This window comes from Eleutherodactylus coqui, chromosome 1 (assembly GCF_035609145.1).
Source record: "Eleutherodactylus coqui strain aEleCoq1 chromosome 1, aEleCoq1.hap1, whole genome shotgun sequence".
Taxonomy (NCBI): domain Eukaryota; kingdom Metazoa; phylum Chordata; class Amphibia; order Anura; family Eleutherodactylidae; genus Eleutherodactylus; species Eleutherodactylus coqui.
Window position 1 is genome coordinate 355147239 of NC_089837.1, and position 144179 is coordinate 355291417.

The 144179-nt window shown below is 42.2% G+C and overlaps 1 protein-coding gene across 1 annotated transcript; it reads right to left on the reverse strand.

Annotated features, from left to right (window-relative positions):
• Positions 1–38811: 38811 nt before the first annotated feature.
• On the reverse strand, positions 38812–107050 carry LONRF2 (LON peptidase N-terminal domain and ring finger 2). The gene is made up of 12 exons (XM_066577171.1): positions 105894–107050; positions 78903–79021; positions 77443–77565; positions 68397–68552; positions 67821–68046; positions 67169–67271; positions 60669–60783; positions 58613–58734; positions 55957–56115; positions 54406–54568; positions 51321–51470; positions 38812–49216 (listed from the first exon to the last, which is right to left on the reverse strand). Exons 1-12 carry the CDS (start codon positions 106642–106644, stop codon positions 49058–49060), a joined length of 2346 nt encoding a protein of 781 aa, XP_066433268.1. The 5' UTR covers positions 106645–107050; the 3' UTR covers positions 38812–49057.
• Positions 107051–144179: the final 37129 nt, after the last annotated feature.

Here is a 144179-nt window from a genome sequence, read left to right on the forward strand (position 1 = left end):
GGCATTTTCGCACTCTTTTCTCACTCTTGGAATTGATGGATGATATGCTTGGAAGAAGACCAAAATACCTTTGGATGGTGAGTATGTTTCAACGTACCACATTCTGTCACATTTCAAATGCTTGAAACATAGACTATATGCAATCATCATGTGTCAGAATGCTTAAAAGGCTTGATACTGAGATTGCATTTAATACTACTAACTTATACAAAGTTGCTTTCTAGCTAGTGTAAGGAAAAGGTCAGCAGATAAAGTCGAACTCTCTGCTTGAAACTTGCATGACCCGGGCATCTTTTCACCTGCAGACTGAAACTATTGTCCATTCCAGGCCTGTACGTCTGCATTGAGACTAAGGTAAGAAGGACATTTGTAACTTCTGAGTTTTCTTGTGCAATGTTCACACATTTTGCAATGTTATATGCAGTAAAAAGCACTTGCCAAAGAAGTGCTCTTACTGCAATGCTGTGACATGTTGTGCATGCACAAAGCTATGGGCCTTTGTTATTGCATATTGCATGAGCCATGACACGGTTGATGCACTTTTGTGGAACCATGGAATGGCTCTGCAGTATCTTTCGAAGGAACGTTTTCAACTTTTGGATACTAGAAGACATTTTGGACCTTCTATCAAGCTAGAATTCAAAAGCAAGCTATGTGAAGAACATTTGAGGCCTACATTCATCATTTGTTAACACCAAGTCAAAGTAAGTACACAATGTATCCTTCTTTAATGCTTTGCTTCTAATACATTTCTATAATGCCCTTATCTTCCAATGTATTCAATGACATGATTTTATGTTTTTGTCTTGTAGGCCCGAAAATTCGGCATTTTCACTCTCTTTTCTAACTCTTGGAACTGATGGACGATACGCTTGGAAGAAGACCAAAATACCTTTGGATGGTGAGTATGTTTCAACGTACCACATTCTGTCACATTTCAAATGCTTGAATCATAGACTATATGCAATCATCATGTGTCAGAATGCTTAAAAGGCTTGATACTGAGATTGCATTTAATACTACTAACTTATACAAAGTTGCTTTCTAGCTAGTGTAAAGAAAAGGTCAGTGGATAAAGTCGAAATCTCTGCTTGAAACTTGCATGACGCGGGCATCTTTTCACCTGCAGCCTGAAACTATTGCCCATTCCAGGCCTGTATGTCTGCATTGAGACTAAGGTAAGAAGGACATTTTTAACTTCTGGGTTTTCTTGTGCAATGTTCACACATTTTGCAATATTATATGCAGTAAAAAGCACTTGCCAAAGAAGTGCTCTTACTGCAATGTTGTGAAATGTTGTGCATGCACAAATCTATGGGCCTTTGTTATTGCATATTGCATGAGCCATGACACGGTTGATGCACTTTTGTGGAACCATGGAATGGCTCTGCAGTATCTTTCGAAGGAACCTTTTCAACTTCTGGATACTGGAAGACATTTTGGACCTTCTATCAAGCTAGAATTCAAAAGCAAGCGATGTGAAGAACATTTGAGGCTTACATTCATCATATGTGAACACCAAGTCAAAGTAAGTACACAATGTATCCTTCTTTAATGCTTTGCTTTTAATACATTTCTATAATGCCCTTATCTCCCAATGTATTCAATGACATGAGATTTTATGTTTTTGTCTTGTAGGCCCGAAAATTCTGCATTTTCACGCTCTTTTCTAACTCTTGGAATGGATGGACGATACGCTTGGAAGAAGACCAAAATACCTTTGGATGGTGAGTATGTTTCAATGTCCCACATTCTGTCACATTTCAAATGCTTGAAACATAGACTATATGCAATCATCATGTGTCAGAATGCTTAAAAGCCTTGATACTGAGATTGCATTTAATACTACTAACTTATACAAAGTTGCTTTCTAGCTAGTGTAAGGAAAAGGTCAGCAGATAAAGTCGAACTCTCTGCTTGAAACTTGCATGACGCGGGCATCTTTTCACCTGCAGACTGAAACTATTGTCCATTCCAGGCCTGTACGTCTGCATTGAGACTAAGGTAAGAAGGACATTTGTAACTTCTGGGTTTTCTTGTGCAATGTTCACACATTTTGCAATATTATATGCAGTAAAAAGCACTTGCCAAAGAAGTGCTCTTACTGCAATGTTGTGAAATGTTGTGCATGCACAAAGCTATGGGCCTTTGTTATTGCATATTGCATGAGCCATAATATGGTTGAAGCACTTTTGTGGAACCATGGAATGGCTCTGCAGTATCTTTCGAAGGAACGTTTTCAACCTTTGGATACTAGAAGACATTTTGGACCTTCTATCAAGCTAGAATTCAAAAGCAAGCGATGTGAAGAACATTTGAGGCCTACATTCATCATTTGTGAACACCAAGTCAAAGTAAGTACACAATGTATCCTTCTTTAATGCTTTGCTTTTAATACATTTCTATAATGCCCTTATCTTCCAATGTATTCAATGACATGATTTTATGTTTTTGTCTTGTAGGCCCGAAAATTCGGCATTTTCACGCTCTTTTCTAACTCTTGGAACTGATGGACGATACGCTTGGAAGAAGACCAAAATACCTTAGGATGGTGAGTATGTTTCAACGTCCCACATTCTGTCACATTTCAAATGCTTGAAACATAGACTATATGCAATCATCATGTGTCAGAATGCTTAAAAGGCTTGATACTGAGATTGCATTTAATACTACTAACTTATACAAAGTTGCTTTCTAGCTAGTGTAAAGAAAAGGTCAGCGGATAAAGTCGAAATCACTGCTTGAAACTTGCATGACCCAGGCATCTTTTCACCTGCAGCCTGAAACTATTGTCCATTCCAGTCCTGTATGTCTGCATTGAGACTAAGGTAAGAAGGACATTTGTAACTTCTGGGTTTTCTTGTGCAATGTTCACACATTTTGCAATGTTATATGCAATAAAAAGTACTTGCCAAAGAAGTGCTTTTACTGCAATGTTGTGAAGTGTTGTGCATGCACAAAGCTATGGGCCTTTGTTATTGCATATTGCATGAGCCATGACATGGTTGATGCACTTTTATGGAACCATGGAATGGTTCTGCAGTATCTTTCGAAGGAACGTTTTCAACTTTTGGATACTAGAAGACATTTTGGACCTTCTATCAAGGTAGAATTCTAAAGCAAGCTATGTGAAGAACATTTGAGGCCTACATTCATCATTTGTGAACACCAAGTCAAAGTAAGTACACAATGTATCCTTCTTTAATGCTTTGCTTTTAATACATTTCTATAATGCCCTTATCTCCCAATGTATTCAATGACATGATTTTATGTTTTTGTCTTGTAGGCCCGAAATTCGGCATTTTCGCACTCTTTTCTGACTCTTGGAATTGATGGACGATATGCTTGGAAGAAGACCAAAATACCTTTGGATGGTGAGTATGTTTCAACGTACCACATTCTGTCACATTTCAAATGCTTGAATCATAGACTATATGCAATCATCATGTGTCAGAATGCTTAAAAGGCTTGATACTGAGATTGCATTTAATACTACTAACTTATACAAAGTTGCTTTCTAGCTAGTGTAAGGAAAAGGTCAGCGGATAAAGTCGAACTCTCTGCTTGAAACTTCCATGACCTGGGCATCTTTTCACCTGCAGCCTGAAACTATTGTCCATTCCAGGCCCGTACGTCTGCATTGAGACTAAGGTAAGAAGGACTTTTGTAACTTCTGGGTTTTCTTGTGCAATGTTCACACATTTTGCAATGTTATATGCAGTAAAAAGCACTTGACAAAGAAGTGCTCTTACTGCAATGTTGTGACATGTTGTGCATGCAGAAAGCTATGGGCCTTTGTTATTGCATATTGCATGAGCCATGACACGGTTGATGCACTTTTGTGGAACCATGGAATGGCTCTGCAGTATCTTTCGAAGGAACGTTTTAAACGTTTTGATAGTAGAAGATATTTTGGACCTTCTATCAAGCTAGAATTCTAAAGCAAGCTATGTGAAGAACATTTGAGGCCTACATTTATCATTTGTGAACACCAAGTCAAAGTAAGTACACAATGTATCCTTCTTTAATTCTTTGCTTTTAATACATTTCTATAATGCCCTTATCTTCCAATGTATTCAATGACATGATTTTATGCTTTTGTCTTGTAGGCCCGAAAAGTCGGCATTTTCACGCTCTTTTCTGACTCTTTGAATTGATGGAGGATTAGCTTGGAAGAAGACCAAAATACCTTTGGATGGTGAGTATGTTTCAACATCCCACATTCTGTCACATTTCAAATGCTTGAAACATAGACTACATGCAATCATCATGTGTCAGAATCCTTAAAAGGCTTGATACTGAGATTCCATTTAATACTACTAACTTATACAAAGTTCCTTTCTAGCTAGTGTAAGGAAAAGGTCAGCGGATAAAGTCGAACTCTCTGCTTGAAACTTCCATGACCCGGGCATCTTTTCACCTGCAGCCTGAAACTATTGTCCATTCCAGGCCTATACGTCTGCATTGAGACTAAGGTAAGAAGGACATTTTTAACTTCTGGGTTTTCTTGTGCAATGTTCACACATTTTGCAATGTTATATGCAGTAATAAGCACTTGCCAAAGAAGGGCTCTTACTGCAATGTTGTGAAATGTTGTGCATGCACAAAGCTAGGGGCCTTTGTTATTGCATATTGCATGAGCCATGACACGGTTGATGCACTTTTGTGGAACCATGGAATGGCTCTGCAGTATCTTTCGAAGGAACCTTTTCAACTTTTGGATACTAGAAGACATTTTGGACCTTCTATCAAGCTAGAATTCAAAAGCAAGCGATGTGAAGAACATTTGAGGCCTACATTCATCATTTGTGAACACCAAGTCAAAGTAAGTACACAATGTATCCTTCTTTAATGCTTTGCTTTTAATACATTTCTATAATGCCCTTATCTCCCAATGTATTCAATGACATGATTTTATGTTTTTGTCTTGTAGGCCCGAAAATTCGGCATTTTCGCACTCTTTTCTCACTCTTGGAATTGATGGATGATATGCTTGGAAGAAGACCAAAATACCTTTGGATGGTGAGTATGTTTCAACGTCCCACATTCTGTCACATTTCAAATGCTTGAAACATAGACTATATGCAATCATCATGTGTCAGAATGCTTAAAAGGCTTGATACTGAGATTGCATTTAATACTACTAACTTATACAAAGTTGCTTTCTAGCTAGTGAAAGGAAAAGGTCAGCAGATAAAGTCGAACTCTCTGCTTGAAACTTGCATGACGCGGGCATCTTTTCACCTGCAGACTGAAACTATTGTCCATTCCAGGCCTGTACGTCTGCATTGAGACTAAGGTAAGAAGGACATTTGTAACTTCTGGGTTTTCTTGTGCAATGTTCACAATGTTATATGCAGTAGAAAGCACTTGCCAAAGAAGTGCTCTTACTGCAATGTTGTGAAATGTTGTCCATGCACAAAGCTATGGGCCTTTGTTATTGCATATTGCATGAGCCATAATATGGTTGATGCACTTTTGTGGAACCATGGAATGGCTCTGCAGTATCTTTCGAAGGAACGTTTTGAACTTTTGGATACTAGAAGATATTTTGGACCTTCTATCAAGCTAGAATTCAAAAGCAAGCTATGTGAAGAACATTTGAGGCCTACATTCATCATTTGTGAACACCAAGTCAAAGTAAGTACACAATGTATCCTTCTTTAATGCTTTGCTTTTAATACATTTCTATAATGCCCTTATCTTCCAATGTATTCAATGTTATGATTTTATGTTTTTGTCTTGTAGGCCCGAAATTTGGCATTTTCACGCTCTTTTCTTACTCTTGGAACTGATGGACGATACGCTTGGAAGAAGACCAAAATACCTTTGGATGGTGAGTATGTTTCAACGTCCCACATTCTGTCACATTTCAAATGCTTGAAACATAGACTATATGCAATCATCATGTGTCAGAATGCTTAAAAGGCTTGATACTGAGATTGCATTTAATACTACTAACTTATACAAAGTTCCTTTCTAGCTAGTGTAAGGAAAAGGTCAGCGGATAAAGTCGAACTCTCTGCTTGAAACTTCCATGACCCGGGCATCTTTTCACCTGCAGCCTGAAACTATTGTCCATTCCAGGCCTGTACGTCTGCATTGAGACTAAGGTAAGAAGGACATTTGTAACTTCTGGGTTTTCTTGTGCAATGTTCACACATTTTGCAATATTATATGCAGTAAAAAGCACTAGCCAAAGAAGGGCTCTTACTGCAATGTTGTGAAATGTTGTGCATGCACAAAGCTATGCGCCTTTGTTATTGCATATTGCATGAGCCATGAGACGGTTGATGCACTTTTGTGGAACCATGGAATGGCTCTGCAGTATCTTTCGAAGGAACGTTTTCAACTTTGGGATACTAGAAGACATTTTGGACCTTCTATCAAGCTAGAATTCAAAAGCAAGCGATGTGAAGAACATTTGAGGCCTACATTCATCATTTGTGAACACCAAGTCAAAGTAAGTACACAATGTATCCTTCTTTAATGCTTTGCTTTTAATACATTTCTATAATGCCCTTATCTTCCAATGTATTCAATGTCATGATTTTATGTTTTTGTCTTGTAGGCCCGAAATTCGGCATTTTCACGCTCTTTTCTAACTCTTGGAACTGATGGACGATACGCTTGGAAGAAGACCAAAATACCTTTGGATGGTGAGTATGTTTCAACGTCCCACATTCTGTCACATTTCAAATGCTTGAAACATAGACTATATGCAATCATCATGTGTCAGAATGCTTAAAAGGCTTGATACTGAGATTGCATTTAATACTACTAACTTATACAAAGTTCCTTTCTAGCTAGTGTAAGGAAAACGTCAGCGGATAAAGTCGAACTCTCTGCTTGAAACTTCCATGACCTTGGGCATCTCTTTACCTGCAGCATGAAACTGTTGTCCATTCCAGGCCTGTACGTCTGCATTGAGACTAAGGTAAGAAGGACTTTTGTAACTTCTGGGTTTTCTTTTGCATTGTTCACACATTTTGCAACGTTATATGCAGTAATAAGCACTTGCCAAAGAAGTGCTCTTACTGCAATGTTGTGAAATGTTGTGCATGCACAAAGCTATGGTCGTTTGTTATTGCATATTGCATGAGCCATAATATGGTTGAAGCACTTTTGTGGAACCATGGAATGGCTCTGCAGTATCTTTCGAAGGAACGTTTTCAACTTTTGGATACTTGAAGACATTTTGGACCTTCTATCAAGCTAGAATTCAAAAGCAAGCTATGTGAAGAACATTTGAGGCCTACATTCATCATTTGTGAACACCAAGTCAAAGTAAGTACACAATGTATCCTTCTTTAATGCTTTGCTTTTAATACATTTCTATAATGCCCTTATCTCCCAATGTATTCAATGACATGATTTTATGTTTTTGTCTTGTAGGCCCGATAAGTCGGCATTTTCACGCTCTTTTCTGACTCTTTGAATTGATGGAGGATTCGCTTGGAAGAAGACCAAAATACCTTTGGATGGTGAGTATGTTTCAACATCCCACATTCTGTCACATTTCAAATGCTTGAAACATAGACTATATGCAATCATCATGTGTCAGAATGCTTAAAAGGCTTGATACTGAGATTGCATTTAATACTACTAACTTATACAAAGTTGTTTTCTAGCTAGTGTAAGGAAAAGGTCAGCAGATAAAGTCGAACTCTCTGCTTGAAACTTGCATGACGCGGGCATCTTTTCACCTGCAGACTGAAACTATTGTCCATTCCAGGCCTGTACGTCTGCATTGAGACTAAGGTAAGAAGGACATTTGTAACTTCTGGGTTTTCTTGTGCAATGTTCACACATTTTGCAACGTTATATGCAGTAAAAAGCACTTGCCAAAGATGTGCTCTTACTGCAATGTTGTGAAATGTTGTGCATGCACAAAGCTATGGTCGTTTGTTATTGCATATTGCATGAGCCATAATATGGTTGAAGCACTTTTGTGGAACCATGGAATGGCTCTGCAGTATCTTTCGAAGGAACGTTTTCAACTTTTGGATACTAGAAGACATTTTGGACCTTCTATCAAGCTAGAATTAAAAAGCAAGTTATGTGAAGAACATTTGAGGCCTACATTCATCATTTGTGAACACCAAGTCAAAGTAAGTACACAATGTATCCTTCTTTAATGCTTTGCTTTTAATACATTTCTATAATGCCCTTATCTCCCAATGTATTCAATGACATGATTTTATGTTTTTGTCTTGTAGGCCCGAAAATTCGGCATTTTCACGCTCTTTTCTGACTCTTTGAATTGATGGAGGATTCGCTTGGAAGAAGACCAAAATACCTTTGGATGGTGAGTATGTTTCAACATCCCACATTCTGTCACATTTCAAATGCTTGAAACATAGACTATATGCAATCATCATGTGTCAGAATCCTTAAAAGCCTTGATAATGAGATTGCATTTAATACTACTAACTTATACAAAGTTGCTTTCTAGCTAGTGTAAAGAAAAGGTCAGCGGATAAAATCGAACTCTCTGCTTGAAACTTGCATGACCCGGGCATCTCTTTACCTGCAGCCTGAAACTATTGTCCATTCCAGGCCTATACGTCTGCATTGAGACTAAGGTAAGAAGGACTTTTGTAACTTCTGGGTTTTCTTGTGCAATGTTCACACATTTTGCAACGTTATATGCAGTAAAAAGCACTTGCCAAAGAAGTGCTCTTACTGCAATGTTGTGAAATGTTGTGCATGCACAAAGCTATGGGCGTTTGTTATTGCATATTGCATGAGCCATGACACGGTTGATGCACTTTTGTGGAACCATGGAATGGCTCTGCAGTATCTTTTGAAGGAACAATTTCAACTTTTGGATACTAGAAGACATTTTGGACCTTCTATCAAGCTAGAATTCAAAAGCAAGCTATGTGAAGAACATTTGAGGCCTACATTCATCATTTGTGAACACCAAGTCAAAGTAAGTACACAATGTATCCTTCTTTAATGCTTTGCTTTTTATACATTTCTATAATACCCTTATCTCCCAATGTATTCAATGACATGATTTTATGTTTTTGTTTTGTAGGCACGAAATTCGGCAGTTTCACGCTCTTTTCTGACTCTTGGAATTGATGGACAATACGCTTGGAAGAAGACCAAAATACCTTTGGATGGTGAGTATGTTTCAATGTCCCACATTCTGTCACATTTCAAATGCTTGAAACATAGACTATATGCAATCATCATGTGTCAGAGTGCTTAAAAGGCTTGATACTGAGATTGCATTTCATACTACTAACTTATACAAAGTTGCTTTCTAGCTAGTGTAAAGAAAAGGTCAGTGGATAAAGTCGAACTCCCTGCTTGAAACTTGCATGACCCTGGCATCTTTTCACCTGCAGCCTGAAACTATTGTCCATTCCAGGCCCGTACGTCTGCATTGAGACTAAGGTAAGAAGGACTTTTGTAACTTCTGGGTTTTCTTGTGCAATGTTCACACATTTTGCAATGTTATATGCAGTAAAAAGCACTTGCCAAAGAAGTGCTCTTACTGCTGCTGCGGCAAAAATATATGGCCGTCTAGGGAAAGCGGAGTGCACCTTGTGAATGACGTCATATGACCCATGCTGCGGCGATAGCCTGATGAGGGACAGCAGAGTGTACCCTGTGACTGAAGTCTAGGTGACCCGTGCAGTAGGGCTGCCACACCTAGAGTTCAGTACGTCATATGACGGAGGAATTAAATGACAGAGCCCACACAGTTATGGATTCATCAAAGTAATTCCCAACAAATTGATGTCGGGCATCTTTATTTATAGTCCCCTTACATTGGGGTGTCGCAACATCATTGGACAATTAACTATGCAGTTTATTGGTTAGTTTCCAATCCAACATTTGTCATAGGTCAACTTAACCCTTCATTTGCATACCTTCCAGAATCTTCCAAGTCAGCAGTGAATAACCTCTTGATGGAGTGCTGAGGGGCCCAAGTAGCTTGAAGTTCTTATCTTATCAACACACATGTATTCCCTGTACTTTAGCAAAGCATGTGGTCGGCCATTTTGTGTAGTCCTTTTCATGACTCTGTGGCGTAATATTAAATATTACTTATATACCCACATTTACATACATATAGGCACACATACATACATGTGCACCTTCATATATACATACACATATATATATATATATACATATATATATATATATATACACACATACATGTATATCCATATATATATACACATCCACATATTTCTAGTTTATGAACATTATTCTCTAGTCTTAGTGTGAGGCGTCAACCCCTCCCTTAGTATCTTGTTATTCCTAGGGCCCCTTCAGCTAACATGTGGAAGCTTCTTGATATTCTTATCTCATCTAGACATATGTCCCTAGTTTGTGAAGTAACTTCTCCTGGTATATTTCAATGGTGTCTCTCATTGCGCATTTTAAATTCATATAACAATTATAATACCTTACAATCAAATAATTTCCATTACACTGCAATGTTGTGAAATGTTGTCCATGCACAAAGCTATGGGCCTTTGTTATTGCGTATTGCATGAGCCATGACACGGTTGATGCACTTTTGTGGAACCATGGAATGGCTCTGCAGTATCTTTCGAAGGAACGTTTTCAACTTTTGGATACTAGAAGACATTTTGGACCTTCTATCAAGCTAGAATTCAAAAGCAAGCTATGTGAAGAAGATTTGAGGCCTACATTCATCATTTGTGAACACCAAGTCAAAGTAAGTACACAATGTATCCTTCTTTAATGCTTTGCTTTTAATACATTTCTATAATGCCCTTATCTCCCAATGTATTCAATGACATGATTTTATGTTTTTGTCTTGTGGGCCCGAAAAGTCGGCATTTTCACGCTCTTTTCTGACTCTTTGAATTGATGGAGGATTCGCTTGGAAGAAGACCAAAATACCTTTGGATGGTGAGTATGTTCCAACATCCCACATTCTGTCACATTTCAAATGCTTGAAACATAGACTATATGCAATCATCATGTGTCAGAATGCTTAAAAGCCTTGATAATGAGATTGCATTTAATACTACTAACTTATACAAAGTTGCTTTCTAGCTAGTGTAAAGAAAAGGTCAGCGGATAAAATCGAACTCTCTGCTTGAAACTTGCATGACCCGGGCATCTCTTTACCTGCAGCCTGAAACTATTGCCCATTCCAGGCCTGTATGTCTGCATTGAGACTAAGGTAAGAAGGACTTTTGTAACTTCTGGGTTTTCTTGTGCAATGTTCACACATTTTGCAATGTTATATGCAGTAAAAAGCACTTGCCAAAGAAGTGCTCTTACTGCAATGTTGTGACATGTTGTGCATGCACAAAGCTATGGGCCTTTGTTATTGCGTATTGCATGAGCCATGACATGGTTGATGCACTTTTGTGGAACCATGGAATGGCTCTGCAGTATCTTTTCAAGGAACAATTTCAACTTTTGGATACTAGAAGACATTTTGGACCTTCTATCAAGCTAGAATTCAAAAGCAAGCTATGTGAAGAACATTTGAGGCCTACATTCATCATTTGTGAACACCAAGTCAAAGTAAGTACACAATGTATCCTTCTTTAATGCTTTGCTTTTTATACATTTCTATAATACCCTTATCTCCCAATGTATTCAATGACATGATTTTATGTTTTTGTTTTGTAGGCACGAAATTCGGCATTTTCACGCTCTTTTCTGACTCTTGGAATTGATGGACGATACGCTTGGAAGAAGACCAAATACCTTTGGATGGTGAGTATGTTTCAACGTCCCACATTCTGTCACATTTCTAATACATTAAACATAGACTATATACAATCATCATGTGTCAGAATGCTTAAAAGGCTTGATACTGAGATTGCATTTAATACTACTAACTTATACAAAGTTGCTTTCTAGCTAGTGTAAGGAAAAGGTCAGCGGATAAAGTCAAACTCCCTGCTTGAAACTTGCATGACCCGGGCATCTCTTTACCTGCAGCCTGAAACTATTGTCCATTCCAGGCCTGTACGTCTGCATTGAGACTAAGGTAAGAAGGACATTTTTAACTTCTGGGTTTTCTTGTGCAATGTTCACACATTTTGCAATGTTATATGCAGTAAAAAGCACTTGCCAAAGAAGTGCTCTTACTGCAATGTTGTGACATGTTGTGCATGCACAAAGCTATGTGCCTTTGTTATTGCGTATTGCATGAGCCATGACACGGTTGATGCACTTTTGTGGAACCATGGAATGGCTCTGCAATATCTTTCGAAGGAACGTTTTCAACTTTTGGATACTAGAAGACATTTTGGACCTTCTATCAAGCTAGAATTCAAAAGCAAGCTATGTGAAGAACATTTGAGGCCTACATTCATCATTTGTGAACACCAAGTCAAAGTAAGTACACAATGTATCCTTCTTTAATGCTTTGCTTTTAATACATTTCTATAATGCCCTCATCTCCCAATGTATTCAATGACATGATTTTATGTTTTTGTCTTGTAGGCCCGAAATTCGGCATTTTCGCACTCTTTTCTGACTCTTGGAATTGATGGACGATACGCTTGGAAGAAGACCAAAATACCTTTGGATGGTGAGTATGTTTCAACGTCCCACATTCTGTCACATTTCAAATACATTAAACATAGACTATATGCAATCATCATGTGTCAGAATGCTTAAAAGGCTCGATACTGAGATTGCATTTAATACTACTAACTTATACAAAGTTGCTTTCTAGCTAGTGTAAAGAAAAGGTCAGCGGATAAAGTCGAACTCTCTGCTTGAAACTTGCATGACCTGGGCATCTCTTTACCTGCAGCCTGAAACTATTGCCCATTCCAGGCCTGTATGTCTGCATTGAGACTAAGGTAAGAAGGACTTTTGTAACTTCTGGGTTTTCTTGTGCAATGTTCACACATTTTGCAATGTTATATGCAGTAAAAAGCACTTGCCAAAGAAGTGCTCTTACTGCAATGTTGTGACATGTTGTGCATGCACAAAGCTATGGGCCTTTGTTATTGCGTATTGCATGAGCCATGACATGGTTGATGCACTTTTGTGGAACCATGGAATGGCTCTGCAGTATCTTTTCAAGGAACAATTTCAACTTTTGGATACTAGAAGACATTTTGGACCTTCTATCAAGCTAGAATTCAAAAGCAAGCTATGTGAAGAACATTTGAGGCCTACATTCATCATTTGTGAACACCAAGTCAAAGTAAGTACACAATGTATCCTTCTTTAATGCTTTGCTTTTTATACATTTCTATAATACCCTTATCTCCCAATGTATTCAATGACATGATTTTATGTTTTTGTTTTGTAGGCACGAAATTCGGCATTTTCACGCTCTTTTCTGACTCTTGGAATTGATGGACGATACGCTTGGAAGAAGACCAAATACCTTTGGATGGTGAGTATGTTTCAACGTCCCACATTCTGTCACATTTCTAATACATTAAACATAGACTATATACAATCATCATGTGTCAGAATGCTTAAAAGGCTTGATACTGAGATTGCATTTAATACTACTAACTTATACAAAGTTGCTTTCTAGCTAGTGTAAGGAAAAGGTCAGCGGATAAAGTCAAACTCCCTGCTTGAAACTTGCATGACCCGGGCATCTCTTTACCTGCAGCCTGAAACTATTGTCCATTCCAGGCCTGTACGTCTGCATTGAGACTAAGGTAAGAAGGACATTTTTAACTTCTGGGTTTTCTTGTGCAATGTTCACACATTTTGCAATGTTATATGCAGTAAAAAGCACTTGCCAAAGAAGTGCTCTTACTGCAATGTTGTGACATGTTGTGCATGCACAAAGCTATGTGCCTTTGTTATTGCGTATTGCATGAGCCATGACACGGTTGATGCACTTTTGTGGAACCATGGAATGGCTCTGCAATATCTTTCGAAGGAACGTTTTCAACTTTTGGATACTAGAAGACATTTTGGACCTTCTATCAAGCTAGAATTCAAAAGCAAGCTATGTGAAGAACATTTGAGGCCTACATTCATCATTTGTGAACACCAAGTCAAAGTAAGTACACAATGTATCCTTCTTTAATGCTTTGCTTTTAATACATTTCTATAATGCCCTCATCTCCCAATGTATTCAATGACATGATTTTATGTTTTTGTCTTGTAGGCCCGAAATTCGGCATTTTCGCACTCTTTTCTGACTCTTGGAATTGATGGACGATACGCTTGGAAGAAGACCAAAATACCTTTGGATGGTGAGTATGTTTCAACGTCCCACATTCTGTCACATTTCAAATACATTAAACATAGACTATATGCAATCATCATGTGTCAGAATGCTTAAAAGGCTCGATACTGAGATTGCATTTAATACTACTAACTTATACAAAGTTGCTTTCTAGCTAGTGTAAAGAAAAGGTCAGCGGATAAAGTCGAACTCTCTGCTTGAAACTTGCATGACCTGGGCATCTCTTTACCTGCAGCCTGAAACTATTGCCCATTCCAGGCCTGTATGTCTGCATTGAGACTAAGGTAAGAAGGACTTTTGTAACTTCTGGGTTTTCTTGTGCAATGTTCACACATTTTGCAATGTTATATGCAGTAAAAAGCACTTGCCAAAGAAGTGCTCTTACTGCAATGTTGTGAAATGTTGTGCATGCACAAAGCTATGGTCGTTTGTTATTGCTTATCGCATGAGCCATGACACGGTTGATGCACTTTTGTGGAACCATGGAATGGCTCTGCAGTATCTTTTCAAGGAACGTTTTCAACTTTTGGATACTAGAAGACATTTTGGACCTTCTATCAAGCTAGAATTCAAAAGCAAGCTATGTGAAGAACATTTGAGGCCTACATTCATCATTTGTGAACACCAAGTCAAAGTAAGTACACAATGTATCCTTCTTTAATGCTTTGCTTTTAATACATTTCGATAATGCCCGTATTTCCCAATGTATTCAATGACATGATTTTATGTTTTTATCTTGTAGGCCCGAAATTCGGCATTTTCGCACTCTTTTCCGACTCTTGGAATTGATGGACGATACGCTTGGAAGAAGACCAAAATACCTTTGGATGGTGAGTATGTTTCAACGTCCCACATTCTGTCATATTTCAAATGCTTTAAATATAGATTATTATATTTCTTATATTGGGTTGTACCACTGGATTGTGTTTTGCCAATGTGGTTCCAATATACAAAAAGGGGTCAAGAAGAGAGCCTGGTAACTACAGGCCGGTAAGTAATATTTGGAAAAATATTCGAGGGGTAAAAGCAAAACAAAATATAAAATTAGACAGCTTGGTCTAGGCAAAAACATGTGTAGCTGAGTAAAGAACTGGCTCAGAGATGAAAAGCAGAAGGTGATAATAAATAGTTTGTACTCTGAGTAGGCCAGTATTGCTAGTGGGGTGCCACAGGGTTTAGTATTAGCCCCTATTCTGTTCAATATATTTATAGCTGACCAGATAGAGGGACTTTAGATGATACAAAATGATACAAGATAATTAATATAATGAAGGACAATGTACGGCTACAAACAGACCTGGATAAGCTAGGGGCTTGGGTAGAAAAATGGCAAATGAAGTTCAATATTGATAAATGTAAGGTTATGCACATGGGCAGGAGAAACGGATGTCACCAATATACACTAAATGGGGTAGAGCTAGCGAAAAGTGATATGAAAAAAGACCTGGGGGGGTACTAGTTGACTGTAGACTTAAGGCCAATGTCCACGGGTGGACTTGATTTGTGGAATCTGCGCAGGTTACCGCATGGAAGGTTTGCAATTCAAGCCACTCATAGGGAAGAACGGGCGTCCGCAGCTAAAACAAAAGCATACGGATTTGTTTTGCGGATCTTTTTGTGCGGAAAACAAATCGCAACATGCTCCATTTTGCTGCAGCTCCCACACTAATGGCTTCCATGGAAAAACCTCTACTGTGCATGTACGCTGGCCGGCTCTCTTGCACACGTCCACAGTACAGAAAAAAGAAGACCCGCACAGGTAACCAGGGTTGCCGGCCGTGGGCGGGGTTGGATTCTGCTGCGGGCTCCCGCATGCGGAATCCAACCCAACCTTGGACATACATGAATCCTAACTGGAGCAATCAATACCAGTCAGCTGCTGCAAAAGCAAATAAAGCCTTGGGGTGCATTAAAAAATATAGGGGCAAGGGACGAGAACATTATTCTCCCGCTATATAAGACACTTGTTAGGTCCTACATGGAATACTGTGTACAGTTTTGCAGTACTTGGGGGGGGGGGGGGGGGGGTTCAAAGAAAGAGCAACTAAATTAATAAATGGAATGAGGGGACTGGAATACCCAGAGAGGATTATTCACCCTGGGAAAAAGATGGTTAGGGGCAAACAAATAACTATGTATAAACACATGAGAGGACAATACAAGGATCTCTCTGATCTGTTTATACCAGGACAGCGACCGTAATGAGAGGGCATCCTCTATGTCTAGAGGAAAGAAAGTTTCATCACCAACACAGAAGGGGGTTCTGAACTGTAAGAGCAGCGAGACTGCAAAACTCTCTGCCTGGGAATGTGGTGATGGCAAAATCAATAGAGGAGTTTAAGAGGGGACTAGATGTCTTTTTAGAGTGCTGTGATATTACAGGATATAGACATTAAATACCAGCAGGGTTGTTGATCCGGGTCTTGGAGTCAGGTAGAAACTTTCAAACATTGATCCAGCGATTATTCTGACTGCCATTATGGAGTCGGAAAGGAATTTTTCCCCCAAATGGGCTAATTGGCTTCTGCCTCATTGGGGATTTTTTTGCCTTCTTCTGGATCAACAAGAGGGGGGAAACAGGCTGAACTAGATTGACATTGTCTTCTTTAAGTTTAACATGCTATGTTACTAAAGGGTACTTTTTTCACATGTTGAGACTGTACTCTGATCCTTTTTGGCTTCTTACTAAATTTGTTCACTATAAAAAATCCAGAAAGATATTGCCAGACTCCTCATGCATATTTTAACGGCAACATGCTGTCTGAATGCTTGCCAGTGGAAATGGTCCTCTGCACCTACTATAATGGATTTGTATATTATCATTAAAGGTATGAGATAATTAGAATATTTTACCATTTTAAATCTGGTTACAGTTGCTCACCTCTGTATTATTTAGAGACTATGGAAGTCTTTCTGGATCGCATACCAATTATAAGCCTGTGTATTCTTTCCCTCCTGTGTCTTGTCTTTCCTCATCTTTCATATATGTTATTATGTTCTTCACACAAAATCTTAATATTGCATAACTGGTGAAGCATCATTGCAATTTGGGCATTTGTTCCACATTTATAGCCTTAATGCAACATTTTATCTGAATCTGTTCTGTTTGTATGATGTTGTATTACACTGTATTGCATTATAACAAAGCCTTAATAAAAATAGTTAAATAAAAAGAACATAGAATAGATAGATGAAAATATCATAAAGAAGCAATTTTCCTGTTTAGCCTGCTGCTGAAGTTAAATAAATGCTATAGCAAAAATGTAAAAAAAAAGAACTAGTTCCTATACTAACGATATCTTTTTTAAACCTTCTAGTATTAGTCCCGATAAAGCATATGGAACATTAATACAAAATAGAAAATTGACTGCCAAGTGGTAGTCGGGAACGCTATTAAAAATGTTTCTCAGTTCCAATGAACACGGTATACATCTTCAGATTTATGTTCGAACTATCCTTTCAGTTTCTTCTAATATTATACCATCAACACAAAAAACTTCTAGTCATTCTAGTTCTAATAAGTGGTTTATGCTTGACTACTTGGTTGTACCATAATTGGCCTACAGAGAATGCCTAGGCTGTAAGAGATTTAATCTCTAGGGTTTAAATTCATTGCCCATTTCTTATCTCTAAATTGAGAATCAATTTTACTACATATTCTTCAATATTTTAATAGTCCTCTTTTTGATATTTATATCGCAGCCCTTTTGTCATCCTTTCTCCATTCTATCTATAGAAGATGGCAAAGGTAGTATATTCGCACAAAGCATCTGTTCTCAAGAGAACTCATTAGTGTCCACGGCTGAAGCGAGGGCCGCATATATCAGAATCTGATTACCATTTATATCTGCACTGTACAACAAACCCTGCAGTCATCCCCTTTACTAATTTAATCAAAGTATCTTCAACTCCCTCGGCAGACTGTGACCTTTCAGTCCTATACACTAGGCTATAACTCGAAACCAGTCTAAAACATTTGCCTCAATACTATTTATCATATTAAGCACTGTGTATTAGGCCTCTTTCAAACGGCGATGCAAAATCGCCACAAGCAAATCGCAGCAATATTGCATCACTGGTCTGTGCAATAACATTGCGTTTTCTAGCAGAGATACCACAATTTTGTGGTGCTACAAAGTCGCACGTGGTGCTACAAACTCGCTCAAATTTATAGCATGCAGGCCCAAGTACAATAAAACCAATGTGGTAGGAGTGCATAAGGCTGCTTTCACACGGGCAACAAAATCGCACGATTTTCTCGTGATACGACAATGCTACATATTGCATGTATGTGAAGCCATGCTTTTGAATGGGTTCCTTCACATTAGTGATGTTTTGTAGCATGCAACATTGTAAGAATACAAAATTGCGGCATGCTCTATACAGCCACGATTTGCAAGGTTTTGTAGCCCATGTTTTCCTATGGACCCTTCCTACGGTTTTCATACTGTGCGATGCAACTTTTACAGTGAGAAGTCCTACTGTAAAAGCCCTAAAATAAGGCCTATCTGCAGTAAATAAATAAATAAAAAATACATTACCTAACACCCGCTGTCAGGTCCGCCAACCCCCCCCCCCCCCCCCCCCCCCCGCCCCCCTTCAGCTCTGACAGACTTGCTTGTAGTTTTCCTGGCTTGGAGGTTCAAAATCCTCACTTTCAGGAAGCGCTGGGTGTGATTGCTTCTTGAGCGCCCCAGCTCAGCCAATCAGAGCCAGCACCCAATATCGCTGTCGCCAATGTGAAAGAGGCCTAACAGCTTTGCATATCAGCATGGGTACCCCGTTTTGATTTTTTTTTTTACTATGAGGCTCCTTCTCCTTATTGTACAGTACACTAGTTTTGTAAAACATTTGTAAACAGTACATTGTTCAAACACAAAATTCATGAAAGAAATGCAATTAAACCCAACTTTCCTACAACTAAATTCCATGTTACAAAGGTATATTATGTGACCAAAACTTTGCCACTAAATTGCCATCCTTTCTTGAACAAACTTGCATTCAGCGTTACAAAATGGTATTATGTGTAAAAAATTGCATGTTGTGTCATAAATGACATAATGCTATTAAACTGAATCCTTTGTCTTTTTCTCCCACAGATTGCAAGTTGTTACTCATAGGAAACAGTCACACGAGAATTTTTTTTTGCACGCAAAAAAACATACTGTAGAAAATGCATGAATGGGCAAATTTCATATGCGTAGCCCATTCACTGGAGCAACTGTGTTAAGAGAAGAGAGAGAAGAAGCCCTTCAGGGCTTCGAGATTGCCCCAGAGCAGGGAGAGATGGAGCGGGGCTACGGTGAAACCCCCCATAGCTCCGCTTACTGTCCCTGCTCTGGAGAAATCCCCCATAGCAGGGCTGTGTCTCTCTGCTATGGGAAAATCTCAAGGAATTTCTCCATAGCACAGAGAGAGGGGGCAGGGCTAGCGGGACCTGCCCCCTTAGCCACACCCCTGCATGGTTTACTATGGGCTTGTGGAGGGGCGTGGCTATGAGTGTGGCTGTCGGTAGGTCTGCTAGCCCCGCCCCCTCCTCCCATGCCCCCCTCTTTCCCCATTGTAGAGAATTCCCTTAGGGAGAGAGGTGGGGGGGGGGGCGGGGGGGAGTCCCCTACTGTCCCCGTCTGCTGGGGAATTGCCCAGCAGGGGGGCAGTAGGAATACCCCACTGCTTGCAGCAAGAAATTTAAAAGGTGCTGCCCAGGAGCACCTTTTAAATGTCCCATTGTAAAGTCCTGTCAGTACCCGTGGGGATTAACGGAACCCTCGGGGAGTCCCCTCATCCCCACGGGGACTGACAAAAGTTAGTAGCGGGCTGTTTAAAGTGTGTTTCTGGCCAGCACCTTTTAAATGCCCTGCTGTAAGCAGCAGGGAATCTATTGCCAGCATAGAAGTTTCCATTAACTCCTGCTCCCATTGGAGTCAATTGAAACTCCTGCCGGCGCGCACCACAGGTAGTATATGTTCTATCTTTTTTACGTGCGTGCCGTTTTGCACAGCTGATTCCTCGCATATGAATGCTTCTATGAGAACCCATTCTTTTAGAAGCGTTCATTTACCACAAACCTAAAACATGCTTGTCCTTAAGTCTTTAATCAGAATTAAGGCTCAGTCAGGCAAGCATTTTTTTTCAAGAATGTTAGGTGCATTTGCGATTTGCATCTATTAGAACCAATGCTTTTCAATGAAAGCAGTTACATGTCCATTTTCTACATGCGAAAAAATTTTGCATCTGCAAAAAATAGGACAGCGATTTGCAAACGCACTTAAAATTTGCACATACAGTGCGGCCTCATATAGTGCTGAGTGTTCAGTGATGAGGGGACTCCCCGTGGAGATGAAAAAATCATCTGCCACAGCTGTCACAGCTGTGGCAGAGGATTGGGATCATCTCTATATGTTTTCAATGACCACAAGGTGAAACCCATGGATTTGACAGCATCCAGGGGTTTCACATCCAAGAAATCACCTGCTGCGGCAGTTTTACGTGTGAATTTTGCCATTGTGTGACCGCACAACAAGTGCAAATTTAAAAACGTATCTGTAGCTTCGGTCACACTAATTTTTTTTACATGCGTTTTGCGTTTCTTTTCATGCACCTAAATGTGTGAAAAAAACGCTTGTCTGACTGAGCACTTAAGGGATAGTTAGTTTAAGGCTGCCTGTCCATGGGCGAGGTGGAATATTGATAGCGATATTCCGCCGCGGAGGATCAGGAGAGAGAAATGACAGGTCTCCACGGTGAGCCTATCTGATAAAACACAGGATGCCGCAATTTGAATCCCGCAAGCAGAGAATTGCTATGATTCAACGCTCGTGGACATCGGGCTGTGCTTTCTATAGTTAAGTCTATGCAAAGCGTTCACTGCCTTACCTGCGGCCGGATTATCGCCACGGATAACGCAGTGACATATCGCCAGTGGACAGGAGGCCTAAATCTGACCTTATTAGTGTATTTAGAGTTTCCAACATTTTTTTTATTACAAGAATGTATTGTTTTCCAAATTGTGACCAATAAACTGGTTCCTTCCACATACTATTTTCTCACTCAACACAACTTCCATTCTGTCTGTCCATCCTTTATGCAGAAAACTGCATAGGGAAGGAAACAAGGATGGAACCAAGATGGCACCATAGTAGAGAATAAGCAAGAGTGACTTCTCTTTGGTCTCTCTCTGTCTCAAATTGTTTCCATCCCTGTCAGGTTTTTAAATTGCAAAGAAAAGCATCTCACATATTCTCCCCTATGGTGCCATCCAGGTTTAGTCCTGGTTTCCATCATAAAGCATTTTTCTGCATAGAGAACAAATAGCCAGGACAGAAATGGTGCTGGACAAGAACACCGTACGTGAATAAAAAAACATGCAAATGCCTATTTTTAAAGAAAAGGTCTGTAAGTTTATTAATAATAACAAAGCACTTGCAAAATTAAAAGTAACATAGTGAAGAAACCAACCCGCTGGCTTATAGTAGAAGAAGAACAGAAGAATAAGGGATACAGCAACAAATATTACAAGCAAAATCTAACACAAACAAAAATGAAAAAGTCGACTCAAGTTGAAAATAAAAAACTTGTGATTAAAGGGGTTGTCCCGCGAAACAAAGTGGGGGTATACACTTCTGTATGGCCATATTAATGCACTTTGTAATGTACATTGTGCATTAATTATGAGCCATACAGAAGTTATTCACTTACCTGTTCCGTTGCTAGCGTCCTCGTCTCCATGGTGCCGTCTAATTTTCAGCGTCTAATCGCCCGATTAGACGCGCTTGCGCAGTCCGGTCTTCTCCCTTCTGAATGGGGCCGCTCGTGCCAGAGAGCTGCTCCTCGTAGCTCCGCCCCGTCACGTGTGCCGATTCCAGCCAATCAGGAGGCTGGAATCGGCAATGGACCGCACAGAAGACCTGCGGTCCACCGAGGGTGAAGATCCCGGCGGCCATCTTCGCAAGGTAAGTAAGAAGTCACCGGAGCGCGGGGATTCGGGTAAGTACTATCCGTTTTTTGTTTTTTTTAAACCCCTGCATCGGGTTTGTCTCGCGCCGAACGGGGGGGGCTATTGAAAAAAAAAAAACCCCGTTTCGGCGCGGGACAACCCCTTTAAATGTAAACAACTTGAAAAATGTTCACTGTAAAGATCCTTTTTCCGTCTATTAAAAATTAACCTTTATTATTCCTATATCTAAAATCATTGACCATACATTAGACAAACAAACATAAATCTATAACACGTGACACCTAAGTGTCAGCGATAGGTCATAGGTTAGGGAAGGATAGCCTCCAAACCCCCAGAACAACTACTAACTTGGTGTGTCTGGTGTGGTAAGGAATGACAGCGAACCTCTAGATAGGCCGTGTCTGGTATACTAAAAAATGGCATCCAGCCATATAGGATGAGTCCTGTATACCAAAAAATGACACCAGGCATAGTGAGGACTAGACACAGAAAAAGCTGACCAGTACACACACTGAGTCAGTCAAAGTGGCCTGAGGAACCAGAAATGATGCGTATGATATAGCAACACAAAAATGTCCCCCGAGCTAGCAAATATCTCCTTCCTTAGTCCCTACAATTGTGCTAATTCTACACTAATGCTGTACTTAATGCGGTAGTTATTAACTTGTTCTGATAGTTATTAATTGGTTCGACGCGTTTCTACTGCCAATAGGACAGTTTCTTCGGGATAATGTTGTATGGATCCTGGAATGGCAGGAACCCCTTTTCCTTTTGAGCTGATTTGGTGGTGAGGTTTGGTTAAGAGGCCAGAATTCAATGAACAATCCTATCTTGTCCCTACCTATCTCACAACCCCTCCTGCACCAGAAATAAAAATAAAAAATTCTGCAGCGTCCCCAGCCTTGAAGATTTTTTAATAGACGGAAAAAGCATCTTTACAGTGAAAGGTCTGAGTTAATTCTTGATCCTTCTGCTACAGTGAATAAACAACTTGAAGAATATGAAAGTGCAAAAGTTAGAGAATATTAAGATCAAGCGAAAATGGATTACAACAAATCACAGCTACAGCCAAAATCTTGATAATCCTACATATTTTACTTATCAGTGTCTCTAACTTGTCATCAGTACTAGTTATTTCATTGTTTAAATGGAACCTGTCATCAGTTTTTACTAACAAAAACCAAGTACAGTAATGATGGTACTATCTTTCCCAGTTATTTTGCAATGATTGTTGATAAAACCATACCCTAGGAATCAATGTTTAAAACTTTTCTGCGCCGCATGTGAATGAGGCAGAGTGGTCTGGTGGGCGGGCCGGGCCGGACTAGCTGCTCATTTTGCCAAAACGTTTGCTCTCTTGTTGACGCATATAATTTGTCCCTTTTATGGACAGAATCACAGTTCTTATCTCTCATGCCCTGGTTGACGACCTCATGGCACATGGTCAAGACTTTACAGTGCTGTGTGGGTGACGCTTAGTATGTCATCCACCTCAGAGGATATGAGAGGGGCGGACCTTTGGGCAAAACGAGCAGTTAGCACAGAAGGAACAGCCCACTGTTATGCTCTGCCTCATTTACATGCGACATGGGAATGTTTTAAACATTGATTTCTAAGGTATACTTTTGCCAACATTCATTAAAAATAATTGTGGTAAACAGGACCATTACAATTGTAGCGCTGCTATTGGTTTACATTAGAAAAAGCTGATGGTAGGTTCCCTTTAATGTATGAGGCTTGACCCATCATCTAGTCTAGTATAACTATATCTGGACAGAATTAAAGATCTCTGATTATGCTGAAAAGGTTCATTAATACCATAGCTCCACCTAATGTATATTGCATATTGTTATTATCTTGTTTGTGATGATTTTATATATCCTAATTTTGTTATACTATAATCTATATGATCTTTTCTCCGTCTTAGGCCGGACTCACATGAATATGCTGTACCAATCTCCCATAGGCAGCCATGTTACCGCTCACATGAATTGAAAAAAAACATGCGCAACAAAAATCTTAGTATGTTTTATCTTGACACATATTATGCGCACATACTTGCCAAGGTAGTACATGGTGGTGGGCGGCCCACAGCCCATATGCAATGTCATTGCCTACTAGCTGCGTGCCACGTGCCTTTATCTTGCAGCCCGCCTGTATACGAACAGATTTACATTGCAGAATCCGCAGTCGGCGTGTGCGCCACAGATCTGCAGAAAATACTATGAAAAGACGCTTCTCACACTCGTGTAAAGGAATTGCGGTTTCCGCGAGTGGAAGAAAAATCGTAGCATGCTCTATTTTTGTGCAACGTTCGCACAGACAGGTTCCATTGAAGTCAATCAAAGCCATCTGATCCATGGCCCGTCCACAATTGACATTGCAGATAGGTTGCAGCTATCTGCCTCATTGCCTAGCGACGGCGCGTGAAAAATAAACTTTTTTTTTTTAAATGCAGCTATCCGCAATACGGAACAGAAGGGAAAAGACTGGCATGCGCGGATGCTGGTCAGGCACAGGGTCAGATTTCCCTGCCAGCTCCTGCATGTGGAATCCGACCCGTTCGTGTGCAGCCGGCCTTACAGTAATATAAGATTATCAATGCTTTGTTACTTTTTTTGTCATAATCTGTTTTCAATCAATAAATAATTAAGAAACTAGAATAAATATTGATAAAATACTTTAATGTTTATGTGCTGTGTTTAACCTGATAAACTGTAGTCAAAATAATACAAAGTAGTATAAATCTGGTTATGTGTTGTGTATGTAATTCATTTAATAAGAATGAAAACCTGGTATATAAGTGCCCTCTCATGGTCATGCTGTTAACTGCAGATCAAAATCACCTGATAAACTACACAAAACGTTTGGGTCCAAAACATAATATTTGAAAGACAAAAATACACAAAAACAATCATACTTTAAAGGTACATTTTTTTATCACAACGAATCAAACCATAAAAAATAGACTGAGAGATGCCCAGTTAGACATATAACAGGTAACAGGTATAGGTTACCACATCAAAGTGATTCTGGGGCATTTTGAAAAAAAAAAAAAAACAGAATAGCTTTTTAGAAGCAAATGGCACCCTCTCTACACATTTCAGAAAATCATAAATTGTGTATGAAGGTGCAGATTGACATTAATATTAAAGGGGTTGTCCCGCGCCGAAGCGGGTTTTGTTTTTTTTTCAAACCCCCCCCCCCCCGTTCAGTGCGAGACAACCCCGATGCAGGGGTTAAAAAAGAACACCGGACAGCGCTTACCTGAATCCCCGCGCTCCGGTGACTTCTTACTTACCGGTTGAAGATGGCCGCCGGGATGTTCTTCCTCGGTGGACCGCAGGGCTTCTGTGCGGTCCATTGCCGATTCCAGCCTCCTGATTGGCTGGAATCGGCACGTGACGGGGCGGAGCTACACGGAGCCCCATTGAGAAAAGAAGAAGACCCGGACTGCGCAAGCGCGTCTAATTTGGCCATTAGACGCCGAAAATTAGACGGCCTCCATGGAAACGAGGACGCTAGCAACGGAGCAGGTAAGTGAAAAACTTCTTATAACTTCTGTATGGCTCATAATTAATGCACAATGTACATTACAAAGTGCATTAATATGGCCATACAGAAGTGTATAGACCCACTTGCTGCCGCGGGACAACCCCTTTAAGGCAAAATTCACAATACCAAGTCTCCCCAAATGATTCTCTTGTCCGCTGTGATTTTTTGGGGGGGATACTCCTGTCCTAGAGTTGGTGGAATATTCCCAGTATAGTAGCCTCCGAAGTCTGGCTAAATTGTCATCCTTCACTGCTAAATACACATTGCTGATGAAACTAAGCAGCAAAGTTATCTGTCTTGGCATTTTTTAAGAATCTGTCTAGTTTACACAACCACTATCCATATTTCCTATTATAAAGCATATAGATGTAATAAAGGCAATCCCTCCGCTCAGAACTCTCCTCACTTAATCAAAGTGGAGAGCAGTCTCAAAGGGTGCTTTAATATGTGACACAATATTCTGCAACTGTGAAATTCTGCACCAAAATTCGCACAACTTACTGCAGATTTTGATGTGGAATTGCGCAAAGAATTCTGCCATTTTTACTTTTGCATCAAAATCTGTAGGAGGGCATATTTCATAATGTGGTGGTCCCTTGTGAAAGGCCCCAAAAAGTGTTTCCCACTTTGCATTGTAGTGAATTTATTTATTTATTTATTTTTTAACGAAAATGTCATTATTTGAAATGGGCAACATCAGGATTCATTGGTGACTTCAAGAGATGAGCGAGCATACTCGCTAAGGGCAATTACTCGAGCGAGCATTGTCCTTAGCGAGTACCTGCCCGCTCGAAAGAAAAGATTCAGGTGCCGGTGGGGGGCGGGGAGCGGTGGGGGAGCGCGGGGGGGGGGGGGGACGGAGGGGAGATCTCTCTCTCTCCCCCCCCCCTTCCTCCAGCTCACTCCCGCAACTCACCGCTTTCCCGCGCCGGCAGCCAAATCTTTTCTTCTGAGCAGGCAGGTACTCGCTAAGGGCAATGCTCGCTCGAGTAATTGCCCTTAGCGAGTATGCTCGCTCATCTCTAGTGACTTCCCCTGGCAATAACACCTGTTTGTCTGGACCCATGAAATCAGCTCATTTACTCCTGTTATTAAGTGAAATCCAGGGGTCGCACTAGTATAAGAATAGTATGTATGTTTATTTCACTTATTTATATAGCATATGCAGCACATATCTGCAGCACTATACAGAGGTTGACATTACTTACATAGGTCCCTATCCCAATTGGGGCTCACCATGTAGTTCCTAAATTAACCCATGGGGCCACTATTTGAAATGAAGACATATTAGAAAAGTGTATGGCTCCCTTCTTTAATAAATTCATAAATAGAATAAAAATGGGATATCATTTTATACAATGCAAAATGTACACATAAGTTACACAGGGGACAACAACTTGCAATGCTTTGATCGATCCTGCAGTATTATGTAATGCCAAAGCATTACATCATACTGCTAACGGGCAGGCATTCTATCAAGCCACCCCACATGGATGTGCAGCGTCTGAGGGGTGGGCCCACAGCCGAGGAGATAGCAGGGTACATTAAGACCTTGTCACAGGGCTCTACCATCTGCTCCCCTGGGGGTAGCTCGGGACCCAACCAAGTTACTGCTGAGGGAAGTCACAGGGCAAAGTAACCAAGGATTACCAGAAATCCAAATGTCACATGTGACGCCACCATTCTGTCCCCTGCAGTGAATCTTGACGATAGAATAAAGTACATGGTCACATGACACACAAAGTGATACATTTTCCAGACATAACTCAGACATTGAGCATTCAATCCTGCAGAGGTGCAATACACATAATCCAAATGCATACTACACATGAGACATTGACACAAGACACACATATAACATTATGGAGGGGCCCCACTAACTCTGGGCCACTACAGTTGGATTGATAACCATTCTGCCATGACGGCCTTGGGGCCTTTCAGAAGGCCCCCAGCTGCGACGAGACCCACACATCTCCGTACGATTTCATCATGGGGGGGGGGGGGGGGGGCATACAGGAACCCCAAACACAATTCGGAGAATTTAAATGCCACGCAGCTCATCGCAGCTGTTCCTGCCGGGTGTTGGCTGTAAAACACAGCCGGCACCCGGGATGTATGAAGGGAGGTCACCCCACAATCTCCTTTCCTACACATCCTGCATCTGCAGGACGCAAAAACATGATAGGCTGGTCACTAAGGGATTAATACACTCGCTAGGATACAGAGGGGGAATATATATTGCGCCTAAAAATATTTCCTTAACGCAATAATACAAGCGAATCTTTCCATAGAATCTATTAAAGATGATTCACACTTAAAATAGATATTTTATAGAGATGAGCGAACGTACTCGTCCGAGCTTGATACTCGTTCGAGTATTAGCGTGTTCGAGATGCTCGTTACTCGAGACGAGTACCACGCGATGTTCGAGTTACTTTCACTTTCATCTCTGAGACGTTAGCGTGCTTTTCTGGCCAATAGAAAGACAGGGAAGGCATTACAACTTCCCCCTGCGACGTTCAAGCCCTATACCACCCCCCTGCAGTGAGTGGCTGGCGAGATCAGGTGTCACCCGAGTATCGCCACAGATGCATTCTGACAGAGATCAGGGACAGTGCTGCTGGTGCCGGAGCTGCTATAGGGAGAGCGTTAGGAGTTATTTTAGGCTTCAAGAACCCCAACGGTCCTTCTTAGGGCCACATCTAACCGTGTGCAGTAGTGTGGAAGCTGCTTTTTGCATTGTTGCACTTTTTTTTTTTTTGTATATCGGCCGTGCAGAGCATTGCGTCCTGCAGTAATTTTACATTGTCCAGGGCCAGTAGTGGTGAGGCAGGGACAGAAGACATATTTAGTGTATATGGGCAGTGGGCCTTTCCAAAAACATTTGGGAAAAAAAATCTATTTGGGCTGCCTGTGACCGTCCTCAGTGTACTGGGTCTCTGCTGGGGGTAGTTGTCCTAATTCATACGCAGCCAGCTAAGTGTTACAGCAGGCTTGCGCAAAATTCTTTCCTGCCTCTGTGTTGCCTCTTACATCACTGCTGTATTCCTGTCCACAAGTGTACTGGGTCTCTGCTGGGGGTAGTTGTCCTAATTCATACGCAGCCAGCTAAGTGTTACAGCAGGCTTGCGCAAAATTCTTTCCTGCCTCTGTGTTGCCTCTTACATCACCGCTGTATTCCGGTCCACAAGTGTACTGGGTCTCTGCTGGGGGTAGTTGTCCTAATTCATACGCAGCCAGCTAAGTGTTACAGCAGGCTTGCGCAAAATTCTTTCCTGCCTCTGTGTTGCCACTTACATCACCGCTGTATTCCTGTCCACAAGTGTACTGGGTCTCTGCTGGGGGTAGTTGTCCTAATTCATACGCAGCCAGCTAAGTGTTACAGCAGGCTTGTGCAAAATTCTTTCCTGCCTCTGTGTTGCCTCTTACATCACCGCTGTATTCCTGTCCACAAGTGTACTGGGTCTCTGCTGGGGGTAGTTGTCCTAATTCATACGCAGCCAGCTAAGTGTTACAGCAGGCTTGCGCAAAATTCTTTCCTGCCTCTGCTGTGCGTTCCATAAGCGAAGTCAGCCTCCAACCACAGGCCAATAAGCGGCACATTTAATTACAGCGTTCTGTTTCTGCACTACTGGTAATATACCATGCTGAGGGGTAGGGGTAGGCCTAGAGGACGTGGACGCGGCCGTGGACGCGGAGGCCCAAGTCAGGGTGTGGGCACAGGCCGAGCTCCTGATCCAGGTGTATCGCAGCCGACTGCTGCGGGATTAGGAGAGAGGCACGTTTCTGGCGTCCCCACATTCATCTCACAATTAATGGGTCCACGCGGTAGAGCTTTATTAGAAAATGAGCAGTGTGAGCAGGTCCTGTCATGGATGGCAGAAAGTGCTTCCAGCAATCTATCGACCACCCAGAGTTCTGCGCCGTCCACTGCTGCAACTCAGAATCCTCTGGCTGCTGCTCCTCCTTCCTCCCAGCCTCCTCACTCCATTACAATGACACATTCTGAGGAGCAGGCAGACTCCCAGGAACTGTTCCCGGGCCCCTGCCCAGAATGGCCAGCAATGGTTCCTCTCCCACCAGAGGAGTTTGTCGTGACCGATGCCCAACCTTTGGAAAGTTCCCGGGGTCCGGGGGATGAGGCTAGGGACTTCCGGCAACTGTCTCAAGAGCTTTCAGTGGGTGAGGAGGACGATGACGATGAGACACAGTTGTCTATCAATCAGGTAGTAGTAATTGGAGTAAGTCCGAGAGAGGAGCGCACAGAGGATTCGGAGGAAGAGCAGCAGGACGATGAGGTGACTGACCCCACCTGGTTTGCTACGCCTACTGAGGACAGGTCTTCAGAGGGGGAGGCAAGTGCAGCAGCAGGGCAGGTTGGAAGAGGCAGTGCGGTGGCCAGGGGTAGAGGCAGGGCCAGACCGAATAATCCACCAACTGTTTCCCAAAGCGCCCCCTCGCGCCATGCCACCCTGCAGAGGCCGAGGTGCTCAAAGGTCTGGCAGTTTTTCACTGAGAGTGCAGACGACCGACGAACAGTGGTGTGCAACCTTTGTCGTGCCAAGATCAGCCAGGGAGCCACCACCACCAGCCTCACCACAACCAGCATGTGCAGACATATGATGGCCAAGCACCCCACAAGGTGGGACGAAGGCCGTTCACCGCCTCCGGTTTGCACCGCTGCCTCTCCCCCTGTGCCCCAACCTGCCACTGAGATCCAACCCCCCTCTCAGGACACAGGCACTACCGTCTCCTGGCCTGCACCCACACCCTCACCTCCGCTGTGCTCGGCCCCATCCACCAATGTCTCTCAGCGCACCGTCCGGCCGTCGCTAGCGCAAGTGTTGGAGCGCAAGCGCAAGTACGCCGCTACGCACCTGCACGCTCAAGCGTTAAACGTGCACATAGCCAAATTTATCAGCCTGGAGATGCTGCCGTATAGGGCTTTCAAAGGTATGATGGCGGCCCCGTGCTACTCAGTTCCCAGTCGCCACTACTTTTCCCGATGTGCCGTCCCAGCCCTGCACGACCATGTCTCCCGCAACATTGTACGCGTCCTCACCAACGCGGTTACTGCCAAGGTCCACTTAACAATGGACACGTGGACAAGCACAGGCGGGCCGGGCCACTATATCTCCCTGACGGCACATTGGGTGAATTTAGTGGAGGCTGGGACAGTCAGAGCCTGGGACCGCTCACGTCCTACCCACCCCCAGAATTGCGGGCCCCAGCTCGGTGGTGGTATCTGCGGCAGTGTATGCTTCCTCCACTAAACCACCCTCCTCCTTCTACGCAACCTCTGTCTCGCAATCAAGATGTGTCAGCAGCAGCACGTCGCCAGCAGTCGGTGTCGCGCGGCGTGGCAGCACAGCGGTGGGCAAGCGTCAGCAGGCCGTGCTGAAACTACTCAGCTTAGGAGAGAAGAGGCACACGGCCTACGAACTGCTGCAGGGTCTGACAGAGCAGGCCGACCGCTGGCTTGCGCCGCTGAGCCTCCAACCGGGCATGGTCGTGTGTGACAACGGCCGTAACCTGGTGGCGGCTCTGCAGCTCGGCAGCCTCACGCACATGCCATGCCTGGCCCACGTCTTTAATTTGGTGGTTCAGCGCTTTCTGAAAAGCTACCCACGCTTGTCAGACCTGCTCGGAAAGGTGCGCCGGCTCTGCGCACATTTCCACAAGTCCCACACAGACGCTGCCACCCTGCGCACCCTGCAACATCGGTTTCATCTGCCAGTGCACCAACTGCTGTGCGACGTGCCCACACGGTGGAACTCTACGCTCCACATGTTGGCCAGGCTCTATGAGCAGTGTAGAGCTGTAGTGGAATACCAACTCCAACATGGGCGGCGCAGTGGGAGTCAGCCTCCTCAATTCTTTACAGAAGAGTGGGCCTGGTTGGCAGACATCTGCCAGGTCCTTGGAAACTTTGAGGAGTCTACCCAGATGGTGAGCGGCGATGCTGCAATCATTAGCGTCACCATTCCTCTGCTATGCCTCTTGAGAAGTTCCCTGCAAAGCATAAAGGCAGACGCTTTGCGCTCGGAAACAGAGGCGGGGGAAGACAGTATGTCGCTGGATAGTCAGAGCACCCTCCTGTCTATATCTCAGCGCGTTGAGGAGGTGGAGGAGGAGCATGAGGAGGATGAGGAGGAGGGGGAAGAGACTGCTTGGCCCACTGCTGAGGGTACCCATGCTGCTTGCTTGTCATCCTTTCAGCGTGTATGGCCTGAGGAGGAGGAGGAGGAGGAGGATCCTGAAAGTGATCTTCCTAGTGAGGACAGCCATGTGTTGCATACAGTTACCCTGGCACACATGGCTGACTTCATGTTAGGATGCCTTTCTCGTGACCCTCGCGTTACACGCATTCTGGCCACTACGGATTACTGGGTGTACACACTGCTCGACCCACGGTATAAGGAGAACCTTTCCACTCTCATACCCGAAGAGGAAAGGGGTTCGAGAGTGATGCTATACCACAGGACCCTGGCGGACAAACTGATGGTAAAATTCCCATCCGACAGCGCTAGTGGCCGAAGGCACAGTTCCGAGGGCCAGGTAGCAGGGGAGGCGCAGAGATCAGGCAGCATGTACAGCACAGGCAGGGGAACACTCCCTAAGGCCTTTGACAGCTTTCTGGCTCCCCAGCAAGACTGCGTCACCACTCCCCAGTCAAGGCTGAGTCGGCGGGAGCACTGTAAAAGGATGGTGAGGAAGTACGTAGCCGATCGCACGACCGTCCTCCGTGACGCCTCTGCCCCCTACAACTACTGGGTGTGGAAGCTGGACACGTGGCCTGAACTCGCGCTGTATGCCCTGGAGGTGCTTGCTTGTCCTGCGGCTAGCGTCTTGTCAGAGAGGGTGTTTAGTGCGGCTGGGGGAATCATCACGGATAAGCATACCCGCCTGTCAACCGACAGTGCCGACAGGCTTACACTCATCAAGATGAACAAAGCCTGGATTTCCCCAGACTTCTCTTCTCCACCAGCGGACAGCAGCGATACCTTAACAATACATAGGCTGCACCCGCGGATGGAAGCATTGTTCTCTATCACCTTCAAAAACGTGGACCTTTTAGCTTCATCAATCTGTGTATAATATTCCTCCTCCTGCTCCTCCTCCTGAAACCTCACGTAATCACGCCGAACGGGCAATTTTTCTTAGGCCCACAAGGCTCAGTCATATAATTTTTCTAAACAATTTTTATACGTTTCAATGCTCATTAAAGCGTTGAAGCTTGCACATGAACCAATTTTTATTTTAACTGGGCTGCCTCCAGGCCTAGTTACCAATTAAGCCACATTAACCAAAGCGATTAATGGGTTTCACCTGCCCTCTTGGTTGGGCATGGGCAATTTTTCTGACGTACATTAGTACTGTTGGTACACCAATTTTTTGGGGCCCTCGCCTACAGTGTAATCCAATTAATTTTTTGCCCACCTGCATTAAAGCTGACGTTACATCAGCTGTGTTGGGCATTGCAATGGGATATATTTATGTACCGCCGGTGGGTTCCAGGGAGCCACCCATGCTGTGGGTCCACAGGGAGTTGTAACTGCATGTGTCTACTGCTAAAGAACCCCAGTCTGACTGGGGCATGCAGTGTGGGCCGAAGCCCACCTGCATTAAACATGACATTACCTCAGCTGTGCTGGGCAATGCAATGGGATAAATTTATGTACCGCCGGTGGCTTCCTGGCACCCACCCATGCTGTTGGTCCACACGGAGTTGTAACTGCATGTGTCTACTTCTAAAGAACCCCAGTCTGACTGGGGCATGCAGTGTGGGCCGAAGCCCACCTGCATTTAATCGGACGTTACCTCAGCTGTGATGGGCACTGCAATGGGATACATTTATGTACAGCCGGTGGGTTCCAGGGAGCCACCCATGCTGTGGGTGCACACGGAATTCCCATTGCGGAGTTGTACCTGCCTGTAACTATTTTTTAAAAAACGCGGTCTGACTGGGGCATGCAGACACCTTGACAGAATGAATAGTGTGTGGCCCATAGGTTCCCCATTGCTATGCCCACGTGTGCAGCTCCTGATGGAGGTGGCACAGGATTGGATTTCTCATTGCTTCTGTACAGCATTGTGGGCTATCGCCCCGCCCCTTTTAATAAGGGTCGCTGCCTAGCCGTGCCAACCCTCTGCAGTGTGTGCCTGCGGTTCCTCCTCATGGCAGACACACTTATAAATAGACATGAGCGTGGTGTGGCATGAGTGCAGCTGAAGGCTGCGCAGGGACACTTTGGTGTGCGCTGTGGACACTGCGTCGTGCGGGGGGGGGGGGGGGGTTGGGCAGCATGTAACTCAGGAGAAGTGGCAGCGGAGTGTCATGCAGGCAGTGATTGTGCTTTGTTGGAGCTAGTGTGGTGCTTAGCTAAGGTATGCATTGCTAATGAGGGCTTTTCAGAAGTAAAAGTTGTTGGGAGGGGGGGGGCACTCTTGCCGCTATTGTGGCTTAATAGTGGGACCTGGGAACTTGAGATGCAGCCCAACATGTAGCCCCTCGCCTGCCCTATCCATTGCTGTGTCGTTCCCATCACTTTCTTGAATTGCCCAGATTTTCACAAATGAAAACCTTAGCGAGCATCGGCGATATACAAAAATGCTCGGGTCGCCCATTGACTTCAATGGGGTTCGTTACTCGAAACGAACCCTCGAGCATCGCGATAATTTCGTCCCGAGTAACGAGCACCCGAGCATTTTGGTGCTCGCTCATCTCTAATATTTTACTTTGTGCAAATACACAGAATGAAAATAATGTGTACAATATCTCCTGTTAACCCTTTGCAATCCAATTTTGGATTCAGGGTTTCCTAGGGGGCTTTCTCTTTCTGCCATTACACAATGGCGCCATCTGCTGGCTAGAGCCAGTACTGCAGTATGTGACATACTGGAGAGGCCCTCAACAACAGAGCAGCCAGTAACATACAGTGAGAATACCCTGCCGGACGTCTTCCAACATTGGAAGCTGTACAGCCTTCAATCAGAATGTCTTTAGATGTCAGACAGTGGATTGGAAAGGGTTAAGGGCTTTCTGCGCAAGTACACTTGCCGCGACGGAGTACATTTGCACATGAACAAGGTTTTGAAAGGCTAATAATCAGGCTGATACGCAAGTGCCAGCACGTAGTAATGTAATTTTTGCGCTCAAAATGCCAGTTCACACACGCGTTACCTCCTTTCCGTGGAATAGAATAACAATTTAAAGTCAAAAAAGGGCCATCTGTTTTCTTTTCCCTGCATTTTACGCAGGGTCACACGCTTTTCCATGATTTTTTTAACCTGCCGTAGAGTTCTATGGCAGCTTTCTATGTAGCACACAGAAAGATTGGGCAGAACCTATCTTTTTTTTGCATAGGATATGCATTTGAGAAAGAACCCATTGAAATCAATGTCTTTGATTTTCGCGTTATTCGGGCGTGATTGTAATGTGCAAAAACATGTTTGCCTGTTTAAGCCCCAAGTGGGTTTCTAATAGACAAGGCATAGCCAGTTGGAATTGTTGAATAGATGAAAAATCAGCATATGTTTTAGTTTTGTCCCCCATACTCATAATTATATGACCCTCTTGAACCATGGTAAATGATATTCAGTATTTATGTTGTACACATATAATTTAAACACCAGTTCAATTGCATGGTAGTGGGAACAAAAAGAGAAAGAAGGAGAGAAAAAGAAAAAATAAAATACTCTGCCACCCCCTTGGGTCTAATCACTTAGTTGTAGTCATAATGGTCAAAAAAATCCCAATCCCAGTAGGATCATTGCTACTAAACAGCAGTTCCCAGGAACCTCCCACGTATCTAACAAATGATTTAATTTCAGGCGGTCAAATACTCCATCAATAATCCACTACTTATTACTGTAATACAAATATTGTTCCTATTTATCAATCCAGGAGGAGCATCCCTAGAATTATCAAAGAAAAAAGTCTTCCCCCACATCACAACTCTCAGAATTGCTTCTCTTAACAACTTGAAACTTCATCCAATTTTTTTTATACGTCCACTGAAAAATCTGGAAAAACTTTAGACGATGACTGTACATAGTTAACTCTTCATTTATCTTCCTTTTTTAAAAATAATGTCCTGATCTTTACTAGGGCTCCTACCCACTTGCATTTTTTTAATGCTGCGATATCGCTGCGTTTTTTTTAACACAATTGTCAATGGGATTTTCTAATGTTAAAACTAATCGCAAGTTTGTGCTTTGCGATTTTTGTGTGATGCGTTTTTAACATTAGAAACTCACATTGACATTTGCGTAAAAAAAAACCCCCACCAATATTGCAGTGTTAACAAAATCCAAGTTGGGTAAGAGCCCTAATGCAGGAGTTTTATCAAAACAATTCTTGACCTGGCACTGCCTGGAGGTGGTTTAACAAGAACTCTATGAGCCCTTTTCACAGCAAAGAAAGCTGACAAAGCATTTTCCCCAATAGTTGATTTCAGCCATCTGGTTTTATAAACTTCTTAAGCTTGTTTCACACGGACGAGAATCTTGCGCAAGTGTTGCAACATGCACAAAACATGCGCAAATATGAACTTCATTCTTTTGAATGGAATCATACACGAGTGATGTTTTCCCTCACAGCGATGCAGCGAGAAAAAGAATTGTGGTATGTTCTATTTTTTCAGATTCCTCGGAAAGCATAGGCTATTGATTTCAATGGGATCTTAAATACATTGCACGGCTCTCACATGCTGTGCGATGTCCATATGAATGCAATGCGAGGTTTTCCATTGAAATAAATGAGAAATACTTTTAATCCTCAGAATCAGGATTTCACAGAAGCGATGTGAGGCGTTTTTGCCTGATAATCACCACACATCCACGTGTAAAACGCACGTTGCCGAGCCCTATATCACGCTCACCCATGTGAAGTTAGTCTTAGACAGACCAATCAATTCAACTGTCTGTTTCAATTAAGATCAAATGTTCGGTCATTTTATGCACCATTCTCCCCTATACAGATCTACTAATTACTGCTTCCTTGTGTTCTCTCATGTTGGTGCCAGATTTGACGGTATCAAGTCAATGAATCCTTGGGCAGCCTTTCCTCTGACTTAGGCCTAATGTCCACGGAGAAATTCATGCCCGCGCGGATTCTCCATGCAGAATCCTGCAGCGGGTCCCTCCTTTCCTGCAGACATGAGGCCAGAAAATCCGTAATACTCACTTGTCCAGACACTGCCGGATCTTCTTTCTTCAGCCCGGTGGATGTGTTGGTTCCGCGTCAGAGCAGAAATTCAGCCATGGGTGTGCCGCGGATACGGACGGCTTCCATAGGCATTAATGGAAGCCGCGGGAGCCGTGCGTACGGGAGACCCGCAGCAAAAATGAAACATGCTGCGATTTCTACCTGTGCATGCGACCCTCACACCGGGAAAGAATTCCATCTGCATGCTTTTCGCTGCCCTACGGATGCTAATGCATTCCTATGGGCAGCAAGACGCACGAATCTCCCATGCGGGCGCCACGCGCGGATTTTATAAATAAAATCCACCTGTGGACATTGGGCCTTACACTCAGCATTTCCAGCATGAGTGTCTTCTCAAGTGAACTGGTGTGCCTGACATGGCCAAAGAAAGATCATTTGTGCTTGGTAAGCTTGGCTTCTAGCAAGGTCTTTGTCTTGGTGCAAACAAACCCTTCCCATTTAGCCTCTAACTATACAATGCCCTTTCTAGTAGGCCTAGTGCTTTAAAACATTACACAAATAGCATATATAATATCAGTCCTTTACCAGCACCGGGTGCATCTCATACACTTTTGTGCCTCGCCTCACACAGGATTTCCACATAATCTCTACAGACAGAGTGGAACCAAGATCCCAGGAACTCAGGAGCTATTCCTGAAAGGCACAACTTACCTTTAATTGAGCCCTCTCAGGTGTCTCATAATTAGGCTCATTATATAGCCCAACCCATTGCAGAATTCTGTAATTTTAATAATTGCACTAATACAATGGAAATGTGGAGTGGTACACTTGAATGTTTTTTTTTACTCAAAGGCTTAACTGTGAAGGCTTGATGGATATCTAGAATGTTATGTGAACAGCCCCTAACTCAAAAATTGAGGTGGATAATTACAGCAACAGCAAGCTACACTTTGTTACACTTAGCTACTCAGAAGACGGTGATTCTCTTTCTAAAGATTTGGCTGATAGGAGTTTCAAGAGAAAATATTCCTGCTGATGTCACAGAAACCAAGGCTAGATTGAACATAGACTGACTGAACCTGCAGTAGAACAATACATGGTCTACTGAATTGCAATTTCTGATGTGTCCTGCACATGAAAGGGTCAGAGTTTGACACAGAACTCTTCAATTTATAGATCCATCCTGCCTTGAGTTAACAGTTGAGACTAGTAGTAGTGTGATGTAGGAAATATTTTCTTGGATTTCACACTAATTGCGTTTTGGTACAAACTGTGAATCAGGAGATCAAAGGGGATTTGCAGTCTGAATGTGCAGGCAGCAAGTTTGAAGCAACTGCATGATACTATATTGTCAACAAGAACCCAGTCTCTAAGGAATATTTTTAACACATTGATGAAACCATGCCATGGAATTGGACTGTTCTAAGGGAACATAATGTATAGTCTTATGCTATATTAGACAGCTTTACCTGATAAAGGGCTCTGAATGTTCATGTTTACGATTCTACAAATTTGTTTTTATATTTTCGTTACAAAGAGAAGTCGTTAGTGGGACCAAAAAAATCTATGGCATGAATAATATTTGCAACTAAATAACCACATGAACTATGTATGTATAAACAAGCAACAAATGAGCCCAAAACACTGAAAGGTCAATTGTCTGAAATAGGGAGCTTAAATTGTAAGAAAGAGTTATTAATTTGCAATACGATGTAATATGTAAGTAATATATAAGCAACAGGACATAACAGGGTTTCTTATATTGAATATTGTCCAGGAAATCACCCTCTAACAAGGTTAAACATAGGACATTACATATAAGTAGCATTTATATATTTTTCCAGTTGCAAGTCCATATCCTGCTTTGCAATTAGCAGTGATCTGCATGTCGTTACAGCATGTACCCGAACCCTTAATAAAAACCAAGTTAAGAAAAACACGTTTTTCTATTTGGAACAAGATTTAATTTAATGATTTATAATCATAACCAGTTGTAACATTTAATTGACCACATACATTATTTTAAACAGACATACCAGATAAGACCATTACAAGAAACATAATGAATGCATTTACTTATTACATTTTTTGCTGGGAAAGGGAATCAAAATCCAGTAATAAAGAGTCCAGATGACCGTGTCTGAATGACAGTACCACCTTATAAGACTACACAGCAGACTTTGGTGAGCCATCTGACCCATAACTCAAACTCTTAGACGAAGGGTCGCTTGCTGCTTCTTAAAGGTGTTGTCCAACTCTTAATTATTGATGACCTATAGTTCACGATAGGTCATCAATAGTTAATCAACGGGATTTGGCTGCTTGTGATCTCCACCGGTCAGCTATTCTTCAGGAGGCGTTCAGTGTGTAAGGAGCAGGAAGCAGAAAGCTTTGCACACATTATGTCAGAATTACCAACCAAAACCATTGCAGTGTCTATGAAGTTGTCTGCTTCCTGCTCCATACACACCGACAGCCGCCTGGAGAACAGCTGACTGGTGGGGGTCTAAAGCAGCAGACTTCCTCCGTTCGCCTACTGATGACCTATCCTGATTCATCAATAGTTAAAAGGTGGACAACTCCTTTAACTGTTGTATTTTGGTGGATTCTCCTAATACTCTAGCAACATTGCAGTGTAGAGCTACATTTGCTGGGGCTATATCTGACAAAGTCTGCAGTGTAACTTAAGCTTAGGAAACAACATTGCAGTTCCAGATCATGTTGAGATCAGTGGTATAATTTCTCATTGTACCTCCATAATGTAGCTACAACTCCACCTAGTTGCAGTAAACTTGTACTACAACTTTAATACACTGTCAAAAAACAGCAAGCACCTATAAGGAATTGTTGTTTGGCTGCAAAACTTGGCATGCAGTTACATCTCATGCAGAGATGCAAATGATTAGCGTTGTGGGGTGATTAGATGAACGGCCTTGTCACCTGAGGCCCTAAAAGTGGTTCCAACCTTAGCCTATAAAAAGGCTCTCAAAGGCAGCTTGTGTGTTGTGACCTCTTTTTCCACTTGTATAGAGCTTGTTGATGACTACATAAGCCTTTATGATGCAGAATGTGAGAAGCTGGATAGTCATATTGACGAATTGCCCTCCACCTGGGCTGTTCTGACCAGACTGTTAGGAGATGTTAGGACCAGTGGATGCGTGAGGGCACGCACAAGGTAACCGGATTCGGGACGTCCTTGACAGACGACCGTAGAGGGGATTGTCTAATAGTCTGACAAGCACGAGTAGCTCCAAACTGTTTAATTGTCCGCCATCAAGAAACAGGTGGCACCATCATTACAAGCCCCTGTGTCTGTCAGAACTATTTCCAGACGCTTGGCCTAAGGACATTTGGTGGACTATCTTTAACACCCACCCAATTTCACCTCCTTTTGCAGTGGTGATGGGAACGACGAAACTGGACTGCTACGTAGTGGAAACGGGTTGTCTTTAGCGATTAATCTAGGTTCAGTTTGGGCACTATTAGTTTCTGGAGACCTAAGGGTGAGCGCCTTAATCCTGCCTTTGCTGTGGAGCGACACACTACCCCACTGCTGGTGTGGTAGTCTTGGGGGCCATCACATACAACAGACGGCCTTTAGTAGTAGTACCTAGGAAAGTGACCTCTCAGTGATATGTTCAGGACATCCTGCAGCCACGTGTGCTACATCTCATGGCGGCTTCCAAGAGGCATTGTTCAGCCACACACAGCAAGGATGTCACAGGAATGCCTCCAGCACATTGCCCCACTTCTGTGGTCTGTCAGTTCACCAGATTTATCACCAATAGAACATGTATGGGACCATCTGGGACACCAACTTCGACAGCCTATGAGTTTGCACAATCTACAGGCTCAGTTACAGTGAATGAGGAGCGATATGCTGCAGGATACCATACAGAAACTGTATGCCTCCATGCCCACCTATATCACATCTTGTATCCAAGCTAGAGGCAGCACAACAGGGTACTAGAGCCTCCATGTCCGCCTAGATCACATTTTGTATCCAAGCTAGAGGCGGCCCAACAGGGTATTAGAGCCTCTCTCCAAGTGTTCAGTTTTTTGCAATAGATTATGGTTTTGCTCTGATATTGTGATTACTAACTTAAATCAACATTACAATAACGCATATAAAGTTTCATTTGGTTCCGACAACGTCTTCTAGGTGCTTGATTTTTTTTGTACAATGAGTGTATTTTCTTTACTTAGGGAAACATAGAAGCTTGTTGATGCCGTAACTTTACTGTAATTCATAGGGTATAAGAAGTACCAGATTGCTGTGGAGCCATACCTTAAAAATTAGACATTTGCAAAAGGCCTCACCAGCAAATACAATAACTATATTTTTGACATTTCATAGAAAAATCATATTGCATAAAGAGGTTGTAACCCTGAAACCCCTCAAAGACTAAATGATCTAGAAGCAGGATCCAACATGTGGAGTGCTGGAAATCAAAACCACTGTTGTAAGGAGTCAAAGAAAAATGACTCAACTTAATATTGCGAAGCAAATTAGCACATTCATTATTATAGTTTCAACATTTTAATGGAGTTTGCATAAATTGACATTTTTTTCAAGACATTATCCCCTACAAGACATGTTGAGGTTATTGAAATTTTATCACTGAGAAAAATAAATGCAGCCCTGAAAATTAACATCATTTCTGCTAACACAGACACACACTAACTAAACATTATGCCGTCCAACACTGTGAGGTCTGGCTTGGTCATTTTATAATCACTGTTATAAGCATTTAAAAGAAAATCAAGTAGCAGCACCAAAAACTGAAAGAGGTCATCAGTAACATGGGTTTTCTCCAATACCTAATTCGACTCAACTTTATTTCCTCCATATATCCCAGTCAAGTTGGAGGACACATGCATACCAGTCATGGTCAGTTTAAAGGTCAATTAATTGAAGAACACGACTGCTTTCTCCCATAAACAGCAAACAGTAGTGCCCCTTTTTTGGAAGAAAACAGCCATTTTGCTAATCTTATGCAACCCTTTTTATCAGCATGATTTCAATTGAAGCTTCAGTTCTGACTACCTTATCACAAAGCCACTGTGCTTATGCCCCTTTTACTCGGGACAGCAGTTAGCGGTGACGTCAGTGCCCCAGCAGTTGTTTAGCCAAGCTCATTAGCGCTCGTGCAGAGTGTTTAGACAGACACACTTTGATGCTGGATCGCTGGGTTCTCGCTCTGTACTTTATCTTCGAGTATTTACATGGAACGAGGTGCCAGTGATCCAGTGAGTTTTTTATGTTGACTGAAAGTCAGCGATAACGACTTATGAACAAATAGTGAGCAATTTTCTTGCATTTACACTGCATGAATATCACTCAAATTCTTTGTTTGAACAAAGAGTGATAATCGTTACGTATAAATGGGCCATAAGTTACCTGCCTCAACACAGACAATGCCTTTCATATTGAAGCTGCTGGGTTGATCACCTAATTGCTGCTAAGCCAGCTCCTGACACCCTCAGCAAACAGGGAAAATGTAATATTGCATGGTGGCCAATCCTATAAATGCAGATCAAGTTCGGTATGGTAGAACCAGCACTCCATGATGTCCATAGACATGGACAGACGTTGTCTTTAGGTGAAGCCCTTTAAATAACAGGGTCTTCCTAGATCTTACAACAGGCAGTTGATCTGTGTTGAAAAGATGATTAAAGGCCCTTTTACACGCAACAATTATCAAAATTTGTTCAAACGTCTAAAAATGAGTGATAATCCTTGCATGTAAAGCAGGCGTCATGCACTTTTTGTTTGTGAGATGATTTTAAGGTTAAGTTAAAATCCGTCGTTCAGCCACTGAGAAATAAAGCAAACACATTTATCTCTCAATAGACCGCATGCTGTTTTACCTACGGTATGTTTACACTAGTCGGGAGAGAATGATGTAATCTGCCGGCAGCCATGAGCAGAACAATGCAACTGTTTGCACAGCTGGGCGTGTGTTAAAATACTGGATGGGCTCTGCAAACAGCTCCTGGAGGCTCTTTTACATGCAAATGAGGATGATAACGTTTTAATGGCCATTAACACTTTATGCAAATAGATCGCTAAATCTTTCAATCTTTTAGTCATTTGAAATATTATCTTTGTTCCCAGTTTTAAGGGCCTTTTACACGCAAAGGAACAAGGTTGTAGGACAGGTTCTTTTTACTACCAGAGCAGTGGTGCTCATTTGCAATATGGTGATCATTGTTTCTTTGGGTTAGTTTTCATAATGAGCTTTACAATGATAACCTCAGAACTGTTAAGTATGCCTTGTGTATAATTACACTTTAGTAACACTTATTGTTTTACAGTGTGTTTTTAGTTTTCGTATACCGGTACAGACTACATAGAAGTTCCAATGACAACTAATCTACAACAAGTGGATCAAGGCTTGTTTATGTAAAATGTTCTTGTAGTCTTATGGGGTGTAAATCCATGATGCATTTAAACATAAAATGTCTCATCCCAAGCCAGAGCAGGACAGATAAGTACATAAGGTTTGAGTACCGCACCAGAGACATTGCTATGGTAAACCGCCACTAGATGTGGATTTCCTTGTCAGTAACTTGCAGCAGGAGTAACAATTCTTTAACATTGATAGAAGCAAAACTAATGACAAGGTATACAGTCCTGGATGTTGTCCTTGCTCTTCTCTCTGAATGCATGGCTTGCTACAAAACACAGGTGAATGTATATTTCTACAGTATAGACATGGACGGAGGCTCGATCAGTTTCAGTGCAGGCACAGAGTGTGGTAAAATGCTGGTGTTCAGAAAGTACTTGAAGATTCCTTAGTCCTATAACACACCGTCATCTTCAATGAAAAAGTTATACAAACTAGAAAAAGAACAAGTGGAAATGGACTTTACATCTTAAATTATAACATTAATTAAGACACAAATTTGTTGTAAACTGGAGCAGTCAGTAGGTCCAATCATCCATGTGTCATGTCCGATTCTTTGTTGTGGATTACAGTAGTGATTCTTGACCCAGAGTGTCAGTTTGCCATTGTACTGATACCTCAAAATAGGCAATCTGAAAGGGTACGTGCAGGTATATGGAATGTCCATCCTTGAAGAAAATTTGCAGTGGTGGTTGCGCACCAGTTTTTAAAATCATTCGCAATATTGTCAGGTCTCCATGTTCTCTTAATTCTGGTTGGGAAGCTGTTTTCCTGTTGTTCAGGCACACCGATTTCATTTCCAATGGTGATGTTGATCATTGGGCTACTTTAAATGGTGTATAACAACAGGGAAGATTTCTAGTGGTCCGGTGACAAGGATAGGCCTGGTGGGGAGAGCGGGGACTGAATGTGGACAGTTGATTGCTGTAGGTTTTAAAATAGGAGAATGTACCAAGATCTTGATCAGATCTTCATCACATTCCCAGAAGATTACTGCATTTTCCCATCCAACATCCCATTTAGGTTAAGTTATACAATTTTAACATTATCTGTATGTATTTTAATGGTTAATGCATTATTATGTAGATGTTGTTACAGCCTTTTTGATAGAAGAGCATAAGTTGCTGAGCGGTTGAGAGAACAGATTGGTTTATGCAAGTTCAAGTAAATGGCTAAGTCCATACATTATCTGATGCTTTATATAAAAGGTTTTTAAATATATTTTAAAATTAAACAGTTTGAGATTTTAAACCTTTAAGAAAGTTGTGGCCAACTTGTGTCTGTTTTTCAGTCTACGTTTACTTAAATGTTATTATTTGTAATCCCATAGGTGCAATGCAATTATAGTAATGTTGCTGCTATCATATACAACCCCTGACAAAAGTTATGGAATCACCACACTAAGGGCGCCTTTAGATGACCGTATATCGGCTGGGTGCCGATATGCAGCGTCCCTCTCTGCAGGGGGGAGGAGGCTGGAAGAGCCCGGAGCCCCTCACCACTATTTGCAATGGGAGTGGGCGGGACATGGGCAGAGCTAGGTAACGAAACTTAGCTCCACCCTGATCTTGCCCCCTCCCATTGCAAATAGTGGGCGAGCGGCGGAGAGGGGGAGGGAGCTCAGAGCACTGCTCCCGGCTCTTCCAGCCTCCTCCCCCTGAAGAGAGAGACGCCGTATATCAGCACCCGACCGATATACGGTCGTCTGAAGGTGCCCTAAGACTGCTTTCCTAACAGCCGTTCTTTATAATGATTAGCGTGGCACCCTGATTGCCACGCTTATCATGGTACAATGCTCCCATTGATTTCAATGTGGCCCGCAGACCTGACGTTGTGATTTTTGAGCACTGTCTGTTCTATTTTTGCGTGCTTTAGCACTTTTTAAAGGCACCTCCTCACCCATTACAATGATAGGGTGCATTAAAAGGCGCTGTCAAACGTTGTGACATGCTTTAAAAAAACACGGTAAAAACGCCATGATTTTTTGCGTCATTTTCTGAACGCATGTGTGAGAGTGGCAGTAGAGGATATTCATTCAGTTTTTTTTACTTTGTATTACAATACACAAAGCAAAGATATGACACAAAAATAATGTGAAGTATATCTCAAATGAAAGTAATTCATTTTAATGTTATTTGCTTTTAAAGACCAAGTAGTAAAAATAAATTATAGAATCATCTTTAATTTGCATTTCTAAAAGAAACAGACACAAGTCTAAAAATGATAATTAGTCTGCAGATAGAATGGAGTTCTTAGATTACATGGTCTGTCTGGCCCACCAGTGGCTGCACAAAGTACCAGCAAAATCATGGGGTCATTGGCCGTCATGGGTGGAGGCATGGTCTGCCTGTATGCAGTCAGCTGGAGCATGTATTTTCAGCATGTATTTCTAAACCTTAATGAGCTGTTGGACTCAGCGAATTGAAAGAAAACTTGGCCCCAACAAAACAATGGAAACGATTATAAAACTCTTCCAAGATAGAAATCCAAGAAAGAGTGTGTCATAAAATATTGGTTGTTGTGCACCCTAAGCAAATTGGAAATTTATAAAAGTAACAGTTGAAGGTTTCAGAATTATTTTTCCTCTTCTTTAAACTGGAAAAATCTATGCTATTGAAATAGCTTTCTTTATTTGTTTGGGATATCTTTCACAAAACACGGTTAGCTACTTTGTTTTGTGTTATATCTGTGATTTGTGTATTTGCTATAGAATAAAAAAGCTGGGTGAATATCCTTGAAGTTTTGTGGTTACATCATTTTGGTTGGAACACTGTAAACATCCTTCTAACGTAAGAGGAGAGACCACACACATAACAAAAATAGTACCTAGTTGTCATATGTGGAATCTAGAGGTGTTTCTAGCTGATAAGGTAACCTGGTAGTTTAAAATGAAGCAGGCCTGACTGCAGTATGCCAGCTAAATATACTAAAAAATCAGCAGTCTGTGAAATTAAATGGAAACCCATAACAGCCACATATAATCAGTGTAACAGATCTCAACACATGAGGACAGTGGTCAAGCCAGAGTCAGCGTGGTCTGTAGCCACTTTTCAAAGACCAATATTGACAGATATTATTAACCAATGAACCAAATTTCATTAGAGGGGTTGTGTCACCACGAAAAAAAAATGGCTAGGCATGGGATAAAACAAACAAAAAAATAGCATACTCATCTGTCTTCAGCTCCCCGAAACACATTAAGCGGCTCCCACAGCCCTGGCTCCAGCTCCCAGACTGGATGTCTGCGGAAGTCAGGTGAGGCTGCAGCATCACCGTCTGAACTACTGGCATCAGCGCTCACATCCTGGTTCATCTTGATGACAGGAGTTCCGGAGAGTGATGCCGCCACCTCTGATTGCCCGCAATAGACACCTGACTTATGATGGATGTCCACAATGGAAGGCTGGGCCACAGGAATAACTCAGCTGTTTCCCGTAGGGCTGAGGACAGGTAAGTATGCTGTCTTCTGTTTCATAACAGGCCTGTGGTTAGAATTTTTTTTGTAGTAACACAACCTATGAGCAACTTATGAGCAAGTTATGGTGTTCATAGGGCATGTTCCCAGGAAGGTATTCTTTATACTTACCTGCCTCCTGGTGCCCGTGCTGTCACCCCCAAAATTTAAGGCATATACCGAACTCAAAGCTCCAGGCTGTGTGCACACACTCTCATTGATCTCTATGAGACTGTGCTTATAGTCTGCAGCTTTGAGTCTGCTGCACGTTCTGCGCACCAACTTTCAGGGCTGACAGCGCAGGCACCAGGGGGCGGGTAAGTATAAAAGATACCTCCCTGAGTTCCTGGGAACCTGCCCTATAAGCAACATAACTTACATTATGGTCTTCGTAGCTGGTGACTGGTTCCCTTTAATATCATTAGGATATACAATAATGGAGTCTTATTGGTTGCGGACTACAAATAAACCTTTTAAGCAGTTTGATCCTTCAGTAATGTGTTTATTCCACTTTCTCTGTCCCATGCTGCTGTTTGCATGTTGGCAAAAAGAAGATGCAGATGGAGGTGAACACATGACTGCAGGATCTGACTACAAACTTTACTTCTAGGCTGTAACTAAGATGACATAGGTCTGCATTGGAACTGCACAGATGTATGAAACTTTACAGAGTACCTGCACTTTGACTTCGGAGCGCTCCTGCTGAAGTGAAAGTGCAGGTACTCTTTAACTGTACATTTTCAATGGCAGATAATACAGTATGTTAAATATCAATTTAAAGTTTGCTGTATAATGGTATGTAACATGTTAAAGGGCCACTCGAGCGAAAACACATTTTTTCATTCCTGTTACCTTCACCTGATTGCCTGTAACACTCTGGAGGTCTTCTCTGTATATTGCAGTCACTTCCATGCAGTGCTGCCCCCTGTCGGATGATTATCAGGCACCATCTTGATGCTGCTTTCAAATCCATTCTGTGATGCATCAGCACATTATTACATGATCAGCTACAGCTTGCACCATATCTGCAAAACTACCATTACCTTCTGAATTCTATATTCACCTGAATAAGTTGCAGACCATAAGTATACAGTCAGGAAGATCAGCTGTGATCTCCTATACTATAACTGTGTGGCAGGAAGTGTGTGATCATCATCAGTAACTGTGATAGGAGTATCTGTGCGCCATTCTAACGTGTGTGGTACACTCCATGTAATCTCATCACTTAGGAGTTATGCTGCCTGGGAAACTGACTAGAACGCATAAACTCAAATAAAATTGATCAGGTCAGAATTGAGATCACTTGATCACCTAAGGAGAAAGAGTTGAGGAATTTCAGATAGAAAGGAATAACCAATCAAGGTAACCCTATCTCATTTATAAATTCTTGGGAGATACCTACATAATGAATGAAAAGAAAATCACTGGAGTGGTCCTTTAAATGTTAAATTGAGGTTTGCAACATTTGTATACACCAAACACTAGGCTATTTCTTTTAATTGAGACAATTTGCAAGGCTTCATTATTCATTTTAAAGCTGTTTCAAAGAGAACCCTAAAACATGCTATTCCCAACTCAGACATTGATGGTATATCCACAGGATATTCCACAAATGTGCGCTAAACTAGGTCTTACCCCAGGGACCTGCACCTATATTGAGAAAGGTGTTCCTGCAACCATGTACCACTTGGCAAGCTGGCAATTGACCTTCATATCCAGAAAGAGAATGAATGGTGACAGGGGCAGGGGACTGCCATTCTGAACATAGTTGTTGGTAACAAAGGTGAGACTCGCATCTATCACACATCTATCGAAAATCCTGCGGAGTTAGAATAGTTAATGGGATATTCCTATTACAGATTTTGCTCATTTAAGTTGGATAAAATCTGCTTGTGGTTTGCCTTAGTTAAGTGCTTGGTTGTCACCGAGCTGCATGATGTTCAAAGTTTGATCTCCCACCTTTAGTTTATGTAGATACCTACTGTGTATTTAACATCACATTTGAAAATGCAGCAGAATGTGAAAATACATAGACAACATATTGCAGGATTTCATTTGTGTCTATACAAAGGCACTCCAGGTGATTGGTAGCCATCAAATCATCATTTGACGATAATCAAACACCAGCAGAGTGCATGGAGGCAAGATAAACCAGGTAGCAAAGTTGTTCATTCACTGCATGGTATTTTCACAGAAGGAGTTCAGATAAGTTCCAAAACAAAGAATATCAAAAAAGTGTCCCTCAGTGCAGAGAAAAAAAAAGGTTTTCTAAAAATAAAAAATAATATTATAATGAAGTCTCAAGATCAGACAAAAACCTCTGTCATCTGGGTCTTTTACGGGTAACAAATAATAAGACCCGTCTGAGGGCCTGAAGGCGATCTTTCAAAGATGTCATGGCCAGGATTGTAAGCTGAGCCTTGTTTTCTAGGGGCAGCACTGCTAGCATCCACCAACACCAGGCTGGACCACTTGAGTTAGACTGAAAAAAAGAGGTCAATATTAAAATAAAGCCCTGCCAAAGTCAAAATCTGTGAACATATAAAATAGTCACATAACATGTTACTAATTAAAAGGAGTTTACTTTTAACAACCCCTATTCAGTGGTTGCTTTCCCTGGTCAACTTTTCCTGATGGTCCTCACTGTCGGCAAAGCAAACTCTTACTATTCAGTCAATGGGGCATGGCTCCTGTGGAACTTGATGGCTGCACATATAACACATGGACATGCTGAATCTACTAGATCAGATCTTTATGGTGTAATTCAGCTCTGGCTAACAGAGAGATGACCTAAACAAGACTGGTATTGGTGTTAGGGAATTTATGTCTATTCTACCTGAGCTAATACTGAACATTTTGTTGCTATTTTATCTGTCTTGTAAAGATGACTGTTTTAAATATATAGTCTTGTGACTATAAAATCTTGGGACTAGCAAATAGGGCAGGTAGTTTGATAATGGATAGCTGATGAAAAAAGGCCAAGGCTCCATAGCAACTAGAGATGAGCGAACACGTTCGGCCCCGCCCCTTTTTCGCCCGAACACCGAACTTTGCGAACACCTCGGTGTTCGGGCGAAAAAGTTCGGGGGCCGCCGTGGCAGCGCGGGGGGGTGCGGCGGGGAGCGGGGGGGAGAGGGAGAGAGAGAGGGCTCCCCCCTGTTCCCCGCTACTGCCGCCCGCGCCGCCGCGCATCTCCCCGCCCCCCGGCGGCACCCGGACACTTACGCGCGAACACTCCAGTGTTCGCTAAAGCCGGTGTCCGGGTGCGGATGTGTCCGTTACGGACACGTTCGCTCATCTCTAATAGCAACCCTTACACATTGTAATAAATGTTTGCTGCACCTATTATAGTTCCCTATGTGAAAATATTTTTTTTTTAAAACCAACAGTGCTTCTGCCACGTCTCACAACTGATCTTTGGTTCCTTTATTGGTAGTCTAGACAACTGAAGAGGCACAACACAGGCATTTGGAGGACACAAGTGAAGATGTTAAGAAATGATGTGGCATGTGACAAAAGTGACAAAGATGATCGATTGAGGATTGAGTCATTATTAATATAAACATGTCATTTACAGACCCTTATACATTTGAAAAAAACATATTTCTTGTACCTATTCATGTCCCCCCAAAATGCAGTTCTTTAAGGGGTTGTCCAGTTATAAACTATTGATGGTCTATCTACAGGATAGGTCATCAAAAGTAAATTAAGTGTGTATTTGCTACCTGTGACCCCCGCTGATTAGCTGTTCCCCAGGCTGGGGTGCTTGAAAACTGAGCTGATTTTCACTGCAGTGGCCAGGCTTGGTATTACAGGCATTAGTGTGAATGAGAGCTGTGCCTGTAATACTAAGCAGGGCCACTGTAGTAATCATGGCACTGTCTACTTCCTGCAGAAATTATCTGGGTTCACAAGTGCAAACGCCCGGTGAACAGCCAATATGCTGGATTCGAGGGCAGCAGATCTCTGAAATCTACAATTAATGGTCTATTCTATGAATAGATCATCAATAGATTACAACTAGACAGCCCCTTTCAAATCAACATTAAGTGTTGGAATTGAGCAGGTGTGTACATTTTATTTTAGAAAGGTTGTGCTATAGGATTGTTAAAGTTCATGTGCCTTTAGACTCCTTTTAGTCATACTTACACCTAACCCTGCCTGTGACAGTATCCACATGCTCTACATCATACAGCAATGGTTCTATATCTTACACTAAGGAAGATTAAGGAGCTCAAAAGAAATTTAAAAAAACAGAAGAACCATCACTAGAATGTATTGACTAAGGTTCTGTTCTGATCTGTATTGAATTCTTCATTTGGTGCAGGTCAACCACAAAATCCCAAATGAAACGAGGCAGTATGCTGTGCAAAATAATGGCAGCCCAATGTACCCAATTTAGTTAATGAGGTCCAACATGCACTGTCTGTGCCAGTTAAGGGCTTAGTCCGACACTTCTGTAATTTTCATTGCTCAGCTCCTGTAAAGGAGTCGAACAAGAGAAATAAATAATGCTAGTGTGAACCTAGCCTTACTGGTTTTCTTTCCACTAGTGTTCATAAACATGTGAGTAATTATGTACTGACCTGTGGGTCTGAATCTTTGCTTGGCATCGACCCAAAATGGTTGAGAATTTGTGCCCTCAGATTGTCCTTAAGAGAGGAAAACCAGGCCAAGGCTTGATCATATACAGAATTGTGTAAATGGAGAAGCTCTTCATATTCTTGTCCTTCAACCTGAAGGGAAAATCATGGAGAATACTTGCTAATGTTATACTGATTATACCAAAGAAGTACAGTGCATAAAATAGAGCGATTCATATTAATGACTTTGTTTTTATTAACACTAACCCATTAGTGACTGCTAATACAGCTTTTTAAGGTGGTCACTAATGGGCTTTCTTCTGATGCATATGTCTCTTTATGTTGTTGCATTGAAAGACTGGCATGGCTATCCCATGCTGGGTGAAGCAGAAGATCAGCTGTTGATGGTTACCTCTGATCCCAGTCATTTAACCCCTTAGATGGGACCCCAGGGGCGAATCAAAGAGGCTGACAGAAAGAGGGGGCTTCCTTTTTCACCCATCTCCCTCCAGGACAAGATCGCTAAGTGCTAATGTGTTGCTATAGTCAGCCATTTACGGTAGCCTATTAGCCTATTAACCTCTTAAAGCACAATTGTTAACAATCCCTAAAAGAAGGAAGAATGGGAAGCATTTAAGGAGACCTGGACGGATAAACACAGAACTTGCACACATGTTAAAAATTAAGAAAAATATGTTTATTAAATGGAAAGAGGGGGGGAATATCTAAAAGAAGAATATAATGCGGTCTGCAGAAACCGTAGGGCAAGTGTCAGAAAAGCTATAGCTAATAATGAATTGAGGCTTGCAATAGAGGCCAAAAAGCAATAAAAATGGATTCTGAGGATATGTCAAAAGTAAAAGAAAAGTCAAAGATGCTATTGGATGCTTACAGGATGAAAATGGTGAATTGGTTAAGAATGATGTTGAGAAGGCCGAACTTTTAAATTCCTATTTTGTATCTGTTTTCTCTCAGAAAGTAGATGGAACATCAACTGATCTTCCCTGTGCTATTAGGGGAATAAAAGAATGCAAGCTATCTATTAGCAGAGAGATGGTGAGGGAACACTTAGCTAACTTAAATGTATTCAAGTCTCAAGGTCCAGATGAATTACATCCTAGGATACTAAAGGAAGAAGCAGAGGTAATTGCTGAACCACTCGCTATAATATTTGAAAATTCCTGGAGAACAGGAGAAGTCCCAAAAGATTGGAAAAGGGCAAATGTCCCTATCTTCAAAAAAGGGAAGAAGGTGGTTCCAGGAAACTACAGGCCTGTGAGCCTGACTTCTATACTAGGAAAGGTCTTTGAACAAATTATTAAACAGCATGTATGCAAGTACTTGGATGAGAATGGAGTAATTAACCAGAGCCAGCACTGCTTTGTAACCATGGGTTTGTAACAAACAAGTCATGCCAGATGAATCTAATTTCCTTCTATGACAGAATCACCGACTGGGTTGATCAGGGAAATGCAGTGGATATAGCATATCTAACATTTACTTATTGAAAGAATGACCAAATATGATTTGGGATTGCTAAAGCAACTGTTAGTTGGATTCACAACTGGCTGAGTGATCATACTCAAAGAGTGGTCATAAATGGCTGTACATCCAAGTGGAAGAATGTATCAAGAGGGGTACTACAAGGCTCTGTCCTAGGCCCAGTGTTGTTAAAAATTTTATAAATGATCTGGAGGAGGGAATTGATGGGAAACTGATCAATTTTTGCAGACAACACAAAGCTTGGAGGGATACCTAACACTAGGGAAGAGAGAGAGAGAGTATTCAAAAAGATCTAGAAAAGCTTGAGCAGTGGGTGGCGACTAACAGAATGGTATTTAACAAGGAGAAAGCAAAGTCCAACATCTGGGCAAGAAAAAAGCACATACAGAATGGGAGGAATTGGGCTAAGCAGCAGCACATGTAAAAAAGACTTGGGTATACTAATAGATCATAGACTGAACATGAGTCAACAATGTTATGCAGCAGCCAAAAAGGCAAACACATTTCTGAGATGTATTAAGAGAAGCATAGAGTCTAGATCACGTGAGGTCATTATCCCCCTCTACTCTTCCTTAGTTAGACCTTATCTGGAATACTGTGTCCAGTTCTGGGCACCCCACTTTAGAAAAGACATAGACAAACTGGAGCAAGTTCAGAGAAGAGGTACCAAGATGGTGAGCGGTCTGCAAATCTTGTCCTAAGAGGAACGGTTAAAGGATCTGAGAATGTTTAGTTTGCAAAAAAGAAGGCTGAGAGGAGCCTTAACAGCTGACTACAAATATCTGAAGGGGGCTGTCTCATTTGCACAAGGAAAGGCTAGGAGCAATGGGATGAAACTGAAAGGGATGAGATACAAATTAGATATTAGAAAAAACTTTCTGACAAAAGTTTTTTAAAATATTTTTTTTACACTTTTAGGTGTCTGTAGGGGCTTCCAAGCTGTAAAAACTCTAATCGCTATGATAATGCTATGCAGTACTTCTGTCAACCCTTTACATGCCGCGATGTACATTGATTGTCCTATTGCGTAAATTACCACCCTGGCAGGACGTAAATGTATGTCCTGTGGTGTTAAGCAGTTGAACTGCACTGTGAACATGATGAAAAATATATTAAAAACATGGTCAAAATGGCTAATTTTGTGTATCCCGCTTCCAAACAAAACCCATCAAAAAGTTGTATAAACCACAACATGGTACCATTAAAAATTACAGCTCATCCAACAAAACCCCACTCATTGCTCCATTGAGGGAAGAATAAAATTGTTATGGATCTTTGAATGCAGTGATTTTAAGGTGTTTTTAATGTGCAAAGGTAGTTAAAAAAAAAGGTGAACATTTGGTATCAGACTAATTGTATAGACCCAAGGACTTTGGGGTTATCCAAGGTCAGAAGAACATAGCTGCTCTCTTACAAACATAGCTCCACGCTTGTCCATAGGGTTGTGTGTGGTGTTGCAGCTCAGCTCCATTGAAGTAAATGGCAGCTGAGCTACAACACCAGACACAACTCAAGGACAAGAGTGGCGCTGTTTATACAATCTTTGTGAAATATTGCCTTTGTATTCGAATTTTATTTATATTACCTTTTTATCTTCAAGATATTCAATATTTGCAGTGTTGTACCCATCTCTTTGTCCATGGCTCAAGACCTTGAACCTGCTCATGCCTATTGTATCCACTACTGAACGGCCATCTGGGAAAAACTTGACATCTCTCACTTGTAACATACAACCATAGTCTGCAAATCTGAAATAACAAAAATATTACATTTCTGTAATTACTTTTACTTAGTGCTTACTGTTAATGTTTTCCCCAATCCAAAAGTGTTAAAACCACAATACGTATATAATAGGAAATAGAATAAATCTAACAGTAATCCCAAACCTAATACAATCATGGTATGTCTGTTAACTACATACAACTGACTAGTTTATCCATGAATACACAATTGGTAACCCTAAATACTCCTGTGCCTGAAGGGTTTTATAGCTTTATTTTGCGGAGGCAGAAATAGGTCTGGCAGGTTACATTTATGGCACCCTAAAAGTTTTAATTCCATTTTAAAAGATTCACAGTAGATACTTTTTAGGCCTCATTCAGACGAGCGTGGTTTACACGCTGCTACAGCAGTGTGTAAACCACTCTTCTATAGCAACCGATAGTTTGCTATGGAAGCGCTCACATGGAGCTTTTTTAACAGCGCAGAATCTGTTGGCTCCGTGCTGCTGCTCTGTCCATAGTGCTGACCACAGTATCCTATGGGAGCCGCGGCTGCACTCTGCTCACAGCACGGACTTGTGAGCGGGCTGCTCCATGGAGCAGCTCATTCACCACAGAATTCCTGCATGTCAGCAGCATGGTTTACACGATGCTGTAGCAGCGTGTAAACCACTCTCGTCTGAGTGAGGCCTAAAAAGTATCTACTGTGAATCTTTTAAAATGGAATTAAAACTTTTAGGGTGCCATAAATGTAACCTGCCAGACCTAGTTTAGGGTGCTCTCACGTGCTACGGAATATGCCACATTAGAATTCCATACCAAAATCCACACAACTAACTGCAGACTTTGATGCGGAATTGCCGTCAGAATTCTACTATTTTCATTTCCGCATCAAGATTCGCACGTTAACAATGGGAATTTTGGTGCTGAATATTCTGCCTCGTGTGAAAGCACCAGAGTAGGATTTTGTGGGACACAGTCTCATACTTCCAATATAGAGCAATGAAAATGACTGCAAATAATAAGAATACTGTCATGCAATCTCAGGAGTAGTTTTGGCTGCATTATTTATTTTTCTACACTATAAGAAGTTTAATATTGGGATCCACTGTCCATTTGACTAGCCAAGAGAACTCATCAACTATGCAACAGTTTACAATTTGTGTAAAATTCCAGTAACTGCTGGAATATTTCTCCTCTGTAAATGCATTTAAGTTGTCTCCCATAAAAGTGGTGACAGTCAATAACTATAACCACTACTTTCCATTACATTATATTCACAGCTGTATGAAAACATTGGTTAATAAATTAATATTTTTATGTATGTGTGTACATATCTACAGTATACACACGATTCGGTGATCTATTCCCATAAGACCTTACAGAAGTAATCTTTCCAAATACTGCATACGCACCCTTTTAGTTCATCAGCTATGCACATGCCAAACTGCTTTGTTCCAGTCTCCATGCTTCTTCTGATCATTAAGCGATACCGAGGCTCAAACACATGCAGTGGGCAGGGAATTGTTGGGAAAGCCATAGTGCACACGAATATTGGAACATCTTTATTCAAGCTGTTTTGAGATTTAAAAAAACACACGTCAATGTTATGGCTTCATGTTAGCTTTATTATTGGCATAATCCATGTGTATTCCTATCAAGCAGTACTGTACCCCCAGTCATACTAAGGCCTCTTTCACATGTGCGACATTTTGACATTTTCAGTAGGTGCGTCAAAAAAAAAAAAAAGTGCATATAAAAAGAACCTGTGGTTTCCTATAAGCTCTGTCAGACAAACGATTTTAAAAGATTTATAGCAGATTTTTTGACACCGAAAATTCTTGGCGTCAAAAGATGGGACTTGTCCTATCTTTTTGATGGCACAACGGCAGCAGCTCAATAGACTCCTATGGGAGACTATAGGAATCGGCTGGAAAAGGGAGGGGGAGGGAGTTTAACACTGCAGGGATGAAGGGAATCTTCATTGTTCTGGCGGACGTGGGATTTCGGGGCTGCGGCATCAATGCACTGCAAGACGCTGCAGCCAGCCAGGTAATATTGTGGAAAATTACGCGCTATGGAAAGCGCAGCCCCCCTGTCCACGAGAGGAGAATCATAGCGATGTCAGATAGGCCCAGTGCGGAGAACTGTCAGCTGGCTCCTGCCTTACTCCTTAACTTCTATGCTGATGTTGCTTAGGATGCTTCACACGGCGCTAATTTTCTGGAGATTTTGTGGCAGATTTTGGTTGAAGATCTGCAGCAGACTTCACCCCTTCAACTTGAATTCAATTGAAAGGATAAACCTGCTGTAGTTCTACAACAAAATCTGCAGCAAATCAGCGTCATGTGACCGCACCCATAACCCCTTAAGGACACGGCCTATTTTGGTGATAAAGACGCAACAATTTGTGAGGGATTTTCATCTCCACTTTTCAAAAGCCATAAATGTTTTATTTATTTTTTTACATGGCCATATGAGGGCTTGTTTCTTGCGTGCTGAACTGTAGTTTTTATTGGTACTATTTTATGGGTACATATAATGTACTGTAAAACTTTTATACACTTTTTCTGGAGGGAAGAGAGAAAGAACACATCAATTCTGCCATTATTTTTTTTTCTACAATGTTAATCATACACAGGACATGATATTTTTTTTCTGCGGGTTGGTACAATTAGGACGATACCAAAATTATATATTTTTGTTTTCACTTTTGCACAATAAACCCCTTTTTTAAAATATATACATATTTTTTTTTGCATGATTGCATTCAAAGTCCTATAGCTTAATTTTTCTACAGACAGCTCTGTGAAGGCCTGCTTTTTGCATGGCAGGCTGTAGCTCTTATTTGTAACATTTATGGGTACCTATAGCATTTTGATCACTTTTATTGCATTTTTTTGAGAGGCGAAATCAACAAATTATATTATATGATTATATTATATGATATGATACTAAATATGTGTTTTTTTAATACAAAAGAGGAAAGTGTGCAACAAAGGGTTTTTTGTTATTATTTTCTAACGTTTTTTTGCTATTTTTATTTTATTATTTAAAATTTGTTAAGCCCCTGTGGGGGACTTGAACCACAAAAGCTATTATAGCTATAATAATGCATTTTAGTACTTCTGTACCGCAATACATTACCACTTACAATAACAAACACAGGCCATAGCAGGCCCAGATGCCATTATTGCCATGGCTACCCATTGGCTTAGATTGTAACCTCCTGTGAGAAGAGGAAAAGGGAGAGAGATAGAAAGAAAGAAAATGCAGTAGAGCAAGAGTAAAAACACAGCAAGAGAGCACAAAAGGGAACAAAGTAAACACAGCAATATCCCTTGGTCTAAAGAGAATCTTTCATTCAAACTGACTGCATATAATCTTGAAGTCTGCCAGATTGTGACACGGGTAGAGTATCAGTGGAATTCAATATCACATGACTTTTGCCCAATGGACTTTGAAATGTACAGATTTTTTAGCTGTACGTATATAAAAAGTTGAGTAACTTTGTAAATATAGTGCTCTATCAGTAACAATTCTGTTGGTTGATTGTGAAAATGTTAACAGATATTGTATAGACACACTTATAGAATTGTGAATGCAGCTGTGGAGAACAATGACCTAGGAGACAGATTGTAACTCAGGCACAGGATACATTTGGTTTAGAGAATATACCTAGATAGACTAGGGGATCTTTTCCATGTTCATCTCCTACTGACTTCAATAACAGCTGCATAAAAGACACCCACTGACCTCTTAGATAAAAAGACTGGAATTCTCACAGAAGAGAAGTATGATAATCAAAGTTTGGGCACATTACTAAAGGAAATTCATTTCCCAAATCTGAAACAGTTTCCTTTTCCACACTACTAATAGGCAGATATCTAGAGAAAAATTCGCCATGACCACAGTCACATACTACAAAAATATAACAATGGCCTTGTCAGCACCTAAATCATAATCCCAACAGTAGTCACATGACTTATCAAAATATGATAAAAGTGTTGAATAGAAGCTATTCAACAGTGTCACAGAAAGCCTTTGTTCAACCACAATATAACAACTTACTTTGATAACTCCTTTATCTCCTCATCGTACAATTTCTTTCGTTCACTGAGCTCCTCTGGTAGGTAACGTATAATTAGCTCTTCTGTTAGAAATGTCTTCTTATAAGCTCTACTTGCGAGGTACTAGAATAAAATATGCAAAAATATACCATTAGCTATAATGTCCATGCAGGCAGACTGTGGGACAGCAGCTACACAACCCATTCAGAACCATACATTTCCCAGATGTGATCAATATTCCACTGACACTGATGCCAGACTAAACATGGACAACCAAATCTCTGTATACAGTAGCTCATTCAGTATGCACATTATGCGCTTCCAGCAGTTCTTCACTTTACCTAGTTACTTTCAAACATGAATATAATTCAATTCTTGTGCTCCAGTCTCAGATTGCAGCTGCAGTGGAGGTGAGTTAATGTTTGCCAACAGTTGTTCTTAAAGTGAACCTGTCACCATTAAGATCCATAATCTACATTATGGGGTTCAAAAGTAGGGAAACGTGGAGTCTGAGGAGCTGCGTTTCATACTCATGTAGTTGGAGTATGACTCTTTTCAGACAGCTTTGTGCGCGTGCTCTGCCATAGAGCGGTCTGAAAAGAGTCACTCTGTGTGCATGAGCCAACATAATGGGGACACAATGCAGGAACAAGGCACCCAGTGAATATGAAACAGCTCCTCGGTACTGCTCGTTCCTTCACCTTTGAACCTCATAATGTAGTTTATGGAGCTCAAAGGTGATGACAGGTTAACTTTAAGGTGGCCATACAGATTAGAGAGAAGATGGTTGAACAACTGGTGAGCAATCATATCACAGACGCAGCCATACACATTTTAATCCAAGAAAGATCATTCATCTGGCACCCAGTGACATTGAAACTGGCCAGACACGTTCAAAGTCACTGGGTGACAGATGAATGATCTGTCTTAGAACATTCTTTAAGAGAAAGGTCTTTCTAAACACACTCTTTTAACGACCAATGTTTTGTCTATCGAATGAAAATGTCAAATGAGGCCACCTTCTTTCAGTCTGTCATCGATCAGCTAAAATGATCATTCATTGTTAAATTACACCCGACAAATGATCATTTTGGTTGAAATCGTTCATTTTCATCAACTTTAGTCTATGTGTATGGACACCTTTAGATGTATAGAAGTAATTTATATAAAGGCAAACGCTATTCCTTCAGACTCCCTTAAAAAGAATTCCCCTCTTCTATTTTGTAAGCATCAGCCAAATATATTTGGGTCACTGGTTAGAAATGTTGAGTGCCAGATTTCAACATGCAGATATGGATTTGTCACCCACATTCAGATTAAGGATTGGTTGGGCCCACTCTTAGTAGTCGCCATATCTCGAAAATGAAGTTATTCGGGCGAGCATATGTTTTTTAATCTCATTTCAATATCCACTTGTTGACTTGACTCCCTGTCACCAGTTCATCATATATGTTCCACAGTATAGCCATTACAGACACAGTTTGCTAATCCTGCAAATGCTATTAAGCAGTTTTAAGTGCTCTAGATACTGCTAAAGACCCATTTACCAAACGAGCGGTGGTTTGAACAATCATTACGTGTATCTGATGGACATTACCCTCAGTACAATCACTGATCATATACCATTATTTCTTAGCACAACACATGTATTGTAAATTTGTTGCACTGTTTCACCAACTCTGGTATAGCTAGTGATGATTTTTATGTATGTACATTCAATTGTGAGTTTTATAATCATCATTATTCTTTTTGTACATTTACACTAGCAAAAGTAGGGGTTAGGATGATCGTAAACATAGATCAAAAACCTAATTACTTAAAACATCCAATTAAAATGCATTCAGTTATGCATTACAGGATTATCCCTTCTTTAACTCTTGTTTGAGAACACACCTGTTACTTCAAGGTAGTAATTTACTTAGGCTTGAAGATCCTCCTGCATTGGCATGCTTCACGGTTTCTTTATAGAAAGCTATGAACCAACACCAATAGGTGCTTGTAAAAAATAAAAAAGGGCTATTGTTACATTCCCCTGGTTACACAATACCTGTACTCACCTGTGACAAGTTTTCCTTACAGAGAGGACAGTGAGGGTTGTGGTCCAGGCAGCGCTCAAGGCATTTCAGGCAGAATGTGTGCCCACATGGGGTGGCTACAGGCTCATAAAATAACCTGAACAAATAAAACAATGTATTAAAAAATGTAAATATGATACATTTACAAATGTGCTAGCCTGGCTCATTGTAGCAGTACATAATGAAAAACAAGAGTAAAGAATCACTTTAAGAAATCTCAATGAATTTACTTTTGCACCAGTAAACCGTATATCAATGTTACATCTTCAGTGCCATGGAAAAGGATTGGCCTACTTTACACTAAACTTTTTCTATTCCCTTTCTCCTATATTTTTCCCAGTTTCAACATGACAGAAAAGTCTGCTTTGTCACTTACTGTTGATATTCATATCTATATATATAAAGACGAAAGCCCTCACTGACTGACTCGCCACTAATTCTCCAACTTCCCGATGTCGTAGAAACATGTATTTTGGTACAAGCATAGATTATGTCTAAAATAGGAAAAGTAAATGGGTCACAACTCGATTATTCAATTCTAAGTGCAAAAGAATTAGTGTCCAAATTTTACGTACGTAATCTAATTCTCTCACTTCCCGATGTCATAGAAACTTGAAATTTGGCACGAGCATTGATTATGTCATAAATGGGAAAAGCTAATGGGTCCCAACTCGAGTATTCAATTCTAAGCGCAAAAGAATTAGCGTCCAAATGTCTCCAAATGCCTTTGAAATTTGCCATGACCATTCTTTGTGTACTAAATATTGGAAATTTAAAGGGTTGCAACTTGATTATTCAATCCTATGCATAAAAGTAAGTGGCCCCCTATGTAATGTAACTAATAACACACACCTGTACTGCAGAAACTTAAAATTTGAATAAAAAGGGGCGTTACCTTTCAGGGTAAAAATGAGGAGAGTGTGTGAGGTGGCACATTCTGTGGGGTGACATTTTCACATACAGTCTGAGATAAATCTCTCTCCTATCTGCCTATATACACTGAGAGGAATCTATCTGATCTGTGTGTTATGAGCAGCGCGTGTGAGGTGGACATTCTGTGTAGTGGCATTTTCACATACAGTCTGAGGAAAATCTCTCTCCTATCTGCCTATACACTGAGAGGAATCTATCTGATCTGTGTGTTATGAGCAGCATGTGTGAGGTGGCACATTCTGTGAGGTGACATTGTCACATACAGTCTGAGAAAATCTCTCTCCTATCTGCCTACACACTGAGAGGAATCTATCTGATCTGTGTGTTATGAGCAGCGTGTGAGAGGTGGACATTCTGTGTAGTGGCATTTTCACATACAGTCTGAGGAAAATCTCTCTTTTTTATGCCTATACACTGAGAAGAATCTGATATGTGTGTTATGAGCAGCATGTGAGAGGATGACATTTTGTGGAGGGAAATTTTTACATACAGTCTAAACAAAATCTCTCTTCTATCTTCCTATACGCTGAGAAAAATCTAACTTACCTGTGTGTAATAAACAGCGTGTGAGGGGTGGACATTTTTACATACAGTCTGACAAAAATCTATCCTCTATGTGCTTATATACTGATAAAAATCTAACTGACCTGTGTGTAATGAGCAGCGTGCAGTTTGAAAAAAACCTCTCTTCTATCTGCCTATACACTGAAAGAATCTAACTAGACTGTATGTAATGAAAAAATCTCTCTTCTATCTGCCAATGCACTGTAATCTATTTCCTGTCAGATGGTGGTGCTGTTGCTTCAGAAACAATGGAAAATTCTAAACCATGGGATTTACCTTGCAAAATTTGACCAAATAACAGTGTTTTCATGTTTTGTGATATCCACATTAGATTGCAGCCAGAGTCCAATTGGACTTGTGGTCCAAGTGACCTTGACATTGTATTTCCTATACATTATCCAATGTTCATTGTGGGAATATGAATTCCCTAGCTGCTTTTAATTAGCATTCTAATTAGTGTTACAGCTTTCTCATAATAAAGGGGTTCTTCCAGTTTTGCTCTATTAGAAAAAAAAATCTAAAAACCTATAGAAAAGTTTAAAAGAAAAACGGTTTTAATATACTTAAGGGCTGTTTCACATGGGTGTTGTGATTTTCGGCCACCCACATGGTGTCTGAAAATCACATTAATGAGAGTCAGCCGCGATTCAGTCTCGGCTACATCTCCGTTTTTACGCCCATTTTGACGGCTGGGTGTGGCATATATATGCCGCAGCCTGGAATACCATTGGCCAGTGGGAGAGAGTTTAGCTCTGCTAAACTCTTTCCCCTTTCCTCCCCCTCTCTACCCTTTGCTGTCTGGTGGCAAGCGGAGGGGTTGAACGGGTCAGGAGCTTAGCAGAGCTAGTACTGCTAAACACCCTCCCCCTCCATCCCCAGCCTATGTGAACTATCGGTAAGGGGAGGGGGGGAGACTTTAGCAATGTGAGCCACTGCTAAACTCTCTCCCCTTCCCTTTCCTGGTGGCTCTCATAGGCTCCCATAGGAGTTTATGGGAATGGTCAGTGTATTCTAGCAAAAGATAGGACAAGCTTTTACTCCGGCCAGAATGCACACCGTATGCGCTATCTTTGCTGGCCAGCCAATTTTATGCACTGGAGAAATGCCCATCTGAACAAATACATTGCAATCCAATGCTTCAGATGGTCGCAATTCTCAGCCACCGTTTTATCAGGGCAAGATCGCTGCGATAAAACGCTTGTGTGAAACTAGCCTCATTCTCAGTCCCCTGAACCAGTGTTATGACCAAACAGCAGTGACGATGTTTCTTTGTTCGTGAAATATCATGTGATTATGCCATTTAAATGCTATATTAGAAATTTTTGTTCCTGTTTTGCTGTTCCCTACAGGTTCACAACTCTATTTATTTGCTGATGATGACAACAACGACTAACCATTTCTGTGCTTTCATCACACAAGGAACACAAAGTGCAGCTGTCAAACTATGCACTCATCTCCCAACGCCAACTAGAGTTAATTTCATAGGAAGTCAAATACCCTCTCAGTCCATTTATGGAGTGCGAGAGGAAATCGAAGTACCTGGAAGAAACCCACGCAAACCTAGGATTATATATAAACTCCATGCAGATGTAGACCTTGGTGAGATTTAAAACCAAGACCACAGCACTGCAGGGCAACAAATGAGTCACCGTACTGCTGAAAAAAAACATTTCTTATTCCAGTGACCAAAGCAGCTAAGAAATCTAGAATAATGCAATTACTTACCATTCAAGTATGCCTACATTTAACAATAAAAACTATTTCTCCAAGCCTAAACCTTTATGCACAGTTCAACCATTTGATCTCTAGATCTTTTCACCTGCATTATGTTTCTGGTAGAGGAAGTGTCAGTCTAACAACTAACACGGTCACCGATTATAGTTCTTGTAGGTCTACTCTTTCTGTTTACCAATCAACCCTTTCTTATCTCAGTTCCCATGACAGGCAATGACAGAGGGAACCCTCCTCCTTTTATTCTCTCACTATATGAATATGCTTGATAGAAATTTACAGTATTGTGCAAAAATGCTAGGCGGGTGTGGAATAAATGCTGCAAAGTAAGAACTCTTCCAAAAATAAACTAATAACACTTCTATTTTTTTCAATGAACAAAACTAAATCGAATCAATATTTGGTGTAATCACCCTTTGCTTTAAAACAGCATAAATTCTTCTGGGTACATTTGCACACAGTTTTTGAAGGAATTTAAACATCTTGGAGAACAAACCACAGATCGTCTGTGGATGTAGGTGTGCTCAAATCTTTCTGTATCTTCATGTAATCCAGGGCAGACTCAATGATGTTGCAATCAGGGCTTTGTGGGGGCAACATCATCACTTCTAGGGCTACTTGTTCTGCTTCACGCTGAGGATAGTTCTTGAAGGGAACCGGTCACATTCCTACACAAAGTTATGGTGCTGTTAGGGGAGATGAGAGGGAGTCGGGTGAGGTATTTTTTCATACTAACCCACTACTCACCGTTCCGTTCTGAAGTCCACACGCCACACAGAACATCCAACTCTTTTCACAGTGCACTATGAAAAGAGTTGGGTGTTCAGTGCAGCGTGTGGATTTCAGTTACAGGTGTTGTAGGAATCAGGGAGCAGTTGGGTATAAAAATATCTCACGTGGCTCCTTGTCTCCTCCACTAACAGTACTCTAACTTAGTTAATGGTGCTGTAAGGAGGCAACAGGTTCAAATTAATGAAGTTGGTTGTATGTTTGGGGTCATTGACCTTCTGCAGAATAAATTTGGAGCCAATCAAATGGCTTCCTGATGGTATTGCATGATGGAAAAGTATCTGCCTACTTTTCTCAGCATTAAGAGCACCATTAATCCTGACCACATCCCCAACTCCATTTGGAGAAATGCAGTGCCAAACTTGCAAGGAACTTCCACCATGCTTCACTGTTACCTGCAGACACTCATTATTGTACTACTCTCCAGTCTTTCTGCAAACAAACTACCTTCTGTTACAGCCAAATATTTCAAATCTTGTCTTCTCAGTCCAGAGCACCTGCTGTCATTTTTCTGAACTCCAGTGTTTATGTTTTCGTACATAGTTGAGTCACTTGGGTTTGTTTCTATGTCAAAGGTATGGCTTTTTGCTTGCAATTCTTCCATGAAGACCACTTATAGCCAGACTTTTCCGAACAGTAAATGGGTGTACCTGGATCCACTGGTTTCTGCTAGTTCTGAGCTGCGGCACTGCTAGACATCTTTCGATTTCAAAGCGAAGTATGATGTGTCTTTCATCTCCTGCACTGTTTCCTTGGCCAACTACTGTGTCTACAGTCCTCAACTTTCCCGTTTCTTTATGTTTCTTCAAAAGAACTTGAACAGCATATATTGAGCCCAGTCTGCTTTGAAATCTTTGCCTAGGGGACACATTGCTGATGCAGTATAAATAACCATCTTGTGTCTTGTTACGGAGCTTAATCTTGCCACAGTGTGTGACCTGTGATATGAAAGGGTCTTATACAATCTCACCTTCACAGCAGAGTTTGGCTGTTCCTCACCAGTTTTAAGCCTCCAACAAAGCTGTTTCTGTTTCAGTTAATGACTGTGCTTCAACTTACATATGAAGATGATGATCATTATCACCTGTTTGGTATAATTGCTTAATCATACACCTGACTATAATCCTACTAAGTGCACCTAGTAGAACTAAGGCGGTTTGTAGGCAAAGGGTGATCATACTAGACATTGATTCGATTTAGATTTTTCTTTTGTTCCTTCACTTTGCATTTTGTTAATTGAAATAAACTATAACACTTCTAATTTTTGAAAGTATTATTATGCAGCATTTTTTCCATATCTGCCTAAAACTCTTGGACAGTACTGTATGTCTGGCTATACAAATTAAGCATATACGAAAAGGATCACTGCATCACAGGAGAGGTCCAAAGGATTCAAATAATCCCAGATACATAAAGTGCCAGTAAAATGAGACGTTTTGGGAAAACTGCCTTTATAAAGTGCTTAGACATATGTAGCCCTCCCCCTATCTTTATTGCTTGCACAAGAGTTGTACATCATTAACAATCATGTATCATGGTAACCTGGTATAAACAATGGTACAAGCAATGGTACACATCTATCCAGCCAATGGATAGAGCAGCAATAATCCTATGGACCTCTCCTGTGATCCTTTTTGAATATGTTTGAAGTTTGGGATTTGGTGTCCTATGAACACACATACGGTATCGTCATACATACATATATGCCAGATCAGGTCATCATTTTTAATATTTCAAAGTAAAATGGATTTTGTCATTTGCAGCGCTAGTAACCCAGTGAAAACAAGTAATTTATCAACACATTCATAATATATACTTTAATGCCTGTCTTGCATGGATATCTGTATTAAAGAGTACCAGCACTTTCAGAAAACTTTTGACATGTCACAGAGACGTGTCCAAAGTACTGATCAGTGGAGGTCCCACTGTTCGCTAGAATGAAGGTGCTGCAGCACTCACCTGCATGCTGTGCCCCCTTGGCTATGTTCACTCGTTTTTGTCTGTCACCGGCAGCTGAAGACGGCTTCATAGGGACCTTTAACACGGCACGGAATAGATGCGTGAAACTCACTGCTAACACTGCTGATTTTGATGCATAATTGCACACAGAATTCCGCTATTTTAAAATCCAAACCAAAGTCCGCATATTAGCAGTGCAGATTATGGGTCTGAATGCTCCGTGACGCTGAATATTCTGTCCTGTGTGAAAGGTCCCATAGAGACGTATAAAAGCTTTCTTTACATATTTATGAGTCCGTCTTCAACTGCCGGAAGCAGCCCAAAACGGGCTAACATAGCCTAGCAAATATAGCACTGCAGCCCCTCTTTCTAGTGATCAGTGGGGGGCTCAGCAGCGGGAACCCCACTGATCAACACTTTTGACATGTCTATATGACAAGTGAAAAGTTTTCTGGAAGTGCAGATGCTTTTTAAAGGAAAAACGACAAGAATTTGTAAAATAATACCTCATACAAAGAGAGCACTCAAAATCTGAAGAGTCCACCAAATGTTTGGGGATTTCTCTAACTGCTAATTGTGAGGTAGGCTCTTCCCACTGGGATTCAGCATCTGTGGAGTAAACAAAGTGTTGGTGACAATAGGGTTTTAAAAAAATTTAAAAAAATACTTTTTAACATTGTTTTTATTTAACTGCTGGGTGCTGCATGCTATATCGGATTGGCTACAGATAGGCATTGAGACTTGTGGATTTGACTCATGTTCGCTTAATATAAAGTAACCAGCATCATGTTTTGTGGCAGAATACCCCAGGATATTTCTTTTAAAAGCTCCTTTACATGAGACAACTGTTGGGTGCATAAGCGCTCGACAGCCGGTCCCAAAGACTATTGATCCTGTGATTTCACACAGGAGCGATAGTCATTTAGGAATAGGGCGGAGTACGTCAGACCGCCCACCTCCATTCACTGCAAACAGGCAGTCATTCAAAGATTGAACGACTCCTGTTTACACTTAGTGGAAATTTACTCGCTAATCGCTCCGTTTCAGTGAGCTGAAATGAAGTGACAATCGACTACATGGGACAGCCATCTCCGGATATCACTGTTTCTGGCAATTATTCGGGCAATAATGGCCCCATGTAAAGGTACATTTACTTACCATTTCTAATTACTTTGGCAGGGAGATCAAAACTATGAACATCTTCAGAACTGCTGGCACGTTTTCTCTTCACACCTACACCAGGAAGGCAAGAGAGGACAATTCCAAGGGTCTTTGTTGCTTTGTCATCCGGCAGGTCACATATATCAGGACAGTCTAGAATATTCTTCATTTGAAACAGATCAGATTTTGGAAATGAGGCTTTGGTTAGTCTGAAAGTTGGGTCCTGTAAACATGACAAACCCATCACTGTTAGTAGGAACTCATGCCTCTGTTGAGAGTAACCAATCAAAAGGCATAATAAATATTAAATACCATTCTAATGATTAAGATGGATGTGTTGGGACCTAGCCTCTATGATGTGCTTCTACACAAAATTTGCTTATTTACATGGTGTTTTCTGTTTTCACTATGCTCATGCACATTACCTGTCTTGTGATAAAATTGATCCTGCAGTGTATTTGTGGGAAATTAGATTGCAAACTCCAGTAGACAACGACAGCTGGGAATAAGTAAATATATTGATGTTGGTTAATGTTAATAATATGAAATAGTACTCAAATCAATAAACTTTACCTTCGAGCCCCCTGGCAGAGCTACATCATCTATAGTAGGAGAGCAGCTTGGACCATTTAAAGAGATTGGTTTCAATCTAGTATATGGAGCTGGGGCGCGGGCTGTAAAACTGGCCTGGACATTCTCAAAGGCTGGAAACAACATTTCACACATCAACTGAGAAAAAAAAAAAATTAAAAAACTATTTAGGTTACATCTTATAAGAGTATGTCGATATCATTTTCTAGTTACATGTAGAATAAATCTATATGAAAAGTTAAAGGCTATATCCATCTCCACAAACAATTTGTTTTCCCTCAATGTACAGAAAATTAAAACGTTCCTCAGACCTATTTCAAAGTTGCTTAAATTTTCCAACTTAAGGCCCATTTACACGAAGCGATGATCGCTCAAAGATTGCTAAAAAGCGATCGTTTGAGCAATAATCGTTGCGTCTAAACGGCGGCCGTCGTGCACTTTTTGTGCACTGCTAGCTGATCGTTAAATTCAGTCCAACCTAAAAATCGTCCTTTAGCCTTATCAGGAGTTCTCCATGGGGAGTGCTGATAGCATTGTTTCCCGCTGGAGAACAAAAGAACTGAAAGCAGATTAGAGCCCTCAGGCTATTAACTGCTTTCAGCTAGGGCTTTATTTGCACACTTAATTGCTCTTAAGTAGCTGAGTAGCTACTTAAAAATTTATGCAAAATGATCACTCAAAGCTGTCACTCAAACTGTCGTTTGAGCGATCTTTGAGCGATCATCGCTCAGTGTAAATGAGCCTTTAGATTTATTGGGACAGTAAAGGACAATTGCCTGCAAAGGTGGATATACCACAGGAACGATCAAGCGCCCAACAGGTTGTCCCATGGAAAAGGACTGTAAGGGTAACTTTGTAGATACATAGCATTACTTATCTTGTACTTATCCTAAGGTATAGCCTGTATTGCATTCCACAAAAAGGATTCACAATTCTACCTTCAGAGCTAAAATCTTCCAATATTTGCACAGAACTGGTGATTTGCTTCTTGGAAAGTGCAATTACTACATGAGGCATTGTACAGTAATTTGATAATGGAAAAACTAATTGCTCCACTGCATTAGTAGAATCTGTAAACAAGCTTGCTGACAGTTTCCATTAAATCAAACAGAACCATGAATGCAGCTTTAGAAAATACTACAAGCTGTAAATCATAATACCAGTACCAGATAAATAATGCAATGTATTACGTGTAGATTATAAAATAGCAATCAAAAGAGAGCAGATGCTGTAAGTAACCTGATTAATACCCAGCAAGTGCTCTAAGTGCCCTGACATGTAACTGCTATAGAGGTCTTGGTTTTACCAAACATAAATGGCAGTTCTGATCACCTACAAAGAGTGGAGGCAGCCTTACACTAACATACCTAATAGCTAATTAATGTGTTGCACAATTATGTCACTGACTTTTTCTGAAATGCCATACTCTATTCTCATGAATATCCGCTAACCACTGCATCCTATAGGTGTTGTGTGGCAGTCCATCAGGCATATGTCTACCTTCCCTTAAATTGGACACTACACAGCAGGACACTGAGTTTTAAACATATGGCTATTAAAAGGACATTGCACTAAATGCAGCTGTGGCTCAAGTACTACATAGGAAGAAGTGCCCTGAAGTGCTTAGTCTACATTATCTAGACCATTTTCCATGATGCTGATTGATCAAAAGCTGCTAAGCGAATAGGTTTCCAATCATGTTGCTTGACAGAGGAGTTTCAGAACAAGGATTACCACCACAGCCCCCTACTGTTCTCCCAGTGATGGGGAGACCACGTAAGCTTAAACCCTGACCTTTTGTGTAAAGCATAAACCAGATTTCTGCCACACTTGTTTGAGGAGCTTTACTGAAATATATGCGCTTGGTATTTTACCTTTTTGATTTCTACATTTCGGCTACGTTAATGGCATGTTTTTTTGCCAGTCCATGATTTCTATGAAAACCAAGGGAGTAAACAAAGGCATCATAGAGAAAAATCAGAAAATGCAGTTATGATCATAATGACCTCAGTCACAGGGTATTCTGTAAAAAAATAACTAAATAAGTGAATAAAATAATTTGGAAATACAGCAGAAGTAGCTGAATTGTCTTCATGTGTAATTAGTGCTGTGCATTCTGTTCTTGATGTTGTATAATAACTATTTCTAAAATCTATACTCATGTCTGTACTGGTTATCGGCCCACTTTCCATACAGAATGAATCAAATCATAAAAGTACTAATAACCAAATTAACTTTGCACAACAATCTAGAAGTGTATTGGACCTTCTTTGACCTTCAGATCGCAGTAATTTGTTGTGGCATGCATTCCACAGGTATCAGAGGATCCATGTGTGCCAAGAAACCATTACTCCACCTGTCTGAACTGTTGACACCTGACAGGGAGGGTTAAACTATTCACGTTGCCTGCACCAAATTCTGAACCTCCCATTAGCATGGTATAAACAAAAACCAAATTCACCTGAGCAGGAATAATTTTTGTGCTCTTTTGCCCTTGCCTTTCTGTTTCTCTTGGACAGCAATGATGCTCAAACTAGGCGTCTGCCGTTTTAGCCTATCTGTGCTAAGGAATGATTAGTTGTGCATTTAGACATGTTAGTTGGAGCTCCAACATGTATTTGCCTACAAATTTCTTGACTGTGTACTGCCTGTGCCTCAGAACGATTCTTGACATCCTCTTCTGACACCTTTTGCTGAGTTGTTTACATCCACAGCATCATCTTTCACTGGTTGTTTTTTCTTGATCACACCATTCTGAATATACTCTCCATAACATTGCACAAGAAAACCCCAAGTTTGGTAGTTTTTAAAACACTGGCCCCAGCTAGTCTAACACCGATGGCCATGCCACATTCAAGATTGCTCAGATTGCTGCATTTTCCCTTGTTAATGTGGATTCAAACTGAAAATGATCTACAGAAAACTTGCTCACTTGATTTTATGCTGTGCTTTTGGGATCACATGTCTAATTTCCATACAGGGAAGCTCCAATAATGAAAGGGCAATTGTCTCTAACAAAGTGGCATTTCAGTATATATACCATTCTGAGACTGGAAATGGTTGAGTGATAACCCCTATGGGCAAAGTAAACAGCAGTAAGACTTCATATGGTAGGATTGTTTGGGCACACTGGAAATACAGATCCAGGTAACTTACCTACTAAATCTAAGGAAATTCATACATATTGAGAAGACTCAGTATGCTGTTAAGAATTAAGATTACCAATATGCCTAAGGTTCTCTGTATACAGGTGAGACACACTACAGTTCTGTATTTGTGATGGACTGCATTTTGCTCACTGTTCAGGTAATCGAAGATGAGGGTTTGATTAGATATATGGATTCTCAGCTAGGCTGTAAACATGATCAGTGCTTCTGGACAGTTTTATAAGAGCTTGTCTAAGGCCTAATGCCCACGGACGGATTATCGCTGCAATGTCTGTTCATAGACATGCTGTGGTAAATGATTCTCTTATGCCCACAAGTAAAAACCAACTACGATTTTCTGGGGACAATCGCAGCATGTTCTATTCTATGCAGAAAATAGCGCTGACGGCTTCCATTGCAGTCAATGGAAGACGTCCGTCCCGTGATACTTCTGCTGTGAGCCCAGCGGAAGTACCGCAAGAATCCACGTCACCGCCCAGCGCCACAACGTCAAGCGCTGCACGGCGCATGTGCACCAGCTTGCCAGGCGAGACACTCGCAGTGGATCCGAAGAGGTGAGTATAGGGTCTCTGGGGGGGCACCAGGTCTGATTCCGCTGCAATATTTCACAGGGGGAATCTGACCCGCCCGGGGGCATGAGCCCTTATTATTTCATATTTATTAATGTATGTTTAATTTGTTTATTTGGTTTTAAAGAAATAAATAACAAAATTGTAAATGCAAAGCACAAATGATGGTGCGAAAAGTTTGGAATTTTATAGTAGATGTCAAATAAAAGATCACTGCCCCATCCAATGTCAAGGTGATATTTAAGAAGGGCGGAAAATCATTGTGACACATATGAGTTGAAATGTAGTCTGGATGTACTCTACTCCAAAAAGTCACAAAAGAACACATAAACTAGAAAGAAGAAAGGAAAGAGAAGGAATAGAAAGAAATAGAAAAAGAAAGAAAGAAAAAAGGGGAGGAGGGAAGTAAGGAGGGGCCCCTACTCCTATGCAAGCACGTATGTAGACCCACCATAGCTCATGCTAAGAGTCAGGGGATTATCCTAGCCATTTGGGTTTTGAAAATCTGGAGAGTCCTGAAATGCAGTCCAGGGTTACCAGAGGATTAGACATTTACTAGGGTTGGTGGGGTCCTCTGCTATTAATTCTTCCATTTGCACAATGTGATTTACTTCCTGTATCCATTCTACCACTGATGGAAGCCTTGTGCAATTTATGAATGTGGGGCCAAGTCAAGTTTATTTCCAAACTCACTCATTGTTTCGCAAGTTTGTGTAGAAATGCAAATCAAAGACACAGAGCAAGATCTATGTAGAGTAATACAGTTTGGGTTTGTGAAGTCCCACTCTCCCTGAGGATTTGGGATGAGAGAGTTAGAAACTGATGAGCCCCCCTCCCCCCCCAATCCAACAAATTTGGAGAAGGCTGTTTGTCATTATTAAATGAAAGCGTTTGGGGGCCTTTTAGGATGGTCATTAAAGACACAGATGATTCTAGAGGTAATGTCCATCTTAAGCACATTACCATGACCAAACAATGACAGGCGTGCGGGGGCTGCTGGTTGCTATCAGTACCTGTATGCTGCATGCTGGTATTCTACCTGAGAGTCCTACCTGTGAGAAAGGGTTTTGGGTGTGGTTCCTTATCTGTGCTACCTATCAGCAGGTGAAGAGAGCGTTATATTCCTACCCCTCCCCTTGTCCATTGTTGTTTATTCAGTTCAAGTTGGAGGTATGGTTGGAGCCTCTATCCTGGGTGAAAGCTTTCTACATTCATATAAGTACTGGTTTTCTTTCCTTTTGTTTGTTAGTGTTTGCACAGTTGCTTTGAGGTGCTTAGTGCATCCCTCCAGGTGCCTTCTGAGGAATAGTCAGGTCCTAGATGAACACAGTGTGGTTGTCCTTACCAAGAAGCTAACTCCCCATTTAGGAAGGGGTTCTCCATCTTCTTGACTAGTAAGGGGCAAGTTTCTCCATCTTCTATTGCCTTGAGTGATGTAGTCTTTCTCAGCATTATTGTGTGTGCTTTTGCGGCTCTGTCTGAACACCGTCCTACGTCCATGTTGGGCGTGGTGCTCTAGCGTCACTCGAACGTGACAATATGGTTCGTCTGAACCTGAGCTGTGGGATCACCATAAGGGGCCAGAATTTTCCCAAGTAACTTCAGTCCCAAGCTCTTAGTAAACCCCAGTGTACACAGTCGAATCGCTTCTCTGCATCAACAGACCGGAGGCGAAGAGGATCTTATAGAACTCTGGTCCTGTCAATCAGGAATAGGGTTTTATTTGTGTGGTTTCAGGAATGACAATATCAGGCTTAGTCTATTAGCTAGTACCTTGGCAAAATATTTAAAATCAATGTTTATCAGTGAAACATAACAATAGTTTGCATAAGTGGTGCAGTCTTTATCAGCTTTTGGTATAACTGTAATGAGGGCCATAAGGAATTAGTGAGTAAAAGCGGACGTTGGTGAGATTTAATTGACCACTTTCATAAGAAACAGAGTGATGGGTTCCCTAAAAAATGTAGGAAGATTTCAGTTGCTTCAGGAATTGGAGGGAAGACAGTTTCCGTGAAATGTCATAATATTTTATTGTAAGGCTTCTGGGGCATGTCATCAAACTGGCTCTTGATGTTATACAATTCATGACAGAATTCCCAAAAGGTGTCAGGAATCTTACGAGGATCATGTTAATCCTCGCCCACTGTCGTTTTAATCTGGGGATGAATGTATGTAACTTTCTGGACTGAAGATAGTGAGCTTGGCTACATTTATTCAAATGTTCATAAAAATATATTTTAGTATAGTCTCTATAGCTCAAATAGTTTTGATCTAACAAAGATATCAATTTCTCTCTAGTAATAAGCAATTTGTTAAGGATTGAAGGGAAAACATTACTCTTATAGGTCATTTCCAGGGTTCAGATAGTATTGAGAAGTGAAGATATTTTAGTAGCTCTCTCCCTTTCGAGCCTTGCCCTGTGTTTAATTAAAATTCCTCAGGTTACACATTTCAAATCCTCCCAATTGTGTGGAAGGGCGTAGTATCAGAGGAATGGGTAAGAATAAAGTCTTTAACACAGTTCTTAGTTTCTGCTAGGCAGACCAGCACTTTGAAGAAGTTATCATTAAAGCAGATGACAGAGAAATGTGTGTTCAAATCAAAGAGTAGACCCAATATCAGGGGAAGGGCTCCAGGACAGAACATGGTGGATCATTAAAAAGAAACATAGGCGGCTAGATATCTGTTGGGGATGGGAGAAAAAAGACATACCTATCACAAGGGTAAAATCCCCCATACATCAACCAGCTGGAGGTGGTGCAGAGACTGTTTAAGTGGTCGCAACTGGGTGGTCACAAAATTCGTTCTATCTGCTATAACAATACTGTTACAAGCCCCCAATGTGTCTTTGGGAATGGGGATACCAGTTAGCCAGAACAAACAAGTGAGTTTCAAAATTTCAATTTAAGAAAGACAAATCTGCCATCAAGGTCAATAGGATATCTATTACCTCATGCTGCAGAGCTTTGTCGATAGCAATCAAAGAGCTTTTTGACTTTGCATTCAGGTTCCAACTGTGAATCCAGGAGGTATAATATCTATCATGAGTGGCAGGAACATGTCCTGCCTGGATGTGAGTCTTCTGCAAAAAGACAGTTTGTGCTCTCTGCTTCAGCATCTAGTACAGAATATGGCTACGCTTCTGTGGATCATTCAAACCCCTTGTAGTAAACAGGCAACAGTTTAAAGGAGGCATGGGCATGGAAAAGGAGGGAGAAAGGGGCATTAAAAAGGGGGGAAAATAAAATAGGTTTAGGGAAAATGTAGTGAAGAGAGGGGGAAGTAAACAAAAAAGAAGAAGAAAGACTAAATTTAGCCAGAACAGAGAGAAAATCAGAGAGGGCAGCCCTGCTTCAGGGAACAACAGAAAAGACAACAAACTTTTTCATTTGGGGTTGCTAAAGTAAAAAGGACCCATACTTCACATTGTAAATTGAAAATTCCCCAGTGAAAGATCAGCTTGTCATGAGAGGAACCTTTCCACTCCCTGACTCAGAGCACAGACACCTAATAACATTGAAAACTCAGTTGCACTATGAATCTATAAAGTAGAGCAAGGAAACAATCCAAATTTGAGAGGGTAAACTAGTGAGGTAAAGTACAGTAATAGAACAACACCTAGTTCTGCGCTAAGGCATGCCACTCCAATATGGAAGCAGCCAGAAGCCTAAAGTCAACAGAGAAGGTGGTGAGATCTCTAGGGTGGCAGAGTACAAATAGTCTAACATTATGGTGGACTTGTAGACAGAAGGCACAAACCCCAGGTGTAAACAATATTTGACTGGCAAAGATTGTCCAGAAGGGGCCGTAGAGCTCTTCTCTTTTGGAGCATGGGACATGATAGATCCGGCAGCAGCTGAATAGGTGTTTCTTGCTATAACACTGTATGCATATCCCATTCTTTATGCATGATGGCATCTTTTAGCTGGTATCTAGGAACCTGGCATATAACATCATACGTGCTCTGGGTCAGTGTATCTGGAGTCAATGGGGTGGTCCAATTCCAAGGGTGTATCTCTAGGAATCAAGGATATTATTGAATATTTGGCCAGGGGTCTCCTCCAGTTGTTGCTGCTCTATAGTTTAAGGAAGGCCTGTACTCTTATTGTTCCTCCCTCTATTATCAGCATCATCCAGAGAGTCCGCCAGATACTGTAACTAATAAGTGTGAGTAGAAAAGATGGAATCCTGGGTGTTCATCCGTGCAGCAAGCGCAGCTATAGAGTCATAAGGAAACTTGCTTCTCAATCTGCTGTACCTCAGATTTAATGGAGGTTATCTCAGATCTATTGAAGTCTGTAGGCATGGTATATAAGTCTCTAAGTCTTCCCTTGTGGCCATGGATCTAGTGCAATAGATCAGTTTTCTGAATTCAGCAAGAGCAACTTCATACCGAAAAGAGTATGGTCTCCCACTGATAATGACGGAGAATGACTATTCTGTTGCAAGAGGCGCTTCACAAAACAGGATAAGCAAAAGGGGAGTTGGTGGGTTCAGGGACAAAATTTGTGAGGGGGGTGGAGGCATGAGGTCTCATATTTGAGGCTCAACCATGGGTGGCGGGGGTTCACTCTGCTGAAGAGCTCCGCTGTCTCACTGAGGGTCCTGACGGGGGTGAAGAACTACAATGTGTGTGACTAAATGAAGTGAGTTAAGCCTCCACAGCAATCATGTCAGACATGGTTGGAGAGGAAGTTTGGTGGTGAAGGCTCTGTCCGGTGTATCTGGACTGTGGAGAAGTCAGATCAGGCGGCCCAGGTATTCTTCTTACCCAGTGCAGGCATACTGTCCCAAATAGGAGAGTCAGGCAATAGACGTGGCTGGTCCAGGTTTGCCATGGCAGTTGTGGCCCACAACAGTTCTATTGGGCTATTGCCAAAAGAAATGTCCAGATCCCTGCAGCAAGAGAATGCTGGTGACAATTCCTATTGCAGATTTGAGGGCTTTCTGTCACCTTGTAGATTAGATACACATGGCGTTAGGCCGAACTCAGGGCAGGAGCTGAGCTGAAACGCGTCTCTACTCCCCCGTAATCAGGCCCTGCCTCTTATGTTTATCACTTTATATTTCGGTTTGTCATCCATTTATGTATAAACCAGGGTAAAATGCTTTCCAAATGTATCACATTTAATCACAAACCTGAAACTGTGTGACTGACGATGGTTTTGAGCACATACAAGGGTTTGCAGAGTACTAAATGTATCAGTCACAAGCTAATAAAATGAACAAGATGGGTAACTTAAAACATTGACTATTCATAAAGAAAAAAAAGTGCACAATTCTCAGCGCTACCTTTTGGGCTTCCACCTTCACTGAACTCCAGTCAGGGTTTAAGGCAATACAATGCAGAAATTCCTTCAAAGACTCTTCCATCCTTCCCAGTCCAGAAAGCGCCAGTGCCTTCGCATAATGTCCCTGCACACACAACAACGTGACATGCTTTAAAAGCGATTAAGCAAGCATCTTGTACCACGCTTTCTAAAAATAATCCTCTCTATTAAACTGGCACACAGGATTACACTAACAGCAAAGGACATGATGTTCTCAGGAGACAAGAAAATGTATAAATGATGTATTGCCTGCCACATTAATAAAGAGATTAAACATATGTGATGGAATACGGTAGTAATGCAGGTCGTGAGGCCTCGTTGCTGCAGGCATGGCCTTAAGATTGAACTGAAACACCCTGGTCAGTTATCATCGGTGAGCAAATCTGTGGAATGTAACTTGTGACATTCATCATTCTGCATTTTCTCTTTCATAATTAGGTTACATTGTGTATTGGAGCACATTGCTGTTAAAAGTAGGACACGTATTTCTTTTTTTTACCAAGTCCAGCATGCAAGAAAAATAGCAGTTGATTTTGTAATACATTACATTGTATAACAATAGACCTACAAACACTAGTATGATAATTACTGAGCCAGAAAACTGCCATAGTTTGAATAGTAAATGTGTGCCACTGTTCTACAAATGCGTGGGCACTGAATGCGAAGATAAGTCTCAAGGTACATTTACATGCACAGATGATCGCTCAAAATTCGTCAGAAACTGACAATTTTGAGCGATCATTTTGCATAGGTACTACTTGGTTAAATCAGCCCTTAAGTACTTCATTGCATGTATTTAGAGAACAGCTGGTGGTCTGTTCTCTAAATACATTGCTATTGTTCTTCAGTGGGACAGTGGCTGTTAACAGCTGTTAAAGAAGGTTATCAGCTGTTAACAGCGCTGTCCGCGGAGAACTCAGCGTGCGGTCCGTTTAATCTTATTGTCCTGATGGACGAGGATTTCATGCAGACCTGAAGTCAGCGATGGACGAAAAGTGCACGGTAAATGCACGATGGGCGCACCTTTACACACAACGATTATGGCTCAAAAAAGGACATAGAGCTGACTTCTAGACAGCAAAGGAGCCGGAAGGCAGGCAAGTATAACATACACAACCCCACCATCAGTGGCCCCGGTCCTGTAAGCCCAGAAACTTAGTTTATGGTGCTCATGCAACCCGATAGGTTCGATTTAAGAAATCCTGAAGATTAGAAAGCAGTTTTTTAAGAGGGAAGTCGTTTTTGTGACAGGTTCCCTTTAATGACTCAGTCTTCTGTTTCTGGTGAAATTCCAACTTTTTTACATACTCATTATCACTTTAATAAATTTTGCTACTTAAAAAGAACAGCTTCTTTTCAGCGTTATGACTCACATTGCGATACATAACTACTTAGCTGTAGGGGCAACTACTAGCTATTTACCTTAGGCCAGAGTGGTTGTTTTCTGCAGATAGTATCAGCATCATTAAGGGCTTGCTTGAAGTTCTTCATGGCTGAGTAGAGCTGAGCTCTTTGTACTGTTAATAGGGAGTCACGGGGAGCTGCAGGAAAAAAAAGAACTTTAGTTTATTTTTGCAGGTCAAGAGCAGAACATGTATTTCTACATAGAGAAAACATAAAAACACGCCTGGGGATATTAAAGGGGTATTCCCACAAGATATGCCAAAAATGTCTGATACATGCAAGGCCCACCTCTGGTACTCACATTTAGGCCAGGCTCACACAAGCGCATTGTCACAGTGTATTATGTGCATGGGTTTTGTGCACATAATACACTGTACCAATCTGCTATAGGCTACCATGTTGCCGCTCACATGAATTGCGAAAAATACACGCACAAGAAAATCACAGCACGTTCTATCTTGGCGTGTATTACGCATGCATACATGCCAAGATAGTGCATGGCAATTGGTGACATACAGCAAGTGTACTATGTCACTGCATACTGGCTGCGTGCCACGCATATATTTCTTGGAGTCCAAACTCAGAGAATTATGCTCCTGTGAACCCAGCCTAATGTGAAGTTCTCTGTTCTGCCTGATGAGACAGCCACTGCATCCAGATGGAGAAGGAAAGTAGAGAAGGCCATGCAAGTGTCCAGCTCTCTCCATGCACTTATATGGGAGAAATAGCTGAGTAAGCATGTTTGGTGCTTTCCATTATCCCTATACTAGTAAATGTACAGAGCCCTGGCCATCTCTTCATTCATACCCCCCTGAATGTGGTTGTCATCTCCCCAGTAGGTCGGGTTCCATTCTCCTCAGGTGCAGGTCCCAGAGGGAAGGCCGTCTGCTTCTGGCAGAAATCAGCTCTGTGCACAAGCGCACCAGCCATGCAAACAGCTGATTGGTGGGATTCTCAGGTGGCAGACCCCCACTGATTTACTATTGATGAGGATAGGCCATAAATAGTTTAAAGCTGGACAACCCTTTTAAAGGACAATTCAATCTACAGCACAGGACAGTGAGGAGGAGGGTTACATGGCTGATCGACAGGGGACAGAGAGATTTATTAGCAATCTCTCAGTTTTAAATGTAATATAAGAGAAAACAGGATCAAAGTAGAAGAAGAAGATTAATGGAGGAAGTGTTGGGTTTTAAAAAAATATCTTTGTCTATCTTCTGTTTAGTATTTCTTTAAACTTTCTTTACTTTGGAGTTACTTTAATGTCAAAACATGATTAAGAAGCAATATGCAATAGCGACACAGTTCACACACTTCTGTTCCTAAAAATAGACTCACGCTTCCCATTATGTGGAGCAGGCAGCAGAATGCAGCTATTCTTCATAATCAATAGGCTCTCCGCAGGGCAAGTCGCCCTATATTTAGAACACTGTGAACTAGGTACGGCAACAGCTGTGTTATTTTACACAAAAGTCTCCCAATAGATACAATTTCTTAAGAAGAGGTCAAAATATTTAACAAAGTTGGTCACGTACATTGCTAGAAATTGTGTCTCAGTGTTTACCTGACAATTAAACCCTGTAGGGAATCATTTTTAGATGTGGTTGCATAAAACGGCTTATTTGCTATTTAGGGAAAGCTTATTTATAGAGTTTGGGGAAAAACAAATTACATGGTCCAGGCTTTAAAAAACGAATATTCTGATTTCAGTCAATCATATCTGAGATGGGAATAATTATCTGTAGTGTTGAGCAAACTGAACCAGTAGAACCATGTTTCATGTGGAGCTTTGTTAAAAGTTTGGTTCGACACGAACCCAAACTAAGCTTCTAGCAAAGTTAAACCAGAAGCACGTTTCTACTGGTTCGGTTCACTCAACACTAGCCCTAAACACTGATGTCTAAAACTGTCTAACAGTGATAAAAGCCTGAGTGTTATACAGGGCTTTTATGGCTCTTAGACAGTGTTATACACCAGTTTTAGGCATTTGGGTGAAATTCTGGTCCAGTTCGAACTAATTCAGACTGAACCAAACTTTCAGCAAAACTTTGGTGAACTGGCCAAATTGAACTTTGCAAAAGTTCACATATCACTACTCATCTGTATGGCACCAGGCTAATCGGGGTTATGGAAAGAGCATATAGCAGACAGTTCAGCTACTTCTGTAATCTCAGGCACCTCTACCCATGGCATGCAAACCGGTATTCCCATCTCAGCCACAAAGGACAGATGTAAATAAACCCTTTAAAGGTGACTTTGGATAATGTTTCTAAGCAGCCAGACTGCGCAATGCCAAGTGTTTATACACTATAACAATATAAATCTTGTTTGACCATCAGCAGGATTATCTCTTATCGTGTAAAAGTTGTACTCGATATCACAAACCACCTAATCCAAGTATAAAAGGAGTTACTGAAAAAGACAGAGCTGAAGTAACTAATACATATAATAGTAGTGTCATCATGACAAATCTCAATGTGCCATTACTTGGCATACTGTAATTCTTGGCCGTCCAAGTGACCAACTACAGTTCTTAAAACATTGTTATAAAGGTCCAAGCGCAAAAATTGCAATCACAAACATGTCTTTTACCACAAATCTCAAGATGTATACAGAAGCAACACATCACTATAGACAGAAGATCAGCAAGCTAATTAATACAGTGTGAACACCATAAAATTAATTGTGGAATTGCTTTTTTTCCATTACATTATATGTACCCCAAAATGTTGACATTAAAAATTCAAGTAGTTCATGAATCCTCATACAGCTACAGCAATGAAAACAGTTTAAAGTAATAGTTTTTTGGAAGAAGTGACAAAAAAAACTTTCCATGTCATAAAAGGCCAAAGCTGGCTTTAAGTTTAAAGATAGCCTCTATTGTCCCTAGAAATTGTGAGAGCATTTCAAGCCTGACATTTCCTGTCTGGCACCACCTGGGCCACGGGATCCTGTCTCACTAATTTTCTGAACTCTCTCCATTGGAAGCCTGGTGCCACATTCAGCTTTCCTACTTCCTTTCTTCTCTCCCCCTCCACATGTATGGCTCCTCTTTTGACAGCATTAAGATCCTTATTTTCTGCTCAGGGGTATGTCCGTCACACCCTCTCATTGCTGTACAGTTTGTTGTGTTCTTCCCCCAAGAATTGGTCACCCTCATTTCATTGGGAAACAGTCCACCGAATCACCTCAGATATTGCAGGCTCGATATTCCCACTTGACGCAGGTCTCTTCCTTTTCCATTACAGCAGTATCTCCCTTCGGAAATATAAATGATCCTAAGACACTTGCGTTTCTTCCCCTGTGGAAATCTTCTCTACCCCTACCATTTCCTGGTTTGCTTAGGTTAATGACATTATGCAGATGGAGCACATGACCACCTTTGGTAAGAGAAACATGCATACAGTAGAGAGAACCTGGTTCCATTGGTTTAATTTCACCTTCTTCACAGAGCAGCCTTGCTTCAGGGTTTCCCAGACCAGATCCCCCACACCTTTCATTATATTGAGCAGAGGTAGCTGTCCAGGTCCATAACCCCCTTTCCAGCCTACCCCCCTTTTTTATTTTCTCTAGTTCACTCCTTTCTGTTCTCGCTAGCCTGCTCCCCTCCATTCTCCTGGTGTTCTCCTCTATATTGTTTGAATGTTAGTACACCACAATGTTTAACCTATCTGCTGGAGGTCTGGCATTTATCGCTCAGTCCTTGGTATCTTACTATTTAAAAAAAAGACTTTTTAATATCTACTCATTAATGGTATGTTGGTCTGCTGACAGACTTATCCTTTGTGCAAGACTGGTTTAGGTTGTACCTTTCTATAGTTTTACCTTGCATGTTCCGTTTATATTCTTGTTGGAGAATTTAATAAAACCTTTATTGCAAAAAAAATTAATTGTGAGAAAATCATTTAGTCATGCAGAGTAGTTTAAACGTTACTGTTGGGTAACCTAAAGTATAGCAGAACTGTGAAATGCGGTTGGTTCAGGAAGGTTGAAAGTAACCACTTGAAGAATACATACCCTATGCTATAGTAAGTTAATAGCCTCTGTGCTATGTTATGCGGTTAGCATATTTCTCTCTTTCTTCCTAAGATCGTCTTTCTGTCCTCACGTACGCATACTGAATCACAACCTGCAGGCAAAAACAGGTGCTAGTTCCCCACCTACTACAGCTTTGATTACCTCAACAAGCCCCGAGTCTGGGAATGTACTTGCATGACCTCCACCATTCCCTGCAGGCTAACTGAATAATGTGAAGGGTTGTATTAGAACTTTATACAATAATGCTGCTCAGTAATTAACGTGCATTATGGCTATAGGACAAGGTGGGATGTTATACTGCATGGGAATGGTTATAATAACCACAGATAATAGATGATGGAGTAAATCCAAGATTTGCTTATTATAGGCTTTCCAGAAACATTGGTGTGACCCATCAATACATGAGAATGGAACTGAATTCTCAATAGGATTAATAGGACATCTGTGCCTCACATACTTGCTTACTTTTGCACATCAATTTCATCAAGGCTTAAAATAAGGAATTTTTTTAATTTAATTTTTTCCATAAATGCAGACTACAAACACCATAACATACCTCCATTAACAGTACCAGTAAGGACCCTCAAAGCCAGAGGACAGCCTCTTATTAACAGGGTTCAACATAAACACTGACAGCAAGGCACTCTCAATAAACTGCCAGTAGTTTCACCATAGCATTACTCTCCATGCACCACTTGGGGCAGCACAATATATACATAGGGGAGAAATAAAAATACATATGCAGTTAGCACATACTGGTGGCATGCACTTTTGCAGTAGAACTGCCAACTCTTCAAGGATATCAACCCCATTTTAAAAGACTCTCTGAAGATCCAAAAAATAGCTATAGAATGTTGACAGTCTGTCATTAAATGAATACTCCAAGCAAAATGAACACATCTCGTGTAGTACAGTGTCTCAGGGCACAATGTATTACACAGGGATTCTCCTCTCATACAATGCCCCCTCAGGCTCTACACTTGATATAACACAATGTATTAGCTTCTCCCAAGTATTCCTTTAAAACTTACTGCACCCGACAATATTCCAAATTCATAAAATGACTCAACAAAAAAAGCAAACCAACCAATGATGGATTTGATATTCCGCACATATCAGCCAGGGGCGTAACTATAGTGGGTGCAGGGGATGCGGTCGCACCCGAGCCCAGTAGCTTTTGGGGGCCCATCAGGCCTCTCTTCTCCTTATAGGGAGCCCAATACTATTAATATAACATTATAATTTTGCATTGGGGACCAGGAGCTTTAAGTTACGCCTCTGATATCAGCATACAGGCCAGAGATATCTAGCAGCCTGTAAGGACTGTGATAAGAAGTTAAATAGATTAAACTTCTCAAAACAATATAAGTAAGCACTTAAAAGCACACGATATGAAACATGTCGTACAATCCTGAAACAATGAAAAAGGATATTGTAATCTCCTACGGTAAAGTGCTGTAAGCATGTACCAGTTATGTTGTAGATTACAATATTATTCAGAACCCTGCAGCTCATGCAAAGCCCTGGCCAATGGCTAAGACTCTTAAGAGCCGTCTCTAGGTAACCAGGCCGAGACAGTTCTCCTTTCTTAGGACACGTGTGGCAGATGGAGCAGCAGGATAAAAAGCACGTTTCCAGGGGAAACGTGAATATCAACACAATCATTGGGATTGAAGGAAGACATACCTTAAATCAAGTGGTCCTTCTAGAAAAATTTGAGAAAATAGATATACCATAGCATGCAATTAGCAGTCATATAAGTGATACACTGCACAAGAAGCAAGGAAAAAATAGTGAAAAAAGGCAGCAATGCTTTTGAAGAATAATGTGAAAACAAGTCAATACAAGGATAGATCATTTTAACAGGTAGGAAGAAAATTACTCAATTCATTGAATGTCTTTCAGTGGCCAGATATTCTACAAAAAACGATTTATAAAGTGCTGATGCAGGCAGTCCACTACACTCATACAACACTTATATTTTCTTTAGAATTTTAGATTAAAAAGGTTTTTGTTTTTTTTTTTACTAAATACATTTATCACTTAACTAAGGGGTAGATGATAAATGTCTGATCACTGGAAGTCTGACCACTGGGACTCTCAGCATTCCAAGAATGGTAGACCCTGGGTGAACCATGTAAGCCTAGCAGCAGTGTGATTTGTGACCTCCGCTCCCTTTCGCATCTATAGGATGGAAGGAAAGTGATGTCTTTCTCTGTCTCATAGAAGTGATGGGAGTGGTGGAAACATATGTACACTGCTGCTCCATTCCCATGGACATTAAGGGTGTGCACTGTTCTTGGGTTTACTGGGAGTCTCAACACTGAAACCCCACAATGTCACATTTAAGGCAAAAACACAAGGGCACATGCGCTAATACGCTCCCCGCTATTTAAACTCCGCTCTAGTGTGTGTGAGTTTCGAAAAAAAAAGTGGGAAGATAGGTCCTGCACTATTTTTCTCATACATAGTATTAACTGCATGCGAAAAAGGTATGGCAAGTCCTATCTTTTCTCGCACATAATATCAACGCACATTTCATCCCGTTATGCTTAACAAGACTAAAACACGCTCATGTATTTAAGCCCTTATCTTACATGTCTTTAGTGGAAAAAACCCTTTAACACTTTAAAATTATTATACAATTTGCAAGATGATTCCTTAATATTATACATATAGCAACATTAATAGGAGAAGTTGCAGGAATAGGTTGGTAGTATCATGCGGAGACAACAGAATTTTTATATGGATTTCGCAATGACCATGTAAAATCTGCCTCCCTTTTTAATGGGAATCAATACTGTAACTCAGCTGGTATCCCACTGAGCTGCTTTGTTCTCGGAGCTATTGCTGAGAGCTCTGTGCAGGATCCCAGCTGAAAGAATGCTATCCGCTGGTATCCCGCTGAGAACTCAGTGCACGGCGCTGATAAGGCTCATAGCTGACTTTTAGCGTGCTAAAAGTTAACGATGAATGAATTAGTGCAGGGTAACTGCACGATGACCGACTGTTTACACACAACGTTTATCGCTAAAAAGATGGCTTTTGAGCGATAATCGTTGCGTCTAAATGGGCCTATGTGAACATAGTCTTAAGGCAGGAGGACCACTGAGACCTGAGTGAATTCAGCTTTGTTCAGAATGCCCTCCTCCAACCAAGAGACATGACAATGAAGACCTTTCTGGGAGATTGTCTGTTTCAGAAACCATACACACGATCCATGACCTGATTCTGGAAGACTGGTGAATTTCTACTAAGACGATAGCTGCGGCTCTGAACATTTCCAAAGAAAGAGTTGTGTCCATAATTTATGATCATCTGGACATTAGGACTGTTTTTGTCAAATGTTTGTTAGCAGATCAAAAGCGTACCCAAGTGCAAGCCTCTCAGAGAACACTACAGCATTTTAGTAGGATGCTCATGCTTTCCTGTCTTGACTGGTGATAACGGATTAGACATGGATTTTTATGTATGAGCCCAAGTCAAAAGAACAGTCAAAAGAATGGAGTCACAGTTGTTCCCCGCATCCAAAAAAGTTCGAAGTGCAGAAGTCATCATCCAAGGTGATGGCATCTGTCTTCACAGATAAAAACGGGATACGACTTGTGGACTACCTTCCAAACAGTTCTATATCATGGCTGTATATTACACAACACTTCTGGATAAACGGAAAGAGGAATTGAAGTTAAAAAGGCACAGAAAGCTGACCCAAGACGTCATGTTCTTGCACGTCCTACACAGCAGCCATCCCACAGAACAAACTGGCTGACCTGGGTTGCAAGGTGAAGGATCATCTTCCTTATTCACCTGACCTGGTAGCCTCAGACTATCATCTGTTTTCTAATTTGACGAAACACCTCAACAGAACCAAATGTATCTCCACTTCTGACATAGTTGATGCAGCCGATGCTTGGTTTGTAGCCTAACCAAAAGGGATTTAATCTGGATGAGTTAAAGAAGTTGCAACACCGCAGTCAGAAGTACATCCTATGGGGGCTATGCAGAATAACTGTACAATGTAATTGTGCTATGCTAAGCCAAGAATTTACCAGCACCCCCTCATATAAAGTTTGTCTAGACAGCCTAAATATGAACTGGATTTATCAGCCAGCATGAATCATTGTCATAAACTGGCACATTTTAATACTGTCTATGTTTGCACTGTCTAATTATTAGACAATATTAATAAACCAAAGCCATTCTCTTTTTATATGCTATAATTATAATAATCCAAGAGTGTATTGCATGCTAATATATTTTACAATCTCCCTGTGTACAATATATAATACTGTAATTTACTTTCTCCATCACTAACATGAATCTATGCTTTATTTACAATTGTGTTCCCTTTCTTATAGGGCACATTTATTAAAAGCAATTATGAGCACAATTCCCTGAGTGCGGCTTTCTATTTCTCCGCAGCTTTGATTTTAGACTGAAATTACTGAGTGTAATTATCTCAGTTTAATCGCTCTCCCACACATAGCCTGCTTTGAAGGTGGATTTTCATTTGTGTCATTCTTCATGAGTATTCAGTTCACCTACTAAGCTTGATCTATATTAAGTGAACAATTCGTGTACTTGTCGCTTTGTGGTATAGAAGTAAATAAACATGACAGACACAATAGTTTATGCCATCAGCAATGTATCTGATTATATTCATTAACTATTGAGATTTTTTTTCCTGAACGTATTTCAGGGTACAAAAGTAGCCTTTAATCTTATAAACTGTAACTTCATATTAAAAGCAACTGTTACCTTGGAGAGCCTTGTTGTACAAGTAGCAAAAAAAATCACAGCATGGCACAGATTTGACCACTGTATATTAAAAGCATATTTGTTGCAGAAAGCTTGCAGCAAATACACATTGTATGAAGGTACCCTAAAAATGCACCACATTTATCACATTGGATCATATTGAATGATAACTTTGGTGCATCTGTAGACACTTTTGTCTAACTTTTACCCCCTTCTAATCCGCTGTCTGACATCTTCCTACATTCTGATTAAAGCTTTTACAGCTCCAATGTCAAAAGACATCTGACAGGGTATTCTTACCGTCTATCGCCAGCCACTCCGCTGTCAGAGCCTCACTGGCGTGCACACACACTGGCTTTAGCCAGCAGATGGCACCGTTGTATAACAGCAAAAAGAGAAAGCCTTTTAGGAAACCCTGAATCTGAAATTGGATTGGAAAGGGTTAAACCACCTATCAGTTTGCTTTGTTTACCCCCAAACTTTGGAAGTACATTGCCATATTAAAGCCATGCCCCTTTTCTGCTCAGCCATGCCCCTGTTGTGCATTTACTCCATCAATAGATTAAAAACTTGATGCAATGTTATACACCAGAAAAGTGCCAAATTGTGTTGCATTTTACAAGGTATAAACACAATCACAATAGTAAATTCGCCTCAGTATTTTTACTTGACTGACAGTTTCCTAATACACTTATGCTTCAGTATTAACTTTTCCCCCTTTATTACTATGTAACCATTATTTCCTTTATTATTAATAATAGCAACAGCAGGATAATAATAATATTCTGATCCACTGACTCGTGAAGCTGATGGCACATCCATGTTTTAAGAATACAATCCCTTGTTATTCTTTTAGACCAGTGTTTCCCAAACTCCAGTCCTCATGACTCCCCAATAGGTCATGATTTGAGAATATCCTATAGAGAGAATACCTGTGGCAATGTCTGAGACACATCCATCCTCTTAGAATACAATTATTCTACTAAGCACAGCATAGTCAGAAGCCCAGCTGCTGTAAAGAAATATGGGAAGTCACATATTTTGTAGTATTACATGGTATCCATTCAAATCCTAAAGATGAAAGCGAGAGTCGTCAGTCATTGATACCTTTGTATAAAAAAGACAGAAGTACGAGGGTCGTACCGAAAGTAATGAAAAGTGGTCATAACGTCTTTATTAACTGATGTAGATTGTTCAAATTTCATATATAGTTGGAATGACTTTTCCTCCATACAGGTGTTTCAGAATTTTCTTCTTCTTTGCTGATGAATAATGAATTCCAAGGGTGGAAATCTGCTCTGATCTGCTTGAAGCATTCAAAGCCAATGAAGATACTGATCTGGTGACAGGGATGAATCAGTCGATATAATGACGGCACACCTATTCTCCTAGGCCTAAGAAGTTCAAGAGCCAGCGATGATCACAAAGTTATGGTGACTCTTTTTTTGGACGACAAGGGTGTCATTCTCCTTGATTTTCTGGAACGAATCCATACCATCAACAGCAAGCGGTAGGTACATGGTGCAAATGCATCACTTTTAATGGAGACTAGAGATGAGCGAGCACACTCGGATAAAGCAGTTACTCAAGCGAGCATCGCTCTTCTTCAGTAACTGCTTACTGGACCGAGTGTGCTGGGGGGGGGGGGGGGGTGAGCGGCGGGCAGCAGGGGGTAGCAGTGGGGAGAAAGAGATCTGTCTCACTCTTCCCCTCGCTTACCCCCGACGCTCACCTGAGCACGCTCGGACTAGTAAGCAGTTACTCGAGAAGAGCGATGCTCGCTCGAGTAACTGCTTTATCCGAGCGTGCTCGCTCATCTCTAATAGAGACTATATTTAGTATCAAATTTGTATAGAGGGAGATTGACTCCAACTACTTGTACAATTTGAATGATCTACATTAGTTAATAAAGAAGTTATGACCACTTTTGGATTACTTTCAGTACAACCCTCGTATTAAAGAGATGATACCTTTATTGGCTAACCAGAAAAGTTATATATGCAAACTTTCGAGGCGGTTTAATGCCCCTTCGTCAGGCTCTAATCAGATTATAACTGAAGAAACAGTTATACACAACAGAACAGAGACAGTGTTATTAATATGCATTTAAACATTGCAGAATGACAAATGGGAGGAGCACAGCATTTACATAATGATAAACTACAGGTATAGGCCTAAGGTTTGTGTGAAAGGGGAAGATGTAATAATTAGGAAATCACAGAAAAGCATCATGGGTGCGAAGTGCCCATATGAGGAGACATATACCCTGTGGCAACGTGTAGAGCACATGTTCATGTCTGAAAAGTCCACATTAGTTTAATAAAAAAATATGTCATTTTAAACTAATGTGGACTTTACAGACATTATCATGAGGTCTTAACATTGCCCCAGGGTATACGTCTCCCTGTATGGACACTTCACATCCATTAAACTTTTCAGTGATTTCCTAATTATCACCTCTCCCCCTTTTATCTTTATACAAACATTAAGGCCCTTTTAAATGGAATGATTATTGTTCAAAAAATCATTCACATGAAAGCATCCAACGATTGAATGATGAACGATCAATCATTTGTTTTTCGTTCATGGTTCATTTTATGCAAGCATAAAAATCATCATTCACTTGTTCACTAATCGTTTGGTTTAAACACCGATAGTTCAGTTATTCTCATTCGCTTATATAATGTGAACAACTAAACGATTTCTCATTTGAAGAACCCAACAATCTACCTGTATAAACAGGCTGCACGAGTGAAGGGGTGAACTCTGACATTGGTCACTTGTTCAAACGATAAATCGGCAGATCTAAAAGGACCCTAAGGTCTCATATCCACAGCTAAAATAACATTTAAAATCCGCAGCGTGATCCGCGCCCCATAGGGATGCATTGGACACCCGCAGGTAATTAAATACCTGCGGATGTAATTTTCCCTTGAGGCGCGGATTGCGTGTGCGGGAAAACACCCGCAGCGTGCTCTATTTTAGTGCGGGTCTCCCGCAGGCTTCCATTGAAGCCTATGGAAGCCGTCCGGATCCGCAACACACCCGCAGCTGAATTCCTGCTCTGCGGCGTGGGAGAGCAGGAGTTCAAAAAAAAAAAAAAGGAGTGCACGGTGCATGCACGCGGCACGCTGCTGGCGTGCCGAGCACATCTGCCAGGCCTAAGAAAGAAGATCCAGCCGCGACGGAGGGAAGATCCGCAGCGTCCGGACAGGTAAGTAATTCTTCTTTTTAGGTCTCATGTCCGCAGGAAAGGAGGGACCCGCTGCGGGATTCTGCATGAAGAATCCGCGGCGGGCCTGATTTTCCCCCATGGACATGAGGCCTTAGTCCTATACTTCTAGTTTATCATTATGTAAATGCTTTGCCTTCCTCTTATTTGTCATTTTGCCTTTTTGCTCCATTCTGTTATGTATAAATGTTTCTTCAGTTCTAATCTGCTCAGAGCCAGATAAAGGGGAATGAAGCTGCCTCAAAAGCTTGCATATATAAATTTTCTGGTTAGCCAATAAAGGTATCACCTCTATAATCCTTTTCTCTTTTTTATATAAGAGAATTTAACATTACCGAGATTTTTCTGGCTAACACAGTACTGTATTTTTGTCGTTCAAATACTGGCCATGCCAGCCCTTTAGAGGGGCACACTTCATATATATATATATATATATATGTTTAGACTAACAGAGAGGAGTCTTCTCATTAGTCAAGTCAATATACCCTAAAAGAACGTTTACCCTGGGGCTGTTCTAATGGAACAACTTCTTTAAACCTTAGCAAGCAAGTAAAGTTTGTATTACCCACATGTAACTATTAGCATTGTGCAGAATGTTCTTCATCAGATGAGTAAACACCCAGGACGCATTATGCGGAAGCTACAAATATAATACTTTCAACAAGAAGTTGACCTAGATCATATAATCTGGCTTGATTGCTACTGTATGTTCTGTTTGTTTACACAGGTATAATCTGTTATTCAGTAGAAAGAATAGACTTTATAACACACTTTGCTGTTTTCCTTTAAAGCAATCTTGATAATGTGAGAAAATATTTTATGCATGTCACATAATTGACAGACGACTCTTGTTTTTGTTGGCTGTGTCAGAACAACATAAGAAATGTTGCTAACTGCTTCAGAGCATATTGCTTAAGTATATACACCAGCTTTAAAAATTCTGCTATTTTCCACCGCAGACACTTTTTATAGACAAGTTCCTCTCTCTAGTCTTTATATAGACTGCAAAAGCCACAACTTGTACCTGACAGCCCGTCACAGTGCTTTACTGTCATCTGCACCCTAATGAGGAGAAACCACGGCTAGAGATTAACTAACTATTGCCTCACCGATCAGCGTACACACACCTCACTCGCACTTTCTACAAAACAAGAGAGATTCTTCTACACCAGTGTTTCTCGAACTCCAATCTTCATGACCCCCTAACAGGTCATGATCTGAGGATATCCTATTTGAGAGGACACCTGTGGCAATGTCTGGGGTACTGGCAATAATTACATCACCTGTGCAACACTGAGGAAATCCTAAAAACATGACCTGTTGGGGTGGCAATTGTAAGGACTGGCGTTTGGAAAAAACTGTTGTAGACTATGCAACCTGTTAAGAAAATAACATGTAAAGGGTATTAGTAGACTTGAAAGCTGCTCAACAACTATATTTAAAAGGAACTGGTCACCTCCAAACACCATGAACCAAGAAGTGACAGGAAACTGGGGTATAAGTCCTTTATGCTCATCCTCTTCCCCGTTCTCCTGGTGTCTCCTTGGTAAAGTCTGCACCCAGTACGAAAATCTGACTGCTTACAGAATGCTGTGCACATACTCTCCCCTTGAAGTCTAGGGTAGAGCGTGCGCACAGTGGGCTGAAAAGAGATTTTCCGACAGTGCACTGATTCTACCAAGAGACGCTGTGGGAACAAGGGAGCAAGTGAGTATAGAGGATACATCCACCAGCTCCCCATCACATCCTAAAACAGCACCATGACTTATTTTATGGTGCTGTACCGAGGTGACAAGTTCCCTCAAGCCATCCACAAGATATGCCAAAAGTTTGATACATGCGAATCCCAGGTCTCTTGAAATTTGTGTCCAACCACCCCCCCCACCAGCTGTATTTGGTGGCCATGGGTGGCTGGAAGTTACGGAAAAAGCTGAGCAGGCTTATGCTGTTTCCATAACACCTACAGAAAACACTGTGCTATGCTGTTTCTGTAACTTCCATTCACTTTTATGAGAGTTTTGGAAACAGTGTAGCGTAACCCGCCTGTCTGTTTCTGTATTCCTGGTCAGCATGGCCACAGTATACAGAGAAGTATTCCGATCTCTGCTATGATGGGCCAAGATGAGAAGACCCTTTTACATCTATGGGCACGTCATTGTATACTTTAGTAGTCAAAGTAGAATTGGACCCTGCGCTCGTATGCACTTTGGTTTAACTTACGTTGTGGAGGAACATTATATGCATATGGGGCTCCTCCCAATCCAGGGACATTAGAAAAGAGTCCTGTGAGATTTCAATATCAACTAATTTATTGATAGAAAGACAAATGGGCAACAAAATAGAGGGGATAAAAAAAACTATGGAATGCAACGCGTTTCAGAGCAAAGCAGGCTCCTTTTTCAAGCACAAAACAGATTTGTGCTTGAAAAAGAAGCCTGCTTTGCTCCGAAACGCATTGCACTCCATTGTTTTTTATCCCCTCTATTTTGTTGCCCATTTGTCTTTTTATCTATAAATTAGTTGATATCGAACTCTCACAGGACTCCTTCCTTTGGTTCACTAATGATGTCCCTGGATCGAGAGGAGCCCCATATGCATATAGGGCTCCTCCACAATGTAACTTATACCTATCATAGGATAATGTGAATGATTTAAATCCAAAGTGCATACGAACGCGGGGTCCTTTTCTTTGACTACTGTATTCTCGACCGAGGTCCTCATGCCTGCGGGCTTTCCCCCAAACGCTCTTCCTAAGAACTAGGGATCCTGCCGGATATTGTATCACGCCTTCTCGGACTAACGGTGTGGACACCTGTCATCTACATCTTCATTCATCTACATATTATTTTAGTCATCTCCTTAAAGGAATCCTGTAGATTGGAGCGCTAGTCCGCTGACTTTCTCAATTGTATATTTTAGGTAATTTCCCCAATGCATATGCTGAACATGCACCAGAGATGTGATGTGAAATTGGCCTATGGTGTACAAGTACAGTGTGAGAAATATTTTGATTCCTTCCACAAATGTAGTGTGCCTCTCCACACAATTATTGATAAAATGTTTTTCTAAATAAATTATGGGTATGTATTACATTAAGTATGAAAACGTTAAACTCTGCAAGAAGGCAGAAAACCCATGAAATAAATAACACGTAACACTACAATTAACACAGGAATTCACTTTTGTGTTCATCCCGATTATCACAAGTTTACTTATTTGTTAACACAACACTTCTCAAGACTTGACTATAAATAGTTTCTATACAAGGCTTCTCAAGATTTGACTATAAATAGTTCTTATAAACTATTTGCAGTGTAATAGCTAGTAAACACCAGCTGCACAGACCCGAACGTTTAAGAAAAAGTGTATTTCATGCTTTGCAAAAATGCTATTGGTTCTACTGATCATAAGTGATGATCTCCCGCCTGTCAGGCACTGGGATCTTCAGGAAAAAGCCACCCAAGAGTAAGCACGACTCTGACTTTTGAAGCCGGCTTATAGCGGATGCATAATTTATATTTAAAGTACTTTGATTCTGAAATCTCCAAGCAGCATGGTACCAATTATATACTTACAAAGAAACAAACTGTCTGAACTTTATTTTAGAAACTGCAGTAAAAGTCATGATGTACCACATAAAAAGCGATGAAGAGAAGGGTACTTTCATATCTAACCTGCCAACCCACGCCCCTCTTGTTTCTCAGAATAGTACCTGTACTCGTGGTTACCCTTACAAAGCATTTACACTAAGAACTATTGATTGTGCTCACATAATAATCCCATAAACAGCATCCACCTTGTTTGAAAATAGTCATTTACAGGATGAATGGAGGGAAATACCAGTTAAAGTGTATCAGACGTTAGTAGAAACCATGAAGAGTATCCAATGCCATTAGGGCCGAAGGAGGTCCCACTGACTAATAACATATATAAATAAATACTACTTTTGATTCTTGCTCAAGTGTCCAATTACTTTTGGTAGGATAGTATATGAGCTGCTGTGGATGTATTTAGCTCACAGAGAACTGTCTAGACTGGATACAATTGTATGCAACTTTCAGCGCTGAGCATGGTGAAGTTTGTACAGGGTCACAGCCTCTGGATCTAAACAAGAATGTTGTAATGCATTACAGACATCTTGAATACGGTAAAGAATTGAAAGTCAAAGCATAAAAAAGGTTGAGTAACTTTTCACTGAACAATGATGAAATCAGTGTTCCCCCAACTCCAGTCCTCAAAGCACCCTAACAGGTCAGGTTTTCAGGATTCCCTCAGTATTACACAGGTGATGTAATTATTGTCAGTGCCTCAGACATTGCAAAATGTGTTCTTACCATAGGAGATCCTGAAAACATGACCCGTTAAGGAGCCTTGGGGACTGGAATTGTGAAACACTGGATTAGACCTTAATTAGATCAAACTGGAAAACCCTATAGGGGTATTTCACATGCAGCAAATATTCCGCCGCGAGAGAGCAGGGGCGCTGCCTGTTCTCTGCGGTGAGCCTATCTGTCAGATAGGCTCACCGTGGAGAATCTCGGCAAATCGCGGTATGCCGCGATTTAGATCTCGTGAGCTGAGAATCGCTATGATTCTCTGCTAGTGGACGCCGTGGCTGCGCTTTCCATAGAAACACTATGGAAAGCATTCATCGCGTTACCCGCAGCCGGATTATCGCCACAGGTAACGCAATGAACAATCGCCCGTGGAAAGGCAGCCTAAGTGGAAGTCTCTCCTCTGGGACACCATACCATACGCTTGCCTCTATAGTACAGTACTTAAAGAGACTCTGTCAGCTACTTTAAGCCCTATAAGGTAAGCTTATGGGCCCAAAGTAGTCGACCCACTGAGTTAAGGGACGTAAGATTCATACCTGCCTTCCCCGCCAATCCTTAGGTGTCAGTGCTTTAAGCTGCTCGTTAAGTAGTCCTCTCATTCTAAACTTAGAATGGGAGGAGTACTTATCACGCCACTGAATGCACTGCAGTGGCTGGTTTCAGCACTGATGTCGGGGTAACGTTGGGGAAAGTAAGTATAAAACTTACATCCTTGGACTCAGTGGGTCAGCTAATTTGAGCCCATAAACTAAGCTTATAGGGCTCAAAGGAGCTGAGAGATTCCCTTTAAAGGGAATCTGTCAGCTTGAACTGGATTTCAAAACTGCAGGCATCATGTTATACAGCAGGAGGAGCTGAGCAGATTGATATATAGTTTTATGGGGAAAGATTTAGTAGAACTTGTATTTTATTCATTTAAACCTCAGGTCATTCTGAGCTGAACAGTCCGATGGGTGGTCCTATTATATGATAGGCCATCTTCAAGACTCCAAGTTCCATAACAACCTATTGGGACCCCACAATCACATTGCGGTATTTTGGTGGGTGACAGAGAAAGCCCCCTGCTTGGGATCAGATATTTTTCTGGTCCCAGCTTTTAAAGCTGGAGCCCAGCTGTCATTAGACAGCCAAGCCCCCTCTTCCCCTGGTACGGCAGAGCCGTGCCGCACTTCTGATGCAGTGCCATAAAAAAGGCCTCCTAATGACCACCATAAAAAGACGTATTAGTAGTCTTTTAGGGGTTAAGTTACTGGCCCAATTTGACAGCCAATCTTGCCTGCTGCTCCTATGTTGCCATGTTCCTGACTTTCTATTGGGCTACAATGGCATTTGGTATCATTCTGGGTGTCCTTTTACATAGTTGCAACCTTTTGGCCTACAGTTTGGGTTGAACCTCTATCTTCACAAATAGCTGTATATGCGATTGATCATACAGGATCAGGGATGCTGAAATTTCTATTTCTCTGGGCTTCAACATGTTCTAGTAAAAGAAAGCCTGTGTCCTAGGGCCTAATAAGTGCAACTTCTACAAAAAAGAGAGGTGCTATGTCCAAGTACCACAATCCACCTGGCCATTATCCATAGCCACATGGTGTATATATTGAAATCAAAATATTTCTAATGGTGGAGGGACACTTTGAAAGTCTAAAATGTGAATATTCATATGTCACTGCGATTAACCCTTGTCCCCGATTCTTCCTAGACTAATTTACAAAAGTCTGAAAAGCTAAGATATGGAAGTTTGTTTGCTAGGGCACTGAAATGCTATTGCAGCGTTTTCTGTTGCTTGCCTGTGATATTCAGAGCACACTGTGGTTTGAGTTCCTTAACTACCAAAATAGCAGCTCTGCAGGGCTAACGGCTGAGAGGATCATTAAAATCCAAACGAATTCTGCAAAGAGTCGGCTCACAAGACACCTTTCTATGCTACAGTAGATATGAAAGACTTTCTATTGCCCTGGCTTTTCAACATAGAACAGCAACAGTAAGGATTTGGAGGGTATTGGCATAACAAGTAGTGCCACCATGCACAGTACTTTCCATAACCACATTCCTGAGCTTTGCCAAAATGTATTGTAGTTCCATGCTATTCAACGGGAGCTGAAACTGCAGTACCAGCCTGGGCCACTGCACTATGGTCAGCGCTTTCTGCTTCCTGCACTGACCTAAATGACAAGGACCCCAGGAATCAGCTGATCGGCGGGGATCAATAGAAAAAATAAAAAAGTTCCGGAATACCCTTTTAACACTGGTAATTACAGGAAGAGAACATAAGAAGTGTAACTACGAGTCCCAGCATGCTGTTTTGTGAAAGCATTACATGGAGGGAGTATAAGGGTAATTTCAGGTGCACAGTAATATTATCTTCAGGCGCACAATGAGTAACGCTATACAGGAGATGCAGTACTGGCGCTTATTTCAGAGGAGCTAAAGATAAATGGGCAGAAAATTCCACAGAGGCAAAGCAAAGCTGGAAGAAGATATGAAAATCTGTACCAGGTGTAGAAGAAAAGGAATGAGCCCAGAAGACGTGAACAGCATTCTAGTTTGTGAAACTACAACATACCTGTGCCATTGTTTAGGTCATACTGGAAGTTGTAGATTCACATAGCAAGAACTTCTATAGCACAGGATGGATTTCCAATAGTGGTTTGTTATATCAAGTACACCAAAGCATTATTTCTGTGATACTCAGGTATGGCATGTAAAGTTAACACATTATTTTAACCGTGTGGTAAATGTAAAACAAAAAAACAGGGGCCCAAAGAGACTCTATCGCCCAAGAGCCCATAGAAATCTGGAGGTGGCCCTGAATAGGGCCATTACTAAATCCGTGCCGTCTGCTCAACCTGTGCACTGCAAAAGGGTCAGCCTATTGTACATGTTCCAGTTGTCAGTGTGAAAACTGGAACATTTCAAGATTTTTGAAAAGCAGGAGTTTAAGAAAAAAATCTGTACTGTGTATGTCCAAAGGAGAGCCATATGGACCATCCGCAGTACAGAAAAAGAAGAGAAACTTCACTTATACGTGGACACTGCTACTGACAGGGTCGGATTCTGTTGTGGGATCCCGCATGCGGAATCCGGCTCTGCCATGTGCAAGCGGCCTAAGTCTGTATCATCTAAGTGACTCATTCATTTAAATGGGATTCTGCACTGTAAACTATAGAGCAAATATTTTTTTCCATGTGCGGATTTAAAATCCGCATGCCACATAAAGAAGTCACATATCACCTCTTGATGTAGCTTTCACATTGGGAAATCCGCATGCAGATTTGCTCACTGAAAAGAGCTAAATCCACATGTGGACCTAACAGAATCCACACTGATCCACACAAATTGGATTTCGTTGTGTGAACATAGCCTTAAGGTGCTGCTATTAAGAAAACATTTCTTGTATTCAATGTGTCATCTTCTAAAAATACATTTTTACCTGAATTTAGACAGTATCAATCCTTCCAACCTTCCCAGTGTCACTGGATCCAGGTCACTGTTACAAACTAACATCATGCAGAGCAAACATAAAAGAGTACCGTTCTCCAGTCCCATTGTCCTTTCCGTTCTTGGCTCACAAAATGCTGAGTCCTCTTGTAGGTCAAAGAAACAGGAGCTAATGCCATTTACGAGCCCTATGTACTGAACTCTGAATGCAGAGCCTGAGGCAGGAAAAAGCTATATCCTGATCATGGGTTTGTCAGAAGAATGCAACAATTCTGTAGTAATGTGGTACACAAAAGGTTACAACTGGGCACAAGAGTATAGACGTTTTCCTACGTTTTTGGGCGCACATCGCCACCAGAACGCTAAGAACTAGGTCCTTCTCTATATTGTGCAATATGCTCAAAATCGCGGGGAAAAGAGCACACCTAGACCTCATTAGGCTACATAGACTTTTAAATCAGGGCAAGGGTGCTTTGTGCGCACATCTGAATATGCCATGCGTGCGCAAACAAAATACAGTACTATGCGCCAATATGGGTCACAAAAATGCACAAACACGTAATGCTGAGGCGAGCATATTTCTGCATACCGTCATCTGAAGAAGCCCTTAGGGCAGTGTCACAAGGGTTGAAGCCTATTTACGCATAAGGGCTCAAGTCCACGACCATGTTTTACCGCGTATCACACATCCGTTGCACGGACGCGTGATATGCGGTAAATTGAGTCAATGAAAGTCAATTGACTTTCATTGATACATGAGCATGTAGACACTGCGTATCGATACGCTAGAAAAATAAATTCTTACTGCATATTACTGGCCGCTCTGTTGTCGGGGGCCTCTCCAGCATGTCCCATACCGTAGTACTGGCTCTAGCCAGCAGACGGCACCATTATATAATGGCAGAAAGCGAAAGCCCCCTAGGAAACCCTCAATTCAAAATTGGATTGCAAAGGGTTAAGGGAGATAATCCAAATCTAAAATTGAACCACAAATTGCATGCTTCATGCTGGCTGATAGTAACCAGGAAGGATATTCTATACATTACAAATATATCCTCCCAGCCGCTGGCTTAATTATAGGGTATGCAGTTGCTCCCGGCCCAGGAGCCTTAGGGGGCCCATAAGGCCTCTCTTCTCCATATAGGGAGCCCAGTACTATGAATAAAGCATTATAGTTGGGGGCCTGTTACACGTTTTGCATTCGGGCCCAGAAGCTTCACGTTACGCCTCTGCTCGCAGCCTTTAATTATCTTCAACAACAAATCCCATGGTTGAAAGCAAGTAGAAGAGAACGAATAACACCTCGGGCCAAGTTAGGCAATGCCTGGAGGATGCCAGCATTACATAACGTTACACAAAGCGTGGCATGTTTGGACATAATACAACTGTTCAATAAACTTATGAAACTATATACACGCTATCTAGTAAACGGGTTATCAAGTCTAACAGAAATGAGATTACTTATTGTATAATGACACATTATGTAACTCTCCAATATATTTTGGGGCCGATTTACTAATATTACTTTACTAACAGTATTTGTATTGCATATTCCACGCACTTGGTACATGCGCATAATAGGCAATGAATGGCATTCATGAAAGTATATTAATTTTCAGTGTTCCACATAAACTTGTGTATATTGCACGCATAAAAAGAATGCAGCATGTTCTATTCTACCGTGTATTACGAGCGTACAGCCCTATTATTTTCTATGGGTGTGTTCGGAACGCAGTGCATAGACAATTACATTGCGTATGTACTTTGTTTTATATGCATGTTGCTAGGAGACATGACAAGAAAGATAAAAAAAAAAATAGGAAGCCAGTGCAGGGCAAATATGCTGTATATACGCAGGCATATGCGAGCAAAAACATGAGAATATGCAGGGATATGCGATTCCCTGCGCAAGTAAAATGCTGGATTTTTACACAGCGTTTTATGATACGGTTGGTGAGCCTGACCTTGTTGGACTCCTTCACAAGGGCAAATGCGTTTTTGAGAGCATCTCAGTGCAATGTATTTGCACTATGAACAAGACTTTTTTGCGTGCATATCAGCGCATTTTACTGTACTTTTTGCACAGGGCAAGTTTATTTGCGTGCAGCAGATGAACACTCCCCTAGTTAAAGTGCTATGTAGCCTAATGAGTTTACAGATGTGTTTTTTTCAAGGATTTGCACAGCGTATTGCAGATCTGTGTACGCATTAAATGCACATATACGCACCTCCCATAGACGTCTATGGGGACCTTTGGGCGAGTGAATCCGGTGCTAAGGCTTATTCACGTTAACGTATTTGTGCACAAAAAATTGCAAGCCCAGTACGCAGAGAAAAGAATTTATTAATTTTAATGGGTTCATTCATATACACGTATTTTGCTTGTGCAATTCCGTTGCGCAAATAATGCTCACAATTTGTAAAAGTACCGTAAAAAAATGTAGCTGTAAGCTCAAATACGCAACCCCCGCATGCACAAAAATATGGTACAAATATGTGCAAATATACACTTGCTCGTGTGGATCCGGCCTTAAACAGTGCTAATGTTAAGAAGTAATTTACAGTACCTACTGGGGGGGTGCGGTGGGAGATCCCCCTCGTAATTTTAAATCCCCCTTGTTACTTGAAGTAGGGCAGACCTCCCTTAGGACCTAAGGTAACTGTTCTTATCCCCATTTGCTGGGGCGGGGGGGGGGGGGTCTCTTTTTTGCATATGCTGCTCTCCATGTTTGTAGATTTTGTGCAAGGTTGGAAGAAACATTCCCTCACCTCCTGTCATACTCCCATAGCAGACAGGAGGCGAGGGTACAAGAGTATCATACTCCCATATCAGACAGGAGGCGAGGGTACAAGAGTATCATACTCCCATAGCAGACAGGAGGCGAGGGTACAAGAGTATCATACTCCCATAGCAGACAAGAGGGGAGGGTACAAGAGTATCATACTCCCATAGCAGACAGGAGGCGAGGGTACAAGAGTATCATACTCCAAAAGCAGACAGGAGGCGAGGGTACAAGAGTATCATACTCCCATAGCAGACAAGAGGGGAGGGTACAAGAGTATCATACTCCCATAGCAGACAGGAGGCGAGGGTACAAGAGTATCATACTCCCATAGCAGACAGGAGGCGAGGGTACAAGAGTATCATACTCCAAAAGCAGACAGGAGGCGAGGGTACAAAAGTATCATACTCCCATAGCAGACAAGAGGCAAGGGTACAAGAGTATCATACTCCCATAGCAGACAAGAGGGGAGGGTACAAGAGTATCATACTCCCATAGCAGACAGGAGGCAAGGGTACAAGAGTATCATACTCCCATAGCAGACAGGAGTCGAGGGTACAAGAGTATCATACTCCCATAGCAGGCAGGAGGCAAGGGTACAAGAGTATCATACTCCCATAGCAGGCAGGAGGCGAGGGTACAAGAGTATCATACTCCCACAACTAGCATATAAAACAGTTTTCTGGCACAATTTGCATCAGAAAGCTGGTGCATTTCCAATAGTAAATCTACCCTGTGTGTTTAAATCCCCCTATCCTGGCTGAGAGTTATATCCTCCACTGTCACATTCTAACAAACCCCAAGGACACAAAAGATTTGGGATTCTGAGGTGTTCAGCTACTGGAAAACAGTTTAGATCACATACATTGTAGCAAAACCTCAGCAGTGGAGTGTGTACTGATTTCAGCCTTTGAATATAAACAATGCAGTTTCCCGCTGTAATCAGTAGTCTGGAAAGTGGTGAGAATGTAAAACACAGTATATTACAGAAAGCTGCAAAGTTTTTAATTTTCCTCTTATAGCTGACTGCCTACGTTTTACATGCCGAGCACCGCCCAGGTGAAACTTTTATTAAAGGGATACTGCCATTTGCTTTTTTCTGTTTTAGTCTTTAGAATTCTACATTTCCCTTATATGAAGCTGGACAACCCCTGTAATGATGAGATTCCTATTAACTCTTTCCTGCTGCCTCTGGTGTTCTTTAGCACATTCTGGTAGTCTGAAGCAGCAGCAGAGATATGTAGCTAGCAGCTGAGTGTGTACTATGCAGCAGTCTGCAGGTCGGAACATTCTTCTTCCTGTATACGTGCAAGTCTGGGTGGACATAATGAAGTGGAACTTATCAGTAGAGTGATCATTGACTGTTGTAATTCCCTTCTGTGTTCAGATGAAAGTTTTTTTCCCCATTTTTTTTCTTTTCAAATCCTGAAACTTCATCAAAAAGTCAGCTCAATTGAGTTGCAAACTTCTGATAAACTTTCAGCAGTTCAATCCCTTTTGATACTAGAAAAATGTAACTCTTTGCATATTTTTCTACTCAGCCCTTATGCACAAAGCCATAATGAGACCTCCATATGCCACCCATTTCGGCTAGGGCTACATGGGCGACTTTGGCAGCATACATGTTGCGCAATCTAGGGACCTTTCACAAAGGCTGGAAGTGGTAGTGGAATCTGCCATTGTGCAGGAAAATTTGCACCAAAATAGCTATATATGAGGGCAGCTTCAGACGGGCGCATGCGCAAATATGCTCACCGCTACGGAGTGTATTAGCGCATGAACCAGTCACAATTTTTATTTTTACCATTCAAATTTCACGCAGTTGCGTGCGAGTTTAAAAACAAAAATAGGAAAGATAGGTCCTGCCCCATTTTTACTCGCATGTAGAAGACTATGTGCGAGAATCCCACTAGTGAAATCAAAATCACTGAAATCAATGGTTTTGTTTAGGTCTGTTTTGCGGGCATAATTTTCGCGCTCGCCAAACAGGACAAAATCTTGGTCATCTTTTCAAGCCCTTACATGTGGATTTTGATGGGAGAGTGGATAACGGCTTAATTCTGCAGCGCAATTTCACATTTTGGTACATATATTTACGCAGTGGCAAATTCCGTTGCATGTTGCAGAACAATTCTGTCTCGTGTGAAAGGTCCCCAAGAATTGCATTATGGCCTTACTAGATCACCACCAAAGTTAAGTAAATGCAGTCATGTTATGACTTGCAAGTTGCAGCAGTAAATTGCAGGCCACAACGCAACTGCATTCACTTACATTCAGTTACAATGTAGCAAGGGCAGAATGCAATCTTTGGTCACAAAACTGGGTCATGGCCAAAGTCCCCATGCAGGCCTAATCTTCCACTGCTTCCAAAGGCTGCCATTTCGCTCATCTCCTCCAGGTTTGGTTTACTGGGCTGCAGCAGCTATGTGCCCGTATACCACTGAGGCCAGTGATTGGCTGCATCTGTGACGTGGGATATACAGGCACTTCATTGCTTCAGCCGAGTATACAAATCCTGGAGAATAGGACCCAAACAGCAGCGGTGGAATCGGCAGCCAATAAATGGAGGAATATAGCTTCTTTTCTTATTTTTAGTCACAATTGCTAGCTTTGGAAACTTTTTATTTTAGAAAACCCCTCTGGAGAACGTTCACATAGATTGAAGGAGTGAAATCTGCGCAAATTTGCAACAAAACCCTCGCCAAATAGTGCCAGTTTTGACAATGATTTAGGCCACTCGCACACATGCGCTTTTTACTGCGGTAATTGGGGTGCAATGTCCCCATTGGATTTCAATGGGGACTCACAGGCCTGCACTCGAACACAGCGTTTTCTAATGCCGCAATTTTCGAACGCTATCTGTTCTCTTTTGGCGCATTTTTGTGCTTTTTAACGCACCTCATCACTCATCACAATGATGGGGTACGTTAAAAAGCGCTGTTGAGTGCAGTAACCTACGTTCAAAAACGCCAATAAAAATTCAAGGTCAAAGTGACATCATTTTGCTGCCGCCGTGTGTGGGAGTGGCCTTACGGTGGACTTTTTCCACTGCAGAAAATCTACAGTAAATATGGTTTTGCAATACGATTTTCAGCTGATTCGCTTCTACAGGTGAAGCACATGACTTCAATTACATTGACTCCTCTGCTGCAGTGAAATCATAGTGCTTCACCTGTTGAAGTTAATAGTCTGAAAATATTGTGAAACTGCGGCACTTCACGATAAAAATCGCCCGTTTCTTTCTGCAGTGTTTTTGATATGCAATTAACATGCATATCAAAACCTCCATAGAGACACCAAAGCAATGTTATACAAGTGCCCTGTGGAAACCAGCCTCAGGGCCCTTTTACATGAAATGATTATTGTTCAGTTAATCATTGGATCGTGCAAAACTAAATTATAATTACTCAGTGTAAAAACGACCAGTGATTGAACAACGAACGAATCGGTTCACTTATTATTCGTTGTTTATGTGTGGCCCCTAACGAAGCCCATTCATTCACAGTCGAAACAATTCACAGGATTCATGTTGAGGAATTTCTGCAGATTTCATTCATTGCAAGAGCGAATTGTGTGGCTTTATCAGAACCAAAAATTTGCCTGAGAGCAAGTATAGTGCGTTATTAGTAGTCTAATGCCACCAATGCACTATGTGGATTAGGTAGTCTGAAGATTGTGTCGACCATCTTGAATGGCCAAATATGGGACCAGATGCCAGCAGTTCAGAGGGACTTCAGAAAAAAACAACTTCCGATAATATACCACCTGCCCCAATGGTCCTGGTACAGAATTTTGGAGGAGGAACTGATTTTTAAAGTAAATGATCTTTAAGTGGTGGTGTAGTAGTCTGATAACTTTGCTCCTGGAGTTTGTTTAGCTCAGTCACTAGTACAATATGTATTTTAGCATGTGAGTATTTCTAAAGGGTTTTCCAAGTTATCAAAAAATGGGAAGAGGGCAGGAAATGACTAAAAATACCAAACTAGACCATACTTACCGCTGTGATTCCTCACCAGTACTTGGTACCGTTCTTTGCTTACTTGGCCTGTATAGGTGATGTTCTGTATACCTGTGAGCACTGCAGCCAATAACTGACCTCACTGATCACAAGATATAGAACAGTGAAGCTAGTCACTGGCTGAGCAATCACATATATACGGAACGTCACAGTAAACAAAGACAGGTGGTGAGGACAAGTACAGTGATGGACTGCTTGGGACTACAGCAGGTGAAAATAACTTAGTTTGGTATTTTTAACCATTTCCTATCATCCCCTTATTTTTATATAACTTGGAAACCCCCTTTAGAACACATTTTAACAGCCTTGGTAGGAACAGAAGACAGTATGTTGATACTATTTTTTTTTTGATACAATGTATCAGCTACATTCCTTTGCAAGACCTGGTGTTATCCTACTTACCCAGCTCCAAAGCTGTGTTGTATTTCTCTAGTGCACCTAATAAATCCTTGTTCTCCCAAAATGTATCTCCTTCAGCAGACATTCTCCGCACCTTGGTCTCCACATCAAACCACTTCTCTGTCAAGTTCCCAAGCACCACATTCACCTTCAGGTCCATGCCAGGCACCTCATACCCCTCTGCTTTGCTTTTTATTCTACTGTTGCAACAACTACATTCAGTTAATTTTCTGTCACATAAGCATTTCTTACAAAAAGAATGACCACAATTTAATGTGACCGGGTCCAGTAGTAACAGCCTGCACAGTGGGCAGGAGAAGAGGTCAGATGCCAAGGGGTGCTCAGGATTTGGAGGGATGCCTTTAGTGCAGTAGCTGTCTGTTCCTTGATATTCTTCATTAGTAAATACATTGCCACTCTTTGTCTTGGCACAAGGTAATTTCAGTTCTTTCTCTCTGATGTTCTGAGCTATACTTTCTACCAATATGCCAAGCTCCTCTGGGCAAAGTTGGTGTAGCATTGCTGCCCTTGTATAAGAGGTTAAAGCATCTGCAACTCGTCCAGCTAAAGCCAAAGCATCTCCTTTCTTCAGATACAGAGTCCTCTCAGGCTGGGGCAGCTCCTCCATCTGAGACCCATAGATCTCTGCTGCCAGTTCAAAGTTACCAGCCTTGAAGGCTTCTTCTGCCACCTCCAGCATCTCAGAACACAGTCCTGGGGGATCAGAAAGCTGCAGAGATCTCACCTCCATCATTGGAGAGCTGGTACATCACCAGAGGACAGGCAGGATTTAGGAGGCATGTTCCCCATCAGCAGAGTCTATGTATTCCTCCATGAGGCGATCCTATCATCACAGCTTTGGTCCTTCCAGTGTCACAGTCCTTTGTGTCCCGATTATAGTGCCAGCAGAGTACTGGAGTCTCCTGGATGTCCCGATCCCCTGATGTCCATTGCAGCACATGGGCCATGCCCACCACAGCTGCCAGCACAGTACCCAAGTTGGCAGCACACTGTCATTTTCTCAGTGCAGCTCTTGCCTTCGGGTTGTGGAGAGACTGGTGATGCCTCTATCACTGCAGACACCCTTATTCATAGGCCTGGACTGGGCGGTGTATGGGCACTACGTGCCCCGTACGGCTCACTGGCTAGCAGGCTCCAGCAAGTTCCCCTCCCAGTTCTATCCCCAAAGCTGTGACATCACCACATGAGGAGGAGACAGGAGCCATGACATCACAGCCTGGCCTCTTAAAGGTACCGCTGCTTTATACAGCCTGGTACATAGTGATGGGAATCCTGCTTCTTTTTGGTAACCGGATCATTTGGCTCAACTTATTTATTTTTTTTAAGTCGTCTTTTTGGCTCTTCTCTTCTCTGCTGCACGTCTGCCTCTGCTGATGCCCTAAACAGACCCTCCAGGCAGGAATCCTGCCCCTATTCTGTACACTATCATTACTGCATGTGCCCTGATATACTCATAGGATCTGTAACTATATAGCTCTTGGGAGGCTGCTGGAAGTTACAGGCTGTAACTGTTTCACTGCTGGAGAGGTGACAAGTGTTCCTCGCACAGCAAGGAAGCAGTGAGGACAATTAAGGGTTATTCAATGTAAACTTTCCACTGAGCCCTGTAGCAGGTATGGCACATATAGCAGGTCCTGCGGGGACACATTACACAGAGACCACTGAGGGATATCCAACAGACGACCGTTCAGGGGCCTTTTGCAGTGACAGATAGAAGGCAGCACATTGCCATTATTTTAGGTTCCTGTGGGTCTTCCATACAGGGAAGTGCAGTCTATGGAAAGCAGCCTATAATTGTTTATTACAATCACTCCAAGTCATATGGCACAAGAGAGGATATAAAACCCGAGATATGTATGGAGCGAACGCAGACATTCTAGGGAAAGAAATATTAACCCCTTAGGCTGTCTTCACACTGGAGTGAAAATCATGCGAGATTTGTGCATTGCGAGACGCACAAGTCTCACACAAATATGGACCCCATTCTTTTGAATGGGTTCATTCACGTTAGTGATGTTTTTCTGCATGGTACTGCGATGCTAAGCAAGAAACACATCACAGCATGTCCTATCTTTCTGAGAAATCTCCCATTGCTCTCAACGGGGCCGGCAGCAGCAGCACTAGCCCAATTGAAAGCAATTGGATAACTGCAATCTTCTGCCATGGCTGTGACAGCTGCGGTGGGGATTCCCTTCATGCCTGTAGTGATGTGAGGCTGTTTTTACATGAAAACGCCTCGCATTTGTAACTTTTACATGTTTGCAAGTGTGATATCGGGGCGTGAATCGCGACTCGATATCGCACTCGCTAGTTTAAAGGAGCCCTTAGGACGTGGCCCTTCTTTTTCCCCCTGTTATTACAGATTGCCTTTCAAGCCACAGGCATGGCTTGATAGGCAATCTGTAATGACAGCCCTGGGGCCTTTCATAAGACCCCCGGCTGCAATGGCAACCACACAGCAACCCTGCTGGTGATGCGGCATTAAATTATTTTTATACTGCACCACTATATGCTGCCGGTTCTATTTTTTTCATATGGACGTTACTTGGGAGTTTTTTTTGGACTTGAACTCCTTTCTTGGCTATTGCACTTCTTTGGCCTGACCCAGTGCGAGGCGATATTTGGTGCTGCTGGTACAATCTTGCTATATTTTGGACTGTTGTCAGAATTGACGGCAGTAGTAAAAGGGTTAACAGCTCGTTTAGCATCTCTGCATATCAGAGCTGTTGCGGGCAGGTGTTGGCTGTATGAAACAGCCAGCATCTGCATTGTATGGAGCGGGATCGACCTCCAATACCCCTCCATACACATTCCAAACCTCCAGGATGTAAATGTACAGCCTGTAGCAATAAGGAATTTAGTGTAGTGTATCTACTAGTTTTCCAATTAGTAGATACATTGGTGGCAGTGGGGGGGGGGGGGGAGTGAAATGTGTGTTATATATCTCTCTACTGATGCGCTGCTCCAGTCATTCTGTTGTCTCTTTCTGCAGCAGTTACATTATAGTTTACCTACGTGACCGCTGTAGCAAATAGGAGGTCCCAACACTGGACATCATTAGTGGCATTCCATAAATAGTGATGTCACGAAGCACATTCTGTAGCACCAGAGCACCAAAATTCTGCACCTGTCCACGGTACGTATGTTGATAGAAGGCATTTTTTAGCGGAGAAAGTTGGACTACCCCTTAAAAAGGGAGTTTCCAGTGAGTGTCTTAATTCAATATAAAATTTCTGTGTACATGGCTGTTTTCTGCTCATTCTTTCTGCCGTTACCAAATGCAGAATAGCATGTTGCCATTGGTGACATCAACATCTACAACTCCAAGTAAAGCATACAGAGCTATATAGATACAGGTATATAGATGCCATTGCACAACATGCAGTAAAAATAGGGTGTACATGACAAAGGTTAGGATTCCTGCCTTTTGTCTATCAGCAGAAGGGGACGTGCAGCAGAGAGGAGGGCAGAACAGCATTAGTATTAAATGAAGAGTCAAAAGAGCCATTTGGGAGCCAAAATTGACTTTTGTTTTGGTGAGCCGAGCCAAATGATCTGACTCACCAAAAAGAGACAGACTTCCTATCATTTTTGAACCATTTAGACAAAATGATTATCCTTCAAATGAAAGCAACTAAACGATGATTGCTCAGTTCAAACACAGGGAAACAATTAAAGATGAGTGAGAATCGCGAGGTTCTTGCTCGTCGTTCAGTTTCAGCCAGCATAAAAATCAGTGCTAGCTCAGGCACTTATGTGTAAACACTGATCGTTCATAGGAGTGTGAAGCACTGAATGATTAGTGCATGAGAACTGCCCGATTCTCAATGAGAATCATGCACTCTAAATGGGCTGCCTGAGCACGAACAAGCTTGTGATGACGTCAACAGATCATTCTGTAAGGCAAACGAGCTTCGCGAGATTCTCAGACCGCGTAAAAGGTCCATAAGCTGTAGACTATGTTACTGATAGCGACAATTACAGGAAAGACCAGAGCAGCATTAACTATATCTATCCACCCACTCAATAGCATCTACTCTAGTAGACCCTGTAATTCTTGCTTACTAAACACCAAAAAATAATCGCATCAATACAGAAAATCAAGAAAACAATCCCACATTATCTCCACCTGACCTCTCTACCCCAGTCAGCCCAACCATTCCTTATCTTTTTTAGAACCTGCCCTTCACAAACCCCAAACCCAATGCAACAAACCAAAATAATTCCCAAAATCACCCAGATCACAAAGTTTTTCAGTCCTATAGGAGAGAAGAGAAAGTTACATATAAAAAAAAGAAAAAAACAAGAAGAAAGAGAAAACAACTCAACTCCAAAAAAGAGACAAATGGAGACAAAATGACACAATTGCGCTGGGTTCACACAGGACGGATTTGCCCACGGCTACTAATCCAGGGATTAGCCAGCTTTGTGGACGACATTTTGCGGCACGGAATTGACAGACGCAGCAGGATAATTCTTTTTTTTCTGTTGCGGCCTCTCTCCTCTGTTTGGGGACAGAAAGCTGCAGCAGAATGCCGGTGGCCGAGCCGCTCCAAAACCCGTGGGGTTTGAAGCTGCTGCTCTCCCGCAGAAATCTTGCGGCTTTTCGGTTTTCGAGATTTCCGTGGGATTTCCGTCCCATGGGAACCCAGCCTAAAGATTTTTTAACTTTACCAGCCATATCATTTCTCAAACAAAGGCCTCACTTAAATAAGGCCTCTCATTTTGTCCTTGACAATAACAATTTTATCAGAAAATTGACACTCACCAGACATTTTACCATCAAAGAAAATACAGGACCCTCCAACCATGACAGTTTAGAGGACATCAACCAAGAACAGCTTCTATAGCTTTTTATAGCTTCTACAGCTTTTTTACACGCAAAGGTAATCTTTCAAATGACTGAAAGATTGGAAGATTTAGCGATGTATTTGCATAAAGTGTTAACGGCCATTAATGGCCGTTAACACTTTCACATCTTCATTTGCATGTAAAAGGACCTGCAGGAGTTGTTTGCAGAGCCCAGCCTGTGTTTAAACATCTGCTAGAATATTTCATTGTTCTCTTCATGGCTAGTATAAACATGCCGTGAGGAGAAAATCGGGTAGTCTATTGAAAGATAAGTGAAATACATTTAAATGGAATGTACGTATTTGCTCAATTTTCAGAGGTGTGAACGATGGATTTTAAATGCATCAAAATCCATGGGTGAAATGAAAAGAGCACGAAGCCTACGCTTATATGTAACGATTATCGCTCATTTTCGGCCATTTGGACGAATTTTGACATATTTTAGACCTATAGATACCAATAACCTTTTAGACTATAAAAGCGCATATTATAAAAAATGGAATAAAGAATATACTGTAAGGGCACTTTAAAAGACTCCAACAAAATTGCATTAAAATAGAAGGCTTCATTTCTTAAAGCAACATTAGAAAGAAAGCTTAGGACAAAAGTGGTATCCACAAAGCCTAATTATGTCAGTATTTAAGAGTCAGAAATGAGCCCCACCAGGGGCGTAACTATAATGGGTGCCGGGGATGCGGTTGCACCCGAGCCCAGGAGCCTTAAGGGGCCCATAAGTCCTCTCTTCTCCACATAGGGAGCCCAGTACTATGAACAAAGCATTATAGTTGGGGGCTCTGTTACAGATTTTGCATTGGGGCAGAGAAGCTTCAAGTTATGCCTCTGAGCCCCACATACAACTTGAATGAAAATAAAAAAGATACTGACAACCCCCCACAAATTTAGTCTCAGTTTTATTACAATGTGCAATCCCACGCATTCAATGGTCTGGGCCATTCTGAATAAATATTCTGATTCTGCTACAAGACCCTTATCTTACACAGAACATCCCACATGAACCATACATTATATTCTGAAGAGTACATTATTTAAAAAATAGCCTCCTACCAAGCAGGTTAAAAACAGCTAAAATAAATGACAGTTGTTGTCAGCAGCTCTTCCCAAACATAGTGAGCTGCTTCAAGTGCAATAAGGAGAACTGCAAATGTTGCCACAATATTGCAAATAGAAAAAGCAACTTTACCAGCTATATTACAAAAGAAAGCTTCCAGACAGAGTCCTTCAATAGCTGTTCTCAAGTTTTGTAATATATATGCTAGAATGCTCCTGCTACCTGTTGAGGGTGAGTAGTGTCACGATGCAGATTCAGGATACAATACAGCAGATGGAGTAACCAAAATGTATAAAAGAATGAAAGTGAAAAGTTATAATGTTGTTTAGACAGTTAACCTGTTACTTTTAAAATGTTTTGTTGCTAATTATAGCTGACTAGCTATTAAGATAAATAACACTTTGTACTTAGTACAAAATAATAACAGTGCCAGAAGAATAGTATCAATATTGGTGTAAACAGATCAGTCCCACTGAACAGAAATATAAATCACATAGGGTGCCTGCACACGAACGGAATTTCCAGCGCGTTATTTTAGGCACATTATCTGCCCCAGACCACAGCCAATATACTCCTATGAGGATCCGCAGTTGTCCCCAGACGGACGGATTTGTATCGCGTTTTTTCACGCGCGTGAAAAAATCTGCGACCTGTTCTAATTTGGGTCGGATTCTGCACGTGAAGCCTCCAATACAAGTGAATGGGTGCGTTTTTTCACGCAGTACATCCGCAGTGCAGCTGCAGATGGAGTCACTGGTTGCTATGACTACAGGAAGTAGGCATGGTAGGAGGTGTCCCAACACACAGCACAGAGCTTCACAGGCAAATTTGTAGAGGGAGATAGGTAGTATTTCTTGCCAATGCAGGATGTAAGAATGCAAAATCTGTAGCAATGAATTCCTCTTGTGAATTTTTTTGCAGTGACTGAAATAAAGTCACGCTGGAGAAGCGCCCGAAAAAAGTTACATGGATCAACCATGCCCACAAAGACATCTGCTCACCGGGTGAAAGCATGTTGCCAGAATAATTTAACGGTGCTCGCACAAGCAAGAGGGACAAAACGGAGTCTAGGTGTTGGTTTTAAAGCTGTTTTCCAAGGAATGGGCAGTTATCTAGGGGTTGGGTTTACGATAAGGGGTGTCTGCTGGTTTTTCGGCGCGTTTTTTTCCGCAACACATCCGCGTATATCCGCGCGTGATTTTTCACGCATCCGCACCTATCCGCAAGCACATTTAGGTACCATACGCGCGTGAAAATCCGCTAGCGGAATCCGGAACGCTCGTGTGCAGGCGGCCATATGGTAATAAAACACAATTCACCTTTAAAGAGTTTAACACTCTGTTAATGATACAGTCTCCAGGAAACACGGTGCTACCCTTTGTATGATTGCTGAGAATTGTAGTACATACCAGTTAGGTGACTCTAGAGCTGTAGATTATAGCCACGCTTCTATACCTCTAGTTTGAGATACTAGTGTTTTACTGACCATACATATAAATACATTACAGAATCTAATCATTAATGTAGAACGTGTTGGACACTTGAACTCCCAGCATCCTTGGGCTTTTAAACCACATGCATGCCTGTTAGTTCATTTTATATGATTTACAATAAAGATTTGCGTTTTATGGTAGGGTAGACATATCTATCAATGCAGAATAAACAAACACAAGTCCAATAACACAGCATTACCCTACATGCAGTCCTGGTACATAATTGTGACTTTGATGCCTTCTCGGTACTAGCACTGGAACAAATACCATCACATTTTAGCCTTGGGGGGCAAGCACACAGTGAGTAGCGACCTATCTTTAAGGCCCAATGTCCACGAGCGGATTATAATTATAAAAGCTGTGCGAGTCTCCTGTGCGGGAGATCCGCACCTCTAGCCGCCCGTAGGGATGCATTAGCATCCGCAAGACAATTTAAAGCATGTGGATGTGATTTTTTTTCCCGGTGTGCGGATCGCATGTGCGGGAAGAAATTGCAGCATGCTCCATTTGTCTGCGGATCCTGCGGGAGGGCTTCCATTCAAGTTAGTAGAAACCGTCCCATCCACGGCACAGCCACAGATGTCACTGTGGACGTATCGCAGATCCGCGGGAAAGCAGAAGATTTTTTAAAAGTCATAAAAATTGCACTACGCATGTGTCCGGCACGTCGCCGGCGTGTCCGGACACATTCGCCATGCTGAAGAAAGAAGATCCAGTCGGCATGGAAGAGATCCAAGCTGGAGCTGGACAGGTAAGAAAATGTTTTTTTCTCTTCACGTCTCCGGGCATGGCTGGATTCCGCTGCGGGAATCAGCATTGGAGTCCGTGCGTGCAAGTGAACTTTGAACCTAAAGGGCTATTCCAAACACAGGGTTTTAGCCCTTCCTACCACTCTCACCCCACTAGCCACTCCATCTAGGCTCTCAGGTGGCTGGGTTTTGTAGAAACTACTGAGCACCCTGAGCTTGCTCTTTCCATAACTCTCATAGGAGTAAATGGGAGTTATGTAACAGCATAGTACATTGCACACTGTTTGCATAAGATGGGACATGCAGAAACTTCATAGCACACTGTTTACATAACTCCCATTCACTTCTAAGGGTTGTAACGTAAACAGTGTAGCACTGGCTGCTCAAATGTTTCTCTAAAATTCAATTACCTCTGGAAGACTATGGGAAGAAAGCAGCAGGACGGGGTAAGGTCCTAGGTGGGATCTCTTCTTTAACCTGTTTATTTCCGTTTGCTGTGAGATAGCAAGACTTTAAATTCAGCCACGAATAGTAGTGGTGTTTTCATGTTAGGATTTTACACAGATGTGAAATACCAGTTACTGTATATAATTGAACTGTTAGCATCAGCAAAGACCACACAAGGCGCTCAGTGTGGCAGCCAGAACCCATACTCTCTCTGCCTGCTCCCTAAAATTCCAGTTTGGGCATGCCCTTACTGTCTTATGAACATGGCGGAACAGGAGATTACACAGGTCTTGCTAATAGCGTACCCTTCTGCAATGGTCTAACAGGCTACCTGTAGGTAGAATACTGACACACAGGCACGTACATTAAACTGCACTACAAAAGTGAATTATTATGGAAAAAGCTATGCCGAAGTGGTATCACTGCATTCATTATTACCCATATTATTAATAGAGATGAGCGAACGTACGCGGCCACGCCCCTTTTTCATCTGAGCGCCGTGATTTTCGAGTACTTCCGTACTTGGGTGAAAAGATTCGGGGGGCGCCGTGGGTGAGTGGGGGGTTGCAGCGGGGAGTGGGTGGGGGGAGGGAGAGAGAGAGAGTTCCCCCCGTTCCCCGCTGCTACCCCCCGCTCCGCCATGCCTCCCCCTGGCGCCCCCCGAATCTTTTCACCCGAGTACGGAAGTACTCGAAAATAGCGATGCTCGATCGAGTAATTACTCGAAACGAGTATATTCGCTCATCTCTAATTATTAGCTTATTACATTATTTATCCCGCATGATCAATGCCATAAAAATAGAATGAAACGCAATTTCAGAATTGCTGTATTTTACTCATTCCAGCTCACAAAAGAAGATTTAGAACTTTTTGATCACTTTTTATATACCCCCAAATCGTACCACTGAAAACTGCAGCTTGTCCCACAAAAAAGAAGCTCACATATAGCCTCGCCGACGGAAAAGTAAAAAAAATGTTAAGACTCTCAGAATATGGCGGCACAAAAACATGCAATTTTTTTTCAGTACTTGCAAAAGTAGTAAAACAAACTATATGACTAAGGGTACATTCACTGCACTATTTTCAATGAGGAGAGGAGGGACGGGGCGGAGCTAATTAGCCCCGCCCAGTTTCACCTCCTCTCATTGCAAATAGTGCAGAGGAGCGGAGAGGGGGTGGAGAGGAGGCAGAGAGGGGGCGGGAGCTCACAGCACTGCTCCCGGCTCTTCCAGCCTCCTCCCCATGCAGAGAGAGATGCCGTATATCGGCTGGGCGTGAAAACCCAGCCGATATACGGTCGTCTGAATGCGCCCTTAAATGGCCATAATCAGAAGAAAATTGTTGGACGGCACACACTGAAGGCTTTTTCATTGCTCATAAGGTTTAAGTACACAGTTGCAACGTATTGGGCTAATGTCCTTTGTCAAGCATATACAGAAGCTTGGAACGCTTAGGGTTATTGACAGTAATTCACCCTGAATATAGGTAACATCCAAATGTTGGTCAGACAGTATGTCAAAAAGGTCTGTGGTGTGGTTTCAATAAAACTGTTGTGTCAGTTTGAGCTTGCATTTGGTCTTCTTTGACTCTGATGGGTGAGTCAGCTGTTGGTGTACACCTAGGGGCAATTAGGGAGGGTTTTTAGTTCCCTCCTGGCCTAGGTTCTCTGCTGGTCAATTTCAGTGTAGTCCCCTTCTGCTGTGGAGAGAAGACATCTCTGGATCTGGTTTCCATGGTTCTTTCAGTGGCTTTTCAGATAAGTTCAGAGATTTATTACTGAGATTTATTTTTTTGAGGTTTTGGTTTACTCTTATGGTGGTTTTTGATTTGTCATTTATCTGGGTTAAGGCCCTTTTAGACACAATGATTTTCGCTCAAAAATCACTGAAAGCCATCTTTTGAGCGATAATCGTTGTGTGTAACTGCACTGACATTGTGCAGTTTTCGTTAAGCCGTCTCTGATCGGTGATCATTCAGCATGCTGAAAGATCAGAGATTAGTTATCGGGAATTCACAGCGGGATACAGCTGTTACTATTGTTTCAGCTGTATCCCGCTCCCTGATGACAGGCTGGGTATGAAGAACAGAGCGGTCCAGCTGTGTTCTCCATACCCCGCTCAGAGCGCTCGGCTGAATGACAGCCGGGCGCTCTGAGCAGAGAACAGCTAGATGCAGAAGACGAGCGGGAATACCCCACTTCTCTTCTGCATCCTCCGCTGACAGCGCTCGGCTGTATAACAGCTGGGCGCTCTGAGCAGAGAACAGCTGGATGCAGAAGACAAGCGGGAACACCCTGCTTCTCTTCTGCATCCTCCGCTTGGAGCGCTCGGATGTATAACAGCTGGGCACTCAGAGTGGGGAACAGCTGGATGCAGAAGACAAGCGGCCCCACTTGTCTTCTGCATCCCCCGCTCGCAGCGCAAGGTGATCGTTCAACGTTTGAGCGATCACCTTACGCTGTAAAGAAAGTTTTTTTGAGAGATAATTGTTGTGTCTAAACCAAACTTTAGTGAGTGGCACGAAAATTGCAAGAGGGTGGGTGCGTCCTTATCAGGGTGAGCCATCCACTAGTAGACAGGGGTTTCCCTCCTTTATTTATGTTTTCCTTGTACTGCAGGGGGTCCCTGGTAGTGTTGTGGGTACATTGCCAGAGAGAATATGTTTTTGTTTGCAGTTATTGCACACACAAAGCAGACGTCACATAAACCTTATGTCTAACAATGTTTAGTTCTAATACTGATAGAGTCTAGGATGGAGGGACTCTCCAACACTGCAGCATGTCTGATCTGCATGAAGAAGTGCTACCAAATGTAGTTCTAGCAGTAAAATGACCGTAATGACCCGCAGAATAAGGCTGTGATCACACAGGGCGAAAATCCTGTGGAAATTTCGAGGAATAACCACAGCCGGACCGCACGGAAATACCGTGAGCTTTCCACAGCAGAAAGGTAGCTTCAAAACGGTTTTGAAGTGGATTCGCCACCTGCATTCTACTGCAGCCATCTCTCCCCATAGAGAGGAGAGAGCCAGCAGCAAAAACAGCAATACATTTTGCTGCTTTATCCTGTGATAAAAATTGCCAGCAGAATTTCCGTGCAGAATGTCCGCACGGAAATTCCACGGCAATTCCGTCCCATGAGAACCCAGCCAAAAGGTAACACATTATTTATGCTGCATAGTGTACAGTGCAAAAATATAAACATTTTTTTAAAAACAATAGAGGAAATGTTTTTTTTAGAGTTTCCATCCCAAAAAAGATTTTTACATTTAACCCAAAATGTTGGAACTGAAAATTGTAACTCACCCTGAAATAAGCAAACCCTTTCAGCATGAGGAGAAAACTAATGCTATCTTTTGGAGTCCAAAACAATTTGCATTCTTACGACACTAAGGGATCCCACACACTTGTTTTTTTTTAATGCTGCATTTTTTTAGCGCGAACGTCAATGGGAATTTTTGATGTTAAAAACACATCGCAAGTTCGTGCTTTGCTATTTTTGTGCAATGCGTTTTTAACATTAGAAAATCCCATTGACCTCTGCGTAAAAAACCCGCAGCGTTAATGCATTACAAATCCGCAAGTATGTAGGAGCCCTAGGGCCTCCTTCACACGGGCAACATTGTAGTAATATCGCATCGCTGGTCCGTGAAATATGGCTGCATCTTCTCGTGGCAATACCGTGATTTAGTAGTGCTACAAAGTTGCACGACTTCGTAGCACCACATGCGAGGATTTTCAGGGAGGAGGGAGTTTGAAATATAAAGCCTACCCTGAAAATAAGCCCTAACTGCAGAAATTTAAAAATATATATAATTCACCTAGAAGCGCTGTCTGGGGCTCCACTGCAGCTTCTTCCTGGTCCCCTGCACTGATCGTCTTCATCTCTTCTGGCCGGGGATTGAAAAATCCCCGCCTCCTGGAAGCACTGCCTCTGATTGGCTGATGCTTAGCCAATCGGAAGCAGCGCTCGAAAATTGGCTGTGATTGGTTCATCGAGCGCTGGCTGTGATTGGCTACGCATCAGCCAATCAGAGGCGGCACTTCCAGGAGGTGGGGATTTTTCAATCCCCGGCTAGAAGAGATGAAGGAGAATAGTGCCGGGGATGTGGGGAGAAGATGCGCCGCAGATAACAGCGCTTCTAAGGTGATGTATACTTTTTTTTCCCTGCAGCCTGGGCTTAAGTTATGGATTTGACAGTAGGATTTCCTACTGTCAAATTGCATCACACCGCAGGAAAATTACAGCCGGCGTTCGATGAACCAATCACAGCCATTCAGTGATGTCATTCACTGAATGGCTGTGAATGATCGAGTGTTGGCTCTGATTGGCTCGCGCTCGATCCAGTCACAGCGCTCACTTCCTGAAGCTGGGGGAATTCAAAGCCCCGTTTACCAGAGAGAGAATCCTCTAACAGTGGGGAGGATAAGGCAGCAGCCTGCAGCAGTGCCTAGGAGATCATCGCGGCACTGCTGCAGCCAGCTGTCTTAAAATCAGGATATGGCTTATTATTGGGATAGGTCTTATTTTTGGAGACACGCGGTAGTAAGTTATAATCAGAGATCTGCTACTGTAATATTGAACTGATAATAGTAGTCCCTGCCATCCTAAATGTCTTTGGGGGACATTGGCCCGGGGGGCACATGCGAGTACTACTGTAATTTGTCGACACCAGAAGTATGGGTGGAGACCTACAGAGTCACAGGTAACGGCCTGTTAACGCCCCAAAGCTCCGGATCGGCTGCTGTCCTCATCTGGTAGCAGTGAGAGCACAGAGGATCCGGAGCTTCCCTGCGGTGTATGTGAGTTTTTTTGCCGTTAAGGCTCCTGTGGCTGGAGGAGATGTCCACAGCAGCACCTCCAGCAGCCGCCGATGAGTCAGCGCTTCCTCCCCTCCCTGAAGGCCAGCCAGAGCTGCCCTGGCAGAAGCAGGACCTGGAGTAGTGCCACTACAGGAGCTGCTTCCAGTTGCTCTGTGGCCAAGGCCGCAGCGGCACTGCCGGAGCCGTTTAGAGGAGCTGCCCTACCAGCAGCTGGAGCACTCCCAGCTGCAGTGGCGGTGCCGCTTCCATGAACTCGCCGCCCACCAGCAGTAGTGGCCGGTATAGGATTGCCAGAGCTACTTGTAAGGCGCCCAGCAGCTGGATGCCCCCCCCCCCCCCCCCCCCGCAGGGCCTGCTATATGTGCCATACCAGCTACAGGGCTCAGTGGAAAGTTTACACTAATTAGGCCGCCTGCACAAGGGTCCATTTGCATTGCGAAATCCGCAGCGGACATCCGCCTCCAGGTTCCTCCGCCAATATTGTCCGTAGCATGCTATGGAAAAGTAATTCTTCCTGCACACGAGCGGAAAAGCAATGGCGGCTTGTGCTTGCGGAGGAAAAATTACAGCATGCTCTATTTATGAGCGGATTTCGCGCGGTCGGCTTCCATTGAAGTCAATGGAAGTCGTCCGAACCGTGGCCCTTCCGTAATTGACCTTGCGGAAAGGGCACGGCTTCCGCGTCATCACTAGGTGATGATGCGGGAAACGCAGGAGTTTCAAAAAAAAAAAATCTGTACTGCGCACGTCCGACGGGAGCTATGCGGACCATCTGCAGTGAAGATACAGAAAGTCAGATACACGCGGACACCGCTGCTGCCAGGGATGGATTCTGCATGCAAAATCCAGCTCTGCCATATGCAGCTGGCCTAACCCTTATGGAACTTTCACACAGGGCAGAATATTCCACCATGCAATATTACAGAATACCCCCTTTTGCGGAATACTCCTAATTCCGTACTGGTATTGTGTGGATTTTGGTGCAGAATTGAAAATAGCAGAATCCTGCCAGCAATTCTGCATCCAAATTTTGATAGAGAATTCATTGACGGCATATTCCACATATATTCAGTCCCGCATGAACAGTCCCTTAACTTGTCCTCTAATTGAGGAGCACGTCACCTTTCCAGCAGTGAAGGGGTTACAATTTACAGGCGCTGACTCCCATTGTTCACTATAAGGAGGCAGCTCATACAGTTAGCCCCTCTGTGAACAACCCATCAGTAGCGGCGCAGCTGCAGGGTGGCATGTGGCACAAATTGTACAGGACCAGTAACATAGGGCGCCGGCAGTGGACGGGTTAATGCGGGGCAGACGGAGTGAGAGCGGATTACATGCAGCTCTTCTATTAGTACGGTATTACTGTCTGCATCGGAGGAGAACACTGAGCCATTGTGTGGCCGCAGCCCTACTATTGCCTCCTGCTGGCTGCCAGTGGGATTGTCAGCTCTTGAGACGAACACGTGAAGAGCTGCTCCGGGCCCCGCCCGGGGGAAGGGGGGTTATGTAAGCAGCTGCTGGGCTGTTATACAACTGCTGTGCACGTCACCGCCGGGTCACCCTGTCCAGTAGAGCCTGCAGCCAGAACCTACGTGGGAGGAGGAGGGTCAGCTGACAGAACGAGGCTGCATGGATGCAATGAGATTACACGATAGGAACATGGCTTATTCTGTGATGAGGGACTGGGATACTTCCCGCAACTTGTAGCCTGAAGGATAGCGAAGTGCTGACAATGGGGGTGCTATCACAGCGCTTAGTCTGTAGTACCACCATAACTCCTCAGCAGCTTGCCCGCTGTCTGTAGCACCACCATAGGGCTGGGGTCACACGGGATGTATCCCCGGCAGAAATCTCGCGGTTTGGCCGCAGCAAAATACTGCTAGATTTCCACCTGGAAAGCGCTGCTTCAAAACCCATGGCACTTAGCTGCGGGTTTTGAAGCGGCTTGGCCGCACGCTTTTCCGCTGCGACCGGCGCTCCCATAGAGGAGAGCGCAGCCGCAGAGGAGAAAAGAATGGACATGCTGCAGCCGGCGAATCCGTGCCGCAACGCTGGCTTCTGCTTTTGCCGCGATGGATTTTCCATCCCGTGTGGACGAGATTTCTGAGAAAGCCGCCTGACCACTATCTGTAGTACCACCATAACTCCTCAGCAGCTTGCCCGCTGTCTGTAGTACCACTATAACTCCTCAGCAGCCTGCCCGCTGTCCGTAGTACGACCATAACTCCTCAGCAGCCTGCCTGCTGTCTGTAGTACCACTATAACTCCTCAGCAGCCTGCCCGCTGTCCATAGTACCACCATAACTCCTCAGCAGCCTGCCCGCTGTCCGTAGTACCACCATAACTCCTCAGCAGCCTGCCCGCTGTCTGTAGTACCACTATAACTCCGCAGCAGCCTGCCCGCTGTCTGTAGTACCCCTATGACTCCTCAGCAACCTGCCCGCTGTCTTTAGATCATATTTGACTCCCATCTTTTGTAGTGTCCCAGAAAAACATCCTGGTCCCCTCCATAAATGTCATATATGTATTGTCTTATGTGGATGCACTGTGCAAAGCTGTCATGTCATGGTTTGTATGTGTTGCACAGCTGCAGCGTCTGAAGCATCAGCTGTGTTAAAATCATTGCCTGTCAGCTCTGTCTGCTGAATGTATCTATTTTACTGTGTCATGTGGTATGAGTGAGGTTATAAAAGAGAGAGATTGAAAGCGGGAAAGAGGTCTTCAATCTGTGTTCAGGAGGAGAAAGTGCTAATACAGAGCCGCATGGAAGCACCTTTAGCTTCCATGTAGCTGAAGATGGAGGAAGAAGAGCGACTACCCGTAGCGTCTGGAGAGTGGTAGTGAGAGGAATAAGTCCCTTCCAGAGAGAGAGAGAGCATTACCTCAGTTTACTACAGCAGGTACCTATTCACAACACAGGCGTTTTTCCTGTGCGGCCATCCGTCATTAGGATCACCGCAGAGAGGTACTTAATTGTGACACTCACGCGGATGCTGTGCGGGATGTATCTAGGCTAAGGTGTATGAAGTGTTTATGACTCAGTAAGTGTAATGGCACAGTTAGGACCAGGCCAGAGCGGGAAGCAATGTGATTTAAGAAATGTGTAACGTGGTGGAGAAACTGCTAGATCATGATGATGATGATGGTGAGACGACCTCTGGATTTATGTGACATCAAAGACATGAGAAGTTGCTCCTACAGGGCATTTGAGGTAGTGGCCTACGGCCACAGTAATGTATGAAGTAGATACGCTGCAGTAATTAGATATAAAATTAAGCTGGTAAAATATTAAGACTGACATGAGCCTTGCTGCACATGGAGAAACGAGATGTATATGTTGACGAAAGGCTCCAAATGATAAGTACTGTTGCTTTAAGAATACTATCGTTTTAAGTGAGAGAGTTTATGCTAGCACTTTATTATCTAACGTTAAAGTATATGGATCCTCCTATGGAGCATAACCTGTTTACAATGCAAATGGTAATTAAAGTTATTTTTATTTTAAAAGTGCTGCTCCTGCCTCCATTTGTCATAGCCGTGTCATCCTAAATTGTGTCGCACCACCAACTGCGACCGATTCTACACATCTACCCTACTTCTACACTCCCCACTGGTGACCTGGCCCTTTTCTTCCCACTGCATCACCCACGCGCCCTAATGGACCTCTTACCTGTCTTTACACAATTATGGCTGGTGATCGTCTCAGGCCTTAGTCAGACGGGCGTTTTTTCACACGATTTGCGCATGCGCATGCGTTTCGCGCATATATAGAACCAATGGTTCGCTATGGTATCGGTCACATGTCCGCTTTTTATGCGGATATGCGATAAATTATAGGACACGACGATTCGCAGATCGCGCCTATCTGCGTTCGGCGTTTTATGTGCGCACCAAAATCATTTTTTTCGCCGGTCAGTCTAAGTTTCATGCGCATTTTGATGCGCACGGCGATTTTTCTCCGGTCAGACGGGCGTTTTGCTGCGACGATTAACGCAGCTAGGTGCAGATTTTCCCCGCGATTTTTCGCCTCTGGTCACGCGATTTGCGCATGCGACATGCGATGCGCAAATCGCGCGAAAAAACGCCTGTCTGACTAAGGCCTCACACAGCTTTGCATATATGTATAGCACTCTATATTTAGATAATGTGTTATTTTCGTCTGGTTTGTACATAACAAGCTTTTGTGTCTTTATAGTCTGTAAGCTCTTACGAGCAGGGCTCTCACCCCTATTGTTTAAGCTGTCCATCGCATTAGTACTGTACAAGGGGCTGCTGATAAGTCTTTGGCTTTACCCAGAGAGAAACGAGATAAGAAGATGAAACTTTACATTTATTCCACATACTCTCCACTGTTGTCAGCACACTTCTTACATCGATATTCCAAGTTCTGTAAGTCTTGCAAAAAGAAGGATTTCGGTTGTGCCTCAAACCAATCATTCGTAGCAGCCATGGCATCAGAAATGGTGTGAAATCTGGTACCCTTGAGGTGTTTCTTCAGGTTTGGAAACAGATGATAGTCGGAGGGAGCTAGATCTGGTGAATAAGGTGGGTGGTCAACCATCTGGAAGCCTAGCTCCACCAGTTTTGCCCTGGTGGCTTGTGCAGTGTGAGCGGAGGCGTTGTCTTGCAGGAACAAGATTCCTTTGGACAGCTTGCCGCGCCTTTTGGCCTTTGGAGCTGCCTTCAATTGGTCCATAAGTTCAATGTAATACCTTGCATTGATGGTGGAACCATTTTGAAGGTCGTCCACTAGCAGCACGCCCTCCTTATCCCAGAACACAGATGCCATCACCTTAGTGCCTGATTTTTGCACCCTGAACTTCTTTGGGCGAGGAGAAGTACTGTGCCTCCCCTCTTTTGACTGCAGCTTGGTTTCAGGGTCATACAAATAAATCCAGGTCGCATCCATAGTGACCAGTCGATCCAGGAAGTTCCTATCAGTCCAGAAACGCTGACAAATGGACCAGAAAGTTTTCAATCACATGCTTTTCTGATCTGTTGTCAAACATTTGGGGACCCGCTTTGCAGATAGCTTCTTCATGTTCAAATGTTCATGGATAATAACAGAAACACGTTCACGAGAAATCCCCATGATGTCTGCTATTCCTTTAGCTGAAATTGGCCGATTCTCCAGTATGAGGTTGTGCACAGCATTGACGATCTCTGAATTAACAACCTCTCTCGGTCGTCCAGGACGTTCCTCATCATTGGTGCTGAAGTGTCCCGTTTTAAATTTGACAACCCAGTTCTTAACTGTAGAATATGAAAGGCATTGATCCCCCAATGTCTGCGACATATCACCATGAATATCCTGCGTGGACTTTCCTTGCAGAAACAAGAATCGTATCACTCCTCTGCTCTCATTTGCCGTGAATATCACCTTAGACTCCGCCATGTTGTTTTCCCATGTGCCTAGATCACTGTTGCCATAAGCTACAAACACAACATTTTGAAAACATATATTAGACACATAAGGCTTTCATATGATGTACCATTTGTTACCATAGAAACAAAAAAAGAACACAAAGACTTATCAGCACCCCCTCGTACTAGATTGTTACCTGCAACTTCTTCCACGTAGAATTTGTATTTTTTTTAATCTAATCTGTGTTTTGCTGTATTCTGAAATGTAAAAAGTTGAAATAGTGAAAGGAATGTATCTGCAATCTGCTGTCAGTTCTGTACAGCTTTGGTCTTGTCATCTTTTGCTAGGATATAAAAGTTTTGGGGGCTGTATACACGTTGCCCAGGGGAAAAACATGTTCTTGTGTTCTCAAGTGTTTGCCCTTGAGCTTTATTTATGGTCATCGCAATGGTATTTTCAGAGGGAATTGCAGCCTTTTGAATTGAAAAGGCAAATCTGTCAGTATTATCGGAATGTGTGGAAGTTAAATACTGCTGAAGTAAAATAAAAGCTGTGCTATGATTGGTTGCTATTGGCAACACAGATTTTATTCAAAATCTCAATCCAGGTTAATGTGTCTTTAATTCAAGCTTTAATTCCGGGCAATGCCGGGTATCCCTGCTAGTTTAATAATCGCATTTGTGCGGCAATGAGGTCTGCCCTAATGTGTCTACCCATTTCTGTAGACATAGTTTATGATGTGCACCTCCTTCACCACCTTGCGCTGGCAGCGAAGCAGAGGTGTGCCTGGGCATTATCAAATAAATCTGTCTTGCCGCGCTCCCTAGAGAACTCTATAAATTTTTGGGATACAACGAAGCCCATGTCCTTCCTCAAGATGCAAGCTATCTCCCTGCCAAATTTCAGCAAAATCGCTTCAGCAGTTTAACCGTGAAAAGATAACAGACAGACAGTTACTTTTAAATCTATAATATTAGTATTATAGAACACGGGGGATGTTATGTCTTACTTTGTGTACGTTACTTCTGAATTGTACAGCACTGTGGAATATGGTGGTGCTATATAAATAAAACAAATAGAAACAATAATAATAGTTTTTATGACTTGAGAAGAAAAAGCTGTGCAACAAATGCAGCACCTGCAGCTGCCACTAGAGGAAGCTCACTGCCTATAGATTTAGGCTGCATCAATACTGGTCTTATGAATCAATATGCACTTAGCTCCACCTAGTGGCTTTTTACTCTATTACAGAACATGAACATAAAGAGGAAAATCTAAACAGACAAAAAATAGCAGCCATATACTTATTGATATATTGATACAAGAGGGCAGATATAAACAACACATCCCAAACATACAGACAGCCAAACTGCTATATGGAGGAGCAATAGCACAGGTGTAAGGTACTGAGGAACAGCCACTCACACAGCTTTATTAACCCCTTAAGGACCAGGTTGTTTTGTACCTTAAAGGGGTTGTCCCGCGATAGCAAGTGGGGTTATACACTTCTGTATGGCCATATTAATGCACTTTGTAATATACATCGTGCATTAAATATGAGCCATACAGAAGTTATTCACTTACCTGCTCCGTTGCTGGCGTCCCCGTCGCCATGGTGCCGTCTAATTTCAGCGTCTAATCGCCCGATTAGACGTGCTTGCGCAGAAGGGTCTTCTCCCATCGGCTCGGTCCAGCACGAGCGGCGTTCTGGCTCCGCCCCTTCTATGCGTCATCGCGTAGCTCCGCCCCGTCACGTGTGCCGATTCCAGCCTCCTGTAGTGAAAGTAAATGTTACTTTCACTTTGCCCAGACAGTGCCCATTGAGCACTGTATATCGGGGAAGCAGAAGGCAGGAAGAGTTAAAAACCCCTCCTGCCTTCTGCTCCGGGTTATCAGCTGTTACTAACAGCTGATAACCCGTTCCTGTCTCTGACTGAGTGCAGAGGCAGGAGACTTAGAGCACCGCCGTAATTTTACTATCGGCGGTCCTCTAAGCCCAGGACCAGCCGCCGTATATATACAGTGGCTGGTCCTAAATGGGTTAATGCTATTAATCCCAACATGTCTGTGCCCTCTTAAGGCCCATTTACACTGGACGAATTTAGAGCAAGCGATACTCGACACTCGTCCCCGCATATACTCGCTCCCGTGCTGCTGTACAGTAGCGAGTATTGCTGGCTCGCTCACAGAGTGGCCAACAGGGGGCCGGGGCAGCTGGAGGAGATTTCTCACCCGCCCCTGTCCATTCCCTTAACAGAGCGGCAGTTCAGTACTGAACGGCTGCTGTTTACACTGAATGATCATGCAGCTATAAATCATGAATGCTGATGGTTCAGTGTAAACAGAAGCCATTCAGTACTGAACAGCCGCTGCTAAAGTGAATGGAGAGGGGCAGGGAGCGCGAGGAGAAAAATCTCCAGCCGCTCTGCTGCGAACCAACGATACTCGCTCCTGTGCAAACAATGCCCGACATTTGTCCAATGAAAATGGGCCTTTACCCTCTGTCTCTGGTATTTATCTAGTGCAAATGAAGTTCACCATGTTCGTGCCCTGCCATGTGATCATGTGTTATAGTAAATACATCTTTAGATTTGTTCCACTATGCCTCAGGAAGGACCCTAAGAGGTCCAAAAGCTCGCTGTAACATCATGTATTTTTGTTAGCCACTAAAAGGTATCATATCTACAAGATTACTTGGTTTCTCTTACTAACAACAATCACCTTTTGAATGAAGACTTTCACCCCAAAATTAATACCCCTGTTTGTCCCGTGTTCAGAAACATACCCATTGTAGCCCCAATCTGCTTACTGAACACATGGATAGGCCTGTAATGGAGGGAACAACTTTCTGGGCACAACTGAATAAATTTTAGTCCCCATTGCTCACTTGTAGAGCCATCAAGTTGCCAAAGCGATAGAACGCCCCCCACAAATGACCCCATTTTGAGATCTAGACCCCCTTAGCTCATTTATCTGGGTGTGTACTGAACATTTTAACCCATTAACGACCAGCCCATAGTGTTTTTATGTCGTCCCGAAGTGGGCTTTATTCTCTGAGGACATAAAAACATGTATCCTGCAGAGAATAAAGCCCCTCGGGCTGTGGACGTGACAGCTCCATGCTGTCGGTGTCCGCAGGTAGCTGACAGCATGGAGCTGTCATCCCGGGCTGTTCGGAACCCCCCCCCCGGCATTGCGATCGGTGCTATGGATAGCGCCGATCGCAAAAGAGTAAATAAAAGTACCAAAAAAGTTAAAGATTCAGCTGCCCTGAAGGATCGGATCCATCAGGGCAGCTGAAATTACTCACCGAGGCCCGCCGCACGACTCCCCACTGTCCCGATGCTCCGGGCGCCGTAGCCGTCCTTCTGCGCATGCGCGCCAGGTGGCATTACGTCAGCCGCATGCGCAGAAGGCCCGGCGGCGCGGGAGACTTAAAATCTCCTGGCTCCCGGCTCCTGTAGGTAGCCGGGAGGCAGGAGATGTCAGCGGTGAGCGGTCCCCAGTACCTCGATCATCATTATCCAATGGATAATGACGATCGCGGAAAAGTGAAAAAAAGTGTAAAAAAGAAAAGTTTCACCTCCCCTCATGGATCGGATCTATGAGCGGAGGTGAAAATACTCACCTCAGGTCCGCCGATGTCCTCCGGCCAGTGTCGGGACCCCCGCTGGCTTCTGCGCATGCGCCGATGTGGCGCGCATGCGCAGAAGGCCGGCGAGCCCGGCAAATTCAAAATCTCCCTGCACCCGGCTGTCACAGATAGCCGAGTGCAGGGAGATATGACTGGGGACCGCTGTATGCGGTTTCCAGTCATATGATCTCCTTTATCCATCGGATAACGGTGATCATATAAAATTAAAAAGTAAAAAAAAAAAAAAAGTTAAAAGTTAAAAAAAAGGTTAAAAAGTTTAAATTTCATCTCCCCTTACGGATCGTATCCGTAAGGGGGGATGAAATTACGTACCCAAGGTCCTGGATTTGTTCCCTGATGGGATGTTGATCTGTGGACCTTACCCCAGCTTCGGCGCATGCACCCATCAGCATGATGGCGGACGCATGCGCAAAAGTAAAATATTGCCCAGGAAATGTAAAATCTCCCTGCTGCTGGCTACCACTTCGTCCGTGTGAGCGCGGCGTTATTCAGACCGCTACCTGTAATCCGTAATTTACAAGAAGCCCCGGGAACGCTTGCCTTCATGCAGTTCCAGGAGCAGTTTGTTGAGCGCCTTCTCTGTAAGACCGCTGCACCGCAGCAAAATTACAAAGCCTCACAGAGCGCCACTTTTTACACCCCATCCCCGCCGCTGAGGTTACAAAATACCCCCCAAAATACATGAGAGGAGGGGGGATACCCGGTTTTCTTGCCCCATGTGCCCATCCCAAGCAGCCTCCGTAATTACCCCTGTCTTCGGACATAAAACGCAGTTTATATTATTACCTTTATCTAATATTTAGGGAATGCCAAAAAATGGGGATGGCGGGGGGTTGGGGAGGATTATTTTTAGGAAGTCAAATTTTTTTCCGTATAAGTGGACAATAGGGCCTGGAATTTATTCAGTTCTGCCCTGAAATCCAGCGGGCATTCCCTCCATTATGGGCCTAGCCATGTGTCCTGTAAGTAGATTAGGGCCACAAGGGGTATGTTTCTGAACACGGGACAAACGGGGGGATCCATTTTGGGGTGAACGTCTTCATTCCTATGTACTCTGTACAAAAAAACAGTTTTTAAATTGACAAAATTGCCAAAAAAATGAAAATCGTAATTTTTTCCTTTTGCTTTGCTTAGATTCATTCAAATACTGTGGGGTCAAAATACGCAGTACATCCCTAGATGAATTTGTTAAGGGGGTCTAGTTTTCAAAATGGGGTCATTTGTGGGGGTTCTCTATCGTTTTGGCCGCTCAATGGCTCTACAAGTGTGCAATGGGGACTGGAATTTATTCAGTTGTACCCTGAAATCCAACGGGTGCTCCTTCCATTATAGGCCTAACTATGTTTCCTTTAAGTAGATTAGGGCCACAATGGGTATGTTTCTGAACACGGGACAAATGGGGGTATCCATTTTGGAGTGAACGTCTTCATTCCTATGTACACTGTACAAAAAAAAACCTGTTTTTAAATTGACACAATTGCCAAAAAAATGAAAATCATAATTTTTTCCTTTTGCTTGGCTTAGATTCATTCAAAAACTGTGAAGTCAAAAAAGTCATCGTACCCCTAGATAAATTCGTTAAGGGGTCTACTTTTCAAAATGGGGTCACTTGTGGGGGTTCTCCATCGTTTTAGTCACTCAAGGGCTCTACAAGTAGGCAATGGGGCCTAAATCTGCTTCAAGCAAAATTTCTGTTCCGAAAGCCACCGGTTGCTCCTTTCATTTTGGGCCCCATTGTGCATCCAGATGTAAGATTAGGGCCACAATGGGTATGTTTCTGAGCACGGGACAAACAGGGGTATCCATTTTGGGGTGCAAGTCTTCATTCATATATGTGCGGTACAAAAAAAACTGCTTTTGAAATGACAGAATTACCAAAAAAATGAAAATCGTAATTTTTTTCCTTCGGCTTGGCTTAGATTCATTCAAAAACTGTGAAGTCAAAAAAGTCATCGTACCCCTAAATAAATTTGTTAAGGGGTCTACTTTTTAAAATGAGGTCACTTGTGGGCGTTCTCCATCGTTTTGGTCACTCAATGGCTCTACAAGTGTGCAATAGGGCCTAAATCTCCTTCGAGCAAAATTTCTGTTCCGAAAGCCACCGTTTGCTCCTTTCATTTTGGGCCCCATTGTGCATCCAGACGTAAGATTAGGGCCACAATGGCTATGTTTCTGAGCACGGGACAAACAAGGGTATCCATTCTGGGGTGTAAATCCTAATTTTCATGTGTACTATAGAAAAAAGTCCTGTCTTTAAAATGACATATTTGCAAAAATATGAAATTTTAGTTTTTCTCTTCTAAATTGCATTGACTCCTAAAAAAAAACTGTGGGGTTAAAATACTCATGACACCCCTCAGTGAATACCTTAAAGGGTGTAGTTTTTAAAATGGGGTCACTTGTGGGGGTATCTATCATTTTGACTCCTATGAGCCTTTCCAATCTTGGTTTGGTGTAGGAAAACAAAGTGTTCCTCAAAATGCTGAAAAGTAATGTTAAATTTGTACGTCTCCTAAATGGTTAAAAAAAACGAACGTTTTTCCAATGTGCGCCAAAGATAAAGTAAACGGATGGAAATACATATCTTAGCAAAAATTTCTATATTATGTTTGCACATATTTGAGATATTGCAGTTGGAAATGTGAAAAAATGACGATTTTTTTCAAAATGTTCCCAATTTTGGCGCTTTTAATAAATAAACACAAATTCTATCGGTCTTTTTTTCCGCCTAGATGAAGTACAACATGTGGCAAAAAAACAATGTCAGAATCGCTTGGATATGCAAAACGTTTCTGGTGTTTTTCCATGCTAAAGTGACACGTGTCAGATTTGCAAAATTTGGCCTGGTCATTAAGGCGCAAACAGGCTTGGTCACTAAGGGGTTAACCCCACAGTTGTTTGCAAAAATTTTTTATAAAGCAGGTGAAAAATAAATATTTTTTTTTTCCTTTTTTCCAAATATGTTACTTTCATGACAGTTGTCTTTGTTTCAAGCAGGAAAAACTGGGGACACGCACCACAAACTTTATAGCACCTGTCCTTCTGCATTCAGCAACACCCCATTATAACCTCAATCTGCTTACAGGACACATGGCTAGGCCCATGATAAAGGGAACACCGAATTGCTTTCAGGGCACAACTGAATACATTCCAGGCCCCACTGCACACTTTTTTGCATAAAAAAACTGACTCCCTAAAAATTGACTCACCCCTCCTTTTTGGCATTCTCTAAAACTTATCTGAAAGTAATAATGTAAAACTGTGTGGTATGTCTCAAAACAGGGAGAGGCCCTGTCAGGATGGGCACTTGGGGTAATAAAACCAGATGTCCCTTCTCCTCCCATGCTTGCTGCAAACCCAACACTTTTTTAGGGGGTATTTCTTGACCTCCGAGGCAAGGATGGGGTGTAGAAAGTGGGGCTCTGTGAATCTTCGCACCTCCTCAGACTTGTAAGCTTGTTGATCCGTGGTGGTCTCACACAGAAGTCGCTCAACAAACATGGCAAACGACCAAACGATGACCCATAACTAGTTTGCTCATCAGTCGTTGTTCATTTTCTGCAGGAATAAAAATTATGATTCATTGTTTGAATTTCATTCCATCTAAACAGCCATCGTCTAGTCGTTCACAGACTCTAAGGGAGGGGGGAGATTGTTTGCTAGGGTGTAGTTTCGTGCATCATAAAATGCTCTGTGATAGGCTGTTGGCAGAAAGATGAGTTTGCTCGCAGGAAAGTGAGCGTTCCTGGGGACTTTTTGTAAATTACATTTTTATAGCACTATAGGTATCAGTGTGAATAAGGTAGATTGCTACCTTTTACACCAGGCTTTGCATCATCGGGTATGGCTGAAGGACCTCGTCAGACACTTTCCCCCACCCCTTGTCTTTGTGGGTGATCAGGGTGTGAGGGGCAGTGGTGCACAGCCAATCAGAGTCCTTTTCTGGAAACTTCCCAGTTTATTCTCTAATAGTTTCAATAACTTCTATTAGCAATACTGGAGCTCTCTCTTGTGGCTACCTTTGATAGTACAGCTTATATCTAGACCTTATCAAGAATGCCACAGAATGGCCAACAGTGGCCAAGCTGCTATCCTAAAATAGGGCAAAATGAATTACAATTGTTCAGTGTAAACGTGGCAAATGACCAGACGATGACCCATAATTTGTTTGCTCTGCGTTTGTTCATTTTCTACAGGAGTAAAAATTATGATTCATTGCTTTCATTTCATTTCATCTATATAGCCATCGTCTAGTCGTTCACAGACTCGAAGGGAGGGGTGATTGTTTGCTAGGGTGTAGTTTTGTGCATCATGAAATGCTCTCGCTTTTCAAATCTGACATCTGTCACTTTCTGTGCTAATAACTTTTGAATGCTTTTACTTATCAAGGTGATTCTGAGACTGTTTTTTCGTGACATATTGTACTTTATGTTAGTGTAAAAATTTCATCAATAAAGTTTGTCCTTATTAGGAAAAAAAATCCAAATTTACTGAAAATTTGGAAAAATTCACAATTTTCAAACTTTGAATTGTTTTCTTTGTAAGATAGAAAGTCAAACACCACAACATAGTTATTAATTAACATTTCCCATAGGCCTACTTTACACAGCAATCATTTTTTAAGTGTTATTTTACTTTTTGCAGACTCCACAAAGTATATAAATTTAGCAGTAATTTTTCACATTTACTAGCAAATTTCAAAATCTAAATTTTTTAAGGACCAATGCAGTTCAGACATAGTTTTGCCAAGCCTGTATATCAGAATCCCCCATGAATTGCCCCATTTTAAAATCAGCACCCTTCAAAGTATTCAAAATGGCATTTAGAAAGTTTATTAACCCTTTAGATGTTTTACAGGAATTAAAGGAAAGTGCATCAAAAATTAGAACAGTTCCTTTTTTCTACTGATTTTCAATATAAAACCTTTTTTTTTATATAAAACAGTAGGAGTTAGCAAAGAAACAAAACTTGGAATGTATTACCCAGATTCCGCAGTTTTTAGAAATGCCCCATATGTGGACGTAGCCTGTTGTATGGGCACATGGTAGGTCTCAGAAGGAAAGGAGCGCTTCTTGTCTTTTTGAATGCAGATTTGGCAGGAATAATTTTCAGACCCCATGTAGTGTTTGCAGTGCCCCTGAGGTAGCAGTACATTTGAAACCCCCAATAACTGACCACATTTTGGAAACTACACCCCTCAGGGAATTTATTAAGGGGTGTAGTGAGCGGTTTGAACCCACAGATGTTTGAGGAATTTTTTTTAACAGTTTGAGTTCAATACGAAAAAATCCAATTTTTCACATAATGTTTAGCTTTAGGCCCAGATTTGCATTTTTCACCAGTGGCAGAAGGAAAAATGTACACCATGATGCGTTACCCAGTTGCTCTCGAACACGGAAATGCCCCATATGTGGACGTAGCCTGTTGTATGGGCACATGGCAGGACTCAGAAGGATAGGAGCGCTTCTTGGCTTTTTGAATGCAGATTTTGCTGGAATAATTTTCAGACCCCATGTAGTGTTTACAGTGCCCCTGAGGTACCAGTGCATTTGAAACCCCCAACAACTGACCCCATTTTGGAAACTACACCCCTCAGTGAATTTTTTAAGGGGTGTAGTGAGCGGTTTGAACCGACAGGTATTTGAGGAATTTTTTTAACAATTTGAGTTCAATACAAAAAAAATCACATTTTTCACATAATGTTCAGCTTTAGGCCCAGATTTATATTTTTTACCAGTGGCAGAAGGAAAAAACGTACCCCATGATGCGTTACCCAGTTGCTCTCGAACACGGAAATGCCCCATATGTGGACATAGCCTGTTGTATGGGCACATGGCAGGACTCAGAAGGATAGGAGCGCTTCTTGGCTTTTTGAATGCAGATTTTGCTGGAATAATTTTCAGACCCCATGTAGTGTTTACAGTGCCCCTGAGGTACCAGTGCATTTGAAACCCCCAACAACTGACCCCATTTTGGAAACTACACCCCTCAGTGAATTTTTTAAGGGGTGTAGTGAGCGGTTTGAACCCACAGGTATTTGAGGAATTTTTTTAACAATTTGAGTTCAATACGAAAAAATCCAATTTTTCACATAATGTTCAGCTTTAGGCCCAGATTTGCATTTTTCACCAGTGGCAGAAGGAAAAATGTACACCATGATGCGTTACCCAGTTGCTCTTGAACACGGAAATGCCCCATATGTGGACGTAGCCTGTTGTATGGGCACATGGCAGGACTCAGAAGGATAGGAGCGCTTCTTGGCTTTTTGAATGCAGATTTTGCTGGAATAATTTTCAGACCCCATGTAGTGTTTACAGTGCCCCTGAGGTACCAGTGCATTTGAAACCCCCAACAACTGACCCCATTTTGGAAACTACACCCCTCAGTGAATTTTTTAAGGGGTGTAGTGAGCGGTTTGAACCCACAGGTATTTGAGGAATTTTTTTAACAATTTGAGTTCAATACAAAAAAAATCACATTTTTCACATAATGTTCAGCTTTAGGCCCAGATTTATATTTTTTTACCAGTGGCAGAAGGAAAAAACGTACCCCATGATGCGTTACCCAGTTGCTCTCGAACACGGAAATGCCCCATATGTGGACATAGCCTGTTGTATGGGCACATGGCAGGACTCAGAAGGATAGGAGCGCTTCTTGGCTTTTTGAATGCAGATTTTGCTGGAATAATTTTCAGACCCCATGTAGTGTTTACAGTGCCCCTGAGGTACCAGTGCATTTGAAACCCCCAACAACTGACCCCATTTTGGAAACTACACCCCTCAGTGAATTTTTTAAGGGGTGTAGTGAGCGGTTTGAACCCACAGGTATTTGAGGAATTTTTTTAACAGTTTGAGTTCAATACAAAAAAATCACATTTTTCACATAATGTTCAGCTTTAGGCCCAGATTTATATTTTTTACCAGTGGCAGAAGGAAAAAACGTACCCCATGATGCGTTACCCAGTTGCTCTCGAACACGGAAATGCCCCATATGTGGACATAGCCTGTTGTATGGGCACATGGCAGGACTCAGAAGGATAGGAGCGCTTCTTGGCTTTTTGAATGCAGATTTTGCTGGAATAATTTTCAGACCCCATGTAGTGTTTGCAGTGCCCCTGAGGTACCAGTGCATTTGAAACCCCAAACAACTGACCCCATTTTGGAAACTACACCCCTCAGTGAATTTTTTAAGGGGTGTAGTGAGCGGTTTGAACCCACAGGTATTTGAGGAATTTTTTTAACAATTTGAGTTCAATACAAAAAAATCACATTTTTCACATAATGTTCAGCTTTAGGCCCAGATTTATATTTTTTACCAGTGGCAGAAGGAAAAAACGTACCCCATGATGCGTTACCCAGTTGCTCTCGAACACGGAAATGCCCCATATGTGGACATAGCCTGTTGTATGGGCACATGGCAGGACTCAGAAGGATAGGAGCGCTTCTTGGCTTTTTGAATGCAGATTTTGCTGGAATAATTTTCAGACCCCATGTAGTGTTTACAGTGCCCCTGAGGTACCAGTGCATTTGAAACCCCCAACAACTGACCCCATTTTGGAAACTACACCCCTCAGGGAATTTTTTAAGGGGTGTAGTGAGCGGTTTGAACCCACAGGTATTTGAGGAATTTTTTTAACAGTTTGAGTTCAATACAAAAAAAATCACATTTTTCACATAATGTTCAGCTTTAGGCCCAGATTTATATTTTTTACCAGTGGCAGAAGGAAAAAACGTACCCCATGATGCGTTACCCAGTTGCTCTCGAACACGGAAATGCCCCATATGTGGACGTAGCCTGTTGTATGGGCACATGGCAGGACTCAGAAGGATAGGAGCGCTTCTTGGCTTTTTGAATGCAGATTTTGCTGGAATAATTTTCAGACCCCATGTAGTGTTTGCAGTGCCCCTGAGGTACCAGTGCATTTGAAACCCCCAACAACTGACCCCATTTTGGAAACTAGACCCCTCAGGGAATTTTTTAAGGGGTGTAGTGAGTGGTTTGAACCCACAGGTATTTGAGGAATTTTTTTAACAGTTTGAGTTCAATACAAAAAAATCACATTTTTCACATAATGTTCAGCTTTAGGCCCAGATTTATATTTTTTACCAGTGGCAGAAGGAAAAAACGTACCCCATGATGCGTTACCCAGTTGCTCTCGAACACGGAAATGCCCCATATGTGGACATAGCCTGTTGTATGGGCACATGGCAGGACTCAGAAGGATAGGAGCGCTTCTTGGCTTTTTGAATGCAGATTTTGCTGGAATAATTTTCAGACCCCATGTAGTGTTTACAGTGCCCCTGAGGTACCAGTGCATTTGAAACCCCCAACAACTGACCCCATTTTGGAAACTACACCCCTCAGGGAATTTTTTAAGGGGTGTAGTGAGCGGTTTGAACCCACAGGTATTTGAGGAATTTTTTTTAACAATTTGAGTTGAGAACGAAAAATTCACATTTTTCCAATAATGCTCAGTTTAGGCCCAGATTTTTATTTTTTACCAGGGGCAGAAGGAGAAAACGTAACCCATGATGTTACCCAACAGGGAAATGCCCCATATGTGAATCTAAACTGTTTTTAGGGCGCAGGGCTCAGAAGGGAAGGACTTAGCATGTGGCTTTATGTACAAGCTGTGCGAAGTACATCAGGGTAAAACGTCAGGGCAATAAAAAAATTAAAATTTCAGGGACGTGTGGTAGATCTTAAAACACTCATTTATACAGAGGCCGGGTTGTGTGGGGCACGTTTCACACTGGTATATGGTGTTTTTTCTTATCCCCTGTTTGTAGCACACTCTGCACCTCTTTTGGGTCCTTCCCTTCGTCGCAGTGGAGGGAATTTCACTGAGAAAATGCTGCCCTGGTACAATTCTTGTGGCCTCGCTTCCAGAAGTACTGGGCCTCTCCCCCACCTCCTGGTCCCCAAATATTAGGTCCTTGATAACTTCCTCTTGAAATTCAAGGAATGTCCCCCTGTGGCCTGCACCTCGGAACAGCACGTAGGCATTATACAGTGCCATCTGTACGAGGTGCACGGCCAGTTTTTTGTACCACACCCGTGTTTTCCGCATGGCTCTATAGGGCTCCAGTACCTGGTCTGATAGATCGACCCCTCCCATGTACTTATTATAGTCGAGGACGCAGTCTGGTTTGGGGGTCTCTGCACTGGTACCTCGTACTGGGCAGGGGGTACTGCTGTGGCCGTGTATTGTCGTCAACATAAGGACATCCCTCTTGTCCTTATATTTAACGCACAATACATTGTCGCTGCATTGGGCCCGGCTCTCACCCCTTCTGAGCAGTTGCCCAAGCAGCGTCTTAGGGAGGCTTTTTTGATTTTTCCGAACAGTGCCACATGCCACTGTTCCTCTGGAAGCGAGGCACTGAAACAGGGGGACACTGGTATAAAAGTTATCCAGGTACAGATGGTAACCCTGGTCTAATAGTGGGTGCACCAGTTCCCACACTATTTTCCCTGTTACTCCCAGCACGGGGGGGCATTCTGGGGGCTCAATTTTAGTGTCCTTCCCCTCGTAAATACGGAACTTGTGGGTGTACCCTGATGTACTTTCGCACAGCTTGTACAACTTCACACCATACCGTGCCCGCTTACTGGGCAGGTACTGGCGGAATTTTAGCCTCCCCTTGAAGTGTACCAGGGACTCGTCTACTGCAATGTTTATCTGTGGGGCATACGCCTGGGCAAACTTGGCGTTAAAATGGTCTATTACGGGCCTGATCTTATACAACCGATCGTAATTGGGGTGATCGCTGGGGGGGCACAGCTGGTTGTCATTGTAGTGCAGAAATTTTAAAATACACTCAAAGCGCGTCCTCGACATCGCCATGCGGAACATTGGGGTGTGGTACAAAATATCGGTAGACCAGTACGCCCTGATTGTTGGCTTCTTTATTAGCCCCATGGTTAGTATAAGCCCCCCAAATTTTTTTTATCTCTGGTGCATCCACAGGGGTCCACTTATCGGGTCTGGCGTAGCTGGAGGTGGGATTTTCTTCTATAAAACATTTTTTTTGTTTTTTTTGTTTTTTTTTTACACAGACGAATACACTGACAGTACACGGACTAACGACATGCTACACACTAGACGGACTAACTAAACGCTACACTAACTAATAACGGGTGACGGGACAGGTAATGAAATGAGAACAACAGGAACTTTTTTTTTTTTTTTTTACACCAAGGGATACACTGACTACACGCTGCGCTACACTACACTGCTGATCGCACGCTACAGCTCACTCACTACACTTCTGATCACACACTACAGATCCCTCACTCACTACACTACACTGCACTTCTGATCACTCACTCCACTCTGCTACACTACACTGCCTGATCAATCACTCACTACACTCACTACACTACACTGCCTGATCAATCACTCACTACACTCACTACACTACACCACACTGATCACTAACACTCACTCCACTACACCACACTGATGACTAACTCCTCTCCACCACACTGATCACTAACACTCACTCCACTACACCACACTGATGACTAACTCCTCTCCACTACACTGATCACTAACTCCACTCTGCTACACTACACTCCACTACACTACACTACACTCCACTACACTACACTCACTCCCTGCCTAATCTACACACTAATCGCTCTTTTTATCACACAGATGTAACACGCGTGCTCTCTCTACAAGCACCGGAAACACACTGCGGTGCTTGCAGACAGAGCCCCTACTGTAAACAGCGCGAAGTCTGCTGCCGCGCTGTGATTGGTCAGGGAGAAGGATCGTGGGGGAAGGACCGCTCTGATTGGTCCCCAGCCCGGACGCAGCACTTGTCTGCTGACTATGTCAGCAGACATCACTGCTGTGTCGCCGCGATTGTCACCGCGGCGACACTTTAATGGCATGACGTACCAGGTACGTCATGTTGCGGGAAGTATCCCGCTACCATGACGTACCAGGTACGTCCAGGAGCGGGAAGGGGTTAAATCCCCCGAACCACCCCCCCCCCCGTACGGCCCCCTGCGGTGAGATCGGGGGGGGGGGGGGAGCCGTGCAGGTGTCAGGGCAGCTGGGGGCCTTCTGAAAGGAGGCCCATGGGGATGGCTTTATAGCCTGCCTGTCAGAATGCATAAGCAATCTAAGCATCGCTAGTTGTTGTCCCCCAGGAGAACTAAAAGAAAAAGTAAAAATAAGAACAATAAAGTTTTATTATTTATATATAAAAAAAGTTATAAAAGTTCAAAAAACACCCCTTTTGCCATATTTAAAATAATCTAAATAATAAAACAAAGATACATATTTGGTATTGCTTTGTTCATAAAAGTCTGATCTATCAAAGTAATACATTATTTACTGCGCAAAGTGAACGCCGTCCAAAAAAAAAAAGTAAAAACGCCAGAAATTAGCTTTTTTTGGTCACCCTGTTGCCAAGAAAAAAATCTATTAAAAAGCGATCAAAAATGCCTATGTATTCTAGAATGCTACTAACAGAAACTACAGGACGTATCACACAAAATAAGCCCTCACCCAACTATATGGACTAAAAAATAAAAAATTTCTTGTGCACAGAAGATGGAAAGAAAATAATTTTAAAAAAATTAAATATCTTAAAAAAAAAAAAAAAAGTAGTACAGCAAAAAAAAAACATATAAGTTTGGTATCATACTAATCGTACTGACGCATAGAATAATGTTATCATGTCACTTTTGTTGCAATTCATGTGCCGTAGAAACAAGACTCACTGAAAGATGGCGGAATGTCGTTTTTTTTTCATTTTTCTCCACATTTTTTAAAACTTTTTCAGTACATTATATGGTACATTAAATAGAACCATTGAAAAATACAACTCGTCCCGCAAAAAACAAGCCCTCATACAGCGACGTCGCTGAATAAATAAAGAAGTTACGATTTTTTAAAACGGGGGAGGAAAAAGCAAAAATGGAAAAAAGCAAAAACGTGTGGTCACTAAGGGGTTAATATAAATGTTCTGCTTATTTACAGCAGTTGATCAAGAGGACCATCATCACTTTGAAGGCTATGATCAACTAGGCCAAACACCGTGTGACAGCAGTAATCGTGGTGCATGTAGCAAAGATGGAGGAAGAACGTTCCTGTAAGCATCAACTGCAGCCAAACAATAACTGCATTGTCACACATGGCATCTGTAAAACCATTTAATGAGAAGCAAAATCTAGGTATGCGAGAAGCTATCTCCGCAGAGCTGCGGTTGGCTGCCAGCAGATGCCTACAAGACCTGAAGTTTTCAGCTGCCATATCTGTTCTTTCTTTGAGTGCCATAATTCCTGAGACTTGTGATGCAATAGTAAAAAGCCTAAAAGCGTATTATTTCAAGTTAGGTTGTTGTAGTTACTTCTCCGGCCTGAAGAACACATGCCTGTTGTATAAACCAAAAAGTCACAAGTTCTTGCCAAATCCATAATTGCGTAAATATTTTCAAAGTTAGGGACATATTTACACGTCTATTAAACTCATGTGAGTTGTGTCATGTCATGGATGTCATTTGAATGGGTTCATATATATGAGCGTGTTTCTTTCTTTTTTTTTCATTCGGACCCACGCTCAAAGATTGAAAAAATCTCTGCATGCCCTATTTTCGTGCAAATATTGCACAATAACAGGGTATGTAATGTGCAGTGTCCTGCACCTGGCATAGCATACGGACTGGGTGTCCGTGTGCTGTTCAATATGAGTTGGGCGCAACTCCCATTGCCCTGTGTAAATGAAGCCTACAGAATTGTCTTAAAATGCGTAATAAATGTTCCCCTTATGTGTGCTTTTGATTTTGAGCTTCACTGTTGTGTTCATTCTTGTAACCAATTTTAAATTTTTTTTTCTATAGTTCCCAGAGACCGAGAAGAAGTGGGAGACTGTTGCAGAGGTCTTTAATCATCTGTGGCAATCCCTAAACTGTGGACAAACCTGTTCGGATCTTTAAGCCTTCAACCTCTGGATCATACTACTACCGTATAATTATTAGGACTTATTTAGTATGATCTTGATAGTCTTGGTGAATGCTATCTACAAATTTATAATGTTGGCAAAAATGTACGAGTTTTTACAAACAAGCAGATTGGGTCTACAAAGCAATTTTCAATTATGTGTTCGTTGGAGATGAGGCCTTTTCACTGCAGAGACCTCTACTAAAACCTTTTCCCCAATGTCCTGGACCCAGCGTTGTGCAGTAACCGGGCGCAGACCTCACCGGGTGGGGGAGACAGCGGGGGAAAAGATGGCTCTGCTGCTGCGCTCTGTAGGTCGGATGCAGCCTGGCTCAGCTACTCGCCAATTGCAATAGACATAAACAATAGCTTGTGATGCCATGACCAGGGTATGGTCGACTCACCGAGTATTAAATAATCCATACCTCTTTTTCCATTAATAAAACTCCGAACCACTTCTTAATTGGAATATTTTGGCCACAGCAGCCTTTATTAAACATACACAAAAATAAACACCGTATCCATTAAACTATACGGGGAAGGAGGCCCTTGGAGTCCCATCCAATATAATAATAATAATAATAATAATAATACTAAGGGTCTGGCGTATAATAATCCATGAAACAAAACTGTACCTGGCTTCCAACCGTCACCCGGCTCGGATGCCCAAAAACCCCCTCTGGGAGGCAATCAGCATATAAAATTGTAGGCCACCCGGGACCCCTTCCCTGGCCTGCTACCACCGCGCCAGACCCAACCAAAACCATTAGGGTGATAATCACTCCAGGTGAGGCCGTCCCCACCGTAACTCCTTCCACCCAATATAAACTGCCTCCAAGGACCCCCCCCCCCCGCCTGCCACAGCCAGCTGCCATGACGTTTTAAATACCTATAAATTATATAATCAACAGCTTCACTCATATCTTCTCATAAATATACTACCCGCCTAAACCAATTAATATATATTCACTTATTCAAAAGAAAAATATTTTTTTTTTTTTTTTTTTTTTTTTTTTTTTTAATAAATATATTCTTCAACCTATCCACCAAAAATCGGGAGGGTGGGTGGGCTCTGAAACGTTCAAAAAGATGGCGCTCCCGCCCAAAATGCCCCTTTTTATAACTAACCCCCCCCCCCCCCGCAATTCCCCCCCCCCCTCTTTTCTCACTAACCAATCCCTTTAAACTGCTTCCTAACAATCACTCCCCTCACCTTTACAGTTAACCCTATCCTAACCTTCTTGTTCCCGGCAAACCCTGTCATGCAGGGCCTACACGTATATGCCCCTCGCGGCACGTTCCGGCCCTTTTCTATATCCTTTAAATCAAATGTACTGATGACAATTATAGAAATAGTCCAAGTCAGAGATAATATGGTAAACCAAGGATATAACGTTTACTCAACTGTTCAATAAGTCTATAACATTTCAAGGGTAACAGGCAAGCTTTGATTCTCACAGAAATGACAATTTGAAATGACTTCTCAGGTAGAGGATAATTCACAGTTTTCTCCTGGGTCCTCTCTTGCTACCCTGATGACTTTAGGTGATACCTTGTAGGTTTCAGTTATTTTAAGAAAACGTTATTTATGGAGGAATGGAAGGAAACTATCTGGCACCCCCATTGACACTATCCTTCTGCTTGATCAGAGGTAGCTTACTCACGGTTGAAAATGGCCGCTTTCTATTACTCCTGAGATCCGTGAGGTCTTGCCCAGTATGGGAATGTTCCTTCCAGTGGGGTTGAAATAGACTCTCCGTTCCCAGGGCTCTCCCTCTCTGTCCACTTTTCTTAGTCTAGACTTTAGACTAGGCACAATCTTTTTACTGACTTGTTCTCTTTTTCCATTCTTTCTCTATTCTACACCCATGCGCTAGTATTTATAGCCTTCCTTCTAGCTAACCCCCGGAGGAAACTGGTTGAACCCTTCTACCCAATCCCAGGAGTGCTCTTGGGGGGGACTCACAAGACACATGAGGGTAGGTTGTCTCACACATAGACATATACATGTTAGACAGAGACAACACTAGACAGTAACCTTTCAGTAACTCCAGACAAAACACCACCTGGTCTCCTACATTACACAAGACAGGCAGGCAAACACAAATACATTTAGGCACACTACATGAGGTAATTAAAGTGCTGTGGGGGCCCTAAAGTCTGGGACACTACAGCTGTTCACCATTTTTATAAATGATCTGGAGGAGGGAATTGAGTGGAAACTGATCAAATGTGCTGATGACACAAAGCTGGGAGGGATAGCTAACACTAGGGAAGAGAGAGGATTCAAAAAGATCTAGAAAAGATTGGGTGGCAACTAAAAGAATGATATTTAACAAGAAGAAATGCAAAGTCCTACATCTGGGCAAGAAAAATGAAAAAAAAAAGCACATACAGAATGGGAGGAATTGGGCTAAGCAGCAGCACATGTCAAAAAGATTTGGGTATACTTATAAATCATAGACTGAACATGAGTCAACAATGTGATGCAGCAGCAAAAAAAGCAAACACAAAAAGAGGCATAGAGTCTAGATCACGTGAGGCAGTTATCCCTCTCTACTCTTCCTTAGTCAGATCTCATCTGGAATACTACCGTGTTTCCCTGAAAATAAGACAGTGTCTTATATTAATTTTTGTTAAAAAAGGTTTAACTTTTTTACATGTATAGCTGCCTGGACACTATTTAAACTGACTTTTTAAATTAACTGTTAGCATGGCTTAATTTTAGAGTAGGGCTTATATTTCACGTATCCTCAAAAAGCCTGGAAAATCATTTTGCATCCTCAAAAATTCTGGAAAATCATGCTGTCTTATTTTCAGGGTATGTCTTATTTTCAGGGAAACAGGGTATGTCCAGTTC

What these genes read in the sequence shown, in the direction of transcription:
- LONRF2 (XM_066577171.1), bottom strand. Translation starts at nt 106,644, where the DNA reads ATGATGGAGGTGAGATCTCTGCAGCTTTCTGATCCCCCAGGACTGTGT. An exon ending in AACAACCACTCTGGCCTAAG is followed by an intron (nt 77,566 to 78,902) that starts GTAAATAGCTAG and finishes TTGTGTGTGCAG; the next exon opens with GGACATTATGCGAAGGCACT. An exon ending in GCAAAGATTCAGACCCACAG is followed by an intron (nt 49,217 to 51,320) that starts GTCAGTACATAA and finishes TCTTTTTTTCAG; the next exon opens with TCTAACTCAAGTGGTCCAGC.